General features: G+C 44.9%; 1 pseudogene; it reads left to right on the forward strand.

The window, feature by feature from the left end:
* The first annotated feature begins 15,392 nt into the window (after positions 1-15,392).
* Positions 15,393-98,237, forward strand: LOC148505881 (uncharacterized; annotated as a pseudogene).
* Positions 98,238-144,179: the final 45,942 nt, after the last annotated feature.

A 144,179-nucleotide genomic window follows, 5' to 3' on the forward strand; every position in this document is an offset into this window, starting at 1 on the left:
TTCCTGGCAGCCCCAGTTGCAGGAGAAAATGAAGAAGGAGCCGTTGACGTGTCACGTTCCGCTTCAGCTGACAGTGTGTTCACCAGCAGGTCTTTGCACCTCTGCAGGCTTGTGTCGGCCGGAAAGAGAGACACCACATAGGCTTTAAACCTAGGATCGAGCACGGTGGCCAAAACGTAGTGGTCTGATTTCAACAGATTGACCACCCTGGAATCCTGGCAAAGAGAATGAAGGGCTTCATCCACAAGTCCCACATGCCGAGCGGAATCGCTCCGTCTTAGCTCCTCCTTCACTTTCTCCAGCTGCTTCTGCAAAAGCCTGATGAGGGGAATGACCTGACTCAAGCTGGCAGTGTCTGAACTGACTTCACGTGTGGCAAGTTCGAAGGGCTGGAGAACCTTGCACAACACGGAAATCATTCTCCACTGCGCTTGAGTCAGGTGCATACCCCCTCCTTTGCCTATGTCATAGGTGGATGTATAGGCTTGTATGGCCTTTTGCTGCTCCTCCATCCTCTGAAGCATATAGAGGGTTGAGTTCCACCGCGTCACAACCTCTTGCTTCAGGTGATGGCGGGGCAGGTTCAAGAGTGTTTGCTGGCGCTCCAGTCTTCGGCACGCAGTCGCTGAATGGCGAAAGTGGCCAGAAATTTTTCGGGCCACCCAAAGCGTCTCCTGCACGCCCATGTCGCTTTTCAGAAAGTTCTGCACCACCAAGTTTATTGTGTGAGCAAAACATGGGACGTGCTGGAATTTGCCCAGATGTAATGCCCGCACAATATTGGTGGCGTTGTCAGATATCACAAATCCCCAGGAGAGTCTAAGTGGGGTAAGCCACTGGGCGATGATTTCCCTCAGTTTCTCTAAGAGGTTGTCGGCGGTGTGCCTCTTACTGAAACCGGTTTTACACAGCGTAGCCTGCCTTGTAACGAGCTGGCGTTTCTGAGATGCTGCTACTGGTGACGCTGCTGCTGTTGCTGCGTAAGGTGTTACATCTACCCAGTGGGCTGTCACAGTCATATAGTCCTTAGTCTGCCCTGTTCCACTTGTCCACATGTCCGTGGTTAAGTGGACATTGTGTACAACGGCATTTTTCAGGACACTGAGGACACTTTTTCTGACGTTTCTGTACAGTCTCGGTATCGCCTGCCTAGTGAAGTGGAATCTAGACGGGATTTGGAACCGGGGACACACTACCTCCATCAATTGTCTAAATCCCACTGCACTAATGGCGGATACCGGACGCACGTCTAACACCAACATAGCAGTCAAGGCCTCAGTTATACATTTTGCTTCAGGATGACTGCTGTCGTACTTCATCCTCCTCGCTAAGGACTGTTGGAGGGTCAATTGTTTAGTAAAAGTAGTGGTGTTCCTACTTCCTCTCTGGGATGATGAACGACTCCCAGCAGCAGCAACAGCAGCAGCGGCAGCAGTAGGCGTAGCAATGCAGGATCCTCCAGAGGAATCCCGGATAGGAGAGTCAGTCATGCCAGTGACATGGCCTGCAGGACTACTTCCGATCCTGACTAAGGAGGAAATTGACGAGGAGGGAGTTGACGGTGTGGTTTGCAGGCGCTTGGATACAACAGGACAACGGGATTTAGGTGTCCCTGGACTGCTTACGGTCTTAGCCAAAGTTTCTGAACTTGACAGTAACTTTTTATGAACGCGCTGCAGGTGCCGTATAAGGGAGGATGTTCCTAGGTGGTTGACGTCCCTACCCCTACTTATTTCACCTTTACATATGGTACATATGGCAAGACAGTTGTTGTCCGGATTTGGATAGAAATATTGCCAGACCAAAGAGGTGGAATGTTTGGTCTTCTGCCCAGGCATGACCGTGATGGGCTTTTTCATCCCACGGACAACAACTGTCTCCCCCGGAGCCTGATTTAAACAAACCACATCACCATCAGAATCCTCCTCGCCAACTTCCTCCTCAGCGCCAGCTACACCAGTATCCTCATCCTGTTGTACTTCAACAGTGACATCTTCAATTTGCATATCAGCAAGTGGACTGTGGGTGCTCCTTTCAGCACTTGCAGGGGGCGTGCAAATGGTGGAAAGAGCCACCTCTTCCCGTCCAGTGCTGGGAAGGTCAGGCATCGCAACCACCACCACACTTGGACTCTCCTTGGGGATTTGAGATATCTTCTTAGAAAGCACAGTTCTTCGCTGTGCTTTTGCCAGCTTAACTCTTTTGATTTTTTTAGTGGGAGGAGGGCTTCCATCGTCATGTGAAGCTGAACCACTAGTCATGAACATACTAGGGATCGACCTTAGCCGTTCCTTGCCACTCCGTGTCGTAAATGGCATATTGGCAAGTTTACGTTTCTCTTCAGCTGATTTAAATGTCTTTTTCAAGGTCATTTTCCTGAACTTTGCCATTTGGGATTGTATGTGCCCTCTACTATGACATTGGGCATCGGCCTTGGCAGACGACGTTGATGGCATGTTATCGTCTATGTCATGACTAGTGGCAGCAGCTTCAGCACTAGGAGGAAGTGGTTCTTGATCTTTCTCTATTTTATTTTTATCGGAGAAAGTTTGGTCCTCCATTTATGTTATATCGATTTGATATATACGTGCGGCTAAACACAGAAAATAATTTTTTTTTTGGTTTGGACTGGAGTGTACTTTGTGGGTTACAGCACCCTTTAACGGTCAAGCCAGCCGGCCCTTTACTTATGACACAGGCGCACTCTTGGCACTACTTTGTTGATGCACGTGCGGCTACTGCGCACACAATTCACAAACACAGAAAATAATTTTTTTTTGGTTTGGACTGGAGTGTACTTTCGGGGGTTACAGCACCCTTAACGGTCAAGCCAGCCGGCCCTTTACTTATGACACAGGCGCACGCTTGGCTCTACTTTGTTGATGCACGTGCGGCTACTGCGCACACAATTCACAAACAGAAAATAATTTTTTTTTTGGTTTGGACTGGAGTGTACTTTCGGGGGTTACAGCACCCTTAACGGTCAAGCCAGCCGGCCCTTTACTTATGACACAGGTGCACGCTTGGCACTACTTTGTTGATGCACGTGCGGCTACTGCGCACACAATTCACAAACACAGAAAATAATTTTTTTTTTGGTTTGGACTGGAGTGTACTTTCGGGGGTTACAGCACCCTTAACGGTCAAGCCAGCCGGCCCTTTACTTATGACACAGGCGCACGCTTGGCACTACTTTGTTGATGCACGTGCGGCTACTGCGCACACAATTCACAAACACAGAAAATAAATTTTTTTTTGGTTTGGACTGGAGTGTACTTTCGGGGGTTACAGCACCCTTAACGGTCAAGCCAGCCGGCCCTTTACTTATGACACAGGCGCACGCTTGGCACTACTTTGTTGATGCACGTGCGGCTACTGCGCACACAATTCACAAACACAGAAAATAATTTTTTTTTTGGTTTGGACTGGAGTGTACTTTCGGGGGTTACAGCACCCTTAACGGTCAAGCCAGCCGGCCCTTTACTTATGACACAGGCGCACGCTTGGCACTACTTTGTTGATGCACGTGCGGCTACTGCGCACACAATTCACAAACACAGAAAATAATTTTTTTTTTGGTTTGGACTGGAGTGTACTTTCGGAGGTTACAGCACCCTTAACGGTCAAGCCAGCCGGCCCTTTACTTATGACACAGGCGCACGCTTGGCACTACTTTGTTGATGCACGTGCGGCTACTGCGCACACAATTCACAAACACAGAAAATAATTTTTTTTTTGGTTTGGACTGGAGTGTACTTTGGGGGTTACAGCACCCTTTAACGGTCAAGCCAGCCGGCCCTTTACTTATGACACAGGCGCACTCTTGGCACTACTTTGTTGATGCACGTGCGGCTACTGCGCACACAATTCACAAACACAGAAAATAATTTTTTTTTTGGTTTGGACTGGAGTGTACTTTCGGGGGTTACAGCACCCTTTAACGGTCAAGCCAGCCGGCCCTTTACTTATGACACAGGCGCACGCTTGGCACTACTTTGTTGATGCACGTGCGGCTACTGCGCACACAATTCACAAACACAGAAAATAATTTTTTTTTTGGTTTGGACTGGAGTGTACTTTCGGGGGTTACAGAACCCTTTAATGGTCAAGCCAGCCGGCCCTTTACTTATGACACAGGCGCACGCTTGGCACTACTTTGTTGATGCACGTGCGGCTACTGCGCACACAATTCACAAACACAGAAAATAATTTTTTTTTTGGTTTGGACTGGAGTGTACTTTGGGGGTTACAGCACCCTTTAACGGTCAAGCCAGCCGGCCCTTTACTTATGACACAGGCGCACTCTTGGCACTACTTTGTTGATGCACGTGCGGCTACTGCGCACACAATTCACAAACACAGAAAATAATTTTTTTTTTGGTTTGGACTGGAGTGTACTTTCGGGGGTTACAGCACCCTTTAACGGTCAAGCCAGCCGGCCCTTTACTTATGACACAGGCGCACGCTTGGCACTACTTTGTTGATGCACGTGCGGCTACTGCGCACACAATTCACAAACACAGAAAATAATTTTTTTTTTGGTTTGGACTGGAGTGTACTTTCAGGGGTTACAGCACCCTTAACGGTCAAGCCAGCCGGCCCTTTACTTATGACACAGGCGCACGCTTGGCACTACTTTGTTGATGCACGTGCGGCTACTGCGCACACAATTCACAAACACAGAAAATAATTTTTTTTTTGGTTTGGACTGGAGTGTACTTTCGGGGGTTACAGCACCCTTAACGGTCAAGCCAGCCGGCCCTTTACTTATGACACAGGCGCACGCTTGGCACTACTTTGTTGATGCACGTGCGGCTACTGCGCACACAATTCACAAACACAGAAAATAATTTTTTTTTTGGTTTGGACTGGAGTGTACTTTCGGGGGTTACAGCACCCTTAACGGTCAAGCCAGCCGGCCCTTTACTTATGACACAGGCGCACGCTTGGCACTACTTTGTTGATGCACGTGCGGCTACTGCGCACACAATTCACAAACACAGAAAATAATTTTTTTTTTGGTTTGGACTGGAGTGTACTTTGGGGGTTACAGCACCCTTTAATGGTCAAGCCAGCCGGCCCTTTACTTATGACACAGGCGCACGCTTGGCACTACTTTGTTGATGCACGTGCGGCTACTGCGCACACAATTCACAAACACAGAAAATAATTTTTTTTTTGGTTTGGACTGGAGTGTACTTTCGGGGGTTACAGCACCCTTAACGGTCAAGCCAGCCGGCCCTTTACTTATGACACAGGCGCACGCTTGGCACTACTTTGTTGATGCACGTGCGGCTACTGCGCACACAATTCACAAACACAGAAAATAATTTTTTTTTTGGTTTGGACTGGAGTGTACTTTCGGGGGTTACAGCACCCTTTAATGGTCAAGCCAGCCGGCCCTTTACTTATGACACAGGCGCACGCTTGGCACTACTTTGTTGATGCACGTGCGGCTACTGCGCACACAATTCACAAACACAGAAAATAATTTTTTTTTTGGTTTGGACTGGAGTGTACTTTCGGGGGTTACAGCACCCTTAACGGTCAAGCCAGCCGGCCCTTTACTTATGACACAGGCGCACGCTTGGCACTACTTTGTTGATGCACGTGCGGCTACTGCGCACACAATTCACAAACACAGAAAATAATTTTTTTTTTGGTTTGGACTGGAGTGTACTTTGGGGGTTACAGCACCCTTTAACGGTCAAGCCAGCCGGCCCTTTACTTATGACACAGGCGCACGCTTGGCACTACTTTGTTGATGCACGTGCGGCTACTGCGCACACAATTCACAAACACAGAAAATAATTTTTTTTTTGGTTTGGACTGGAGTGTACTTTCGGGGGTTACAGCACCCTTAACGGTCAAGCCAGCCGGCCCTTTACTTATGACACAGGCGCACGCTTGGCACTACTTTGTTGATGCACGTGCGGCTACTGCGCACACAATTCACAAACACAGAAAATAATTTTTTTTTTGGTTTGGACTGGAGTGTACTTTCGGGGGTTACAGCACCCTTAACGGTCAAGCCAGCCGGCCCTTTACTTATGACACAGGCGCACGCTTGGCACTACTTTGTTGATGCACGTGCGGCTACTGCGCACACAATTCACAAACACAGAAAATAATTTTTTTTTTGGTTTGGACTGGAGTGTACTTTGGGGGTTACAGCACCCTTTAACGGTCAAGCCAGCCGGCCCTTTACTTATGACACAGGCGCACGCTTGGCACTACTTTGTTGATGCACGTGCGGCTACTGCGCACACAATTCACAAACACAGAAAATAATTTTTTTTTTGGTTTGGACTGGAGTGTACTTTCGGGGGTTACAGCACCCTTAACGGTCAAGCCAGCCGGCCCTTTACTTATGACACAGGCGCACGCTTGGCACTACTTTGTTGATGCACGTGCGGCTACTGCGCACATAATTCACAAACACAGAAAATAATTTTTTTTTTTGTTTGGACTGGAGTGTACTTTCGGGGGTTACAGCACCCTTAACGGTCAAGCCAGCCGGCCCTTTACTTATGACACAGGCGCACGCTTGGCACTACTTTGTTGATGCACGTGCGGCTACTGCGCACACAATTCACAAACACAGAAAATAATTTTTTTTTTGGTTTGGACTGGAGTGTACTTTCGGGGGTTACAGCACCCTTAACGGTCAAGCCAGCCGGCCCTTTACTTATGACACAGGCGCACGCTTGGCACTACTTTGTTGATGCACGTGCGGCTACTGCGCACACAATTCACAAACACAGAAAATAATTTTTTTTTGGTTTGGACTGGAGTGTACTTTCGGGGGTTACAGCACCCTTTAACAGTCAAGCCAGCCGGCCCTTTACTTATGACACAGGCGCACGCTTGGCACTACTTTGTTGATGCACGTGCGGCTACTGCGCACACAATTCACAAACACAGAAAATATATTATTTTTTTAGCACTTGGGGGGAGCACCCCTGATGGACAGAGCACCCCCTGGACAACACTACAGCACTCCTTTAGGACTGGGACACTGCACAGGACTTTGGAGTGGACACAGCCCCTATGGAGAACTGACTGCACAACACAGTCCAGCCAGCCCCTATGGACTTTGAAGTAGTGGACACAGCCCCTATTAACAACAGCAGCACAGCACAACACAGCCAGCCCCTATGGACTTTGAAGTAGTGGACAACAGCAGCACTACACTACACTACACTACACAGCCCTAACTCCCACCCTCCTTCTTCACTGTCCACAGCCGAGTGAGAAAATGGCGCCGACGCGGGTACCTTATATAGGATCCAAAACCCGCGAGACTCGGAAGGCGGGATGATGACGTTTTGCCTCGATTTCAGATCCGAGTCAGGCGGGAAAAGTCGAGCCTGACTCGGATCAGACTCGGATCGGGGGGGTTCGGGGGGGTTCGGATTTCAGAAATCCGAACCCGCTCACCCCTAGTTAGTATATATAATGGGGTATAAAGGTGGCAGCTCCATCATAGTATATTACATATTACTCTGTATATCAGGTTTGTATATGTAAATGGTTATCTAGTTGGCAGCTCCATCATAGTATCTTACATATTACTCTGTACATCAGGTTAGTCTATATAAAGGGGTTTCTAGGTGGAAGCTCCATCATAGTATATTAAATATTACTCTGTACATCAGGTTAGTATATATCAAGGAGAATCTAGGTGGCAGCTCCATTATAGTATATTACATATTACTCTGTACATCAAGTTAGTATATATAAAGGAGGATCTAGGTGGCAGCTCCATCATAGTATATTACATATTACTCCGTACATCAGGTTAGTATATATAAAGGGGGACCTAGGTGGCAGCTCCATCATAGTATCTTACATATTACTCTGTACATCAGGTTAGTATATATAAAGGGGGAACTAGGTGGCCGCTCCTTCATAGTATCTTACATAATAATCTGTACATCAGGTTAGTATATTATATAAAGGGGGATCTAGGTGGCAGCTCCATGATAGTATCTTACATGTTACTCTGTACATCAGGATAGTATATATAAAGTGGGATCTAGGTGGCATTTCCATCATAGTATCTTACATATTACTCTGTACATCAGGTTAGTATATATAAACGGGTATCTAGGTGGCAGCTCCATCATAGTATCTTACATACTACAGTGTACATCAGGTAAGTGTATATAAAGGGGGATCTAGGTGGCAGCTCCATCATAGTATCTTACATATTACTCTGTACATCAGGTTAGTATATATAAAGGGGGATCTAGGTGGCAGCTCCATCAAAGTATCTTACATATTACTCTGTACATCTGGTTAGTATATATAATAGGGTATAAAGGTGGCAGCTCCATCATAGTATATTACATATTACTCTGTATATCAGGTTTGTATATGTAAAGGGGTATCTAGTTGGCAGCTCCATCATAGTATATTACATATTACTCTGTACATCAGGTTATTATATATAAAGGGGTATCTAGGTGACAGCTCCATCATAGTATCTTTCATACTACTCTGTACAACAGGTTAGTATATAGAAAGGGGTATCTAGGTGACAGCTCCATCATAGTATCTTACATACTACTCTGTACAACAGGTTAGTATATATAAAGGGGTATCTAGGTGGCAGCTCCATCATATTATCTTACATATTACTCTGTACATCAGGTTAGTATATACAAAGGCGTATCTAGGTGGCAGCTCCATCATAGTATCTTACATATTACTCTGTACATCAGGTTAGTATATATAAAGGGTTATCTAGGAGACAGCTCCATCATAGTATCTTACATATTGCACTATACATCAGGTTAGTATTTATAAAGGGGTATCTAGGTGGCAGCTCCATCATAGTATTTTACATACTACTCTGTACATCAGATTAGTGTATATAAAGGGGTATCTAGGTGGCAGCTCCATCATAGTATCTTTCATATTACTCTGTACTTCAGATTAGTATATATAAAGGGGTATCTAGGTGGCAGCTCCATCATAGTATCTTTCATATTACTCTGTGCATCAGGTTAGTATATATAAAGGGGAATCTAGGTGACAGCTCCATCATAGTATCTTACATATTACTCTCTACATAAGGTTAGTATATATAAAGGGGTATCTAGGTGGCAGCTCCATCATAGTATCTTACATATTACTCTGTACATCAGGTTAGTATATATAAAGGGGTATATAGGTGGCAGCTCCATCATATTATCTTACATATTACTCTGTACATCAGGTTAACATATATAAAGGGGTATCTAGGTGGCAGCTCCATCATAGTATCTTACATATTACTCTGTACATAAGGTTAGTATATATAAAGGGGTATGTAGGTGACAGCTACATCATAGTATCTTACATATGGTATGCAATCGGGAAGCCGACTGCCTAAATACCAGTAGCCAGCTTCCCGACTGTCATATCCCGGCAAGGGTGAAATGCTGGGCGTCTACATGTAGACGCCCGCATTTCCGCATGCCAGGAGACCGGCGCCCTGCATCACGATCGTGGTGATGCCGGGCGCCGCGAGCGGACAGCCGCGGGGAGGGTTAGGTTTAGGGGTCCTTGGGGGGATTTAGGGTTAGGCACCCCCCGGGAGGGTTAGGGTTAGGCTAGAGGGAAGGAGGGTAAGGGTTAGGCACCCCCGGGTGGGACTTATGTTTAGGCAGCGGGGAAGGGGGTGGTTAGGGTTAGGCACTTAGAGGGGGGATTAGGGTTAGGCAAATGGGGGGGAAGTTAAGGTTAGGCACCCCTAAGGAGGGTTAGGGTTAGGGGGTTAGGTTAGTAGATACTCACCTATCCACTATCGGTATTTCCAGTGCTGTCGGGCTTCCGCTGCTCGGAACTCTGCTGATGTCGGGCTGCCGCTGACGGGAATCGAACCACCGGCCATGGGGCCAGTGGTTTTTCATACCAATTCCCTTACATATTACTCTGTACATCAGGTTAGTATATATAAAGGGGTATATGTAGGTGGCAGCTCCATCATAGTATCTTACATATTACTCTGTACATCAGTGTAGTAGTGACAGGATCAGTAACATGTGTTACCCATGTATGGTCATTGCATTGGATGAGTTATGTATAATCTGCATCTACTAGGGTCAGAGTTTGAGGATTGTACCATTTCCATAATAACACTAAAAGACCATGGGACGATTCAATTCAACACAACTTGAATAGCGCTGGGAGCTAGCTTCCTGACCTATTCAATTAGTGTGCTGTGTGGGCGGAGAATGCTGGTTATCGCGCCTTAACAAATGTATTAAGCCGCTTTAACCGGCATTCTCTGGCCAAATTTCCTGGGTGCGTGGATGTTAGCGCCATGCTAAGCAGGAATACAGCTGCGCGCCCAGCACTTTGGTCGGATTTCTCCTCGCATCCCCAGGGGGGTGCGAGAAGAAATCCTTAGCGTGCCCAAACAGCGCAGTGAATTGAATAGCTGCAGGTGCTCCCTCCCATGGTTATTCAACATTGCGTTGAATTGAATTCCCCCCATGTGTATTATAAAAGTATTGGTGTCTGCTGAGGGGAGAGGTCTTTTTGCTGCACATCTGACTTGGAATGGAGTCCTCCCAAGTTGGCAATGTACACAAATTTGGTGAATGGGTATGGGATGTGCTTTGGGGTAGTGGTTGTGCTATGGGAAATATGGTTAGGGGCAGTCTTGGTGGGAAGGGAGAGGGAAATGTTTGGGAATGTGGGAGTGGTGCTGCATTCTGCAGTAGGGGTACCTGATCCCACTTATGGGTAGACTTGGTGAGATTTGGGGATATGTGTGCTCCTGGGTCGTGTGTGTGTGGTCACTGGGGAGGAGGAAGTGGAGGATTGGGGGGGTTGGTTGGGAGAGGGGGAGTGGGTGTGTGCTGTTGTGGGTGTGGTGCAGGATGAAAGAAACACTGGAGGCTGGGTGGGTGGTTTATGTGACAAATATATTTATTGGTATTCGTGTATCGTTTGTGAAGAGGATAAAAGTTCTCAATTTGGAGACACAGTGCTCCTTGGAGGTTGTTGCTTCTCAGAATTGTTTGTGGGGGCATGCAGAATGCCCAGTTGGTGATGGGGTGGATGGCAGGGCAGTGTCAACAGTTTGGGGAGTATGGTTAACCCTTTCAGGGGGCTTCTTGACATGTGGTCCTACTACTGCATGCATCCCTGCTGGACCTATGGTCGACAGACTTCTCATCCGGGATGCCCTGGTAATGGTGTTCGGGGGTGCTCCCAGTATGCGGCATCCCGCACTGGTGAGGAGAGTTGGTGCTCACCTACCGGTAGGTGCCCAGGTCCTTGGTATGGATGCGGCTCACTCAATGTCCAGTTGGTTGCTGGTGTGGGTGCCAGTCCATGATAAGGTGGCTCACACCGTGGATGCAGTGCAGGTGATTGTCCTATATGCTGCGTGTGGCTGCACTTAGGATGCCTGTGGTGTGGGATCGTGGGTCCCTGTGCCGTTGATGTGTGGCCGACTGGGTGTGCTCGGACTCGACACACCAGGCTTGGTTGGGAGTTGGCATGTGGTGGGGGGTAGGACTGCGTGTATTGCACAGATGGCGGAGGCTGTGGCCAGTGTGGGGGTGTGCGTTGCCGCTGCTGCCGCTAGCGGGTGTCCAGGCGTGGATAAAGTATCGAAGTTGATGGGTTCAGGGGTTTAGTAGTTAATAGTTCAAGAGTGAGATTGGTATGCAAGAGCCTCCAACATGTTTCGGGCCGTTGGCCTTCTTCATGGAGTTACTGAACTGTGTGTAGAGCTGGGTTTATGTAGGTGGTGTCTTGATTGAGGTCCATCATGTGATAATCGATGGGCCAATCAGGGGTGTGGTGGGAGTGGCTAGATGAGATGGGCTGACAGGTGTGTGTGGAGGTGATTCATGTCCAATGGAGTATTATAGATCTGTGGGTGTGTCATAGAGGTGTGGTTGTTATGGTTACCTGTATGTTTATGTGTGTTTAGGGACGTGTGGGTGGTGGTGGTTCATGTCTAATGGGGTGGTGTGGATCCTTGGGTGTGTCAGAAAGGTTGGGAACTGTGGTTGCTATGGTTACCCATATGTATGTTTTTAATGATGTGCGGGTGCTAGTTTGACTCGTTGGGGTGAGCACCTGAGTGTGGGGGTTGGTTTGGGGGGCTTATTGCATGTGTTGTCTTGAGGGTGTGTTGCCCCACGGATTGGAATGTCTGGGGGTCTGTGGGGGTGGATGGATGTGTGGTCTCTGGGTGGTGGGGGTACTGAGTGAGCATGGGTAGGCGGAGGTGTGTCATTATTTCTTAGTGATGATTGTTTGGTGCGGTGTATTATTTGCAGTGTGTGTTTAAGTTTGTGTTGAAGGGGGTGTTTGTTGCAAGGGGCGGGTGCATGTAGAAGACTGGGTCAGAGTGTGGATTGGTTGGTGGTCGGTCCCGCAGGAAGTGGTACGTGGCATCTTTTGTTGTGTGGGGGTGCAGCACTGGGTATTTGTATTTGTCATCGACCACTATATGGTGGGCGATCTTGATGGTTATAGGTTAAGCTGTCAGTGTGTGTGTTCCATCAGTAACTTGAGTGATGCTGTGTGTCTGTGACAATGCAGTGTGTTGATGGTTGGTCGGTGTTGATTGGTTTCAGAATGCTGTGGTGTGTGTGTGTGTGTAGGTGGGGGTTCTGTGTGGTTGGTTGTTGGGGTGTCTGGTGGTTGATTGTGATTGTGTTTGGGTAGGGTGTGTCCTAGGTCTGTTGGGGGGTAGTTTGTATGTGGGGGATGGGTGTTGTGTGTTACCGAGTGTGATAGTTGAGGGTGTGTGGTATAATTGGTAGAAGTTGGGGATGAGTGTGTTCCTTTAAGCTCGATGTGGAGGGTGATGTTGTGGTGGGACAGAGTTTTTGATATGTTACTTGAATATGACAGATTGGATTTCATTGTCTATGTTGAGACCATGTGGTGTGAATGTGTTCATTGTGAATATCCATTTTAATTCTTCTTTGTTAAGTTGTTTGGTTATATCACCCCCTCTCCAGTTTTTGGTGATAGTTTTGATGCCTGTGAATTGGATGTGTTTGGGGTTACTTTGGTGTTTTTCCAGGAAGTGTAGTGGGATGCTATGGTTTTCTGATTTGTTCCTGATGTTCCTGAGATGTTCAGCTATTCTGGTTTTTAGTGGCTTAATGGTTCTGCCTATATACTGTTGGTTGCATGTGCATTTGAGTAGGTAAATTACGTGGCTGGTATTGCAGGAAATGTGTTCTTATATATTGTATTTTTTACCTGTGTTAGTGGAGGTGAATGTGGTGGTTGGCTTTGTGCTTCTATAGTCTAGAGTGTGGCAGTTGCTGCATGTGCCACAGTGATAGAAACGGGTTGGTTGCTCAGTGTCATGTTTGAGGGTGGGTGGTGGAATGTGGTTTGAAACTAATTTGTGTCACGGCCAGGGTATTTCAGCATGGCACTAGGCGGGTGTTACCTGTGAGGTCGTTGTGGTGCGGACTGTCTGGTGTCTTGTTGGGGGCTTTGGCTGCGAACGTTGTTGTGCGGGCCTGTTGTCACTCTGCACTGGTAAGGCCTGGCGGCGTCTCCGTTTCGTTTGGCATGGGCACCGCCATCTTGCCTTCTGGCCATGTGATGTGGCTGGCCAATCCTGGTGAGTCACATGTTCCCTCCGGCCAGTAACAGCACGTCATGGGGTATTTAGGAAGGGTCAGTGCCTTCCTTCTTTGCCAGTGCAACGTGTATCTCAGCCTAGCTGAGAGGGAGTTCTCTGTGCTTATCCTGTTCCTGTGAATTCGCTGTCTGCCAGTCTGCCTGTCAGCACCTAGCTCCCACTGGACTACCCCGCTTCCTCCATCACCCTTGCCCATACCTGAGTGCCTGAGCCTGCTGACATCCTGCTCATTTGCCTTAGTTCACTACCTGCATACCTGGCTTATTATTTCCTGCATCACTACCTGCATACCTTCTTGATTATTTTCAGTCTCACTACCTGCACAACTGGACAGCTCTAATTGTTTCTACTTGGACATTAACCCATTACTCCAACCACAGAACTCTTGTGCACATTTATATATTCCTGGACTTTTATTTAGTGCCATATTTTATGTCTATTCAAGCAATTATAGTTTTATTTTCAAACCCGCTTCTGTGATCGCTCCTGCTACCACCCCGGGTCCACAAACAACCTGGAACATAACTATTTGTTTTCGATGTCTGGGCCTTTTCTGTATATTATCTTGGGACGTGGTGGGAGTGTTCCTGTAAGTGTTTTGTCTCTTAGGAGCAGATTCCAGTGTTGCTGTATGATTTGTTTGATCTGTGTCACTTTGGTGTTGTATTGTGTGATGAATGGAATAGTGTCTTTCATGTGGTTTTCTTTGTTCTCTTTGTAGGTAAGTAGTGGTTTTCTTTCTTCATTGCCTATCTTTTGTAATGTATGTTGTAGTGAGTCGGTGTTGTATTTTTTCTCTGTGAATTGATGTTTGAGTTTCTCTCCTTGTTCGTAGTAATCAGTATAATACAAATCTAAAAGCAATGGTCAGTGACAGTGTTATGTTATTGTATATAAATATACATTATGGGCCTGATTCAGACCCACTCGCGAGCGGCTGTCCGCTCGCAAGTGGGTCGATGTTCTGGACTGAGCATGCGCACGACGGAGGGAGCTCTGTCGTGCGCATGCGCCAGATGCGACGAGCGAAGGAAAGTCCTTCGCTCGTTGTGTCTGATCAAAGGGGGCGTGCTGTCGATGTTGATTGACAGCACGCCCCCTTTGGTAGGCGTGCCGGGGGCGTGCCTCCCTGACGGGGGCGTTCCCACAGGAACGCCTCCCATCAGAAGCCGGCCCACTGACATCACTAGTGATGTCAGTGGGAGTGATTTTGGCTCTGATAGAGCCAAAATCACTCCGGAGCTTGCGGTTGAAAACCTCAACCGCAGGCTCCGGCTCGCAGTTTCGATGGTCGCGATGGTCACGACCATCGCGGCCATCAAACTACACGCTCGTATAGCCTGTGGGTGGTGACCCACAGCTATACGAGCGTCCAGGAGGACGCTCCATTCTCATGGAGGCCAGCCCTCATTCAGAGTGTGTGCTCTGCTCAGAGCGTACGGCTCTGAATGAAGGCCTATGTTCCTTATACAATATAACATCTCTAATTGAATCTTTCTTACAGGACAACTGAGCAAGATCCCCACTAAGAATATTAAAAGACTCTGTGGGAAGTCACATTACTCTCTGATCAAGCCAAATAAATACGTCATTTCTTCTTACACCTCTTGAGGATTCACTAAATCTATTCTCAGTTTCAGGATAGAAGAAACATTCAAAAGCTAATTTGTTTCCCATCAAATACATGATGAGTCTCACAGGAGAGAAACTGCATCTGTGCTCTGAGTGTGACAGAAGCTTTACATGTAATTCATAGCTTCTCATACATCAGATGAGTCACACAGGAGAGAGACTGTTTTCATGTTCTGAGTGCAGCAAGTGTTATACCAAGAAGTCACATCTTGTTACACATCAGAGGAGTCACTCAGGAGAGAAACCACATCTGTGCAATGAGTGTGACAAACATTTTACACGTAATTCACAGCTTCTCATTCATCAGAGGAGTCACACTGGAGAGAGACTGTTTCCATGTTCTGAGTGCAGCAAGTGTTATACCAAGAAGTCACATCTAGTTACACATCAGAGGAGTCACACAGGAGAGAAACCACATCTGTGCAATGAGTGTGACAAACATTTTACACGTAAATCAGACGTTCTCAGACATCAGAGGACTCACACAGGAGAGAGACCATTTAAATGCTCTGAATGCAGCAAGTGTTTTATTCATAAATCAAATCTTGTTATACATCAGATGATACACACAGGAGAGAAACCATATAAATGCTCTGAATGCAGCCAGTGTTTTACCCATAAGTCAGCTCTTGATATACATCAGATGATTCACACAGGAGAGAGACCATATAAGTGCTCTGAGTGCAGCAAGTGTTTTACCCAAATACCACATCTTGTTTCACATCAGAGGAGTCACACAGGAGAGAAACCATTTTAATGCTGTGAATGCAGCAAGAGTTTTACTAGAAAGATAATATTTATTAATGACCTGATGAGTCACTCTGAGGGCCTGAATGTAGCAAGTGTTTCATCACTAAGTTATCTTGCATCACCACAATTCACACTCACCTACAGTCCCGGAAATGGGCAGGAGGCGCCCAAAAATTAGGTGGTTCTCCTGACCACACAGAAAAGTAGGCAAGACTCCCGCACCTCCATCCATCTCAAGTGCTGAATGTTTTCTCTGCACTTTATAGCGGGGGTCTGATGACGATGACACTATTGTGCCATCACGTCCCCTAATCTGCCCACTTTCTGGACCATGATGGGACCTCTCTTGCATCTTGGCTGCCCCCTCCCAGCGAAGGGGGCATGAAAGTAGACAAGTATGCCACCATGTGCATTCAAGGGAAACCATTTTTATTTCCTGAATGTGGCAAGTGTTTAATATAAATTAGACTCAATAAACACTGGAGAGGGTTTGACAAGGGGACTTGGGGGCACTTTCCCCCTGGGATGGTAGGAACTAGAGCTGCAGCATAACAACAGACATTGGGAATGGAGCTGCCAATACTGAGCTTTCTATCCAGTAGAGAGTTCCAGCAGCGCCTCTCAGTCCTGGGATTCTTCTATTATTCTAATCATTTTTATAGTCAAAACTCTGAAGTAAGAAGTGTATGGTAGGTGAGGCACTGCCTCCCCTGTCTACCTTTTCTGCACATCCCTGATCAAAACTCTCCAAATTTTTAGAACTTTATACTGCTGCACTTTTATATAATGCTCAAATAAACCCTTTGGTTCATATATGTATGTGTAAATCTGGCTTTGATACAAGCCAGTGCCTCCCCAGCCATTTACCTCACTGCATGTCACATATATACACCACAGTGTATGAAGAGAGGTGGCATTCGGAGTCTTTATAATCAAAAGGTGAACCCCAATCCATGGGAGTTTATTGTGCCAAGGGGATTTGAACATCTGTTTATAGGTAAGTATATGTTAGTGTGTTAGGTGTGTAATAAACTTGTAAAATCTTCGGCATATTTGTGCTATGTTTTTTTACAGTGAGGGTATGGGTGCCAGCTGCCTGCTGGCACTTGTAGTTCCACAACTGCCAAAAGGCAGGGATGCTGGCACCTGTATTTCCACAGTAAAAAACAATAGTTTCATTATTATCTCATCACTATTACACCTGTACCCACCTACCAGGGGTGCAGGGAAGAGCCCAGAGCTTCAGCTTAAGCCTGGGGTGCTCAAGAGAGGGAGAACCCTTTTATTTGGGGGTACCCACCTCCCCAGAAATCCCCGGCTTGTGCTCACTAGTTTGGAGTGTTAATGCTTTGGTGCTGGTGCTGTTGTTAAAAATAGAGGGGATCCCTACTCGTTTTTTCCCCCATATTTTAGAAACAAGGACTGCATCAGGAACCCAGGCTGGTTTGGCTTTGGGGGAGAATCCCACATAGTTTTTTAAAAAAAGATAACCATTAATTTACCAAAATCCAATAGAGAATCAGTTTTTTAAGATGCACTCTTATCCTTAACTAACACTCTGTCTAAAAACATTTTTTTTTGCATATTCATTAAAAAACAAGTATCCTCTTGTTCCTTTATATAGTTATAGGAGTACTGATGTCCTACTCTATATATAGTATTGAATAAAATGAGAACTGTATGTCCTTAAACAAAATATAATGTATAGAGATATAGGGGTCTATTAAGTAAGCAGTGTTAAGAGACAGAGTGAAAATAGATAAGGTGCCAACCCATCAGCTCCCAACTGTCATTTTTCAAACACAGCCTGTGAGATGACAGTTGGGAGATGATTGGCTGGCACCTTATCACTTTTCACTCTGTCTCCTAACACTGCTTAGTAAATAGACCCCATAAAGTGATAAAGAAAAGAAAATTATGTGAATAAAGAGATAATAATATCTCAACTGTGTGCTGTCTTTATTCATAAATATAATACATATAAATATAATACAGTCTATCCACTGTATGTGCCTCCAAAGGTAAGTCTGTTATTTCAAGCTTGATACATTGTTACATTGTTAAATTGGAAACAAAATTTACATCAACTGTAGAAAATCACCTAATCTCTGAGACAAGTTGGTCCACAGCCATTTTACTAACAAAAAGAGGCAGTACTAATGTAAAGGGCTATTTTAGGTGTGGAAGATGTAAGGCAAGTCATTTTGTGCAACCTAAGAAGCACAATCTTAATAGATACAGGAAAAACATCAAGATTTGTGACTTCATTAATTGTTCAACACAAGGTGTAATTTATTGCTCGCCTTGTCCTTACAATCTAAAATATTTTTGGGATGACTAAGAGACAATTTAGGAAATTAATTATAGAACATGTAGGGAATATAAAAAATACCCAGAGGCATCATCAGTACATGAAATAACTCACAAGCATCAGAGGGGGGATATCAACAAAGAACTGAAACGAGAATCAAGATATATTTTTCTTCTGGATAGCCTTACACCATTGGGTCTCAATTAAAAAATTCATTATTCAGCCTTTTTATAAATATTTATTTATTAACAGTTTCTTTTATAGTGCTGCATATTCCGTTGCGCTTTGCAATTGTAAGCATTAATAGAAGAAAACAGGATAATAACAGACACATATAGAGGTAGGAAGGCCCTGCTCGCAAGCTTACAATCTATAGGGAAATAGGCATTGATACACAAGGATAGGTGCTATATATTGCATTTTGGTCCAGCCAGAATGCAGAGTTTCTTGGTTGGCTGCATGATCCAGTCACACAGGAATGTTGACCAAATGTCATGAGGATGTGAGAGAAAGACAATGTGTGAGATTGTGTGTGGACTGTAAAAGGGGATGTAATTAGATATGGAAGCTATGAAGGTTATGTGGGAGGTTCTGGAATCTGATAAGCTTGCCTGAAGAGGTGAGTTTTCAGGGAACGCTTGAAGGATTGGAGACTAGAGGAAAGTCTTATTGTGCGAGGTAAGTTATTCCATAGAGTGGGTGCAGCGTGAAGAAAGTCCTATAACCGTGAATGGGATCAAGTAATGCATGAGGATGAGAGACGCAGGTCTCGTGCTGAGCGGAGAGGTTGGGTTGGGAGATATTTTGAGATGAGTGAATAGATGTATGTTGGTGTGGTTTGGTTAATAGCCTTATGTGTAAGTGAAAGTATTTTGTATTGAATACGGTAGAAATCTGGCAACCAATGGAGGGACTGATAGAGTGGGGCAGCAGAAGAAGAACATTTTGCAAGGAAGATAAGCCTTGCAGCTGCATTCATAATGGATTGTAATGGTGATAGCCTGTTTTTGGAAAGACCAGTAAGGAGGCTATTGCAATAGTCATTGTGGGAAATAATAAGTGCATGGATTAGAGTTTTTGCAGTGTCTTGTGTGAGATATGGTCGAATTTTGGATGTTTTTTTAAATGTATATAACATGATTTTGAGACAGATTGAATATGGGGAACAAAGGACAGTTCAGAGTCAAGGATGACTCCAATGCAGAGAGCTTGTGGGGCGGGGTGGATGGTCAAGGTATCAACAGTGATAGAGAGATCAGGTTGGTAACTGTTATTGGCCGGTGGAAATATAATTAATTCTGTTTTAGAAATATTAAGTTTCAGGTGGCGAGATGACATCCAAGATGAAATGGCAGAAAGACATTCAGTGACACGGACCAATACAGATGGAGATAAATCTGGAGAGGATAGGTTGATTTGAGTATCATTAGCATACAGATGGCACTGAAATCCAAAAGAGCAGATTAGTTTGCCAAGAGAGGTGGTTTAGATTGAGAATAGTAAAGGACCTAAGACAGAGCCTTGCGGTACTCCAACTGATAGAGGTAGCGAAGAGGAGGCAGAATCAGAAAAACGAACAGTAAAAGCGATCAGATAGGTAGGAAGAAAACCAAGAAAGAGCTGTGTCCTTAAGACCTAGGGATTGCAGTGTTTGTATGAGAAGAGAGTGGTCAACAGTGTCAAAAGCAGCAGAGAGATCTAGAAGAATTAGGAGTGAGTAATGGCCTTTGGCCTTGGCAGTGACAAGATCATTTACTACCTTAGTCAGTGCTGTCTCTGTGGAGTGTTGGGAACGAAAGCCGGACTGAAGTGGGTCCAATAAATTGTGTGAGTTAAGAAAGTGTGAGGCAGGTGTAGACAAGTCTCTCAGGTAACTTGGAGGGGCATGGGAGCTGGGAGATAGGATGGTAATTTGAGAGACTATTAGGGTCAGAATTTTGTTTTTTCAGAATGGGAGAAATCACTGCACGTTTGAACAGTGATGGAAAGTTGCCAGTAGAGAGAGATTACAGATTTTAGTTAGGGTTGGGATAAGCAAAGGAGACAGAGCTTTACTAATTTGTGAGGGTATAGGATCTAGAGGAGAGGTAATAGAGTAGGAGGATGAGAAGACTGTAGATACTTCATCTTTGTTTGTGAGATCAAATTAAGAGAATGTGCCAGAGGGTTCAGGTAGGAAATTGAGGAGGCCACTAGCTGAGGAAGTGCCTACCATTTCATTTCGGATCTTATCAATCTTGTCCCTAAAATAGGAAGCAAGATCTTGTGCACAGATAGTAGCAGGTGGTTTGGGTGATGGAGACGGCAAGAAGCAGTTTAAATGTATTAAAAAGTTGCTTGGGGTTAGAAGCTTGAGCAAAGATTACAGATTGGAAATATGTTTGTTTGGCAGTGTCCAGAGCAGTATGATAAGAGTTGTAGATAGTCTTATATGTGAGGAAGTCACTTGGAGTATGGGACTTTCGCCACTGATGTTCAACTTTATGCGAGAGTTTTTGTAGATGCCTTGTTAAGCTAGAATGCCACGGTTGACGTCTAACTCTATGTGGTGTGTGATGAGTAGATGGAGCTACTTCATCGAGGGCTTTTTCTAGAATCTGGTTTAGGTGTGATGCAGCAGTCTCAGGAGAAGTGAATGTAGAAATTGGTGAAAGTTGTTGTTGTAGAGAGGTAGATAGTTGTTGAAGGTTAATGGAATTAATATTTCTATGGGTTTTAGGTTTAGGTTTGGTTGATTTCAATGATGTTGATGTAATGGAGGAGAGTGTGCAGGTGATAAGGTTGTGATCTGAGAGAGGGAATGGAGCATTAGTGAAATCAGAAACTGAGCATAGTCTGGTGTATACATATCAAGACAGCGGCCCTCCTGATGAGTAGAGGAGTCAGTCCATTGGGAGAGGCCAAGAGAGGAGGTTAAAGAGAGTAGTTTGGAGGCATGAGGAGATTGTGGACTGTCAATGGGGATATTGAAATCACCCATAATGTTGGTGGAGATGTCTGAGGATAGAAAGTGAGGGAGCCAGGCAGAAAAGTGTTCCAGAAATTGTTGAGGTGGCCCAGGTGGGCGATAGATAACAGCAACTTGCAGAGAGAAAGGGGTGAAAGTCCTGATAGAATGTACTTCAAATGATGTAAATGTGAGTGAAGGTACCTGTGGGAGAATTGTGTATGTGAAAGATTGGGAGAGTAATATTCCTACCCCACCTCCTTTATAATTACCAGGCCTGGAGGTGTGTGAGAAGTGTAGGTTACCATGTGAAAGTGCAGCAGGGGAGACAGTGTCTGATTGTGTAAGCCATGTTTCTGTTATTGCCAGAAGGTTGAGGTTGGTTGAAATAAAGAGGTCGTGGATGGATGTTAGCTTATTGCAGACAGAGCGTGCATTCCATAAGGCACATTTTAGTGACTTGGATGGTGAAGGGAGGCATGCAATGTTTATGAGGTTAGCTGGATTTATAGTTCATTGTGGGTGTGGAATGTGGGTTGGGCCTGGATTTGGTTATATGTCACCAGCTAATAGAAGCAGCAGGAGAGAGAAATAAATATAATTGTTGGATTTGTCCGAAAGATTTTTATGGCCATAGGTTGTGGATGTTACTGTCAGTGTGTATAGATAAGTTAAAAGCTCATGTGTGTTCATAAGTTGTGAGTAGATTAATGAGGTAGCAATATGTACAGAAGGGTGAGCTTCAGGAAGAGTAAAGGATGTAGTAGCCTTAGAGCTGATTCCATGAAATGAGATTATAAAAATAAGTTTTTGATACATTGTCTTTTTTGTATTTGGAAAAAATAAAATTTTCTAAGTAATGGGTTTGTAATTACCTGGTCTTCAATGTTGTTCAACTGTTTTTTAACTGTTCAGAAAGCACACTTGATTTTAACCACTTAATGCATAACCACATCAAGCTGCTACCTTCAGCAAGCTGCCCTAAGACTGAATGTTAAGAAATAGTATGCCTGATTAAGACACTAGCTTACATCTCAGCCACTTGGTCAGCTTGTGGAAATGCAGATTGATCAGTGGACATATATGGATTATAATAGAATATTCACATTATAAGCATACTTACCAGCCAAATCTGGAATGATAAATCTGCATCTATTAGAACTAATATAGTCATGCAATAATGAAGCTGTTATATATTCATGTGGATGATTAAAATTCTATATGAAATGTTCTTTGGTGCAATAGAAATACTAGTATAATATATATTCACATAGGGTTTAGGTGACAATATAAGGGTTATGTGTAATTTTAGGTATTTCTAACACATATTGGCCCTCATTCAGAGGCAGTCACAAGAAGCGACCGCTCGTTCTGAATGAGGGCGGCTGCTTGTATATTTTAGTGCGACCTCCTGGTCGCTAGCTAAGCTGTGGGTTACCACCCACAGCTTTAGCGACCAACCAGGTTGATGGTCACAATGGTCAAGACCATCGCGACCATCAGGGCTTGAACCATATTTATAATATGTACAAAACTTAATTTTGATAGAATTATTGTCACAATTTTTGCACTTAGACAATTCTTCACTTTTTTAAATTTTGTAGGGTAATATATAATTTTTTTTCATCTTATTTGACACTAGGGGGTAAATTTACTAATAATCGAGTTTGGTCAAGTTAGCAATCTCTGGAGAGTTTTTCCACAAATGTACTAATGTAAAACTCAGGGGAGAAATCTCCTTTGCTAGGGGAAAATACTGGAGAGTTGGCAAACTCACCATTGGCTAAACTTGAGAACCTTTTCACTAGTGAAGATAGGATTCGGGAATTTACCAAGATGAGAGTTTATAAACTCTCATGAGAATGGACAACTCTCCTGTAAAAATTTGTGAAATCAATTTACCTGCCTGTGAGCTACAAGTTTGGCAGAAACATTCATAGATCAGTGTGATCTATGTATGTTTCTGCCTATAAATTGTAAGTAAAGGGTTAAATTAAAATGACATAGGGTCCCACCAAAAGCATAAATAGCCCCGGACTGCAAGTACAGTCCCGGTTCCTAAAATTATGGGGAACAAATGAGTATGGTTCCACTGTGATTTAGGAACCAGCACCTAGCTGCAGGACCAGTCCTGGTTTTACACATAGGGAGAAAACATACGTAGGGGTCCCCCTATATTAAAAACCTGCACTGGACTCAATCCAACCGGGGTGTAATGCCAAAGCCAGGAGACCCTATGGAACACACACATACATGAAAAACCTGCACCTACCACATGAGAGGTCCACCTAAGAGCTCACACCCATAAGGGTGTAGGTGGCAGATAACATCTATCCTTCTGTACTGGGGCAGGATTACAAAAAGCTGTTTTATGCTATATATGTAATGACTTGCACATTGTTTTATATATTTATACCTCTGTTGATATACCAAGAATTAAATATTCAGGTATAAGAATCATGGGCTGCCATGGGGATTTTATTTTATTGGTAATATTCCAAACATAAACAAAGGGGGATTTGAAGAGTAACTAGAAGGTTGTGTTTGACCAACAGCTAATATTGCAATAAATGCCCTTAAGTGGTGGTCAAAGTTGTAGCACAGCAAAGGTTCCCTTTTTCTTCCATTTCGATTTATAGGTCCTCTACTAGCAGAGGTCCACCTAATTGGTGTAGCGTGAAATAAGGGTTCATTATATATATATATATATATATATATATATATATGAAAAAAAATAATTGGCAGGCGCTCACAGTACATGTATGATGAAATAGAGCAGTCCTAGCTCAACACCACTATGCAACAAGTGCAGGGTGTATAGCACTAGTGTCCAAATGATAAGACCGCAGCTCCCTCCTGTGTATAGAGTCCTGGATCCCACAGGATGAATTCTAATGGAAGCAAGAACAAAACAAGGAGGGGCGCTACATAGTGCATAAAAGTTTTAATTTCAACAAATATAAAGGACATAAAAGTCACAATGAGATTGGGCTCGTACCATATAAATAGCCTCTGTGGGCTGGTTACCACCTGACATAAACAATTAAGACCCAGGCAGTCACCAACCGTCGTCTTATGGACTTTCTAGAGCAAACAAGCCACGCTGAACGCCACCACTGGAGGCTGGAGTGTGCCGATGTCACGGGGACCAAGGTAGCCGGAGGAGACGTCGGGTGGTGCACAGTCGCGTCACTAAGGCTGTACCCTAATGCGTTTCGTCAGATGACTTCGTCAGAGGGCTGGCCTTAGTGACGCAGGGCAACGTTCTTAACCCGGTATTCCACCAATCAGCCCGTCTACTGGGCGGTCTTTAAAAACATAAACAAAGCACGCCCATATGATCGGCACATGCATTGAAATGTACATACTTTGTAAAATTTATCAGTTCGCTCATCAATATAAATTTAACCCCATACATAAAAGGTATATGTGACATATACTCAAAAACAGTGTTAATTCAACACAGTAAATAGCAGGTAATAACATCCCGTTATAAAAGCAAATCCATAAAACATAATATCAGAAAGGCACTGACAGACTTAATCTGAATACTACTACACACCAAATAAAAGATGTATAAAATATATATAATATATATAAAAAAATGAAGAAAAAGAAGAAAAAGAATTATATATATACCAGTCTCTAATCAATAAAGGGAGTGATCTCATATCCTTCATTGAGACCAAAGGGTGACAGTGTATTTAACATGAGAATCCAAAAGGTTTCTCTTTTGAGTAATGTTTTTTCTCTGTCTCCCCCTCTCCTACTTACAGGGACATGTTCTATCCCTTGGATTTTCATACCAGAAGGATTACAGGCATGACATAATTTAAAATGTCTCGACACACTATGATTCATAACCCCATTCTTTATATTGCGCATATGTTCCAATATGCGTATTTTAAGCATACGTTTTGTCTTTCCAATATATCTCATTCCACAAGGGCAAATGATAAGATAAATAACGAATGTGGAGTTACAATTAATAAAACTCTTAATAACTCTATTCGGACAATCTGACCCATTTTCAACAATTCTGGACCCCTTTTTTATAAATGGACAAACCTTGCATTTACTACACGGAAAACATCCAGAGAGTTCTAAAAAAGTTTTAAAGGTCTGCTCATTTACCCCTTTACCATCCAACTGACTTTTAGAAATAATGGATTTAATATTCCTAGCCTTCCTGAAAACTAAATTTGGATATTCAGGTAAATGGCTAGCTAATACTGGGTCCAGTTTTAGAATGTGCCAATTATTTTTTTCAATTTTCATCAGTTCTTTATCAGAATTGTGATATTGAGTAATGAAGCGACAATCAGCACCCTTGTTTTCATCAGGCTTACAAAATTTTTTATTTTGTAAAAGACTAGTGGAGTCCCTTGCTTTTTTCATAGAGGAATCAATCATTTTATCAGGGTAACCTCTCTCATGAAATCTTGCTCTATATATTTGAGCTTGTTCATCAAACTTCACTAGATCTGAACAATTTCTGCTCAACCGTGAAAATTGAGAGAAAGGATGTTTTCTTTCCATCTAGGTAAATGGCAACTAGAATAATCTAAATAGCTATTACTATCTACATGTTTGAAATGAATATAAGATTCAATAGTTTGTACTATAGGAAAATTCTCAACATTTAGCATTAAATCCAGAAATTCAATCTTTTTTGGGTCAAAATGGGATGTGAACTTTAAACTGAACAAATTGTTATTTAGATTTGCAACAAATTTGTTGAATTCAGCCTCACTACCCCTCCAAATGATTATAATGTCATCAATATAACATTTGAATAACACAATGTGTTCCATCATATTATCCACAAGTGTACAATTTTCCCATTCTCCCATGTAAATATTCGCTAAGCTTGGCACACAAGTCGTGCCCATAGCCGTGCCACAGGCTTGAAGGAACCAGTCCCCCAAAAAATCAAAATAATAAAATTTCAACACAAAATGTAAACAATCACATATAAAATTTACAAGATCATCCGAAATATTTGCATCATCAGACAACCTTTTCCGAGCTGCACTAATATCTTTTTCATGCGGGATCGCTGTGTACAGCGATTGAACATTGATGGTTCCCCATTTAAACTCATTTTCCCAGTCACACATCATTCAACATTTGTAACACATAAGTAAAGTCTTGCACATACGATGGTAAATCAGGTACATATTTTTAATGAATACGTCAACATACTCTGACACTCTAGATGTTAGGTACCAAATGCCAGCCACTATAGGGCAGCCAGGTGGTTGAGTAAGATGCTTATACAATTTTGGGAGGTGATAAAACGTAGCAGTATTAGGTGAAGAGTTATATATATATTTAAATTCCTCCATTGATAATACCTTATTATCCAATCCACTTTTTAGGAGTTTATATAAAGCCTCAACAAAGGGAACTGTAGGATCTTTTTCAAGTTTAATATATGTTTTTGGTAGAGGCAAAAGTGGAGGCCAGCTGTGGGGGATCCAGGTGAGACATGGAAGGGGTACAGGGTGTCAAACACATAGGGATAAGGAGTACATGGTGTCACACACAAACACACACAGGGGCAGGGGGTACAGAGTGTCACACACACACAGTAGTAGGGGTACAGGGTGTCAAACACACACACAGGGGTAAGGGGTACAGGGGGTCACTCACACACAGGGGTAAGGGGTACAGGGTGTCACACACACTGGGGTAGGGGGTACAGGGTGTCACACACACAGGGATAGGTGGTACAGGGTGTCAAACACACACACAATGGTAAGGGGTATAGGGTGTCACCCACACACACAGGGGTAGAGTGTACAGGGTGTCACACACACAGGATTATGGGGTACAGGGTGTCTCACACACAGGTGTAGGGGGTACAGGGTGACACACACAAAGGTAGGGGGTACAGGGTGTCACACAAACAGAGGTAGGGGGTACAGGGTGTCACACACAGAGGTAGGGGGTACAGGGTGTCACACATAGGGGTAGGAGGGTACAGGGTGTCACAGACAGGGGTAGGGTGTACAGGGTGAAACACAAAGGGGTAGGGGGTAATGGGTGACACACAAATAGGGGTTGGGGTTACAGGGTGTCACTCACATGTTTATGGGGTTCAGGGTGTCACACACACTCGAGTAGGGGATACAGGGTGACACACACAGGGGTAGGTGGTACAGGGTGTCACAGACACACACAGGATTAGGGGGTACAGGGTGTCACACACACAGGGGTAGGGGGTACGGGATGTCTCACACACAGGGATAGGGGGTACAGGGAGACACACACAGGGGTAGGGGTTACAGGATGACACACACACAGGGATAGGGGGTACATGGTGACACACACAGGGGTAGGGGGTATAGGGTGACACACACAGGGGTGGGGGTACAGGGCTTCCCGGACACTCACCGCTCTACCCTCCAATCCACCTCGGCACCGGAGCTGCCTCCTCTGTCAGGTTCAGGCCCAGCCCGGTAGAGGCTGAAGGGGAGGCCAGTTGCAGGGAAATCCAGGCTGGACACGGGCTCATCGATCGTCTACACAGACCGATGGTGCCTCCTGGCCGGTAATGTATTAAGTGTGATGCCTGGGGCACGGCCGAGTCATGAGACACCATGGGGAACTGTGCCCAGGAGAGGAAGGCCAAGCTCTGCTTCACTCCGTAGGGTGGCTGCTGGAGCAGGAGGGTGCCATTGCTGCTGGGGGAAGGGCAGCTCAGATCTCTGGCATCACCCGCTCTCTCCCCGGATACAGGGACCCCTGTAGGCAGCACTCTGGGGTCAGTCAGCGGGGGTGCTGGGCTCTTGTGGACCCTGGTGGGGTGTGGTGGGGGCCCTTTTCTCAGCTTTCTGGCCCATCAGACCTGGCCCTGTATAGCCCCGGGGTCTCTGCTGTCATCGCTGGGCATCTCCTCCTGGAAAAATCAGTATCAGGGGAGGGAGCATCTATTCGGGCTAAAAGGCAGCCACGTTTGTACACCCATGTGAAGCCACAGTATAAACACCCTCTGCTGGAGGCTCCAACTGTGGCCAGGTCTGATGGGCCAGAGAGCTGAGAAAAGGGTCCCCACAGCACCCCACCAGGGGCCATAGGAGCCCAGCACCCCCTGCTGAGTGACCCCAGAGCGCTACCCACAGGGCATGCTGTATCCTGGGAGAGAGCGGGTGATGCCGGAGATCTGAGCCGCCCTCCCCTCAAAACCTATTGAATTTCTGCCACTCAAACTCCAAAAAGCAATGAAATTACTGTCAATAAGGCTGACGCCTTAATGGACGTGTTCCTTGCGCAATACAGATATGGTATGCCATCACACCCTGTGGTTAACTGCGTATTCAGCACTCTCACAGAATGAGATTGCTGTCACTCAGAAAATGGTGGAGCTGCTAATTCACAAAATTGTGTGCTCATTGGAATACACACATGCAGTCTATGCAACTGAGGTCTGAGCAGAAAATAAAGCTGTGCAGATAGGATAAAAGTGGTGTGGATGGGGGGAGGAGACACAACTGCATGGATAGGTGAGACACAAAGCATGTAGAGGAAGGAAGGTTAAGCAGTATAGAGGGGGGTAGCCAAAGTAATGCAGATGTGGGGAAACAGTGGCATGGTTTGGGGGGACAGCGATGTAGATGGGGGAAGAGAGTGGCATGGACATGGGAAGACAGAGTAGTGCATATGGGTAAATACAGATTGGTGCTGATAAGGGAATACAGACTAGCACAAATAGGAGAACACACAATAGTAGGTATTGGGGAAGACAGATTAGTGTGGATGGGTAGGAAGACAGAGTACTGCAGGTGGGGGGAGGAGACAGAGTTGCACAGTTTTGGGGGACAGAGTGGTGCAGATGGAGGAAGAAAGAGCGCCACAGTGGAAAGGAAGACAGCAGCGTGGCTTAGGTGAAGGCCATGGTGCAGAAGGAAACAGAGTGGCCCGGATGCAGGGCGGTGCAGATGGAGAAAGATAGACAGATTGGTGTGGATGAGAGAACACAGACTGCCATATTTCGGAGACCACACAGCAGTTGGGATTGGGGAAGACAGATTAGTGTGGATAGGGAGGAAGACAGAGTGGTGCGGGTGGTGGGGGGAGACAGAGTTGCACGGTTGGGGGATCAGAGTAGTGCAGATGGAGGAAGAAAGAGAGCCACAGATGAGAGAAAGACAGCAACATGACTGTGGAGAAGGCACGGATGCAGGGCAGTGCGGCTGGGGAAAAACATTGGTGCGGATGAGGGAACACAGACTATCACAGTTGGGAGACCACACAGCAGTAGGGATTGGGGAATATATAGCAGCATGGAGGCATATAGGGGAAGAAAGTGTACATGCATAGACAGAGTATGATATTTTTAAAAATAAGGGACCTGAAGGTGTATTCTAAATGAGATAAATGTATGCAGTTAGAAGGATGTTGGAAGCCAGTGAGATTGTTTTGGTGATCAAATGGAAAAATTGTGGGCACTGAGTGGGATGTGGGAGCCACTTAACTGCTTTGACCTCAGTTACATAGACTGCATGTGTGTATTCCAATGAGCACACAATTCTGTGAATTAGCAGCTCCACCATTTTGTGAGTGACAGCAATCTCATTCTGTGAGAGTGCTTTATCTGCAGTTAACCACAGGGTGTGATGGCATACCATATCTGTATTGCACAAGGAACATGTCCATTAAGGCGTCAGCCTTAATGACAGCAATTTAATTACTTTTTTAAGTTTGAGTGGCAGAAAATCAATAGGTTTTGTGAATTTTCAGATCATGTCTAAGCTGCCTTAATTGGACATGTGAAACTGTAAGGTTTTTTGCCTATGGAATTTTATATATATATGTTAGAGATGAGCGGTTCGGATTCTGTGGAATCCAAACCGCTCCGAACATAGGGGATCTGAGTCCACCCGAACGCACTCATGAGCTCCATCTTCCGGCTCCCTCCTCGTCACGTGGCAGCAGAGCGGACAGCGCTGGAGCGGGGATATAGGTAAGGTTTTTTTATGTGTGTATGGGGGCCTGCTAATGGAGGAGCCTACTACTGGGGGAGCATAATACAGGGGGCCTGCTACTGGGGGGCCTACTAGTGGGGGGCATACTACAGGGGGCCTGCTACTGGGGGGTATACTACAGGGGGCTTGCTTATGGGGGCATACTACTGGGGGGGCCTGCTAATGGGGGGCATATTACTGGGGGGGGCATACTACTGGGGGCCATACTACTGGGGGGCATACTACTACTGGGGGCACTGCATAGGGGGCCCTACTACTAAGGGGACTGCATAGGGGGCACCACTACTGGGGGCATTGTGTAAGGGACACTATTGCTGTGGGCATTGTATAAGTGGCACTACTACTGTAAGCATTGTATAAGGGGCATTACTACTGTGGGCTTTGTATAAGGGTCACTACTGTGGTCATTGTGTAAAAGGGTCACTACTGTGGGCATTGTGTAAAAGGGGAACTACTGTGGGCATTGTGTAAAATGGGCACTACTGTGGGCATTGTGTAAAAGGGGTCACTACTGTGGGCATTGTTTAAAAGGGGCACTACTGTGTGTCATAACATAAATAAGAGTCACTACTTTATGGTGTAATGTGAATCAGGGGCAATATGTGCGGTGTAATGTGAATAAGATTGTGCAATGTGACTCCTAGGGCCAAAGCCCACTTTGTAAACAAGTACTGTGATTCTGCTGGCCGTACCCCACTGGGTGGGTGCACTACTTTTCATTTCTGCCACTGCTGTGTGGCAATGTGTCATAGATGTGCTTTATACTGTGGTGTCTGTGTCGTTGTGCCGCTGCTTTGTCACTTAGTAACCAGTCAGCTCAATGCAACCTTTGGCAAAAAATGTCGAAAACAATATTATAAGCTGTGAGGTGGTCTAAATTGACTGGAAATTAATGTTATTGAGGTTAATAATACTCTAGGAAGAAAAAAAAGACCAATTTATGTGATTTTAGCTTTTTCTGTCAATTTTTGTAAAAAAATCCAAATCCAAATCTAAAGCCAGTCACCGCAGTTTGGCAAATCCAAATCCAAAGCCAGCCGACGAATTAGAACCAAATCCATATCCGGCAAAAATGTTTCGGCGCACATACTCCAAATTTACATCAATGTTTCAGTGCTATATGTTAAAGGTCTTTCTTTCATCAGGGTAAATGGTATGACACACGTCTGATTATTTATAGTTACACCACAAGTGGTCAGACACCGGCATCCATCACAGACACAACTTCACTGACGTCACAGTCTAATTAAGTGCAAACCATCACCAATATATGCAGCATATACTGTAATATCAGATGTAACAAATATAAAATTATAAATACACCAACAACAGGTCAAATTTTGAACAAATAAAAGCCGGGGTGTTTCATATGTACTAACGATGTAAGCAGGCGATACCTTTCATCATCTCTTACACTTGTAGCAAGTTCTATGTGAGCAAGACTGAGCACACTGTAACAGAACGTATGGCTGTGCATAGGAGCAGTATTAGTGTGTGTGTCTGTACAGTACATGGTGGCTGCTTGCCTATTAATCTGTCATGTTACAGGCTGTGTTTGAAAAATGACAGGAGCTGATTAGTATGTACTTTCTCTCTCCATGCTTAGTACATCTGCCCTGCCCTAACAATGTGTGTAATGTGATACAGTGTACTTGGGCTGTTTCCTCTGCTGCTGCTCTGTGCTCTCAGCCTCTCACACCAACCATACATTCCTGCAGGCTCACATCATTTCCTGTGACTGGCATATAGATCTTTGGTGCACACATCTGTGGACATATAAAGACTGCTGAATGCAGCATATTACACGCGTTGCTATAATATATAAAGAAGATCCTTCTGTAGGTGAGTAAGACAGCAGCTAATCACTTTATTGGGGCATAATTAAGATCCTAGAGGGGATCAAATCCTGACTTACATTGTACTGCTGCTGATTGCTGTATTAATCTTACAGTGGATTAGAAATATTTCTTCTGCTTTCATAAGATGTGTGAGTCAGTGCCTCTCTGTGTGTCCCCCATAATAGCCACAATCAGCTCCAGACTCTGTCTAATGGGGGTGTTATGCCACAGCTATGGGACCTGCTAAACGGGGTCCCCTGGCCAAAGCATTCACAGCCCACACTACTCAGCCCAGGCCGGGAATCCCTGAAGAGGTGAGGCCCCCCTCAATAAAAGGGATTCCTCTCTCCAGGGCACCCCAGGCTTGTTTATATAGCCCATAACTAACCCCAGCACCCCGGGCAGAGGGTGCCGGCTTGATTGTGTAAAAGTTAGAATAATAAATATTGTCCTTTACAGGAGAACTAGAGGTTCCAGCATGCCTCCCCTGCATGCTGGTACTTGGAGAGCCACATTAAGGGCCTGCTGGTACCTCTAGTTGACCTACAAAATATATTTTTTTAAAAAGACAAAACAGATACACCGAAGGTTTTAATTTTTTCTTAAACATGCACTTACTCATTCATTATCTCACACTCACACTACATACGTACCTTATCACTAGCACTGTTCTGTCCCCTTGTACAGCAGAATCAGTAAACATAAAAAGGACATTTAAACATACCCCTTGGTTCTGGTCATATTTGATCCATGTAGGCATCCACAAATTCTTAAAATAAAAAAGTAAATACACGGCCACCGGACGCATGTAGAAATTTATTGGCTGAACATTCATTGGCTATATATAATATAATTTCAAACAATCTATTATGCTTGACGGCAGTCTGAATCAACGTAAAAGTGCTTGCAGCCCTATAGGGTCCGAGCAAATTTGTGCTTGGAGCAGGCCGCACCCTTCAGGTGGAATTGGATTGTCCCCATTGGCTGAAAGGTGTAGGCTTTCCACTCAGCCAATGAGCATTCAGCCAATGCATTTCTATGGGAAATGCAGTGGCTGTAACATCATTTGCCAAGTATTGTCCCTACGGTTCAGTGTCCACATAGTCATTTTTATTTATTTAAGCAGACGGTGGATGCCTACATGGATCGGTGAGGACTGGATCCAAGGTTTAGGTGAGTATGTTTTTTTTTTTTTTTTACAGGTACGAATGTGGAGTCTACTGGAAAAGGGGATAGAACAGTGTGAGGGTATGTATGTAGCATGAGTGAATGAGTGGGGTGTATGTGTAAAAGATTGAAACCACCAGTGTGTGTGTGTCCTGTTTGTTATTTCTTTTGTAGGTGAACTAGAGGTACCAGTAGGTCCTTAATGCCCTGCATGCTGGTACTTGTGTTTCTCCAAGTACTATCATGTGGGGGAGGATTGCTGGGACCTCTAGTTTTCCAGTAAATTACAATATTATTTGTTCAAATTTTTTACACAATCAACCCAGCACCTATTGCCCAGGAGAGCCTCAGATAAGTTGGGCTATCAGCCCAGGCCTGGGGTGCCTTGGTGAGGGGAAAATCCTTTATTAGGGGTTCCCCACTTCCCTGGGGAGGTGGCTGGGGGACCCCGTCAAGTGGGTCCCACAGCTGTGGCATAAAATCCCCACTAAAAAGAGTCTGGAGCTGATTGTGGATAACATAAGGGGGTCCCTCTCATTTTGTCTCATATTGTTTCACAACCAGGACTGACTCTCATCTTTTAACCCCCTGTAGTTTCAAAACCAGGACCAACTCAATAAAGCCCGGTGCTGGTTGTTATTTTAGGGTAGGACCCCCACATCACTGGTTTTTATTAACATTTTATTAACTTTTTTCACATAGAAGCCTTTACAGATATCCCTGATCTGTGCAGACTTCTGTGTAACTCACACCTTGTAATGAAAGTCGCATTTGAGTTTACCTGAGGTTTAGCTTTAATGCACTAACTCACCAGTCAAACTCGGACACTTTAACTTGCACCGTAAAACATTTGGGTGTCTAGGGACAAACTTGCACCTTATAAATGTGCAAGAAGGTGTGAGTTTGATCCCGCACAAACACTCACTCCCTATTACATGTCACCCTAAAAGCTCTTTGTGTATAAACTTCTTTTTGCATTTTTTCATCAATTGATACCTTCTGCTTCCCAGGTTTTCATAACAAGTACTTTTCATTACTATATTTGTGTGTCTGTTTGCGTTTTGTATGTACTCTCCTTGAGCTTGTATTTTTTTTACTTATTATAAATGAAACATAAGTTTTATATAGATGATCTGCTCATAAGGTGTGTAAGTGCCCCAGCCAAGAACGTACTTTTTTTGGTTTCTATATTGTTCTTAGATCGTGGTAAATGATTATAAGCAGTTTTGTAACACGGTAAAAAAATTAGAGAAAGTAATATATACATTCTGTAGTAAAGTTAGGGGTACATAAAAAAGGGTACAAGTATATTTGAGTAATTTTAGGGCACTTTTAAAATAAAGATAAAAATACATCTGTCACTGCCTCCTGCAATGTATAAAACACCTGTCTCATCCATACAGCCACACAGAATACCTGTCCCATCCATACAGCCCATCCATACAGCCCCACAGAATACCTGTCCCATCCATACAGCCCCCCGGAATACCTGTCCCATCCATACAGCCCCACAGAATACCTGTCCCATCCATACAGCCCCACAGAATACCTGTCCCAGACATACAGCCCCCTCAGCATACCTGTCCCATCCATACAGCCCCACAGAACACCTGTCTCATCCATACAGCCCCACAGAATAACTGTCCCATCCATACAGCCCCCCAGAACACCTGTCCCATCCATACAGCCCCCCCAGAACACCTGTCTCATCCATACAGCCCCAAAGAATACCTGTCCCATCCATACAGCCCCCCAGAACACCTGTCCCATCCATATACCCCAAAGAATACCTGTCCCATCCATACAGCCCCCCAGAACACCTGTCCCATCCATATAGCCCCCCAGAATACCTGTCCCACTACTTCAAACCATTTTTCCAGCATTTTTTACTTTTTCAACCCAAAAAATTAGATGTCATTATTGGCCAAATTAAGCTAATTAAAAATATTATTTTTGCTTAAGTAGTCATTAATGAGGGTGTCCCAGTAGTTCTGAATCAAGTCCCAACATTTTTACTCAAAAGTAGGGGTTTTGCTAAATTTTTCACCTGCTTCTGGGGTCCCGAAAAAAAGACCGGCATTAATGCCAATACCGAATTCACACGCATGAAAATACGGCTATTTGGGTTGCCCAATTATCAATTTTTCTAAAAAGTTTTCATAAGTGAAAACTTATTGGGGAAATACAGGTTATCATGTCTAATTGAATTCCCCCATAAAATTGATTCACAGTACTTCATCAATTCTATCATAAATACATTTTCAAAAAGATTGACAGTGTCCCTCCATATTACTGAACAATGACATTCATGGTCATACAGTAGATGTCCTAAAGATCTAAAGATATGTGGAAGCATGTGTGTAACACTATGGCGGAACCATGTGTGTGAGTCTATGAGGACAATGTGTTTGTGAGGGGGGAGACAAATTATATTCATGACCTGGGTTCCACTTTGTCTAGAACAGGCCTTTATATTACTATGTGCCTCAATGTAATATATATAAAGGGGGATCTAGGTGGCAGCTCCATCATAGTATCTTACATATTACTCTGTACATCAGGGGCCTGATTCAGAGCCGAACACTCTGACCAGAGCGCTCGCTCTGAATCAGGGCCCTCCTCCATTAAAATGGAGCGTCCTCCTGTATGCTCATATAGCTGTGGGTCACCACCCACAGCATATACGAGCGTCCTAAAAGATGGTCTCGATGGTCTTGACCATCGCGACCATTGGACTTGCAAAGGAGACCCTGCGGTAGGGTCTCCCAGCTGCAAGCCCTGGAGTGATTTTGGCTCTATCAGAGCCAAAATCACTCCCACTGACAACACTAGTGATGTCAGTGGGGGGGCTCCAGACGGTAGGCGTTCCCATGGGAACGCCTCCATCTGGCAGGCACGCCCCCAGCACGCCCACCAAAGGGGGCATGCTGTCAATCAACATCGACAGCACGCCCCCTTTGATGCGAGACCCCGAGCTATGGAAAGCCCGTCGCTCGTTGGGTCTCGCGCATGTGCACGACGGAGCTCCCTCCATCGTGCGCATGCGCAGTGGGGAACATCGACCCGCTTGCGAGCGTACTGCCGTTCGCGAGTGGGTCTGAATGAACCCCCAGGTTCATAGGCAAATGCAGGGGGGTTTCCATCTGCCTGGAAACCATGGAAATAGTATGGGGTTTTCATCTGCCTGGAAACCACAATAGAAATAGTAATAGAATAGAATGTTACTAGTGTTGCATGTTCTTCTCAGTATCACAAATGAAATGATCAGCACCAACTGTGAATCTTTTTAAATGTGTGAGTCAGTAATAGATATACCTGTGCACCAACTAGGAGATCAAAAAAACATGCAATGTTAGGGATGCACTGCTATAGACCATCAATAGGGTTAATAATTAATACGGTATAGTAATACACTATCCAGTACATAAGGAGACCGATATGTACATATATGTCCAGGACAGTGCTAGGTTCTTCCGCTGCTCCCTCAGACTCCCGGAATTGCTCCAATGCTCAGGAAAATTGCCACATCTAATGGCATACTGTGATCGCTGGTCCTGTATATGCTCGAAATATGCCCTCTTCATGGACAGGCCACACTTACTCTAAAATCAAGCATTTGGAAACCCCCCTCTAGAAATCCTGCGTTTGCTACTGAGGTTAGTTTATATAGAGTGGTGTCTATGTGGCTGCTCCATCATAGTATCTTACGTATGACTCTATACATCAGGTTAGTTTATATAAAGTGATATCTAGGTGGCAGCTCCATCATAGTATCTTACATATTAATCTGTACATCATAAAGTGATATCTAGGTGACAGGTCCATCATAGTATCTAATATATTTCTTTGTAAATCAAGTTAGTATATATAAAGGGGTATCTAATTGGCTGCTCCATCAAAATATCATACATATTACTCTGTACATCAGGTTAGTATATATAAAGGGATATCTAGATGGCAGCTCCAACATAGTATCTTACATATTACTCTGTACATCAGCTTAGCATATATAAAGGGGTATCTAGGTGACAGCTCCATCATAGTATCTTACATATTACTCTGTACATCAGGTTAGTATATATAAAGGGGAATCTAGGTGGCAGCTCTATCATATTATCTTACATATTACTCTGTACATCAGGTTAGTATGTATAAAGGGGGAGCTAGCTGGCAGCTCCATCATAGTATCTTACATATTACTCTGTACATCAGGTTAGTATATATTATGGGGATCTAGGTGGTGGCTCCATCATAGTGTCGACTCTGGACACTAGCTATGATTTCTGAATGAGTCCCTTCTTGGTCCCCCATAGGCTTTATTTGCTAAAGGTTACATATGATCATGTGTGTAAGAGACACGGACACGAATGTGTAAATGTAACCACAAGCATCTCCTCCTCTCTGCTTTATTTAACAGACAGACTCATTTATAGGTTCCAAGTAACACATCTTTTGTTCCTTATGTGCAGTGAGACTATAGTGCTGTTTAAATATTGGAATCTCAGACCATACCATATATGTACATATGATTTTCTGTGCACATGACAATGTCTGTACAATGAATTAACTCCATCCTGTCCTACGCACCTACCCTCCATGCATACATGGCATACAAAATAGATTCTTATTCCAAAATGGCTTCTACACTTCCACAATAGTATCTTACATATTACTCTATACATCAGGTTAGTATTTATAAAGGGGGATTTAGGTGGCAGCTCCATCACAATATCTTACATATTACTCTGTAGATCAGGTTAGTATTTATAAAGGGGTTCTCTAGTTGGCAGCTCCATCATAGTATCTTACATATTACTCTGTACATTAGGTTAGTATTTATAAAGGGGTATCTAGGTGGCAGCTCCATCATAGCATCTTACATATTACTCTGTAGATCAGGTTAGTATTTATAAAGGGGTTCTCTAGGTGGCAGCTCCATCATAGTATCTTACATATTACTCTGTACATTAGGTTAGTATTTATAAAGGGGTATCTAGGTGGCAGCTCCATCGTAGTATCTTACATATTACTCTGTATATCAGGTTAGTATTTATAAAGGGGTTCTCTAGGTGGCAGCTCCATCATAGTATTTTACATATTACTCTGTACCTCAGGTTAGTCTATGTAAAGGGGAATCTAGGTGGCAGCTCCATCATAGTATCTGAAATATTACTCTGTACATCAGGTTAGTATATATAAAGGAGGATCTAGGTGGCAGCTCCATCAATGTATATTACATATTACTCTGTACATCAGGTTAGTATATATAAAGGAGGATCTAGGTGGCAGCTCCATCATAGTATCTTACATATTACTCAGTACATTAGGTTAGTATATATAAAGGAGGATCTAGGTGGCAGCTCCATCATAGTATCTTACATAATAATCTGTACATCAGGTTAGTATATTATATAAAGTGGGATCTAGGTGGCAGCTCCATCATAGTATCTTACATAATAATCTGTACATCAGGTTAGTATATTATATAAAGGGGAATCTAGGTGGCAGCTCCATCATAGTATCTTACATATTACTCTGTACATCAGGATAGTATATATAAAGTGGGATCTAGGTGGCATTTCCATCATAGTATCTTACATATTACTCTGTACATCAGCTTAGTATATATAAAGCGGTATCTAGGTGGCAGCTCCATCATAGTATCTTACATACTACTGTGTACATCAGGTTAGTATATATAAAGGGGGATCTAGGTGGCAGCTCCATCATAGTATCATACATATTACTCTGTACATCAGGTTAGTATGTATAAAGGGGGATCTAGGTGACTGCTCCATCATAGTATCTTACATAATACTCTGTACATCAGGTTAGTATATATAAAGGGGGATCTAGGTGGCAGCTCCATCATAGTATCATACATATTACTCTGTACATCAGGTTAGTATGTATAAAGGGGGATCTATGTTACTGCTCCATCATAGTATCTTACATACTACTGTGTACATCAGGTTAGTATATATAAAGGGGGATCTAGGTGGCAGCTCCATCATAGTATCATACATATTACTCTGTACATCAGGTTAGTATGTATAAAGGGGGATCTAGGTGACTGCTCCATCATAGTATCTTACATATTACTCTGTACATCAGGTTAGTATATATAAAGGGTATCTAGGTGGTGGCTCCATCATAGTGTCGACTCTGGACACTAGCTATGATTTCTGAATGAGTCCCTTCTTGGTCCCCCATAGGCTTTATTTGCTAAAAGCTACATATGATCATGTGTGTAAGAGACACGGACACGAATGTGTAAATGTAACCACAAGCATCTCCTCCTCTCTGCTTTATTTAACAGACAGACTCATTTATAGGTTCCAAGTAACACATCTGTTGTTCCTTATGTGCAGTGAGACTATAGTGCTGTTTAAATATTGGAATCTCAGACCATGCCATATATGTACATATGATTTTCTGTGCACATGACAATGTCTGTACAATGAACTAACTCCATCCTGTCCTACGCACCTACCCTCCATGCATACATGGCATACAAAATAGATTCTTATTCCAAAAAGGCTTCTACACTTCCACAATAGTATCTTACATATTACTCTATACATCAGGTTAGTATTTATAAAGGGGGATTTAGGTGGCAGCTCCATCACAATATCTTACATATGACTCTGTAGATCAGGTTAGTATTTATAAAGGGGTTCTCTAGGTGGCAGCTCCATCATAGTATCTTACATATTACTCTGTACATTGGGATAGTTTTTATAAAGGGGTATCTAGGTGGCAGCTCCATCAAAGTATCTTACACATTACTCTGTACATCAGGTTAGTCTATATAAAGGGGTATCTAGGTATAACCTCCATCATAGTATATGAAATATTACTCTGTACATCAGTTTAGTATATATAAAGGAGGATCTAGGTGGCGGCTCCATTATAGTATATTACATATTACTCTGTACATCAAGTTAGTATATATAAAGGAGGATCTAGGTGGCAGCTCCATCATAGTATATTACATATTACTCTGTACATCAGGTTAGTATATATAAAGGGGGACCTAGGTGGCAGCTCCATCATATTATCTTTCATATTACTCTGTACATCAGGTTAGCATATATAAAGGGGGACCTAGGTGGCAGCTCCATCATAGTATCTTACATATTACTCTGTACATCAGGTTAGTATATATAAAGGGGGACCTAGGTGGCAGCTCCATCATAGTATCTTACATATTACTCTGTACATCAGGTTAGTATATATAAAGGGGGATCTAGGTGGCCGCTCCTTCATAGTATCTTACATAATAATCTGTACATCAGGTTAGTATATTATAGAAAGGGGGATCTAGGTGGCAGCTCCATGATAGTATCTTACATGTTACTCTGTACATCAGGATAGTATATATAAAGTGGGATCTAGGTGGCATTTCCATCATAGTATCTTACATATTACTCTGTACATCAGGTTAGTATATATAAAGGGGTATCTAGGTGGCAGCTCCATCATAGTATCTTACATACTACTGTGTACATCAGGTTAGTGTATATAAAGGGGGATCTAGGTGGCAGCTCCATCAAAGTATCTTATATATTACTCTGTACATCAGGTTAGTATATATAATGGGGTATAAAGGTGGCAGCTCCATCATAGTATATTACATATTACTCTGTATATCAGGTTTGTATATGTAAAGGGTATCTAGTTGGCAGCTCCATCATAGTATATTACATACTACTCTGTACATCAGGTTATTATATATAAAGGGGTATATAGGTTGCAGCTCCTTCATAGTATATTACATGTTACTCTGTACATCAGGTTAGTATATCTAAAGGGATATCTAGGTGACAGCTCCATCATAGTATCTTTCATACTTCTCTCTACAACAGGTTAGTATATAGAAAGGGGTATCTAGGTGACAGCTCCATCATAGTATCTTACATACTACTCTGTACAACAGGTTAGTATATATAAAGGGGTATCTAGGTGGTAGCTCCATCATATTATCTTACATATTACTCTGTACATCAGGTTAGTATATACAAAGGGGTATCTAGGTGGCAGCTCCATCATAGTATCTTACATTTTACTCTGTACATCAGGTTAGTATATATAAAGTGTTATCTAGGAGACAGCTCCATCATAGTATCTTACATATTGCTCTGTACATCAGGTTAGCATATATAAAGGGGTATCTAGGTGGCAGCTCCATCATAGTATCTTACATACTACTCTGTACATCAGATTAGTGTATATAAAGGGGTATCTAGGTGGCAGCTCCATCATAGTATCTTTCATATTACTCTGTACTTCAGATTAGTATATATAAAGGGGTATCTAGGTGGCAGCTCCATCATAGTATCTTTCATATTACTCTGTGCATCAGGTTAGTATATATAAAGGGGAATCTAGGTGACAGCTCCATCACAGTATCTTACATATTACTCTGTACATCATGTTAGTATATATAAAGTGGGATCTAGGTGACAGCTCCATCACAGTATCTTACATATTACTCTGTACATCAGGTTAGTATATATAAAGTGGGATCTAGGTGGCATTTCCATCATAGTATCTTACATATTACTCTGTACATCAGCTTAGTATATATAAAGCGGTATCTAGGTGGCAGCTCCATCATAGTATCTTACATACTACTGTGTACATCAGGTTAGTATATATAAAGGGGGATCTAGGTGGCAGCTCCATCATAGTATCTTACATAATAATCTGTACATCAGGTTAGTATATTATATAAAGGGGGATCTAGGTGGCAGCTCCATGATGGTATCTTACATGTTACTCTGTACATCAGGATAGTATATATAAAGTGGGATCTAGGTGGCATTTCCATCATAGTATCTTACATATTACTCTGTACATCAGGTTAGTATATATAAACGGGTATCTAGGTGGCAGCTCCATCATAGTATCTTACATACTACTGTGTACATCAGGTAAGTGTATATAAAGGGGGATCTAGGTGGCAGCTCCATCATAGTATCTTACATATTACTCTGTACATCTGGTTAGTATATATAATGGGGTATAAAGGTGGCAGCTCCATCATAGTATATTACATATTACTCTGTATATCAGGTTTGTATATGTAAAGGGGTATCTAGTTGGCAGCTCCATCATAGTATCTTACATATTACTCTGTACATCAGGTTAGTCTATATAAAGGGGTTTCTAGGTGGAAGCTCCATCATAGTATATTAAATATTACTCTGTACATCAGGTTAGTATATATCAAGGAGAATCTAGGTGGCAGCTCCATTATAGTATATTACATATTACTCTGTACATCAAGTTAGTATATATAAAGGAGGATCTAGGTGGCAGCTCCATCATAGTATATTACATATTACTCCGTACATCAGGTTAGTATATATAAAGGGGGACCTAGGTGGCAGCTCCATCATAGTATCTTACATATTACTCTGTACATCAGGTTAGTATATATAAAGGGGGATCTAGGTGGCCGCTCCTTCATAGTATCTTACATAATAATCTGTACATCAGGTTAGTATATTATATAAAGGGGGATCTAGGTGGCAGCTCCAAGATAGTATCTTACATGTTTCTCTGTACATCAGGATAGTATATATAAAGTGGGATCTAGGTGGCATTTCCATCATAGTATCTTACATATTACTCTGTACATCAGGTTAGTATGTATAAAGGGGGATCTATGTTACTGCTCCATCATAGTATCTTACATACTACTGTGTACATCAGGTTAGTATATATAAAGGGGGATCTAGGTGGCAGCTCCATCATAGTATCATACATATTACTCTGTACATCAGGTTAGTATGTATAAAGGGGGATCTAGGTGACTGCTCCATCATAGTATCTTACATATTACTCTGTACATCAGGTTAGTATATATAAAGGGGATCTAGGTGGTGGCTCCATCATAGTGTCGACTCTGGACACTAGCTATGATTTCTGAATGAGTCCCTTCTTGGTCCCGCATAGGCTTTATTTGCTAAAAGCTACATATGATCATGTGTGTAAGAGACACGGACACGAATGTGTAAATGTAACCACAAGCATCTCCTCCTCTCTGCTTTATTTAACAGACAGACTCATTTATAGGTTCCAAGTAACACATCTGTTGTTCCTTATGTGCAGTGAGACTATAGTGCTGTTTAAATATTGGAATCTCAGACCATGCCATATATGTACATATGATTTTCTGTGCACATGACAATGTCTGTACAATGAACTAACTCCATCCTGTCCTACGCACCTACCCTCCATGCATACATGGCATACAAAATAGATTCTTATTCCAAAATGGCTTCTACACTTCCACAATAGTATCTTACATATTACTCTATACATCAGGTTAGTATTTATAAAGGGGGATTTAGGTGGCAGCTCCATCACAATATCTTACATATTACTCTGTAGATCAGGTTAGTATTTATAAAGTGGTTCTCTAGGTGGCAGCTCCATCATAGTATCTTACATATTACTCTGTACATTGGGATAGTTTTTATAATGGGGTATCTAGGTGGCAGCTCCATCAAAGTATCTTACACATTACTCTGTACATCAGGTTAGTCTATATAAAGGGGTATCTAGGTATAAGCTCCATCATAGTATATGAAATATTACTCTGTACATCAGGTTAGTATATATAAAGGAGGATCTAGGTGGCGGCTCCATTATAGTATATTACATATTACTCTGTACATCAAGTTAGTATATATAAAGGAGGATCTAGGTGGCAGCTCCATCATAGTATATTACATATTACTCTGTACATCAGGTAAGTATATATAAAGGGGGACCTAGGTGGCAGCTCCATCATATTATCTTTCATATTACTCTGTACATCAGGTTAGCATATATAAAGGGGGACCTAGGTGGCAGCTCCATCATAGTATCTTACATATTACTCTGTACATCAGGTTAGTATATATAAAGGGGGACCTAGGTGGCAGCTCCATCATAGTATCTTACATATTACTCTGTACATCAGGTTAGTATATATAAAGGGGGATCTAGGTGGCCGCTCCTTCATAGTATCTTACATAATAATCTGTACATCAGGTTAGTATATTATAGAAAGGGGGATCTAGGTGGCAGCTCCATGATAGTATCTTACATGTTACTCTGTACATCAGGATAGTATATATAAAGTGGGATCTAGGTGGCATTTCCATCATAGTATCTTACATATTACTCTGTACATCAGGTTAGTATATATAAAGGGGTATCTAGGTGGCAGCTCCATCATAGTATCTTACATACTACTGTGTACATCAGGTTAGTGTATATAAAGGGGGATCTAGGTGGCAGCTCCATCATAGTATCTTACATATTACTCTGTACATCAGGTTAGTATATATAAAGGGGGATCTAGGTGGCAGCTCCATCAAAGTATCTTATATATTACTCTGTACATCAGGTTAGTATATATAATGGGGTATAAAGGTGGCAGCTCCATCATAGTATATTACATATTACTCTGTATATCAGGTTTGTATATGTAAAGGGTATCTAGTTGGCAGCTCCATCATAGTATATTACATACTACTCTGTACATCAGGTTATTATATATAAAGGGGTATATAGGTTGCAGCTCCTTCATAGTATATTACATGTTACTCTGTACATCAGGTTAGTATATCTAAAGGGATATCTAGGTGACAGCTCCATCATAGTATCTTTCATACTACTCTCTACAACAGGTTAGTATATAGAAAGGGGTATCTAGGTGACAGCTCCATCATAGTATCTTACATACTACTCTGTACAACAGGTTAGTATATATAAAGGGGTATCTAGGTGGCAGCTCCATCATATTATCTTACATATTACTCTGTACATCAGGTTAGTATATACAAAGGGGTATCTAGGTGGCAGCTCCATCATAGTATCTTACATATTACTCTGTACATCAGGTTAGTATATATAAAGTGTTATCTAGGAGACAGCTCCATCATAGTATCTTACATATTGCTCTGTACATCAGGTTAGCATATATAAAGGGGTATCTAGGTGGCAGCTCCATCATAGTATCTTACATACTACTCTGTACATCAGATTAGTGTATATAAAGGGGTATCTAGGTGGCAGCTCCATCATAGTACCTTTCATATTACTCTGTACTTCAGATTAGTATATATAAAGGGGTATCTAGGTGGCAGCTCCATCATAGTATCTTTCATATTACTCTGTGCATCAGGTTAGTATATATAAAGGGGAATCTAGGTGACAGCTCCATCACAGTATCTTACATATTACTCTGTACATCAGGTTAGTATATATAAAGTGGGATCTAGGTGGCATTTCCATCATAGTATCTTACATATTACTCTGTAAATCAGCTTAGTATATATAAAGCGGTATCTAGGTGGCAGCTCCATCATAGTATCTTACATACTACTGTGTACATCAGGTTAGTATATATAAAGGGGGATCTAGGTGGCAGCTCCATCATAGTATCTTACATAATAATCTGTACATCAGGTTAGTATATTATATAAAGGGGGATCTAGGTGGCAGCTCCATGATGGTATCTTACATGTTACTCTGTACATCAGGATAGTATATATAAAGTGGGATCTAGGTGGCATTTCCATCATAGTATCTTACATATTACTCTGTACATCAGGTTAGTATATATAAACGGGTATCTAGGTGGCAGCTCCATCATAGTATCTTACATACTACTGTGTACATCAGGTAAGTGTATATAAAGGGGGATCTAGGTGGCAGCTCCATCATAGTATCTTACATATTACTCTGTACATCTGGTTAGTATTAGGGGTGTGCACCGGCCACTTTTCGTGTTTTGTGTTTTGGTTTTGGATCTGGATCTTTCTTCGTGTTTTGGATCTGGATTGGTTTGCCAAAACCACCCTTCGGTGTTTTGGGTTCTGGGTTTTGTGTTTTGGATCTGTATTTTTTTTTAAAAAAGCATAAAAACAGCTTAAATCACAGAATTTGTGGGTTTTTCTGCTCCTATGCAATTATTAACCTCAATAACCTTCATTTCCACTCATTTCCAGTCTATTCTGAACACCTCACACCTCACAATATTGTTTTTATGGCCAAAAGATTACACCAAGGTAGCTGGATGACTATGCTAAGCGACACGAGTGGGCGGCACAAACACGTGACCCATCTAGGCGTGAAACTGCAGTGGCAGACAGGATGGCAGTTTGAAAAACTAGGCCCCAAACTGTACATAATGCAAAGAAAAAAAAGAGGTGCAAGATGGAATTGTCCTTGGGCCCTCCCACCCACCCTTATGTTGTATAAACAGGACATGCACACTTTAACAAACCAATCATTTCAGCGCCAGGGTCTGCCACACAACTGTGGCTGAAATGATTGGTTCGTTTGGGCCCCCACAAAACAAGCTGGCAATTAATGTGTCCCTGCACAAACTGGCTCTATGGAGGCAAGATGTCATCCTCATCCTCCTCATCCACCGATTCCTCACCCTCTTCAGTGTGTACATCCTCATCCTCACAAAGTATTAACTCGTCCCCACTTGAATCCACCACCACAGGTCCCTCTGTACCTTCTGGAGGCTGGTCTCCCTGGAAGAGCTGATAATTCATTTTGATGAACATCATCTTCTCCACATTCTGTGGAAGCAACCTCCTACGCCTTTCGCTGACAAGGTTCCCGGCTGCACTAAACACTCTTTCGGAGTACACACTGGAGGGGGGGCAACTCAGGTAAAATAGAGCCAGTTTGTACAGGGGCCTCCAAATTGCCTCTTTTTCCTGCCAGTACAGGTATGGACTGTCTGCCATGCCTACTTGGATGCTGTCACCGATGTAATCCTCCACCATTCTGTCAATGGTGACAGTATCATATGCAGTGACAGTAGACATGTCAGAAATTGTTGCCAGGTCCTTCAGTCCGGACCAGATGTCCAAACTTGGTCCTGCCTGCCCTGCATCACCGCCAGCGGGTTGCTTAGGATACCTAAGTTTTTTCCTGGCAGCCCCAGTTGCAGGAGAAAATGAAGAAGGAGCCGTTGACGTGTCACGTTCCGCTTCAGCTGACAGTGTGTTCACCAGCAGGTCTTTGCACCTCTGCAGGCTTGTGTCGGCCGGAAAGAGAGACACCACATAGGCTTTAAACCTAGGATCGAGCACGGTGGCCAAAACGTAGTGGTCTGATTTCAACAGATTGACCACCCTGGAATCCTGGCAAAGCGAATGAAGGGCTTCATCCACAAGTCCCACATGCCGAGCGGAATCGCTCCGTCTTAGCTCCTCCTTCACTTTCTCCAGCTGCTTCTGCAAAAGCCTGATGAGGGGAATGACCTGACTCAAGCTGGCAGTGTCTGAACTGACTTCACGTGTGGCAAGTTCGAAGGGCTGGAGAACCTTGCACAACACGGAAATCATTCTCCACTGCGCTTGAGTCAGGTGCATACCCCCTCCTTTGCCTATGTCATAGGTGGATGTATAGGCTTGTATGGCCTTTTGCTGCTCCTCCATCCTCTGAAGCATATAGAGGGTTGAGTTCCACCGCGTCACAACCTCTTGCTTCAGGTGATGGCGGGGCAGGTTCAAGAGTGTTTGCTGGCGCTCCAGTCTTCGGCACGCAGTCGCTGAATGGCGAAAGTGGCCAGAAATTTTTCGGGCCACCCAAAGCGTCTCCTGCACGCCCATGTCGCTTTTCAGAAAGTTCTGCACCACCAACTTTATTGTGTGAGCAAAACATGGGACGTGCTGGAATTTGCCCAGATGTAATGCCCGCACAATATTGGTGGCGTTGTCAGATATCACAAATCCCCAGGAGAGTCTAAGTGGGGTAAGCCACTGGGCGATGATTTCCCTCAGTTTCTCTAAGAGGTTGTCGGCGGTGTGCCTCTTACTGAAACCGGTTTTACACAGCGTAGCCTGCCTTGTAACGAGCTGGCGTTTCTGAGATGCTGCTACTGGTGACGCTGCTGCTGTTGCTGCGTAAGGTGTTACATCTACCCAGTGGGCTGTCACAGTCATATAGTCCTTAGTCTGCCCTGTTCCACTTGTCCACATGTCCGTGGTTAAGTGGACATTGTGTACAACGGCATTTTTCAGGACACTGAGGACACTTTTTCTGACGTTTCTGTACAGTCTCGGTATCGCCTGCCTAGTGAAGTGGAATCTAGACGGGATTTGGAACCGGGGACACACTACCTCCATCAATTGTCTAAATCCCACTGCACTAATGGCGGATACCGGACGCACGTCTAACACCAACATAGCAGTCAAGGCCTCAGTTATACATTTTGCTTCAGGATGACTGCTGTCGTACTTCATCCTCCTCGCTAAGGACTGTTGGAGGGTCAATTGTTTAGTAAAAGTAGTGGTGTTCCTACTTCCTCTCTGGGATGATGAACGACTCCCAGCAGCAGCAACAGCAGCAGCGGCAGCAGTAGGCGTAGCAATGCAGGATCCTCCAGAGGAATCCCGGATAGGAGAGTCAGTCATGCCAGTGACATGGCCTGCAGGACTACTTCCGATCCTGACTAAGGAGGAAATTGACGAGGAGGGAGTTGACGGTGTGGTTTGCAGGCGCTTGGATACAACAGGACAACGGGATTTAGGTGTCCCTGGACTGCTTACGGTCTTAGCCAAAGTTTCTGAACTTGACAGTAACTTTTTATGAACGCGCTGCAGGTGCCGTATAAGGGAGGATGTTCCTAGGTGGTTGACGTCCCTACCCCTACTTATTTCACCTTTACATATGGTACATATGGCAAGACAGTTGTTGTCCGGATTTGGATAGAAATATTGCCAGACCAAAGAGGTGGAATGTTTGGTCTTCTGCCCAGGCATGACCGTGATGGGCTTTTTCATCCCACGGACAACAACTGTCTCCCCCGGAGCCTGATTTAAACAAACCACATCACCATCAGAATCCTCCTCGCCAACTTCCTCCTCAGCGCCAGCTACACCAGTATCCTCATCCTGTTGTACTTCAACAGTGACATCTTCAATTTGCATATCAGCAAGTGGACTGTGGGTGCTCCTTTCAGCACTTGCAGGGGGCGTGCAAATGGTGGAAAGAGCCACCTCTTCCCGTCCAGTGCTGGGAAGGTCAGGCATCGCAACCACCACCACACTTGGACTCTCCTTGGGGATTTGAGATATCTTCTTAGAAAGCACAGTTCTTCGCTGTGCTTTTGCCAGCTTAACTCTTTTGATTTTTTTAGTGGGAGGAGGGCTTCCATCGTCATGTACTAGTCATGAACATACTAGGGATCGACCTTAGCCGTTCCTTGCCACTCCGTGTCGTAAATGGCATATTGGCAAGTTTACGTTTCTCTTCAGCTGATTTAAATGTCTTTTTCAAGGTCATTTTCCTGAACTTTGCCATTTGGGATTGTATGTGCCCTCTACTATGACATTGGGCATCGGCCTTGGCAGACGACGTTGATGGCATGTTATCGTCTATGTCATGACTAGTGGCAGCAGCTTCAGCACTAGGAGGAAGTGGTTCTTGATCTTTCTCTATTTTATTTTTATCGGAGAAAGTTTGGTCCTCCATTTATGTTATATCGATTTGATATATACGTGCGGCTAAACACAGAAAATAATTTTTTTTTTGGTTTGGACTGGAGTGTACTTTGTGGTTACAGCACCCTTTAACGGTCAAGCCAGCCGGCCCTTTACTTATGACACAGGCGCACTCTTGCACTACTTTGTTGATGCACGTGCGGCTACTGCGCACACAATTCACAAACACAGAAAATAATTTTTTTTTGGTTTGGACTGGAGTGTACTTTCGGGGGTTACAGCACCCTTAACGGTCAAGCCAGCCGGCCCTTTACTTATGACACAGGCGCACGCTTGGCTCTACTTTGTTGATGCACGTGCGGGCTACTGCGCACACAATTCACAAACAGAAAATAATTTTTTTTTGGTTTGGACTGGAGTGTACTTTCGGGGTTACAGCACCCTTAACGGTCAAGCCAGCCGGCCCTTTACTTATGACACAGGTGCACGCTTGGCACTACTTTGTTGATGCACGTGCGGCTACTGCGCACACAATTCACAAACACAGAAAATAATTTTTTTTTTGGTTTGGACTGGAGTGTACTTTCGGGGGTTACAGCACCCTTAACGGTCAAGCCAGCCGGCCCTTTACTTATGACACAGGCGCACGCTTGGCACTACTTTGTTGATGCACGTGCGGCTACTGCGCACACAATTCACAAACACAGAAAATAAATTTTTTTTGGTTTGGACTGGAGTGTACTTTCGGGGGGTTACAGCACCCTTAACGGTCAAGCCAGCCGGCCCTTTACTTATGACACAGGCGCACGCTTGGCACTACTTTGTTGATGCACGTGCGGCTACTGCGCACACAATTCACAAACACAGAAAATAATTTTTTTTTTGGTTTGGACTGGAGTGTACTTTCGGGGGTTACAGCACCCTTAACGGTCAAGCCAGCCAGCCGGCCCCTTTACTTATGACACAGGCGCACGCTTGGCACTACTTTGTTGATGCACGTGCGGCTACTGCGCACACAATTCACAAACACAGAAAATAATTTTTTTTTTGGTTTGGACTGGAGTGTACTTTCGGAGGTTACAGCACCCTTAACGGTCAAGCCAGCCGGCCCTTTACTTATGACACAGGCGCACGCTTGGCACTACTTTGTTGATGCACGTGCGGCTACTGCGCACACAATTCACAAACACAGAAAATAATTTTTTTTTTGGTTTGGACTGGAGTGTACTTTGGGGGTTACAGCACCCTTTAACGGTCAAGCCAGCCGGCCCTTTACTTATGACACAGGCGCACTCTTGGCACTACTTTGTTGATGCACGTGCGGCTACTGCGCACCACAATTCACAAACACAGAAAATAATTTTTTTTTTGGTTTGGACTGGAGTGTACTTTCGGGGGTTACAGCACCCTTTAACGGTCAAGCCAGCCGGCCCTTTACTTATGACACAGGCGCACGCTTGGCACTACTTTGTTGATGCACGTGCGGCTACTGCGCACACAATTCACAAACACAGAAAATAATTTTTTTTTTGGTTTGGACTGGAGTGTACTTTCGGGGGTTACAGAACCCTTTAATGGTCAAGCCAGCCGGCCCTTTACTTATGACACAGGCGCACGCTTGGCACTACTTTGTTGATGCACGTGCGGCTACTGCGCACACAATTCACAAACACAGAAAATAATTTTTTTTTTGGTTTGGACTGGAGTGTACTTTGGGGGTTACAGCACCCTTTAACGGTCAAGCCAGCCGGCCCCTTTACTTATGACACAGGCGCACTCTTGCACTACTTTGTTGATGCACGTGCGGCTACTGCGCACACAATTCACAAACACAGAAAATAATTTTTTTTTTTGGTTTGGACTGGAGTGTACTTTCGGGGGTTACAGCACCCTTTAACGGTCAAGCCAGCCGGCCCTTTACTTATGACACAGGCGCACGCTTGGCACTACTTTGTTGATGCACGTGCGGCTACTGCGCACACAATTCACAAACACAGAAAATAATTTTTTTTTTGGTTTGGACTGGAGTGTACTTTCTGGGGTTACAGCACCCTTAACGGTCAAGCCAGCCGGCCCTTTACTTATGACACAGGCGCACGCTTGGCACTACTTTGTTGATGCACGTGCGGCTACTGCGCACACAATTCACAAACACAGAAAATAATTTTTTTTTTGGTTTGGACTGGAGTGTACTTTCGGGGGTTACAGCACCCTTAACGGTCAAGCCAGCCGGCCCTTTACTTATGACACAGGCGCACGCTTGGCACTACTTTGTTGATGCACGTGCGGCTACTGCGCACACAATTCACAAACACAGAAAATAATTTTTTTTTTGGTTTGGACTGGAGTGTACTTTCGGGGGTTACAGCACCCTTAACGGTCAAGCCAGCCGGCCCTTTACTTATGACACAGGCGCACGCTTGGCACTACTTTGTTGATGCACGTGCGGCTACTGCGCACACAATTCACAAACACAGAAAATAATTTTTTTTTTGGTTTGGACTGGAGTGTACTTTGGGGGTTACAGCACCCTTTAATGGTCAAGCCAGCCGGCCCTTTACTTATGACACAGGCGCACGCTTGGCACTACTTTGTTGATGCACGTGCGGCTACTGCGCACACAATTCACAAACACAGAAAATAATTTTTTTTTTGGTTTGGACTGGAGTGTACTTTCGGGGGTTACAGCACCCTTAACGGTCAAGCCAGCCGGCCCTTTACTTATGACACAGGCGCACGCTTGGCACTACTTTGTTGATGCACGTGCGGCTACTGCGCACACAATTCACAAACACAGAAAATATTTTTTTTTTGGTTTGGACTGGAGTGTACTTTCGGGGGTTACAGCACCCTTTAATGGTCAAGCCAGCCGGCCCTTTACTTATGACACAGGCGCACGCTTGGCACTACTTTGTTGATGCACGTGCGGCTACTGCGCACACAATTCACAAACACAGAAAATAATTTTTTTTTTGGGTTTGGACTGGAGTGTACTTTCGGGGGTTACAGCACCCTTAACGGTCAAGCCAGCCGGCCCTTTACTTATGACACAGGCGCACGCTTGGCACTACTTTGTTGATGCACGTGCGGCTACTGCGCACACAATTCACAAACACAGAAAATAATTTTTTTTTTTGGTTTGGACTGGAGTGTACTTTGGGGGTTACAGCACCCTTTAACGGTCAAGCCAGCCTGCCCTTTACTTATGACACAGGCGCACGCTTGGCACTACTTTGTTGATGCACGTGCGGCTACTGCGCACACAATTCACAAACACAGAAAATAATTTTTTTTTTTGGTTTGGACTGGAGTGTACTTTCGGGGGTTACAGCACCCTTAACGGGTCAAGCCAGCCGGCCCTTTACTTATGACACAGGCGCACGCTTGGCACTACTTTGTTGATGCACGTGCGGCTACTGCGCACACACAATTCACAAACACAGAAAATAATTTTTTTTTTTGGTTTGACTGGAGTGTACTTTCGGGGGTTACAGCACCCTTAACGGTCAAGCCAGCCGGCCCTTTACTTATGACACAGGCGCACGCTTGGCACTACTTTGTTTGATGCACGTGCGGCTACTGCGCACACAATTCACAAACACAGAAAAATAATTTTTTTTTTGGTTTGGACTGGAGTGTACTTTGGGGGTTACAGCACCCTTTAACGGTCAAGCCAGCCGGCCCTTTACTTATGAACACAGGCGCACGCTTGGCACTACTTTGTTGATGCACGTGCGGCTACTGCGCACGACAATTCACAAACACAGAAAATAATTTTTTTTTTGGTTTGGACTGGAGTGTACTTTCGGGGGTTACAGCACCCTTAACGGTCAAGCCAGCCGGCCCTTTACTTATGACACAGGCGCACGCTTGGCACTACTTTGTTGATGCACGTGCGGCTACTGCGCACATAATTCACAAACACAGAAAATAATTTTTTTTTTTGTTTGGACTGGAGTGTACTTTCGGGGGTTACAGCACCCTTAACGGTCAAGCCAGCCGGCCCTTTACTTATGACACAGGCGCACGCTTGGCACTACTTTGTTGATGCACGTGCGGCTACTGCGCACACAATTCACAAACACAGAAAATAATTTTTTTTTTGGTTTGGACTGGAGTGTACTTTCGGGGGTTACAGCACCCTTAACGGTCAAGCCAGCCGGCCCTTTACTTATGACACAGGCGCACGCTTGGCACTACTTTGTTGATGCACGTGCGGCTACTGCGCACACAATTCACAAACACAGAAAATAATTTTTTTTGGTTTGGACTGGAGTGTACTTTCGGGGTTACAGCACCCTTTAACAGTCAAGCCAGCCGGCCCTTTACTTATGACACAGGCGCACGCTTGGCACTACTTTGTTGATGCACGTGCGGCTACTGCGCACTACAATTCACAAACACAGAAAATATATTATTTTTTTAGCACTTGGGGGGAGCACCCCTGATGGACAGAGCACCCCCTGGACAACACTACAGCACTCCTTTAGGACTGGGACACTGCACAGGACTTTGGAGTGGACACAGCCCCTATGGAGAACTGACTGCACAACACAGTCCAGCCAGCCCCTATGGACTTTGAAGTAGTGGACACAGCCCCTATTAACAACAGCAGCACAGCACAACACAGCCAGCCCTATGGACTTTGAAGTAGTGGACAACAGCAGCACTACACTACACTACACTACACAGCCCTAACTCCCACCCTCCTTCTTCACTGTCCACAGCCGAGTGAGAAAATGGCGCCGACGCGGGTACCTTATATAGGATCCAAAACCCGCGAGACTCGGAAGGCGGGATGATGACGTTTTGCCTCGATTTCAGATCCGAGTCAGGCGGGAAAAGTCGAGCCTGACTCGGATCAGACTCGGATCGGGGGGGTTCGGGGGGGTTCGGATTTCAGAAATCCGAACCCGCTCACCCCTAGTTAGTATATATAATGGGGTATAAAGGTGGCAGCTCCATCATAGTATATTACATATTACTCTGTATATCAGGTTTGTATATGTAAATGGTTATCTAGTTGGCAGCTCCATCATAGTATCTTACATATTACTCTGTACATCAGGTTAGTCTATATAAAGGGGTTTCTAGGTGGAAGCTCCATCATAGTATATTAAATATTACTCTGTACATCAGGTTAGTATATATCAAGGAGAATCTAGGTGGCAGCTCCATTATAGTATATTACATATTACTCTGTACATCAAGTTAGTATATATAAAGGAGGATCTAGGTGGCAGCTCCATCATAGTATATTACATATTACTCCGTACATCAGGTTAGTATATATAAAGGGGGACCTAGGTGGCAGCTCCATCATAGTATCTTACATATTACTCTGTACATCAGGTTAGTATATATAAAGGGGGAACTAGGTGGCCGCTCCTTCATAGTATCTTACATAATAATCTGTACATCAGGTTAGTATATTATATAAAGGGGGATCTAGGTGGCAGCTCCATGATAGTATCTTACATGTTACTCTGTACATCAGGATAGTATATATAAAGTGGGATCTAGGTGGCATTTCCATCATAGTATCTTACATATTACTCTGTACATCAGGTTAGTATATATAAACGGGTATCTAGGTGGCAGCTCCATCATAGTATCTTACATACTACAGTGTACATCAGGTAAGTGTATATAAAGGGGGATCTAGGTGGCAGCTCCATCATAGTATCTTACATATTACTCTGTACATCAGGTTAGTATATATAAAGGGGGATCTAGGTGGCAGCTCCATCAAAGTATCTTACATATTACTCTGTACATCTGGTTAGTATATATAATAGGGGTATAAAGGTGGCAGCTCCATCATAGTATATTACATATTACTCTGTATATCAGGTTTGTATATGTAAAGGGGTATCTAGTTGGCAGCTCCATCATTGTATATTACATATTACTCTGTACATCAGGTTATTATATATAAAGGGGTATCTAGGTGACAGCTCCATCATAGTATCTTTCATACTACTCTGTACAACAGGTTAGTATATAGAAAGGGGTATCTAGGTGACAGCTCCATCATAGTATCTTACATACTACTCTGTACAACAGGTTAGTATATATAAAGGGGTATCTAGGTGGCAGCTCCATCATATTATCTTACATATTACTCTGTACATCAGGTTAGTATATACAAAGGCGTATCTAGGTGGCAGCTCCATCATAGTATCTTACATATTACTCTGTACATCAGGTTAGTATATATAAGGGTTATCTAGGAGACAGCTCCATCATAGTATCTTACATATTGCACTATACATCAGGTTAGTATTTATAAAGGGGTATCTAGGTGGCAGCTCCATCATAGTATTTTACATACTACTCTGTACATCAGATTAGTGTATATAAAGGGGTATCTAGGTGGCAGCTCCATCATAGTATCTTTCATATTACTCTGTACTTCAGATTAGTATATATAAAGGGGTATCTAGGTGGCAGCTCCATCATAGTATCTTTCATATTACTCTGTGCATCAGGTTAGTATATATAAAGGGGAATCTAGGTGACAGCTCCATCATAGTATCTTACATATTACTCTCTACATAAGGTTAGTATATATAAAGGGGTATCTAGGTGGCAGCTCCATCATAGTATCTTACATATTACTCTGTACATCAGGTTAGTATATATAAAGGGGTATATAGGTGGGCAGCTCCATCATATTATCTTACATATTACTCTGTACATCAGGTTAACATATATAAAGGGGTATCTAGGTGGCAGCTCCATCATAGTATCTTACATATTACTCTGTACATAAGGTTAGTATATATAAAGGGGTATGTAGGTGACAGCTACATCATAGTATCTTACATATGGTATGCAATCGGGAAGCCGACTGCCTAAATACCAGTAGCCAGCTTCCCGACTGTCATATCCCGGCAAGGGTGAAATGCTGGGCGTCTACATGTAGACGCCCGCATTTCCGCATGCCAGGAGACCGGCGCCCTGCATCACGATCGTGGTGATGCCGGGCGCCGCGAGCGGACAGCCGCGGGGAGGGTTAGGTTTAGGGGTCCTTGGGGGGATTTAGGGTTAGGCACCCCCCGGGAGGGTTAGGGTTAGGCTAGAGGGAAGGAGGGTAAGGGTTAGGCACCCCCGGGTGGGACTTATGTTTAGGCAGCGGGGAAGGGGGTGGTTAGGGTTAGGCACTTAGAGGGGGGATTAGGGTTAGGCAAATGGGGGGGAAGTTAAGGTTAGGCACCCCTAAGGAGGGTTAGGGTTAGGGGGTTAGGTTAGTAGATACTCACCTATCCACTATCGGTATTTCCAGTGCTGTCGGGCTTCCGCTGCTCGGAACTCTGCTGATGTCGGGCTGCCGCTGACGGGAATCGAACCACCGGCCATGGGGCCAGTGGTTTTTCATACCAATTCCCTTACATATTACTCTGTACATCAGGTTAGTATATATAAAGGGGTATATGTAGGTGGCAGCTCCATCATAGTATCTTACATATTACTCTGTACATCAGTGTAGTAGTGACAGGATCAGTAACATGTGTTACCCATGTATGGTCATTGCATTGGATGAGTTATGTATAATCTGCATCTACTAGGGTCAGAGTTTGAGGATTGTACCATTTCCATAATAACACTAAAAGACCATGGGACGATTCAATTCAACACAACTTGAATAGCGCTGGGAGCTAGCTTCCTGACCTATTCAATTAGTGTGCTGTGTGGGCGGAGAATGCTGGTTATCGCGCCTTAACAAATGTATTAAGCCGCTTTAACCGGCATTCTCTGGCCAAATTTCCTGGGTGCGTGGATGTTAGCGCCATGCTAAGCAGGAATACAGCTGCGCGCCCAGCACTTTGGTCGGATTTCTCCTCGCATCCCCAGGGGGGTGCGAGAAGAAATCCTTAGCGTGCCCAAACAGCGCAGTGAATTGAATAGCTGCAGGTGCTCCCTCCCATGGTTATTCAACATTGCGTTGAATTGAATTCCCCCCATGTGTATTATAAAAGTATTGGTGTCTGCTGAGGGGAGAGGTCTTTTTGCTGCACATCTGACTTGGAATGGAGTCCTCCCAAGTTGGCAATGTACACAAATTTGGTGAATGGGTATGGGATGTGCTTTGGGGTAGTGGTTGTGCTATGGGAAATATGGTTAGGGGCAGTCTTGGTGGGAAGGGAGAGGGAAATGTTTGGGAATGTGGGAGTGGTGCTGCATTCTGCAGTAGGGGTACCTGATCCCACTTATGGGTAGACTTGGTGAGATTTGGGGATATGTGTGCTCCTGGGTCGTGTGTGTGTGGTCACTGGGGAGGAGGAAGTGGAGGATTGGGGGGGTTGGTTGGGAGAGGGGGAGTGGGTGTGTGCTGTTGTGGGTGTGGTGCAGGATGAAAGAAACACTGGAGGCTGGGTGGGTGGTTTATGTGACAAATATATTTATTGGTATTCGTGTATCGTTTGTGAAGAGGATAAAAGTTCTCAATTTGGAGACACAGTGCTCCTTGGAGGTTGTTGCTTCTCAGAATTGTTTGTGGGGGCATGCAGAATGCCCAGTTGGTGATGGGGTGGATGGCAGGGCAGTGTCAACAGTTTGGGGAGTATGGTTAACCCTTTCAGGGGGCTTCTTGACATGTGGTCCTACTACTGCATGCATCCCTGCTGGACCTATGGTCGACAGACTTCTCATCCGGGATGCCCTGGTAATGGTGTTCGGGGGTGCTCCCAGTATGCGGCATCCCGCACTGGTGAGGAGAGTTGGTGCTCACCTACCGGTAGGTGCCCAGGTCCTTGGTATGGATGCGGCTCACTCAATGTCCAGTTGGTTGCTGGTGTGGGTGCCAGTCCATGATAAGGTGGCTCACACCGTGGATGCAGTGCAGGTGATTGTCCTATATGCTGCGTGTGGCTGCACTTAGGATGCCTGTGGTGTGGGATCGTGGGTCCCTGTGCCGTTGATGTGTGGCCGACTGGGTGTGCTCGGACTCGACACACCAGGCTTGGTTGGGAGTTGGCATGTGGTGGGGGGTAGGACTGCGTGTATTGCACAGATGGCGGAGGCTGTGGCCAGTGTGGGGGTGTGCGTTGCCGCTGCTGCCGCTAGCGGGTGTCCAGGCGTGGATAAAGTATCGAAGTTGATGGGTTCAGGGGTTTAGTAGTTAATAGTTCAAGAGTGAGATTGGTATGCAAGAGCCTCCAACATGTTTCGGGCCGTTGGCCTTCTTCATGGAGTTACTGAACTGTGTGTAGAGCTGGGTTTATGTAGGTGGTGTCTTGATTGAGGTCCATCATGTGATAATCGATGGGCCAATCAGGGGTGTGGTGGGAGTGGCTAGATGAGATGGGCTGACAGGTGTGTGTGGAGGTGATTCATGTCCAATGGAGTATTATAGATCTGTGGGTGTGTCATAGAGGTGTGGTTGTTATGGTTACCTGTATGTTTATGTGTGTTTAGGGACGTGTGGGTGGTGGTGGTTCATGTCTAATGGGGTGGTGTGGATCCTTGGGTGTGTCAGAAAGGTTGGGAACTGTGGTTGCTATGGTTACCCATATGTATGTTTTTAATGATGTGCGGGTGCTAGTTTGACTCGTTGGGGTGAGCACCTGAGTGTGGGGGTTGGTTTGGGGGGCTTATTGCATGTGTTGTCTTGAGGGTGTGTTGCCCCACGGATTGGAATGTCTGGGGGTCTGTGGGGGTGGATGGATGTGTGGTCTCTGGGTGGTGGGGGTACTGAGTGAGCATGGGTAGGCGGAGGTGTGTCATTATTTCTTAGTGATGATTGTTTGGTGCGGTGTATTATTTGCAGTGTGTGTTTAAGTTTGTGTTGAAGGGGGTGTTTGTTGCAAGGGGCGGGTGCATGTAGAAGACTGGGTCAGAGTGTGGATTGGTTGGTGGTCGGTCCCGCAGGAAGTGGTACGTGGCATCTTTTGTTGTGTGGGGGTGCAGCACTGGGTATTTGTATTTGTCATCGACCACTATATGGTGGGCGATCTTGATGGTTATAGGTTAAGCTGTCAGTGTGTGTGTTCCATCAGTAACTTGAGTGATGCTGTGTGTCTGTGACAATGCAGTGTGTTGATGGTTGGTCGGTGTTGATTGGTTTCAGAATGCTGTGGTGTGTGTGTGTGTGTAGGTGGGGGTTCTGTGTGGTTGGTTGTTGGGGTGTCTGGTGGTTGATTGTGATTGTGTTTGGGTAGGGTGTGTCCTAGGTCTGTTGGGGGGTAGTTTGTATGTGGGGGATGGGTGTTGTGTGTTACCGAGTGTGATAGTTGAGGGTGTGTGGTATAATTGGTAGAAGTTGGGGATGAGTGTGTTCCTTTAAGCTCGATGTGGAGGGTGATGTTGTGGTGGGACAGAGTTTTTGATATGTTACTTGAATATGACAGATTGGATTTCATTGTCTATGTTGAGACCATGTGGTGTGAATGTGTTCATTGTGAATATCCATTTTAATTCTTCTTTGTTAAGTTGTTTGGTTATATCACCCCCTCTCCAGTTTTTGGTGATAGTTTTGATGCCTGTGAATTGGATGTGTTTGGGGTTACTTTGGTGTTTTTCCAGGAAGTGTAGTGGGATGCTATGGTTTTCTGATTTGTTCCTGATGTTCCTGAGATGTTCAGCTATTCTGGTTTTTAGTGGCTTAATGGTTCTGCCTATATACTGTTGGTTGCATGTGCATTTGAGTAGGTAAATTACGTGGCTGGTATTGCAGGAAATGTGTTCTTATATATTGTATTTTTTACCTGTGTTAGTGGAGGTGAATGTGGTGGTTGGCTTTGTGCTTCTATAGTCTAGAGTGTGGCAGTTGCTGCATGTGCCACAGTGATAGAAACGGGTTGGTTGCTCAGTGTCATGTTTGAGGGTGGGTGGTGGAATGTGGTTTGAAACTAATTTGTGTCACGGCCAGGGTATTTCAGCATGGCACTAGGCGGGTGTTACCTGTGAGGTCGTTGTGGTGCGGACTGTCTGGTGTCTTGTTGGGGGCTTTGGCTGCGAACGTTGTTGTGCGGGCCTGTTGTCACTCTGCACTGGTAAGGCCTGGCGGCGTCTCCGTTTCGTTTGGCATGGGCACCGCCATCTTGCCTTCTGGCCATGTGATGTGGCTGGCCAATCCTGGTGAGTCACATGTTCCCTCCGGCCAGTAACAGCACGTCATGGGGTATTTAGGAAGGGTCAGTGCCTTCCTTCTTTGCCAGTGCAACGTGTATCTCAGCCTAGCTGAGAGGGAGTTCTCTGTGCTTATCCTGTTCCTGTGAATTCGCTGTCTGCCAGTCTGCCTGTCAGCACCTAGCTCCCACTGGACTACCCCGCTTCCTCCATCACCCTTGCCCATACCTGAGTGCCTGAGCCTGCTGACATCCTGCTCATTTGCCTTAGTTCACTACCTGCATACCTGGCTTATTATTTCCTGCATCACTACCTGCATACCTTCTTGATTATTTTCAGTCTCACTACCTGCACAACTGGACAGCTCTAATTGTTTCTACTTGGACATTAACCCATTACTCCAACCACAGAACTCTTGTGCACATTTATATATTCCTGGACTTTTATTTAGTGCCATATTTTATGTCTATTCAAGCAATTATAGTTTTATTTTCAAACCCGCTTCTGTGATCGCTCCTGCTACCACCCCGGGTCCACAAACAACCTGGAACATAACTATTTGTTTTCGATGTCTGGGCCTTTTCTGTATATTATCTTGGGACGTGGTGGGAGTGTTCCTGTAAGTGTTTTGTCTCTTAGGAGCAGATTCCAGTGTTGCTGTATGATTTGTTTGATCTGTGTCACTTTGGTGTTGTATTGTGTGATGAATGGAATAGTGTCTTTCATGTGGTTTTCTTTGTTCTCTTTGTAGGTAAGTAGTGGTTTTCTTTCTTCATTGCCTATCTTTTGTAATGTATGTTGTAGTGAGTCGGTGTTGTATTTTTTCTCTGTGAATTGATGTTTGAGTTTCTCTCCTTGTTCGTAGTAATCAGTATAATACAAATCTAAAAGCAATGGTCAGTGACAGTGTTATGTTATTGTATATAAATATACATTATGGGCCTGATTCAGACCCACTCGCGAGCGGCTGTCCGCTCGCAAGTGGGTCGATGTTCTGGACTGAGCATGCGCACGACGGAGGGAGCTCTGTCGTGCGCATGCGCCAGATGCGACGAGCGAAGGAAAGTCCTTCGCTCGTTGTGTCTGATCAAAGGGGGCGTGCTGTCGATGTTGATTGACAGCACGCCCCCTTTGGTAGGCGTGCCGGGGGCGTGCCTCCCTGACGGGGGCGTTCCCACGGGAACGCCTCCCGTCAGAAGCCGGCCCACTGACATCACTAGTGATGTCAGTGGGAGTGATTTTGGCTCTGATAGAGCCAAAATCACTCCGGAGCTTGCGGTTGAAAACCTCAACCGCAGGCTCCGGCTCGCAGTTTCGATGGTCGCGATGGTCACGACCATCGCGGCCATCAAACTACACGCTCGTATAGCCTGTGGGTGGTGACCCACAGCTATACGAGCGTCCAGGAGGACGCTCCATTCTCATGGAGGCCAGCCCTCATTCAGAGTGTGTGCTCTGCTCAGAGCGTACGGCTCTGAATGAAGGCCTATGTTCCTTATACAATATAACATCTCTAATTGAATCTTTCTTACAGGACAACTGAGCAAGATCCCCACTAAGAATATTAAAAGACTCTGTGGGAAGTCACATTACTCTCTGATCAAGCCAAATAAATACGTCATTTCTTCTTACACCTCTTGAGGATTCACTAAATCTATTCTCAGTTTCAGGATAGAAGAAACATTCAAAAGCTAATTTGTTTCCCATCAAATACATGATGAGTCTCACAGGAGAGAAACTGCATCTGTGCTCTGAGTGTGACAGAAGCTTTACATGTAATTCATAGCTTCTCATACATCAGATGAGTCACACAGGAGAGAGACTGTTTTCATGTTCTGAGTGCAGCAAGTGTTATACCAAGAAGTCACATCTTGTTACACATCAGAGGAGTCACTCAGGAGAGAAACCACATCTGTGCAATGAGTGTGACAAACATTTTACACGTAATTCACAGCTTCTCATTCATCAGAGGAGTCACACTGGAGAGAGACTGTTTCCATGTTCTGAGTGCAGCAAGTGTTATACCAAGAAGTCACATCTAGTTACACATCAGAGGAGTCACACAGGAGAGAAACCACATCTGTGCAATGAGTGTGACAAACATTTTACACGTAAATCAGACGTTCTCAGACATCAGAGGACTCACACAGGAGAGAGACCATTTAAATGCTCTGAATGCAGCAAGTGTTTTATTCATAAATCAAATCTTGTTATACATCAGATGATACACACAGGAGAGAAACCATATAAATGCTCTGAATGCAGCCAGTGTTTTACCCATAAGTCAGCTCTTGATATACATCAGATGATTCACACAGGAGAGAGACCATATAAGTGCTCTGAGTGCAGCAAGTGTTTTACCCAAATACCACATCTTGTTTCACATCAGAGGAGTCACACAGGAGAGAAACCATTTTAATGCTGTGAATGCAGCAAGAGTTTTACTAGAAAGATAATATTTATTAATGACCTGATGAGTCACTCTGAGGGCCTGAATGTAGCAAGTGTTTCATCACTAAGTTATCTTGCATCACCACAATTCACACTCACCTACAGTCCCGGAAATGGGCAGGAGGCGCCCAAAAATTAGGTGGTTCTCCTGACCACACAGAAAAGTAGGCAAGACTCCCGCACCTCCATCCATCTCAAGTGCTGAATGTTTTCTCTGCACTTTATAGCGGGGGTCTGATGACGATGACACTATTGTGCCATCACGTCCCCTAATCTGCCCACTTTCTGGACCATGATGGGACCTCTCTTGCATCTTGGCTGCCCCCTCCCAGCGAAGGGGGCATGAAAGTAGACAAGTATGCCACCATGTGCATTCAAGGGAAACCATTTTTATTTCCTGAATGTGGCAAGTGTTTAATATAAATTAGACTCAATAAACACTGGAGAGGGTTTGACAAGGGGACTTGGGGGCACTTTCCCCCTGGGATGGTAGGAACTAGAGCTGCAGCATAACAACAGACATTGGGAATGGAGCTGCCAATACTGAGCTTTCTATCCAGTAGAGAGTTCCAGCAGCGCCTCTCAGTCCTGGGATTCTTCTATTATTCTAATCATTTTTATAGTCAAAACTCTGAAGTAAGAAGTGTATGGTAGGTGAGGCACTGCCTCCCCTGTCTACCTTTTCTGCACATCCCTGATCAAAACTCTCCAAATTTTTAGAACTTTATACTGCTGCACTTTTATATAATGCTCAAATAAACCCTTTGGTTCATATATGTATGTGTAAATCTGGCTTTGATACAAGCCAGTGCCTCCCCAGCCATTTACCTCACTGCATGTCACATATATACACCACAGTGTATGAAGAGAGGTGGCATTCGGAGTCTTTATAATCAAAAGGTGAACCCCAATCCATGGGAGTTTATTGTGCCAAGGGGATTTGAACATCTGTTTATAGGTAAGTATATGTTAGTGTGTTAGGTGTGTAATAAACTTGTAAAATCTTCGGCATATTTGTGCTATGTTTTTTTACAGTGAGGGTATGGGTGCCAGCTGCCTGCTGGCACTTGTAGTTCCACAACTGCCAAAAGGCAGGGATGCTGGCACCTGTATTTCCACAGTAAAAAACAATAGTTTCATTATTATCTCATCACTATTACACCTGTACCCACCTACCAGGGGTGCAGGGAAGAGCCCAGAGCTTCAGCTTAAGCCTGGGGTGCTCAAGAGAGGGAGAACCCTTTTATTTGGGGGTACCCACCTCCCCAGAAATCCCCGGCTTGTGCTCACTAGTTTGGAGTGTTAATGCTTTGGTGCTGGTGCTGTTGTTAAAAATAGAGGGGATCCCTACTCGTTTTTTCCCCCATATTTTAGAAACAAGGACTGCATCAGGAACCCAGGCTGGTTTGGCTTTGGGGGAGAATCCCACATAGTTTTTTAAAAAAAGATAACCATTAATTTACCAAAATCCAATAGAGAATCAGTTTTTTAAGATGCACTCTTATCCTTAACTAACACTCTGTCTAAAAACATTTTTTTTTGCATATTCATTAAAAAACAAGTATCCTCTTGTTCCTTTATATAGTTATAGGAGTACTGATGTCCTACTCTATATATAGTATTGAATAAAATGAGAACTGTATGTCCTTAAACAAAATATAATGTATAGAGATATAGGGGTCTATTAAGTAAGCAGTGTTAAGAGACAGAGTGAAAATAGATAAGGTGCCAACCCATCAGCTCCCAACTGTCATTTTTCAAACACAGCCTGTGAGATGACAGTTGGGAGATGATTGGCTGGCACCTTATCACTTTTCACTCTGTCTCCTAACACTGCTTAGTAAATAGACCCCATAAAGTGATAAAGAAAAGAAAATTATGTGAATAAAGAGATAATAATATCTCAACTGTGTGCTGTCTTTATTCATAAATATAATACATATAAATATAATACAGTCTATCCACTGTATGTGCCTCCAAAGGTAAGTCTGTTATTTCAAGCTTGATACATTGTTACATTGTTAAATTGGAAACAAAATTTACATCAACTGTAGAAAATCACCTAATCTCTGAGACAAGTTGGTCCACAGCCATTTTACTAACAAAAAGAGGCAGTACTAATGTAAAGGGCTATTTTAGGTGTGGAAGATGTAAGGCAAGTCATTTTGTGCAACCTAAGAAGCACAATCTTAATAGATACAGGAAAAACATCAAGATTTGTGACTTCATTAATTGTTCAACACAAGGTGTAATTTATTGCTCGCCTTGTCCTTACAATCTAAAATATTTTTGGGATGACTAAGAGACAATTTAGGAAATTAATTATAGAACATGTAGGGAATATAAAAAATACCCAGAGGCATCATCAGTACATGAAATAACTCACAAGCATCAGAGGGGGGATATCAACAAAGAACTGAAACGAGAATCAAGATATATTTTTCTTCTGGATAGCCTTACACCATTGGGTCTCAATTAAAAAATTCATTATTCAGCCTTTTTATAAATATTTATTTATTAACAGTTTCTTTTATAGTGCTGCATATTCCGTTGCGCTTTGCAATTGTAAGCATTAATAGAAGAAAACAGGATAATAACAGACACATATAGAGGTAGGAAGGCCCTGCTCGCAAGCTTACAATCTATAGGGAAATAGGCATTGATACACAAGGATAGGTGCTATATATTGCATTTTGGTCCAGCCAGAATGCAGAGTTTCTTGGTTGGCTGCATGATCCAGTCACACAGGAATGTTGACCAAATGTCATGAGGATGTGAGAGAAAGACAATGTGTGAGATTGTGTGTGGACTGTAAAAGGGGATGTAATTAGATATGGAAGCTATGAAGGTTATGTGGGAGGTTCTGGAATCTGATAAGCTTGCCTGAAGAGGTGAGTTTTCAGGGAACGCTTGAAGGATTGGAGACTAGAGGAAAGTCTTATTGTGCGAGGTAAGTTATTCCATAGAGTGGGTGCAGCGTGAAGAAAGTCCTATAACCGTGAATGGGATCAAGTAATGCATGAGGATGAGAGACGCAGGTCTCGTGCTGAGCGGAGAGGTTGGGTTGGGAGATATTTTGAGATGAGTGAATAGATGTATGTTGGTGTGGTTTGGTTAATAGCCTTATGTGTAAGTGAAAGTATTTTGTATTGAATACGGTAGAAATCTGGCAACCAATGGAGGGACTGATAGAGTGGGGCAGCAGAAGAAGAACATTTTGCAAGGAAGATAAGCCTTGCAGCTGCATTCATAATGGATTGTAATGGTGATAGCCTGTTTTTGGAAAGACCAGTAAGGAGGCTATTGCAATAGTCATTGTGGGAAATAATAAGTGCATGGATTAGAGTTTTTGCAGTGTCTTGTGTGAGATATGGTCGAATTTTGGATGTTTTTTTAAATGTATATAACATGATTTTGAGACAGATTGAATATGGGGAACAAAGGACAGTTCAGAGTCAAGGATGACTCCAATGCAGAGAGCTTGTGGGGCGGGGTGGATGGTCAAGGTATCAACAGTGATAGAGAGATCAGGTTGGTAACTGTTATTGGCCGGTGGAAATATAATTAATTCTGTTTTAGAAATATTAAGTTTCAGGTGGCGAGATGACATCCAAGATGAAATGGCAGAAAGACATTCAGTGACACGGACCAATACAGATGGAGATAAATCTGGAGAGGATAGGTTGATTTGAGTATCATTAGCATACAGATGGCACTGAAATCCAAAAGAGCAGATTAGTTTGCCAAGAGAGGTGGTTTAGATTGAGAATAGTAAAGGACCTAAGACAGAGCCTTGCGGTACTCCAACTGATAGAGGTAGCGAAGAGGAGGCAGAATCAGAAAAACGAACAGTAAAAGCGATCAGATAGGTAGGAAGAAAACCAAGAAAGAGCTGTGTCCTTAAGACCTAGGGATTGCAGTGTTTGTATGAGAAGAGAGTGGTCAACAGTGTCAAAAGCAGCAGAGAGATCTAGAAGAATTAGGAGTGAGTAATGGCCTTTGGCCTTGGCAGTGACAAGATCATTTACTACCTTAGTCAGTGCTGTCTCTGTGGAGTGTTGGGAACGAAAGCCGGACTGAAGTGGGTCCAATAAATTGTGTGAGTTAAGAAAGTGTGAGGCAGGTGTAGACAAGTCTCTCAGGTAACTTGGAGGGGCATGGGAGCTGGGAGATAGGATGGTAATTTGAGAGACTATTAGGGTCAGAATTTTGTTTTTTCAGAATGGGAGAAATCACTGCACGTTTGAACAGTGATGGAAAGTTGCCAGTAGAGAGAGATTACAGATTTTAGTTAGGGTTGGGATAAGCAAAGGAGACAGAGCTTTACTAATTTGTGAGGGTATAGGATCTAGAGGAGAGGTAATAGAGTAGGAGGATGAGAAGACTGTAGATACTTCATCTTTGTTTGTGAGATCAAATTAAGAGAATGTGCCAGAGGGTTCAGGTAGGAAATTGAGGAGGCCACTAGCTGAGGAAGTGCCTACCATTTCATTTCGGATCTTATCAATCTTGTCCCTAAAATAGGAAGCAAGATCTTGTGCACAGATAGTAGCAGGTGGTTTGGGTGATGGAGACGGCAAGAAGCAGTTTAAATGTATTAAAAAGTTGCTTGGGGTTAGAAGCTTGAGCAAAGATTACAGATTGGAAATATGTTTGTTTGGCAGTGTCCAGAGCAGTATGATAAGAGTTGTAGATAGTCTTATATGTGAGGAAGTCACTTGGAGTATGGGACTTTCGCCACTGATGTTCAACTTTATGCGAGAGTTTTTGTAGATGCCTTGTTAAGCTAGAATGCCACGGTTGACGTCTAACTCTATGTGGTGTGTGATGAGTAGATGGAGCTACTTCATCGAGGGCTTTTTCTAGAATCTGGTTTAGGTGTGATGCAGCAGTCTCAGGAGAAGTGAATGTAGAAATTGGTGAAAGTTGTTGTTGTAGAGAGGTAGATAGTTGTTGAAGGTTAATGGAATTAATATTTCTATGGGTTTTAGGTTTAGGTTTGGTTGATTTCAATGATGTTGATGTAATGGAGGAGAGTGTGCAGGTGATAAGGTTGTGATCTGAGAGAGGGAATGGAGCATTAGTGAAATCAGAAACTGAGCATAGTCTGGTGTATACATATCAAGACAGCGGCCCTCCTGATGAGTAGAGGAGTCAGTCCATTGGGAGAGGCCAAGAGAGGAGGTTAAAGAGAGTAGTTTGGAGGCATGAGGAGATTGTGGACTGTCAATGGGGATATTGAAATCACCCATAATGTTGGTGGAGATGTCTGAGGATAGAAAGTGAGGGAGCCAGGCAGAAAAGTGTTCCAGAAATTGTTGAGGTGGCCCAGGTGGGCGATAGATAACAGCAACTTGCAGAGAGAAAGGGGTGAAAGTCCTGATAGAATGTACTTCAAATGATGTAAATGTGAGTGAAGGTACCTGTGGGAGAATTGTGTATGTGAAAGATTGGGAGAGTAATATTCCTACCCCACCTCCTTTATAATTACCAGGCCTGGAGGTGTGTGAGAAGTGTAGGTTACCATGTGAAAGTGCAGCAGGGGAGACAGTGTCTGATTGTGTAAGCCATGTTTCTGTTATTGCCAGAAGGTTGAGGTTGGTTGAAATAAAGAGGTCGTGGATGGATGTTAGCTTATTGCAGACAGAGCGTGCATTCCATAAGGCACATTTTAGTGACTTGGATGGTGAAGGGAGGCATGCAATGTTTATGAGGTTAGCTGGATTTATAGTTCATTGTGGGTGTGGAATGTGGGTTGGGCCTGGATTTGGTTATATGTCACCAGCTAATAGAAGCAGCAGGAGAGAGAAATAAATATAATTGTTGGATTTGTCCGAAAGATTTTTATGGCCATAGGTTGTGGATGTTACTGTCAGTGTGTATAGATAAGTTAAAAGCTCATGTGTGTTCATAAGTTGTGAGTAGATTAATGAGGTAGCAATATGTACAGAAGGGTGAGCTTCAGGAAGAGTAAAGGATGTAGTAGCCTTAGAGCTGATTCCATGAAATGAGATTATAAAAATAAGTTTTTGATACATTGTCTTTTTTGTATTTGGAAAAAATAAAATTTTCTAAGTAATGGGTTTGTAATTACCTGGTCTTCAATGTTGTTCAACTGTTTTTTAACTGTTCAGAAAGCACACTTGATTTTAACCACTTAATGCATAACCACATCAAGCTGCTACCTTCAGCAAGCTGCCCTAAGACTGAATGTTAAGAAATAGTATGCCTGATTAAGACACTAGCTTACATCTCAGCCACTTGGTCAGCTTGTGGAAATGCAGATTGATCAGTGGACATATATGGATTATAATAGAATATTCACATTATAAGCATACTTACCAGCCAAATCTGGAATGATAAATCTGCATCTATTAGAACTAATATAGTCATGCAATAATGAAGCTGTTATATATTCATGTGGATGATTAAAATTCTATATGAAATGTTCTTTGGTGCAATAGAAATACTAGTATAATATATATTCACATAGGGTTTAGGTGACAATATAAGGGTTATGTGTAATTTTAGGTATTTCTAACACATATTGGCCCTCATTCAGAGGCAGTCACAAGAAGCGACCGCTCGTTCTGAATGAGGGCGGCTGCTTGTATATTTTAGTGCGACCTCCTGGTCGCTAGCTAAGCTGTGGGTTACCACCCACAGCTTTAGCGACCAACCAGGTTGATGGTCACAATGGTCAAGACCATCGCGACCATCAGGGCTTGAACCATATTTATAATATGTACAAAACTTAATTTTGATAGAATTATTGTCACAATTTTTGCACTTAGACAATTCTTCACTTTTTTAAATTTTGTAGGGTAATATATAATTTTTTTTCATCTTATTTGACACTAGGGGGTAAATTTACTAATAATCGAGTTTGGTCAAGTTAGCAATCTCTGGAGAGTTTTTCCACAAATGTACTAATGTAAAACTCAGGGGAGAAATCTCCTTTGCTAGGGGAAAATACTGGAGAGTTGGCAAACTCACCATTGGCTAAACTTGAGAACCTTTTCACTAGTGAAGATAGGATTCGGGAATTTACCAAGATGAGAGTTTATAAACTCTCATGAGAATGGACAACTCTCCTGTAAAAATTTGTGAAATCAATTTACCTGCCTGTGAGCTACAAGTTTGGCAGAAACATTCATAGATCAGTGTGATCTATGTATGTTTCTGCCTATAAATTGTAAGTAAAGGGTTAAATTAAAATGACATAGGGTCCCACCAAAAGCATAAATAGCCCCGGACTGCAAGTACAGTCCCGGTTCCTAAAATTATGGGGAACAAATGAGTATGGTTCCACTGTGATTTAGGAACCAGCACCTAGCTGCAGGACCAGTCCTGGTTTTACACATAGGGAGAAAACATACGTAGGGGTCCCCCTATATTAAAAACCTGCACTGGACTCAATCCAACCGGGGTGTAATGCCAAAGCCAGGAGACCCTATGGAACACACACATACATGAAAAACCTGCACCTACCACATGAGAGGTCCACCTAAGAGCTCACACCCATAAGGGTGTAGGTGGCAGATAACATCTATCCTTCTGTACTGGGGCAGGATTACAAAAAGCTGTTTTATGCTATATATGTAATGACTTGCACATTGTTTTATATATTTATACCTCTGTTGATATACCAAGAATTAAATATTCAGGTATAAGAATCATGGGCTGCCATGGGGATTTTATTTTATTGGTAATATTCCAAACATAAACAAAGGGGGATTTGAAGAGTAACTAGAAGGTTGTGTTTGACCAACAGCTAATATTGCAATAAATGCCCTTAAGTGGTGGTCAAAGTTGTAGCACAGCAAAGGTTCCCTTTTTCTTCCATTTCGATTTATAGGTCCTCTACTAGCAGAGGTCCACCTAATTGGTGTAGCGTGAAATAAGGGTTCATTATATATATATATATATATATATATATATATATGAAAAAAAATAATTGGCAGGCGCTCACAGTACATGTATGATGAAATAGAGCAGTCCTAGCTCAACACCACTATGCAACAAGTGCAGGGTGTATAGCACTAGTGTCCAAATGATAAGACCGCAGCTCCCTCCTGTGTATAGAGTCCTGGATCCCACAGGATGAATTCTAATGGAAGCAAGAACAAAACAAGGAGGGGCGCTACATAGTGCATAAAAGTTTTAATTTCAACAAATATAAAGGACATAAAAGTCACAATGAGATTGGGCTCGTACCATATAAATAGCCTCTGTGGGCTGGTTACCACCTGACATAAACAATTAAGACCCAGGCAGTCACCAACCGTCGTCTTATGGACTTTCTAGAGCAAACAAGCCACGCTGAACGCCACCACTGGAGGCTGGAGTGTGCCGATGTCACGGGGACCAAGGTAGCCGGAGGAGACGTCGGGTGGTGCACAGTCGCGTCACTAAGGCTGTACCCTAATGCGTTTCGTCAGATGACTTCGTCAGAGGGCTGGCCTTAGTGACGCAGGGCAACGTTCTTAACCCGGTATTCCACCAATCAGCCCGTCTACTGGGCGGTCTTTAAAAACATAAACAAAGCACGCCCATATGATCGGCACATGCATTGAAATGTACATACTTTGTAAAATTTATCAGTTCGCTCATCAATATAAATTTAACCCCATACATAAAAGGTATATGTGACATATACTCAAAAACAGTGTTAATTCAACACAGTAAATAGCAGGTAATAACATCCCGTTATAAAAGCAAATCCATAAAACATAATATCAGAAAGGCACTGACAGACTTAATCTGAATACTACTACACACCAAATAAAAGATGTATAAAATATATATAATATATATAAAAAAATGAAGAAAAAGAAGAAAAAGAATTATATATATACCAGTCTCTAATCAATAAAGGGAGTGATCTCATATCCTTCATTGAGACCAAAGGGTGACAGTGTATTTAACATGAGAATCCAAAAGGTTTCTCTTTTGAGTAATGTTTTTTCTCTGTCTCCCCCTCTCCTACTTACAGGGACATGTTCTATCCCTTGGATTTTCATACCAGAAGGATTACAGGCATGACATAATTTAAAATGTCTCGACACACTATGATTCATAACCCCATTCTTTATATTGCGCATATGTTCCAATATGCGTATTTTAAGCATACGTTTTGTCTTTCCAATATATCTCATTCCACAAGGGCAAATGATAAGATAAATAACGAATGTGGAGTTACAATTAATAAAACTCTTAATAACTCTATTCGGACAATCTGACCCATTTTCAACAATTCTGGACCCCTTTTTTATAAATGGACAAACCTTGCATTTACTACACGGAAAACATCCAGAGAGTTCTAAAAAAGTTTTAAAGGTCTGCTCATTTACCCCTTTACCATCCAACTGACTTTTAGAAATAATGGATTTAATATTCCTAGCCTTCCTGAAAACTAAATTTGGATATTCAGGTAAATGGCTAGCTAATACTGGGTCCAGTTTTAGAATGTGCCAATTATTTTTTTCAATTTTCATCAGTTCTTTATCAGAATTGTGATATTGAGTAATGAAGCGACAATCAGCACCCTTGTTTTCATCAGGCTTACAAAATTTTTTATTTTGTAAAAGACTAGTGGAGTCCCTTGCTTTTTTCATAGAGGAATCAATCATTTTATCAGGGTAACCTCTCTCATGAAATCTTGCTCTATATATTTGAGCTTGTTCATCAAACTTCACTAGATCTGAACAATTTCTGCTCAACCGTGAAAATTGAGAGAAAGGATGTTTTCTTTCCATCTAGGTAAATGGCAACTAGAATAATCTAAATAGCTATTACTATCTACATGTTTGAAATGAATATAAGATTCAATAGTTTGTACTATAGGAAAATTCTCAACATTTAGCATTAAATCCAGAAATTCAATCTTTTTTGGGTCAAAATGGGATGTGAACTTTAAACTGAACAAATTGTTATTTAGATTTGCAACAAATTTGTTGAATTCAGCCTCACTACCCCTCCAAATGATTATAATGTCATCAATATAACATTTGAATAACACAATGTGTTCCATCATATTATCCACAAGTGTACAATTTTCCCATTCTCCCATGTAAATATTCGCTAAGCTTGGCACACAAGTCGTGCCCATAGCCGTGCCACAGGCTTGAAGGAACCAGTCCCCCAAAAAATCAAAATAATAAAATTTCAACACAAAATGTAAACAATCACATATAAAATTTACAAGATCATCCGAAATATTTGCATCATCAGACAACCTTTTCCGAGCTGCACTAATATCTTTTTCATGCGGGATCGCTGTGTACAGCGATTGAACATTGATGGTTCCCCATTTAAACTCATTTTCCCAGTCACACATCATTCAACATTTGTAACACATAAGTAAAGTCTTGCACATACGATGGTAAATCAGGTACATATTTTTAATGAATACGTCAACATACTCTGACACTCTAGATGTTAGGTACCAAATGCCAGCCACTATAGGGCAGCCAGGTGGTTGAGTAAGATGCTTATACAATTTTGGGAGGTGATAAAACGTAGCAGTATTAGGTGAAGAGTTATATATATATTTAAATTCCTCCATTGATAATACCTTATTATCCAATCCACTTTTTAGGAGTTTATATAAAGCCTCAACAAAGGGAACTGTAGGATCTTTTTCAAGTTTAATATATGTTTTTGGTAGAGGCAAAAGTGGAGGCCAGCTGTGGGGGATCCAGGTGAGACATGGAAGGGGTACAGGGTGTCAAACACATAGGGATAAGGAGTACATGGTGTCACACACAAACACACACAGGGGCAGGGGGTACAGAGTGTCACACACACACAGTAGTAGGGGTACAGGGTGTCAAACACACACACAGGGGTAAGGGGTACAGGGGGTCACTCACACACAGGGGTAAGGGGTACAGGGTGTCACACACACTGGGGTAGGGGGTACAGGGTGTCACACACACAGGGATAGGTGGTACAGGGTGTCAAACACACACACAATGGTAAGGGGTATAGGGTGTCACCCACACACACAGGGGTAGAGTGTACAGGGTGTCACACACACAGGATTATGGGGTACAGGGTGTCTCACACACAGGTGTAGGGGGTACAGGGTGACACACACAAAGGTAGGGGGTACAGGGTGTCACACAAACAGAGGTAGGGGGTACAGGGTGTCACACACAGAGGTAGGGGGTACAGGGTGTCACACATAGGGGTAGGAGGGTACAGGGTGTCACAGACAGGGGTAGGGTGTACAGGGTGAAACACAAAGGGGTAGGGGGTAATGGGTGACACACAAATAGGGGTTGGGGTTACAGGGTGTCACTCACATGTTTATGGGGTTCAGGGTGTCACACACACTCGAGTAGGGGATACAGGGTGACACACACAGGGGTAGGTGGTACAGGGTGTCACAGACACACACAGGATTAGGGGGTACAGGGTGTCACACACACAGGGGTAGGGGGTACGGGATGTCTCACACACAGGGATAGGGGGTACAGGGAGACACACACAGGGGTAGGGGTTACAGGATGACACACACACAGGGATAGGGGGTACATGGTGACACACACAGGGGTAGGGGGTATAGGGTGACACACACAGGGGTGGGGGTACAGGGCTTCCCGGACACTCACCGCTCTACCCTCCAATCCACCTCGGCACCGGAGCTGCCTCCTCTGTCAGGTTCAGGCCCAGCCCGGTAGAGGCTGAAGGGGAGGCCAGTTGCAGGGAAATCCAGGCTGGACACGGGCTCATCGATCGTCTACACAGACCGATGGTGCCTCCTGGCCGGTAATGTATTAAGTGTGATGCCTGGGGCACGGCCGAGTCATGAGACACCATGGGGAACTGTGCCCAGGAGAGGAAGGCCAAGCTCTGCTTCACTCCGTAGGGTGGCTGCTGGAGCAGGAGGGTGCCATTGCTGCTGGGGGAAGGGCAGCTCAGATCTCTGGCATCACCCGCTCTCTCCCCGGATACAGGGACCCCTGTAGGCAGCACTCTGGGGTCAGTCAGCGGGGGTGCTGGGCTCTTGTGGACCCTGGTGGGGTGTGGTGGGGGCCCTTTTCTCAGCTTTCTGGCCCATCAGACCTGGCCCTGTATAGCCCCGGGGTCTCTGCTGTCATCGCTGGGCATCTCCTCCTGGAAAAATCAGTATCAGGGGAGGGAGCATCTATTCGGGCTAAAAGGCAGCCACGTTTGTACACCCATGTGAAGCCACAGTATAAACACCCTCTGCTGGAGGCTCCAACTGTGGCCAGGTCTGATGGGCCAGAGAGCTGAGAAAAGGGTCCCCACAGCACCCCACCAGGGGCCATAGGAGCCCAGCACCCCCTGCTGAGTGACCCCAGAGCGCTACCCACAGGGCATGCTGTATCCTGGGAGAGAGCGGGTGATGCCGGAGATCTGAGCCGCCCTCCCCTCAAAACCTATTGAATTTCTGCCACTCAAACTCCAAAAAGCAATGAAATTACTGTCAATAAGGCTGACGCCTTAATGGACGTGTTCCTTGCGCAATACAGATATGGTATGCCATCACACCCTGTGGTTAACTGCGTATTCAGCACTCTCACAGAATGAGATTGCTGTCACTCAGAAAATGGTGGAGCTGCTAATTCACAAAATTGTGTGCTCATTGGAATACACACATGCAGTCTATGCAACTGAGGTCTGAGCAGAAAATAAAGCTGTGCAGATAGGATAAAAGTGGTGTGGATGGGGGGAGGAGACACAACTGCATGGATAGGTGAGACACAAAGCATGTAGAGGAAGGAAGGTTAAGCAGTATAGAGGGGGGTAGCCAAAGTAATGCAGATGTGGGGAAACAGTGGCATGGTTTGGGGGGACAGCGATGTAGATGGGGGAAGAGAGTGGCATGGACATGGGAAGACAGAGTAGTGCATATGGGTAAATACAGATTGGTGCTGATAAGGGAATACAGACTAGCACAAATAGGAGAACACACAATAGTAGGTATTGGGGAAGACAGATTAGTGTGGATGGGTAGGAAGACAGAGTACTGCAGGTGGGGGGAGGAGACAGAGTTGCACAGTTTTGGGGGACAGAGTGGTGCAGATGGAGGAAGAAAGAGCGCCACAGTGGAAAGGAAGACAGCAGCGTGGCTTAGGTGAAGGCCATGGTGCAGAAGGAAACAGAGTGGCCCGGATGCAGGGCGGTGCAGATGGAGAAAGATAGACAGATTGGTGTGGATGAGAGAACACAGACTGCCATATTTCGGAGACCACACAGCAGTTGGGATTGGGGAAGACAGATTAGTGTGGATAGGGAGGAAGACAGAGTGGTGCGGGTGGTGGGGGGAGACAGAGTTGCACGGTTGGGGGATCAGAGTAGTGCAGATGGAGGAAGAAAGAGAGCCACAGATGAGAGAAAGACAGCAACATGACTGTGGAGAAGGCACGGATGCAGGGCAGTGCGGCTGGGGAAAAACATTGGTGCGGATGAGGGAACACAGACTATCACAGTTGGGAGACCACACAGCAGTAGGGATTGGGGAATATATAGCAGCATGGAGGCATATAGGGGAAGAAAGTGTACATGCATAGACAGAGTATGATATTTTTAAAAATAAGGGACCTGAAGGTGTATTCTAAATGAGATAAATGTATGCAGTTAGAAGGATGTTGGAAGCCAGTGAGATTGTTTTGGTGATCAAATGGAAAAATTGTGGGCACTGAGTGGGATGTGGGAGCCACTTAACTGCTTTGACCTCAGTTACATAGACTGCATGTGTGTATTCCAATGAGCACACAATTCTGTGAATTAGCAGCTCCACCATTTTGTGAGTGACAGCAATCTCATTCTGTGAGAGTGCTTTATCTGCAGTTAACCACAGGGTGTGATGGCATACCATATCTGTATTGCACAAGGAACATGTCCATTAAGGCGTCAGCCTTAATGACAGCAATTTAATTACTTTTTTAAGTTTGAGTGGCAGAAAATCAATAGGTTTTGTGAATTTTCAGATCATGTCTAAGCTGCCTTAATTGGACATGTGAAACTGTAAGGTTTTTTGCCTATGGAATTTTATATATATATGTTAGAGATGAGCGGTTCGGATTCTGTGGAATCCAAACCGCTCCGAACATAGGGGATCTGAGTCCACCCGAACGCACTCATGAGCTCCATCTTCCGGCTCCCTCCTCGTCACGTGGCAGCAGAGCGGACAGCGCTGGAGCGGGGATATAGGTAAGGTTTTTTTATGTGTGTATGGGGGCCTGCTAATGGAGGAGCCTACTACTGGGGGAGCATAATACAGGGGGCCTGCTACTGGGGGGCCTACTAGTGGGGGGCATACTACAGGGGGCCTGCTACTGGGGGGTATACTACAGGGGGCTTGCTTATGGGGGCATACTACTGGGGGGGCCTGCTAATGGGGGGCATATTACTGGGGGGGGCATACTACTGGGGGCCATACTACTGGGGGGCATACTACTACTGGGGGCACTGCATAGGGGGCCCTACTACTAAGGGGACTGCATAGGGGGCACCACTACTGGGGGCATTGTGTAAGGGACACTATTGCTGTGGGCATTGTATAAGTGGCACTACTACTGTAAGCATTGTATAAGGGGCATTACTACTGTGGGCTTTGTATAAGGGTCACTACTGTGGTCATTGTGTAAAAGGGTCACTACTGTGGGCATTGTGTAAAAGGGGAACTACTGTGGGCATTGTGTAAAATGGGCACTACTGTGGGCATTGTGTAAAAGGGGTCACTACTGTGGGCATTGTTTAAAAGGGGCACTACTGTGTGTCATAACATAAATAAGAGTCACTACTTTATGGTGTAATGTGAATCAGGGGCAATATGTGCGGTGTAATGTGAATAAGATTGTGCAATGTGACTCCTAGGGCCAAAGCCCACTTTGTAAACAAGTACTGTGATTCTGCTGGCCGTACCCCACTGGGTGGGTGCACTACTTTTCATTTCTGCCACTGCTGTGTGGCAATGTGTCATAGATGTGCTTTATACTGTGGTGTCTGTGTCGTTGTGCCGCTGCTTTGTCACTTAGTAACCAGTCAGCTCAATGCAACCTTTGGCAAAAAATGTCGAAAACAATATTATAAGCTGTGAGGTGGTCTAAATTGACTGGAAATTAATGTTATTGAGGTTAATAATACTCTAGGAAGAAAAAAAAGACCAATTTATGTGATTTTAGCTTTTTCTGTCAATTTTTGTAAAAAAATCCAAATCCAAATCTAAAGCCAGTCACCGCAGTTTGGCAAATCCAAATCCAAAGCCAGCCGACGAATTAGAACCAAATCCATATCCGGCAAAAATGTTTCGGCGCACATACTCCAAATTTACATCAATGTTTCAGTGCTATATGTTAAAGGTCTTTCTTTCATCAGGGTAAATGGTATGACACACGTCTGATTATTTATAGTTACACCACAAGTGGTCAGACACCGGCATCCATCACAGACACAACTTCACTGACGTCACAGTCTAATTAAGTGCAAACCATCACCAATATATGCAGCATATACTGTAATATCAGATGTAACAAATATAAAATTATAAATACACCAACAACAGGTCAAATTTTGAACAAATAAAAGCCGGGGTGTTTCATATGTACTAACGATGTAAGCAGGCGATACCTTTCATCATCTCTTACACTTGTAGCAAGTTCTATGTGAGCAAGACTGAGCACACTGTAACAGAACGTATGGCTGTGCATAGGAGCAGTATTAGTGTGTGTGTCTGTACAGTACATGGTGGCTGCTTGCCTATTAATCTGTCATGTTACAGGCTGTGTTTGAAAAATGACAGGAGCTGATTAGTATGTACTTTCTCTCTCCATGCTTAGTACATCTGCCCTGCCCTAACAATGTGTGTAATGTGATACAGTGTACTTGGGCTGTTTCCTCTGCTGCTGCTCTGTGCTCTCAGCCTCTCACACCAACCATACATTCCTGCAGGCTCACATCATTTCCTGTGACTGGCATATAGATCTTTGGTGCACACATCTGTGGACATATAAAGACTGCTGAATGCAGCATATTACACGCGTTGCTATAATATATAAAGAAGATCCTTCTGTAGGTGAGTAAGACAGCAGCTAATCACTTTATTGGGGCATAATTAAGATCCTAGAGGGGATCAAATCCTGACTTACATTGTACTGCTGCTGATTGCTGTATTAATCTTACAGTGGATTAGAAATATTTCTTCTGCTTTCATAAGATGTGTGAGTCAGTGCCTCTCTGTGTGTCCCCCATAATAGCCACAATCAGCTCCAGACTCTGTCTAATGGGGGTGTTATGCCACAGCTATGGGACCTGCTAAACGGGGTCCCCTGGCCAAAGCATTCACAGCCCACACTACTCAGCCCAGGCCGGGAATCCCTGAAGAGGTGAGGCCCCCCTCAATAAAAGGGATTCCTCTCTCCAGGGCACCCCAGGCTTGTTTATATAGCCCATAACTAACCCCAGCACCCCAGGGCAGAGGGTGCAGGGTTGAATGTGTAAATGTTAGAATAATAAATATTGTCCTTTACAGGAGAACTAGAGGTTCCAGCAAGTCTCCCCTGCATGCTGGTACTTGGAGAACCACATTAAGGGCCTGCTGGTACCTCTAGTTGACCTGCAAAATATATTTTTTTAAAAAGACAAAACAGATACACCGAAGGTTTTAATTTTTTCTTAAACATGCACTTACTCATTCATTATCTCACACTCACACTACATACGTACCTTATCACTAGCACTGTTCTGTCCCCTTGTACAGCAGAATCAGTAAATAAAAAAGGACATTTAAACATACCCCTTGGTTCTGGTCATATTTGATCCATGTAGGCATCCACAAATTCTTAAAATAAAAAAGTAAATACACGGCCACCGGACGCATGTAGAAATTTATTGGCTGAACATTCATTGGCTATATATAATATAATTTCAAACAATCTATTATGCTTGACGGCAGTCTGAATCAACGTAAAAGTGCTTGCGGGCCTATAGGGTCCGAGCGAATTTGTGCTTGGAGCAGGCCGCACCCTTCAGGTGGATTTGGATTGTCCCCATTTGCTGAAAGGTGTAGGCTTTCCACTCAGCCAATGAGCATTCAGCCAATGCATTTCTATGGGAAATGCAGTGGCTATAGCATCATTTGCCAAGTATTTTCCCTAGGGTTCAGTGGTCCACATAGTCATTTTTATTTATTTAAGCAGATGGTGGATGCCAACATGGATTGGTGAGGACTGGATCCAAGGGTTAGGTGAGTATGTTTTTTTTTCCATTTTTTTACAGGTACGAATGTGGAGTCTACTGGACAAGGGGATAGAACAGTGCGAGGGTATGTATGTAGCATGAGTGAATGAGTGGGGTGTATGTGTACTAAAAGATTGAAATCATCAGTGTGTGTGTGTCCTGTTTTTTATTTCTTTTGTAGGTAAACTAGACGTACCAGTTTTTCCTTAATGCCCTACATGCTGGTACTTGAGTTTCTCCAAGTACCATCATGTGGGGGAGGATTGCTGGGACCTCTAGTTTTCCAGTAAATTACAATATTATTTGTTCTAATTTTTTACACAATCAACCCAGCACCTACTGCCCAGGAGTGCCTCAGATAATTTGGGATATTAGCCAAGGCCTGGGGTGCCTTGGTGAGGGGAAAATCCTTTATTAGGGGTTCCATACCTCCCCAGGGATCCCCGAACTGGGCTGTCTAGCATGTGGTGCAAATGCTTTGTCCGGGGGACCCCGTTAAGTGGGTACCACAGCTGTGGCATAACATTCCCACTAAAAAGAGTCTGGAGCTGGTTGTGGATAACATGAGGGGGCCCTACTCATTTTGTCTCCCATATTTCTCAACCAGGACTGACTCACATCTTTTAACACTTTGAAGTTTCAAAACTAGGACCACCTCAATATAGCCCGGTGCTGGTTGTTATTTTAGGGTAGGACCCCCACATCACTGGTTTTTATTAACATTTTATTAACTTTTTTCACATAGAAACCTTTACAGATATCCCTGATCTGTGCAGGCTTCTGTGTAACTCACACCTTGTAATGAAAGTCGCATTTGAGTTTACCTGAGGTTTAGCTTTAATGCACTAACTCACCAGTCAAACTCGGACACTTTAACTTGCACCGTAAAACATTTGGGTGTCTAGGGACAAACTTGCACCTTATAAATGTGCAAGAAGGTGTGAGTTTGATCCCGCACAAACACTCACTCCCTATTACATGTCACCCTAAAAGCTCTTTGTGTATAAACTTCTTTTTGCATTTTTTCATCAATTGATACCTTCTGCTTCCCAGGTTTTCATAACAAGTACTTTTCATTACTATATTTGTGTGTCTGTTTGCGTTTTGTATGTACTCTCCTTGAGCTTGTATTTTTTTTACTTATTATAAATGAAACATAAGTTTTATACAGATGATCTGCTCATAAGGCCCCAGCCCAGGACGTACTTTTTCTTGGTTCTATATTGTTCTTAGATTGTGGTAAATGACTATAAGCAGTTTTGTAACACGGTAAAAAAAAATGAGAGAAAGTAATATATAAATGCAGTAGCTAAATTAGGGGTACATAAAAATGGGTGAAAGTATATTTGAGTAATTTTAGGGCACTTTTACAAAAACAGATAAAAATACAACTGTCACTGCCTCCTGCAATATGTAAAACACCTGTCCCATCCATACAGCCCCACAGAATACCTGTCCCATCCATACAGCCCCACAGAATACCTGTCTCATCCATACAGCCCCACAGAATACCTGTCCCATCCACATAGCCCCCCAGAATACCTGTCCCATCCACATAGCCCCCCAGAATACCTGTCCCATCTATTCAGCCCCACAGAATACCTGTCCCATCTATACAGCCCCACAGAATACCTCTCATCCATACAGCCCCACAGAATACCTCTCATCCATACAGCCCCACAGAATACCTGTCCCATCCACATAGCCCCCCAGAATACCTGTCCCATCCATACAGCCCCACAGAATACCTGTCCCATCCATATAGCCCCCCAGAATACCTGTCCTATCCATACAGCCCCCCAGAATACCTGTCCCACTACATCAAATCATTTTTCCAGCATTTTTTTATTTTTTCATCCCAAAAATTAGATGTCATTATTGGCCAAATTAAGCTAATTAAAAATATTATTATTTTTAATTAGTCATTGATGAGGGTGTCCCAGTAGTTCTGAATCAAGTCCCGACATTTTTAATCGAAAGTAGAAGGTTTTGCAAAATTTTTCACCTACTTCTGGGGTCCCCAAAAAAAGACCGGCATTAATGCCAATACCGAATTCACACGCACAAAAATGCGGCTATTTGGGTTGAGCAATTATCAATTTTTCTAAAAAGTTTTCACAAGTGAAAACTTTTTGGGGAAATATAGGTTATCATGTCTAATTGAATTCCCCCATAAAATTGATTCACATGACTTCATCAATTCTATCATGAATATATATCCAGTATTAAGGCAGCCGGCTTCCCGATTGTATACCATAAAGGGGGATCTAGATGGCAGCTCCATCATAGTATCTTACATATTACTCTGTACATCAGGTTAGTGTATATAAAGGGGGATCTAGGTGGCAGCTCCATCATAGTATCTTACATAATACTATGTACATCAGGTTAGTATATATAAAGAGGGATCTAGGTGGCAGCTCCATCATAATATCTTACATAATACTCTATACATCAGGTTAGTTTATATAAAGGGGGATATAGGTGACAGCTTCATCATAGTATCTTACATGTTACTCTGTACATCAGGTTAGTGTATATAAAGGGGGATCTAGGTGGCAGCTCCATCATAGTATCTTACATAATATTCTATACATCAGGTTAGTTTATATAAAGGGGTATATAGGTGACAGCTTCATCATAGTATCTTACATATTACTCTGTACATCAGGTTAATGTATATAAAGTGGTATCTAGGTGGCAGCTCCATCATAGTATATTACATATTACTCTGTACATCAGGTTAGTATATATAAATGGGTATCTAGGTGGCAGCTCCATCATAGTATCTTACATATGACTCTATACATCAGGTTATTATATATAAAGGGAGATCTAGGTGGCAGCTCCATCATAGTGTCGACTCTGGACACTAGCTATGATTACTGAATGAGTCCCTTCTTGGTCACCAGTGGCGGGCTGGGCCGAGGGGCAGGGTGCCATGTGCTCCCCGGGCCGCAGCGTCATGCGGGCCGCAGGCAGTCTGTGTTCGGTCAGCGCTACACAAGTGACAAACACACAGCTGCCGGCTCCGGCAGCTGGGTGTTTGTTTTGTTCAGCAGCCAATGAGAGTCTGTCAGACTCTCATTAGCTGCTGCTGCGCCCACTGCAGGAGCCGTGCCATCTTCCGGCTCACGCAGTGGGAAATGGGAGAGGCGTCATGATGTCATGACATCTCTCCCATAATGCAGAGTGGCCCGGCCCAGGAAGGTCAGACGGAGGAGCGGAGGAGCGGATGGCGATGGCGGGAGCGGGGATTCAGGTGAGTGTTTTTTTTATTTTTATTATGTGTGTCTACTGGGGGGAGGGGCTAGCACTACAAGGGGGAGTCCACTACTGGGGGCACTACAAGGGTGGGACTACTACTACTGGGGGCACTACAAGGGGGGAACCACTACTGGACACACTGCAAGGGGGGGACTACTACTACTGGGGACAATACAAGGGGGGGACTACTACTACTGGGGGCAATACAAGGGGGGACTACTTCTACTGGGGGCACTACAAGGGGTGGGACTACACTACTGGGGGCACTACAAGGTGGGAACCACTACTGGAGGCACTGCATGGGGGGGACTACTACTACTGGGGGCAATCACTACAAGGGTGGACTACTACTACTGTGGGCACTACAATGGGGGAACCACTACTGGGAGCACTACTAAGGGGGAGATCACTACTGGGGACACTACAAGGGGGGGTGACTACAGGGGGGGCACTGCAAGGTGGAGACCACTACTGGGGATTGTTTTGGGGGCACTTCAAGGGGGGACTACAACTGGGGGGACTACTACTATGGGCACTACAAGGGGGGGACTACTACTACAAGGGGGACTACTACTGGGGGCACTACAAGGGGGGACTACTACTACTAGGGGCACACCAAGGGGGGACTACTACTACTAGTGGAACTACAAGGGGAGGGGACTACTACTAGGGGCACTACATAGGGGGAGGGGATTACCGAAGGAGGGCACTGCATCGAGGGACCACTGCTGGGGGCTCTATAAAAAGGGCAATACTGGGGGTACTGCATAGGGGGAGACTTCAACTGGGGCCACTATTTAAGGGGCACTGCATAAGGGTTACCACTATTGGGGGCACTGCAAGGGGGTGGACTTTTACTGGGGGTACTATAGGGGGTACCACTACTGGGGGGACTATATAAGGGGCTTACTACTGGGGTCACAAGGGGCACTGCACAGGGGGGACCACTACTGGGGGCACTGTATAAGGGGCACTGCATAGGTGGGATCACTGCTAGAGGCCTGCATAAGGGGGTCCTCTCCTGGGGCACAGGGGGCACTGCATATGGGCGCCACAATGGGGCTGCCCCTAATCTTTATATTTACTTTACATTAATCCCATATGGACCTGCCTCCTCCCTGGAACACTTGAGGAGGAGATGGGGGGGTGCCGTAGCACGCATGTTCTTCGTGCACCCTGGCTACACACTACTCCTCTGCCAGGGCTGCCTGCATGCATTTGCCCCTCAGGCTAAAAGTTGCCAGGCAGCCCCTGTTGGTCACCCTCAGGCTTTGTTTGCTAAAGGCTACATATGATCATGTGTGTAAAGAGACACGGACACAAATGTGTATATGTAACCACAAGCATCTCCTCTCTGCTTTATTTAACAGACAGACTCATTAATAGGTTCCAAGTAACGCATCTGTTGTTCTTTATGTGCAGTGAGACTATAGTGCTGTTTATACATTGGAATCGCATACCTTACCATATATGTACATATGCTTTTCTGTGCACATATTACAGGGTCTGTACAATAAATTAACTCCATCCTGCCCTGCGCACCCACCCTCCATGAATACATGGCATACAAAATGGATTCTTATTCCAAAATGGCTTCTACACTTCCACAATAGTATCTTACATATTACTCTGTACATCAGGTTATTATATATATAAAGGGGGATCTAGGTGGCAGCCCCATCATAGTATCTTACATATTACTCAGTACATCAGGTTAGTATATATAAAGGGGGATCTAGGTGGCAGCTCCATCATAGTATCTTACATATTACTCAGTACATCAGGTTAGTATATATAAAGGGGGATCTAGGTGGCAGCTCCATCATAGTATCTTACATATTACTCTGTACATCAGGTTAGTATATATAAAGGGGAATCAATGATCACAATTATAATAATTACAATATACCTATCTGACCCATACAACACCATAACTGGGTAGAATTATAATTTCCTTTGTTCACTCCACAAGGAGGTAGCCATCTTTATCAAAATGCAGACTATCTTCCATATGGCAATTACTTATGACCATTCAAAGCTGTTATTAATTCAACTTCCATAATACAAGCCTATGATTACATTCATGAGTATACAACACATACCAAGCCTATCTCTCCCAAGCAGAGATATTGTTCAAGCACATGGGAAGGCCCTAACACAGCTAACCAGCGGATCTCAAACAATTATATCAACCAGCATCAATCATTACAAATATTACAAAAACTCCATAATCAATCCCTTTCCTGCATGCTGCTAAAACAACCAGTATGAACAGACTATTGTACACTACAGTGTAGATGATAACATTACAGACTAGCTCACATCATATCATCCACTGTATGCTAACACAGACTTATGAATTCCCTTACCAAACTACAAACTTATTACAAACAATCTAGATAAGCTAATAACAGGTTAACACAAAACTCGCTACAGATACCCAAATAGACTAACTACTGTATAGTTTAACAACAATATACTTAGCCATATTCCCAATTGAACAGAGTCCCATTGTTTAGGTTGTCTTGTGAGAGACAACCCCCTGCTCCAATTCCCTGCTCCAAGTGTCCTGGCCTCTGAGTGTGTCCAAAATGTGCATGCCATGTTCCCACCCCCTTTCACCTGTGAGGTCATCAGAAAGGGAATACCCTTTTGGTTACCTGAAACTACTGCTAATTAGATTCTAGTCTCAGTTACCTATCTCTATTGATTAGACTGGAATAACCAGTCCTCTGGACAAAAATGTAAACAAGCCTACACAATGTCACTGTCCTTTGATAAGGGTTAGAAATCTGTTACAGGGCATTTAATGGACAATTTCAAATGGATACAAAAGGTCTCCAACCTCCCTTTGCATCCCCCTTTCTTCCCCGCATGCAAATCTAAGCTGCTATGGCATACAACATTTCAAGTAGTTATTCTCTCTAACATTCATATTTCATAGCCGCATGTTCTGATCTTCATATTGATGTCACCGGAATGCTGTGGGAAGAGAACGGATCAGTACGGCACCAAACACTGTCCATTTATAATTTACTATGCCATAGTTACAGAAAACATTCATTTCTTTACACGTGGGCACTGTGACTAAACCATATAATAATAATTCCTTTTACGCTGCAGGACCATTGCTTTTAAATGTGTATGCAGGGAAAACACCACTGCTTTGCTATTGCTCAAATATAAGTCTGTGGTGATTTTAATGTGTTGGAAAGTTATTTTATGTATTCTGAACACTGTCGGTATGTGTTTGGGGAAGATTGTTAAAAAGCTGTTCGTGCTACTTTTAGCAATTTTGCACTGTGGTTTGTGTACTATGTATTTTTGACAAAATGGCGCTTGTGTAAGCTTTCTTTTCTAAAATGGAGTCTTGCTGCCAATCACAAGATGGCGTTGTGCAGGTTTTCCTGATTGCCAAACAGATTCTGTCTTACCCAATTATTTGGTTTCGACAATATAAAGCGGTATCTAGGTGGCAGCTCCATCATAGTATCTTACATATTACTCTGTACATCAGGTTAGTATATATAAAGGGGAATCTAGGTGGCAGCTCCATCATAGTATCTTACCTATTACTCTGTACATCTGGTTAGTATATATAAAGGGGTATCTAGGTGGCAGCTCCATCATAGTATCTTACCTATTACTCTGTACATCAGGTTAGTATATATAAAGGGGTATCTAGGTGGCAGCTCCATCATAGTATCTTACATATTACTCTGTACATCAGGTTAGTATATATAAAGGGGTATGTAGGTGGCAGCTCCATCATAGTATCTTACATATTACTCTGTACATCAGGTTAGTATATATAAAGGGGTATGTAGGTGGCAGCTCCATCATAGTATCTTACATATTACTCTGTATATCTGGTTAGTATATATAAATGGGTATCTAGGTGGCAGCTCCATCATAGTATCTTACATATTACTCTGTACATCAGGTTAGTATATATAAAGGGGTATGTAGCTGGCAGCTTCATCATAGTATCTTACATATTACTCTGTACATTAGGTTAGTATATATAAAGGGTAACTAGGTGACAGCTCCATCATAGTATCTTACATATTACTCTCTACATCAGGTTAGTATATATAAAGGGGATCTAAGTGGCAGCTCCATCATAGTATATTACATATTACTCTGTACATCAGGTTAGTATATATAAAGGGGTAACTAGGTGGCAGCTCCGTCATAGTATCTTCCATATTACTCTGTACATTAGGTTAGTATATATAAAGGGGTAACTAGGAGACAGTTCCATCATAGGCCCGTATTCAATTTGAAGCGTTAAGTCCGGATCCGCGTTAAGTTACCGCCGAAGACGTCATTATCACCTGTTTTGGTTTTCCTCTGTATTCAATTTGAAAGACTTTCTGCCTAGGCGGAAAATCAATGCAATGTAAAAGGTGGTAAAGTATCGCCTGTGAATGGCAGGTGGAGAAAAGTGCAGAATTGGGGTTTTGTGGTGCAAAGTTCGGGAACCCCCCTGCAGCCTTTAGATAGCCCCCCAGAGGTAATCTGTCAATAAAAAAAAAAACTTTAGGACACCCCAAAAATTTACTTTGAAAAAGGGGGCGAAAAAAAAAATGTTGGGGTACAAAGTTAAAAACTAGCGAACTTAACTCGGGCGGGTTCCCCAAGTATGCCCCAAGTGTTTTTTTGATTGCAGGTGTTTGCGGCAGGTGGATTTTTCATGATTTTTTCAAGTTCACTTTTTCAACTTTAAAGTATGCTGTCCCCCATTTTCAAGTATCCCAAATTTGCTGGGAAAACTTTTTTTCTGGAAAAAGCTCCTAAATACTATTCTGCATCAGGAATAGAAAAACGCTATTTAGCAGCTATTTAGCCCATTTATAAACACCACATACCTTCAGCGAGCCAAATTGGGGGTACCATAGTGAACCCCCATGTCAGAGCATCATTTGGGGGGTGACAGGCTGTTTTCCCCATAAATGACAGTACCTGCCGCTTGTTACAGTATTGCCGGGTGCCGTTTATGCTTACTTTGAAATTGAATACAGGGATACGTGGGCACGCGTGCGATACTTTAACGCCTACAAAACAGGCAAAGTCGGCATTAATTCCGAACCGTGTTAACTTAACGTAGATATAGTAGCTTACATATTACTCTGTACATAAGGTTAGTATATATAAAGGGGAATCTAGGTGGCAGCTCCATCATAGTATCTTACATATTACTCTGTACATCAGGTTAGTATATATAAAGGGGAATCTAGGTGACAGCTCCATCATAGTATCTTACATATTACTCAGAACATCAGGTTAGTATATATAAAGGGGAATTTAGGTGACAGCTCCATCATAGTATCATACATATTACTCTGTGCATCAGGTTAGTAAATATAAAGGGGAAGCTAGGTGACTGCTCCATCATAGTATCTTACATATTACTCTGTACATAAGGTTAGTATATATAAAGGGGAATCTAGGTGACTGCTCCATCATAGTATCTTACATATTACTCTGTACATCAGGTTAATATATATAAAAGGGGAATCTAGGTGGCAGCTCCATCATAGTATATTACATATTACTCTGTACATCAGGTTAGTATATATAAAGGGGAATCTAGGTGGCAGCTCCATCATAGTATCTTACATATTACTCTGTACATCAGGTTAGTATATATAAAGTGGTATATAGGTGACAGCTACGTCATAGTATCTTACATATTACTCAGTACATCAGGTTAGTATATATAAAGGGGAATCTAGGTGACAGCTCCATCATAGTATCTTACATATTACTCAGTACATCAGGTTAGTATATATAAAGGGGAATTTAGGTGACAGCTCCATCATAGTATCTTACATATTACTCTGTGCATCAGGTTAGTAAATATAAAGGGATATCTAGGTGGCAGCTCCATCATAGTATCTTACATATTACTCTGTGCATCAGGTTAGTATATATAAAGGGATATCTAGGTGGCAGCTCCATCATAGTATCTTACATATTACTCTGTGCATCAGGTTAGTATATATAAAGGGATATCTAGGTGGCAGCTCCATCATAGTATCTTACATATTACTCTGTACATAAGGTTAGTGTATATAAAGGGGAATCTAGGTGGCAGCTCAGTCATATTACCTTACATATTACTCTGTACATCAGGTTAGTATATATAAAGGGGTATATAGGTGACAGCTCCATCATAGTATCTTACATATTACTCTGTACATCAGGTTCAGGTTAGTATATATAAAGGGGTATATAGGTGACAGCTCCATCATAGTATCTTACATATTATTCTGTACATCAGGTTAGTATTTATAAAGGGGGATCTAGGTGGCAGCTCCATCATATTATCTTACATATTACTCTGTACATCAGGTTAGTGTATATAAAGGGGGATCTAGGTGGCAGCTCCATCATAGTATCTTACATATTACTCTGTACATCAGGTTAGTATATATAAAGGGGGATCTAGGTGACAGCTCCTTCATAGTATCTTACATATTACTCTGTACATCAGGTTAGTATATATAAAGGGGTATCTAGGTGGCAGCTCCTTCATATTACCTTACATATTACTCTGTACATCAGGTTAGTATATATAAAGGGCGAGTGGTGCTGCAATGTGCAGTAGGGGTAACTGATCCTAGTTATGGGTAGACTTGGTGAGATTTGGGGATATGTGTGCTCCTGGGTCGTGTGTGTGTGGTCAATGGGGAGGAGGAAGTGGAGGATTGGGGGGTTGGTTGGGGGAGGGGGAGTGGGTGTATGCTGTTGTGGGTGTGGTGCAGGATGAAAGAATCACTGGAGGCTGGGTGGGTGGTTTAAGTGACACATACGTTTATTGGTATTCGTGTATCACTTGTGAAGAAGATAATAGTTTTCAATTTGGAGGCACAGTGCTCCTTGAAGGTTGCAGCTTCTCAGAATAGTTTGTGGGGGCATGCAGAATGCCCAGTTGGTGATGGGGTGGATGGCAGGGCGGTGTCCACAGTTTGAGGAGTAGGGTTAACCCTTTCAGGGGGCTTCTTGACATGCGGTTGTACTACTGCATGCATCCCTGCTGTACCTATGGTCGACAGACTTCTCAACCAGGATGCCCTGGTATTGGTGTTCGGGGGTGCTCCCAGTATGTGGAGTCCTGCACTGGTGAGGAGAGTCGGTGCCCAGGTCCTTGGTATGGGTGCGACTCACTCAATGTCCAGTTGGTTGCCAAGGTGGGTGCCAGTCCATGATATTGTGGCTCACACCTGTGGATGCAGTGCAGGTGATTGTCCTGTATGCTGTGTGTGGCTGCACTTAGGATGCCTGTGGCATGGTTGGTGTGGGACCGTGGGTCCCTGTGCCGTTGATGTGTGGCAGACTGGGTGTGCTCGGACTCGACCCACCAGGCTTGGTGGGGAGTTGGCATGTGGTGGGGGGTAGGATAGCGTGTATTGCACAGGAGGCTGTGGCCGGTGTGGGGGTGTGCATTGCCGCTGCTGCCGCTAGTGGGTGTCCAGGCATGGATAAAGTATCGAAGTTGATGGGTTCAGGGGTTTATTAGTTTAATTGTTCAAGAGTGAGATTGGTATGCATTAGCCTCCAATGTTTTTCAGCCCATTGGCCTTCTTCATGGAGTTCCTGAACTGTGTGTAGAGCTGGGATTATGTAGGTGGTGTCTTGATTGAGGTCCATCATGTGATAATCGATGGGCCAATCAAGGGTGTGGTGGGAGTGGCTAGATGAGATGGGCTGATAGGTGTGTGTGGTGGTGATTCATGTCCAATGGGGTATTATGGATCTGTGGGTGTGTCATAGAGGTTGGGAGCTGTGGTTGTTATGGTTACCTGTATGTGTATGTGTGTTTAGGGACATGTGGGTGTGGGTGGTGGTGCTTCATGTCCAATGGGGTGGTGTGGATCCTTGGGTTTTTCAGAAAGGTTGGGAACTGTGGTAGCTATGGTTACCCGTATGTATGTGTTTAATGACGTGCGGGTGCTCGACTCGTTGGTATGAGCACCTGAGTGTGGTGGCTAGTTTGGGGGGCTAATTGTGTGTGTTGTCTTGAGGGTGTGTGGCCCCATGGGTTGGAGTTTATGGGGTTCTGTGGGGGTGGGTAGATGTGTGGTCTCTGGGTGGTGGTGGGGACTGAGTGAGCTTGGGTAGGTGGAGGTGTGTCATTATTTCTTAGTGATGATTGTTTGGTGTGGTGTATTATTTGCAGTGTGTGTTTGAGTTTGTGTTGAAGGGGGTGTTTGTTGCAAGGGGCGAGTGCATGTAGAAGACTGGGTCAGGGTGTGGATTGGTTGGTGGTCTGTCCCGCAGGAAGTGGTACGTGGCATCTTTTGTTGTGTGGAGGTGCAGCACTGGGTCTTTGTATTTGTCATTGCCCACTATATGGTGGGCGATCTTGATGGTTATAGGTTAAGCTGTCAGTGTGTGTGTTTCGTCTGTAACTTGAGTGATGGTGTGTGTCTGTGGCAATGCAGTTTGTTAATGGTTGTTCGGTGTTAATTGGTTTCGGAATGCTGGTGTGTGTGGTTGGTTGTTGGGATGTCTGGTGGTTGATTGTGTTTGGGTAGGGTGTGTCATAGGTCTGTTGGTGGGTAGTTTGTATGTGGGGGATTGGTGTTGTGTGTTACCGAGTGTGATGGTTGAGGGTGTGTGGTATAATTGGTAGAAGTTGGGGATGAGTGTATTCCTTTAAGCTCGATGTGGAGGGTGATGTTGTGGTGGGACAGAGTTTTTGATATGCTACTTTGATATGACAGATTGGATTTAATTGTCTATGTTGAGACCATGTGGTGTGAATGTGTTCAGGGTGAAAATCCATTTTAATTCTTCTTTGTTAAGTTATTTGGTTATATCCCTCTCCAGTTTTTGGTGATGGTTTTGATGTCTGTGAATTGGATGTCTTTGAGGTTACTGTGGTGTTTTTCCAGGAAGTGTAGTGGGATGCTATAGTTTTCTGATTTGTTTCTGATATTCCTGAGATGTTCAGCTATTCTGGCTTTTAGTGGTGTAATGGTTCTGCCTATATACTGTTGGTTGCATGTGCATTTGAGTAGGTAAATTACGTGGCTGGTATTGCAGGAAATGTGTTCTTATATCTTGTATTCTTTACCTGTGTTAGTGGAGGTGAATGTAGTGGTTGGCTTTGTGCTTCTGTAGTCTAGAGTGTGGCAGTTGCTGCATGTGCCACAGTGATAGAAACGGGTAGGTTGCTCAGTGTCATGTTTGAGGGTGGTTGGTGGAATGTGGTTTGAAACTAATTTGTTTTCGATGTCTGGGGCTTTTCTGTATATTGGGACGTGGTGGGAGTGTTCCTGTGTTTTGTCTCTTAGGAGAAGATTCCAGTGTTTCTGTATGATTTGTTTGAGCTGTATCACGTTGGTGTTGTATTGTGTGATGAATGGAATAGTGTCTTTCATGTGGTTTTCTTTGTTCTCTTTGTAGGGAAGTAGTGGTTTTCTTTCTTCATTGCCTATCTTTTGTAATGTATGTTGTAGTGAGTAGGTGTTGTATTTTTTCTAAGTGAATTGTTGTTTGAGTTTCTCTCCTTGATCGTAGTAATCAGTATTATACAAATCTAAAAGCAATGGCCAGTGACAGTGTTATGTTGTTGTATATAAATATACATTATTTTCCTTATATAATATAACATCTCTAATTGAATCTTTCTTACAGGACAACTGAGCAAGATCCCAACTAAGAATATTAAAAGACTCTGTGGGAAGTGACATTACTCTCTGACCAAGCCAAATAAATGTCATTTCTTCTTACACCTCTGGAGGATTCACTAAATGTAATCTCATTTTCTGTATAGAAGAAAAATTCAAAAACTAATTTGTTTCCCATCAAATACACAATGAGTCTCACAGGAGAGAAACTGCATATGTGTTCTGAGTGTGACAGAAGCTTTACGTGTATTTCCAAGCTTCTCATACATCAGAGGAGTCACACAGGAGAGAGACCATTTCCATGTTCTGAGTGCAGCAAGTGTTTTACCAAGAAGTCAAATCTTGTTACACATCAGAGGATTCACACAGGAGAGAAACCACATCTGTGCAATGAGTGTGACAAACATTTTACACGTAAATCAGATGTTCTGAGACATCAGAAGACTCACACAGGAGAGAAACTGCATATGTGCTCTGAGTGTGGCAAACACTTTACACGTAATTCACAGCTTCTCATTCATCAGAGGAGTCACACAGGAGAGAGACCATTTCCATGTTCTGAGTGCAGCAAGTGTTTTACCCAAATGTCACAACTTGTTACACATCAGAGGAGTCATACAGGAGAGAAACTGCATCTGTGCTCTGAGTGTGACAAACATTTTACACGTAAATCAGACCTTCTCAGACATCAGAGGAGTCACACAGGAGAGAGACCATTTCCATGTTCTGAGTGCAGCAAGTGTTTTATTCATAAATCAGATCTTGTTACACATCAGAGGAGTCACACAGGAGAGAAACCGCATCTGTGCTCTGAGTGTGACAAACATTTTACACGTAAATCAGAGCTTCTCACACATCAGAAGAGTCACACAGGAGAGAGACCATTTAAATGCTCTGAATGCAGCAAGTGTTTTATTCATAAATCAAATCTTGTTACACATCAGAGGAGTCACACAGGAGAGAAACCATTTAAATGCTCTGAATGCAGCCAGTGTTTTTCCCAAATGACAGAACTTGTTACACATCAGAGGATTCACACAGAAGAGAAGAATTATAAATGCTCTGAATGCAGCAAGTGTTTTATTCATAAATCACATCTTGTTATACATCAGAGGAGTCACACAGGAGAGAAACCATATAAATGCTCTGAATGTAGCAAGTGTTTTACCCAAATGTCACATCTTGTTACCCATCAGATGAATCACACAGGAGAGAAACCATATAAATGCTCTGAATGTAGCCAGTGTTTTACTCAAATGTCAAATCTTGTTATACATCAGAGGATTCACACAGGAGAGAAACCATATAAATGCTCTGAATGCAGCAAGTGCTTTTCCCATAAGTCAGTTCTTGTTACACATCAGATGATTCATACAGGAGAAAACCCATATAAATGCTCTAAATGCAGCAAGTGTTTTTCCAATAAGTCAGCACTTGTTACACATCAGATGATTTATACAGGAAAAAACCCATATAAATGCTCTGAATGCAGCAAGTGTTTTTCCAATAAGTCAGCTCTTGTTAGACATCAGAGGAGTCACACAGGAAATAAACCATATAAATGCTCTGAATGCAGCAAGTGTTTTTCCCAAAAATCAGCACTTGTTACACATTGGATGATTCACACAGGAGATAAACCATTTAAATGCTCTGAATGCAGCAAGTGTTTTATCCATAAGGCACATCTTGTTACACATCAGAGGATTCACACAGGAGAGAGACCATATAAATGCTCTGAATGCAGCCAGTGTTTTACCCATAAGGCAGCTCTTGTTACACATCAGATGAATCACACAGGAGAGAAACCATATAAATGCTCTGAATGCAACAAGTCCTTTTGCCATAAGTCAGCTCTTGTTAGACATCAGATGATTCATACAGAAGAAAACCCATATAAATGCTCTGAATGCAGCAAGTGTTTTTCCCATAAATCAGCACTTGTTACACATCAGATGATTCACACAGGAGATAAACCATATAAATGCTCTGAATGCAGCAAGTGTTTTTCCCATAAATCAGCACTTGTTACACATCAGATGATTCACACAGGAAATAAACCATTTAAATGCTCTGAATGCAGCAAGTGTTTTATCCATAAGGCACATCTTGTTACACATCAGAGGATTCACACAGGAGAGAGACCATATAAATGCTCTGAATGTAGCAAGTGTTTTTCCCAAATATCAAATCTTGTTACACATCAAAGGATTCACACAGGAGGAAAACTCATATAATTGCTCTGAATGTAATACATTTTTGTGTATTTATCATGTCTCCATAATTATCAGATGATTCACACAGGAGAGTAACCATTTAAATGCTCAGAATGCAGCCAGTGTTTTACTTGTAAGTCACATCTTGTCAGACATCAGAGGATTCACACAGGAGAGAAACCATTTTAATGCTGTGAATGCAGCAAGATTTTTACTAGAAAGATAATAATTATTAATGACCTGATGAGTCTCTCTGAGGGCCTGAATGTAGCAAGTGTTTCATCACTAAGTTATCTTGCATCACCACAATTCACACTCGCCTACAGTCCCGGAAATGGTCAAGAGTTGCCCGAAAATTAGGTGGTTCTCCTGACCACACAGAAAAGAAGGCAAGACTCCCACACCTCCATCCATCTCAAGTGCTGAATGTTTTCTCGGCACTGTATAGCGGGGGGCTGATGATGATGACACTATTGTGTCATCATGTCCGCTAATCCGCCCACTTTCTGAACCACGATGGGCCCTCTCTTGTGTTTTGGCTGCCCCCTCCTGGAGGAGGGGGCAGAAAAGTAGAAAAGTATGCCACCATGTGCATTCAAGGGAAACCATTTTTATTTCCTGAATGTGTCAAGTGTTTTATATAAATTAGACTTAATAAACACTGGAGAGGGTTTGACAAGGGGACTTGGGGGCACTTTCCCCCTGGGATGGTAGGAACTAGAGCTGCAGCATAACAACAGACATTGGTGATGGAGCTGCCAATACTGAGCTTTCTATCCTGTAGAGAGTTCCAGCAGCGCCTCTCAGTCCTGGGATTCCTTGTATTCTAATCATTTTTATAGTCAAAACTCTGGAGTAAGAAGTGTATGGTAGGTGAGGCACTGCCTCCCCTGTCTGCCTTTTCTGCACATCCCTGATCAAAACTCTCCAAATTTCAAAAACTATATACTGCTGCACTTTTATATAATGCTCAGATAAACCCTCCGGTGCATATATGTATGTGTAAATCTGGCTTTGATACAAGCCAGTGCCACCCCAGCCATTTACCTCACTGCATGTCATATATATACACCAGTGTATGAAGAGAGGTGGCATTCGGAGTCTTTATAATCAAAAGGTGAACCCCAATCCATGGGAGTTTATTGTGCCAAGGGGATTTGAACATCTGGTAGAAGGTAAGTATATGTGAGTGTGTTAGGTGTGTAATAAACTTGTAAAATCTAGGGCATATTTGTGCTATGTTTTTTTACAGTAATGGTATGGGTGCCAGCTGCCTGCTGGCACTTGTAGTTCCACAACTGCCAAAAGGCAGGGATGCTGGCACCTGTAGTTCCACAGTAAAAAAAACAATAGTTTCATTATTATCTCATCACTATTACACCTGCACCCACCTACCAGGGGTGCAGGGAAGAGCCCGGAGCTGCAGCTTAAGCCTGGGGTGCTCAGGAGAGGGAGAACCCTTTTATTTGGGGGTACCCACCTCCCCAGAAATCCCCAGCTTGTGCTGACTAGATTAGAGTGTTAATGATTTGGTGCTATTGTTAAAAATGGAGGGGATCACTACACATTTTTTTCCCGGTATTTTTGAAACAAGGACTGCATCAGGAACCCAGGCTGATTAGGCTTTGGGGGTGAATCCCACGTTATTTTTTTTTTGTAAATTAATAACCATTAATTTACGAAAATCCAAAAGAGAATCAGTTTTTTAAGATGCGCTCTTATCCTCAACTAACACTCTGTCTAAAAATAATTTTTATTGGATATGCATTAAAAAACTAGTATCCTCTTGTTCTTATATATAGTTACAGGATGTCGAAGACTAATTTATATAATTCCATATTTACATATGCTTTATGCTGTATAATGAAGCAGTACATGAGATTTAACAGGGCATTGGTACTTCCATTTTGTTTCTCTGTCCAAACTTAGTTTTAAATGGAAATGAGTGTATGTGTTTAAGGTCGCACCCGAGGGAAACTGTTTATCTAACACAGTGAAGAGAAAATGCCCATATATGTGTCCTTGTGCTGGGGAAACTATTCAGACTAAATATGGGATGCAATATTCCATGAGTATCACTCAAAAGGAATTCAGTTTCGAGTCTGATTGTCAAGGAGGAGTTAACAAAAATAAGCTTTGTCTATTATCTGATAATGGTAGTGGGCGTTAAAGGGGTGTATAATCTGAATATTGTAATAATGTATAAGTATTGTGTGACAATGTCAATCGTTGTTATTCCTGCATTATAACCCTGGGAGAATATATCCCAGTTAAGGGCTTGATCTAATTATTTAATTAATTAATAAAATGACAAATTCTTAAGTATACTGGTTTGGAGAATATTACTTATTATGGAACAACACCTGTTAAAGGTAATTTTAGACGAGTACTGATGTCCTACTCTATATATAGTATTGAATAAAATGTGAACTGAATGTTCTTAAATATGGTCACTTAAACAAAATATAATTTAAAAAATTGTATAGAGAGATAGGGGTCTATTAAGTAAGCAGTTAGCTTACTTAATAGACAACTATCAGCCAATCAGCATTTAGAATCTGATTGGCTGTCTCCTTATCACTTTTCTCTCTCTCCTAACACTGCTTAGTAAATAGACCCCATAAAGTGATAAAGAAAAGAAAATTATGTGAATAAAGAGATAATAATATCTCAACTGTGTGCTGTCTTTATTCATAAATATAATACATATAAATATAATACAGTCTATCCACTGTATGTGCCTCAAAAGGTAAATCTGTTATTTCAAGCTTGATACATTTGTTACATTGTTAAATTGGAAACAAAATTTACATCAACTGTAGAAAATCACCTAATCTCTGAGATAAATTGGTCCACAGCCATTTTACTAACAAAAAGTGGCAGTAGTTATGTAAAGGGCTATTTTAGGTGTGGAAGGCCAGTCATTTTCTGCAACCTACAAAGCCCAATCTTAATAGATACAGGAAAAAGATTTGTGACTTCATTAATTGTTCAACACAAGGTGTAATGTATTGCTCGCCTTTTCCTTACAATCTAAAATAAGTTGGGATGACTAAGAGACAATTAAGGAAATGAATTTTAGAACATGTAGGGAATATAAAAAATTCCCAAAGGGATCATCAGAACATGAAATAACTCACAAGCATCAGAGGGGGGATATCAACAAAGAACTCCTAAAATGTGAATCGAGATATATTTTTCTTCTGGATAGCCTTACACCATCGGGTCTCAATGAAGAAATTAATTATTCAGCCTTTTTATCAATATGGATTATAATAGAATATTCACATTATAAACATACTTACCAGCCAAATCTGGAATGATAAATCTGTGTCTATTGGAACTAATATAGTCATGCAATAATAAAGCTGTTATATATTCATGTGGATGATTAAAATTCTATATAAAATGTTCTTTGGTGCAATAGAAATACTATTATAATATATATTCACATAGGGTTTAGGTGACACTATAAGGGTTATGTGTAATTTTAGGTATTTCTAACATATATACTCTTAGGTGAGAAGATTATTTCACTATTTATCTAACTTTTTATTTTTCTACTTCAGGGTCCATAGGGTATCCACAGGATACCTTGGAGTATAGGTGATGACATCAGGCACCATAGAGTAAAATTTTCAGCCTCCCAGGATGCACTAGGGTCCCCCTCCTATACCCCGCCCCCGAGCCAAGGGATCTCAGTTTCGTTTGGTGCCTGGCCAGAGTCGGTTGCACCTGTTAGAGGGGGGCTAAGAAGAGCCCCTGAAGTTTTCTGCAATGCAGCTGTGGCTGCACATTTGGAAGAACAGCATGGACAGTCAGTTCTGACGTCCATGCTGTCTTCCCTACACCCCCGCCGGTACCAGAACGCCGGTACCATTCTGGGGATGCTGGTAAGCATCTGGGGTCACAGCTAGCAGTGACCCCAGATGTTTGGGACCATGGCCGGATCTAAGGGGGACAACAAGGTAAGCAGCGGGGTCCCGTGGTGGGACCCTGCTGAACATGGTTTAGAGTCCCCAGGCAGGGGGCTCCCTGGGGACTGGCTGCAGCATGGAGCCAGGTATTAACCTGCGCTTCCACTACCCCCCTGGGACAGCGGGCCGCGGCAGAGCGGTAGCGCTGCGGCGTCCCAGGGGTTAAATGCATGCCAGGGGAGCGTGCCTTCCCTGTCTCACAGCCGGCGCCTCCCCCGCTGCACACAGCCCTCTCTGCATACGCTGACTGGCCCTGTGGCAGCGCTCCTCCCCCAGGCCAGCCTCCTCTATGCTCCTCAGTGGCCATCTTTCACAATGCATGGTGAACGTTGCTGGAAGCTTAAAACGGAAGCATCGTGGTCTGGGTCCCCCTGCATACCTCTCCTCCTCTTGGTCAGGTCTGTGTATGCAGCGCTGTGTCCTACCAGGCTCTGTGTCTGAGTAGTTGAGATTTGTTTTTCTGTGCATTGTATGTGACTGTGCTAGCGCTGCTGCCTGCACTTTTAATTTCTTCTGTCAGCCTTTTCACTGTCCCTGATCTTTCTGCTAAAGCCTTTGTGGTGCGGTGCTTGCAGGGTGGTCTCTCGCTACACTAACAAGTATTTGTGAGAGGGGTCACATACTTACCATCATGTCTGAAAGTGACTTTCCTCTCCAGCCTCTGTGTACTACGTGTAAGGTACCAATAGTGGTGGGGGACGGTCGCGCGGAGGGGCTATATCGGCAGTGTTATTTATTGGTGCGGCCAATTACTGTCACGGCACTGGTACAGGAGCCGCCCTGGGCTTGTTTCGCCAAAGCGCTTACAACCCTGGTGGGCCAGTTTGCTCCGCAGCCTGTGTTCTCACAAATGGGATTGTCCCAGCAGTCAATGGTGTCGTCACCCATGCAGGGTTTCCCGAGGCAATTGATGGTTCCCCACAGTCTCCCTATTTCCCCTCCCCAGGCCTCACAGGAGCCTGCATGGGTTAATTTGTTGACAAGTTCTGTACAGCACTTGTCGGATGTGTTACAATGGGAGTCTGTGTTGCGGCCACATAAGCGGCCGGTGGCGTCTCTGTCTGCTCCTTATGAGGATGATGGGGAGATTCTGGATCTTTCAGACCAGGAACCTCTCCGTACTAAAGACTCGGACGCTAGGTCCAAGGTTTATTTTCCTGGACTTACTCGGGCAGTCCGTACAGCTTTGGTGATTGAGGACGAGGATCCTCGGGTGTCCAAATCTAAATATGCCTTTTTTAAGGATATTAAGGGTGACGCCACAGTGTTTCCTCTTTCGGGTCAGTTGGTGGACCATTTAGAGGAAGCGTGGAAACAGCCTGCCAAACGGTACCAGCCGCAGAGGCGTTTGGCGGTGGCTTATCCATTTGCGGATAGCGGATAATTATTTTTCTAAGTGGGAATCCCCTCCTCAGGTGGATTCTCATGTGACACGCCTAGTCCATAGTGCTACATTGCCCATGCCCTCCATGTCTTCCCTGAAGGATGCTATGGACCGTAAGGTGGACATCTGCCTAAAGTCCATTTATTCCCTTGCGGGGGGGGGACGTCAAGGCCGGCTATGGCCATTTCTTGGGTTGCCAGAGCTATGGAGCGCTGGGCTGATACTTTGGAGGCATCTTTCGATTCCGACTGTTCGGCTGAACAGACCGAGTTGATCGGCAATCTCCAGGATTCGGCCACTTATATCAATGAAGTGGCCTTGGATATCAGTACCCTGGCATCTCGGATATCTTCGGCAGCGGCAGCTGCTCGTCGCACCTTATGGTTGCGATCTTGGAAGGCAGACGCTGATTCCAAAAAGGGCTTGGAAGCTTTGCCTTTTAATGGAGAAGCCCTATTTGGTCTGGACGTGGACAAAATTGTAGCCACACTGGCGGCAGCCAAATTGGCATGTCTCCCGTCTGCTGCAGTTCCTTCCAGTTCAGGTACGTCATCCTTTCGGCCTTATAGGGCCCAGGGTAGGCCTAAAGCATAGTCCTTTCCCCAGCAGGCTGGCCCCAAAAAATCGGCAAAGCCCCGGAAGCAGGCCTGGAGTACCAGACATCAGGCCCCTAAGCCAGATGACAAGACTGCGGCCTGACGGTCTGGGCCTCCCTTTGGGGGATCCCAAAGTGGGAGGCCGCTTGCTGCAGTTCGCCCAGTGTTGGTCAGTCACCATGACAGACACTTGGGTTCTCGAGGTGGTTTCTCACGGGTACGCCCTCTCCTTTCTGCACAGGCCCCTGTCTCGATTCTTCACCACGGGTCTTCCATCAGACCGGAACAAAGCATTGGAGCTGTGGAAGGTTTTGCACACTATGCTCCAGGCTGGAGTTATAGTGCCTGTTCCATTCTCCCAGAAGGGCCAGGGTTTCTATTCCAATCTGTTTTTCATGCAGAAACACAATGGGTCATATCATCCAATCCTCAACCTCAAAGCACTCAACAAGTCTTTGCAGGTTCCAAAGTTTCGGATGGAGACCCTACGGTCCATCATTCTGGCGCTGGAACCTGGGGATTACATGGTGTCGTTGGACATACAGGACGCTTACCTGCATGTCCCTATTCTTTTACGCCATCAACAATTCCTCAGGTTTGCAATCCGCAATCACCACTATCAGTTCCGGGCATTACCTTTTGGGCTGGTGACAGCACCATGTGTTTTCACCAAGGTGATGGCGGTCATGGCAGCTTCCCTGCGGCTGCATGTTACCGTACTTGGACGACCTTCTGTTGGTGGCGGGATCTCCAGAGCTCCTTCTACGCCACTTGGACCTGACCATTGCGGTACTGCAATGGCATGGCTGGCTGATAAACTGGCAAAAGCCCACCCTGATCCCGTCTCAGCGGATTCTGCACCTCGGAGCCTTATTGGAATCCGGACAGCAAAGGATCTTTGTGACGGGGGAAAAGATCTCTGCCTTGCAGTTGATGGTGCGCAATTGTCTGCAGAATCGCTGGGTGTCTCTGCACTCGGCGATGAGGATACTGGGCTCCATGGTGTCAGTGTTCGACATGGTGGAATATGCCCAGTTTCACTCCAGACCGCTGCAGCACTTGATCCTGTCCAAATGGAATGGACTGCCTCAGAGTCTATGGTCCCAGACGATGGTACTCACATCGGAGGTTCGCCTGTCCCTAGCCTGGTGGTTGCAGACGACCCATCTCAACAAGGGTCGTCCGTTCTGGGTGGCGAATTGGGTCCTGTTGACAATGGACGCCAGTCTTCGGGGCAGGGGAGCAGTCACGGGTCCACACTTGTTCCAGGGCAGGTGTACTCGGGCAGAAACAGAGCTTCCAATAAACATCTTGGAGCTCCGCGCGGTGTTCAATGCTCTCCAGCAGGCACATCGGGTTCTCCAAGGTCACCCAGTGCAGGTCCAGTCGGACAACGCTAACACCGTGGCCTACATAAATCGGCAAGGAGAAACCCGAAGTCGGCCGGCTCTCGTAGAGGTGTCCCGAATCCTGGTTTGGGCGGAGCGCAATCTCCCGGCCATATCAGCAGTATTCATCCCGGGAGTCCTCAACTGGGAGGCCAACTTTCTCAGTCACCAGGACGTTCATCCGGGGGCATGGTCTCTGCACCAGGATGTCTTTCAACTGCTGGTGGACAGGTGGGGTCTTCCAGAGATCGACCTCATGGTGTCACGGCACAACAACAAGTTGCCGGTGTACGGGTCTCGCACAAGAGACGAAAAGGCGTCTCTGGTGGATGCTCTGTCCGTCCGGAGGATGTTCCGGTTTGCTTATCTGTTTCCTCCGTTTTCCCTTCTTCCTCAGGTTATCCGGAAATTCAAACAGGAAGGAGGGATGCTCCTGTTGATAGCTCCCACATGGCCCAGATGGCACTGGTTCTCAGACCTCCAGGGTCTGTCCGTGGACATTCCTCTGCAGTTGTCGCTATGACCGGACCTTCTGTCACAGGGTCCTTGTCTTCACCCAGACCTGACTCGACTGTCTTTGATGGCGTGGCTGTTGAGACGGCCATGTTAAGGTCCAGGGGGTTTTCCAGCTCTGTAGTACGAACTATGCTAAGAGCTCAGAAACCGTCTTCAGCAAGAATATACCATTGTGTGTGGCATACGTTCTTCCAGTGGTGTAGACCAAGAGGTTATGCACCTCGGGAGTTCTGTCTGTCAAGAGTGCTAGCCTTCCTGCAAGCAGGACTAGACCATGGGCTTCGCCTTGCTTCTTTGAAGGTGCAGGTTTCTGCCCTGTCTGGTTCCATCGTAGGATTGCTACAATCCCTGATGTGCGCACCTTTATGCAAGGTGTTCTGCGAATCCAGCCGCCATTTGTACCACCAGTGGCACCTTGGGATTTGGCTGTGGTCCTGAGGGCTCTCCAGGGACTGCCGTTTGAGCCACTGGGCTCAGTGGATCTTAAATGGCTGACAGCCAAAACAGTTTTCCTTCTGGCCATCGCTTCGGCCAGACGTGTTTCTGATTTAGGGGCTCTCTCTTGTAGACCCCCTTTCTTGATTTTTCATGTGAACAGGGCGGTGCTGCGCACTCGTCCTGATTTTCTTCCCAAAGTTGTTTCCCAGTTTCATATCAACGAGGAAATCATTGTGCCGGCTTTTAACTCACCTGATCTTTCTGTGGGTGAGGCCACTTTGGACGTTGTGAGGGCCTTAAGGAATTATGTTGACCGCACTTCTTCGTTTTAGGAAGTCGGACGCCTTGTTTGTCCTCTATGGCTTCCGTAAAAAGGGTTGGCCTGCTTCAAAGCAAACTTTGACAGGCTGGATCCGTATGGCTATTTCAGAAGCTTATCTTCATGAAGGCCTGCCGGTTCCATCTTCTGTGAGGGCTCATTCCACTAGGTCTGTGGGTCCTTCGTGGGCAGCTCGACGTGGTGCCTCTGCGGTCCAGATCTGCAAGGCTGCCCCGTGGTCCTCTGTCCATACCTTTGTGATGTATTACGTGTTTGACACCTTTGCCTCTCAGGATGCTTCCTTCGGGCAGCGGATTCTCCTTTCAGCACAGGAGCATCCCCACCCTTGAAGGATACTGCTTTGGGACATCCCCAAGGTATCCTGTGGATACCCTATGGACCCTGAAGTAGAAAATATGAGATATGGTAAGAACTTACCTTTGTTATCTCTATTCCTACGAAGTCCAAAGGGTTCCACAGGACTCCCGCCCTGTCGCACCTGTGCTGCAGATGGGCTTTGCTCTGGTCACCGGTTTTTCCATCTCCCTCTGGTAAGAATGTGATTCTTGTGTGTATCCAGTTCTTTTTTCTCTCTCTTCCTTCTCCTCCTCCGGCCTATGGTTGGTACGTAACTGAGATGCCTTGGCTTGGGGGCGGGGTATAGGAGGGTGACCCTAGTGCATCCTGGGAGGCTGAAAATTTAACTCTATGGTGCCCGATGCCTGACGTCATCACCTATACCCCAAGGTATCCTGTGGAACCCTATGAACTTCGAAGAAATAGAGATAACAAAGGTAAGCTCTTACCATATCTCATATTTTTTATTTTAAACATTTAATGAACCTTATTTATAATTATATGTACAAAATTTCATTTTGATAGTATTATTGCCACAATTTTTGCACTTACACAATTCTTCACTTTTTTAATTTTGTAGGGTAACATATAATTTTTTTTTTATCTTATTTGACACTAGGGGGTAAATTTACTAAGAATCGAGTTTGGTCGAGTTAGCAATCTCTGGAGAGTTTGGCCATTTTTTTCCATAAGTATACTAGTGTAAAACTCGGGAGAGAAGTCTCCTTTGCTAGGGGAAAATACTGGAGAGTTAGCAAACTCACCATTGGCTAAACTTGAGAACCTTTTCACTAGTGAAGATAGGATTCAGAAATTTACGAAGATGAGAGTTTATAAACTCTCATGAGAACGGACAACTCTCCTGTAAAAATTTGTGAAATCAATTCACCTGCCAGTGTGCTGCAAGTTTAGCAGAAACATTCATACATCAGTGTGATTCATCTATGTTTCTGCCTGTAAATAGTAAATAAAGGGTTAAATTAAAAATGACATAGAGGAGGGTGCCGCCAAAAGCATAACCAGTCCCGGACTGCAAGTACAGTCCTGGTTCCTAAAATTATGGGGAACAAAACAAGTAGGGTTCCACTATAATTTAGGAACCAGCACCTGGTTTTAAATATAGGGGGAAAACAAATGTAGGGGTGCCCCTATATTTAAAACCAGCACCGGACTCAAACCGACCGGGGTGTAATGCCAAAGCCATGGCCCTATGGAGCACACATAGACACACACATACATGAAAAACCTGCACCTACCACATGAGAGGTTCAACTAAGAGCTCACACCCATACGGGTGTAGGTGGCAGATAACATCTATCCTTCAGTACTGTGGCAGGATTACAAAAAGTTGTTTTATGCTATCTATGTAATGACTTGTATTGTACATTGTTTTATATATTTATACCTCTGTTGATATACCAAGAATAAAATATTCAGGTATAAGAATCATGGGCTGCCATGGGGCTTTTATTTTATTGGTAATATTCCAGACATAAGCAAAGGGGGATTTGAAGAGTAACTAGAAGGTTGTGTTTGACCAACAGCTACTATTGCAATAAATGCCCCTAACAGGCGTGCACGCAGAGGGTGTTTCCGAGTACCTAGAAACCCCCCCTGCCCGCCGATCCATTGCAGCGCAGCTTAATAAGGAACCCGGAGGCAAATTTGTCCACTAACACCAGTCGCGCGAGCCAATCATGGCTCGCAGACCGGCATCCAATCAGAAGCAGCCACGTGGCCGCTTTCTAATTGGCTGTTGGTCCGCGGGGCTGGCAGCCAATCATAAGCGGCCACATGGCCGCTCCAAATTGGCTATCGGTCCACGCGGCCGGCGCATTATTCTAAAGTGCCACCAGGGATCCTGAAAGGAAGGGTGCACTGAGCACTCCGCCACTGCCGCGAAGCGAGTGCTGAGAGAGCGGGGCTATGTGACGGATGCCATGTGCAGAAATGCTGGTGAGGTGGCTATGTGTATGTAGATGATGAAGGGGCTGTGTGTACTGTGTAAGCAGATGGTCTAGGGGCTGTATTACACAGCCCCTTCACCATCTGCATACACAGTACACACAGCCCTTCACTATCTGATCTGCATGCACACAGCCACCTTACATCTGCTCTGCATATACACTGTACAAACAGCCCCTAACTATCTGATCTGCATGCACACAGCCACCTTACATCTGCTCTGCATATACACTGTACACACAGCCCCTCACTATCTGATCTGCATACACACAGAGCAGATGTCAGGTGCTGTGTGTATGCAGATCAGATAGTGAGGAGCTGTGTGCACTGTGCAGTCAGATGGTAAGGGGAACAGAGTGCTGTGGCGATTGCTGAGGGGAGGGGTGGCATGAGGTGAGTGGTAAGGGGAGAGGTGAGTGCTGCAGTGAGGTGAGGAGAGGTGACTGGTCATGTAAGGAGAGGTGAGTGTTGTGAGGGGAAGGTAGGTGTGAGGAGAAGTGAGCGCTGTGGGGAGGGGAGGTGTGAGGAGAGGTGAGTGCTGTGGGGAGGGGAGGTGTGAGGAGTGGTGAGTGCTGTGGGGAGGGGAGGTGTGAGGAGAGGTGAGTGCTGTGGGGAGGTGTGAGAAGTGAGTGCTGTGGGGAGGGGAGGGGAGGTGTGAGGAGAGGTGAGTGCTGTGGGGAGGGTAGGTGTGAGGAGAGATGATTGCTGTGGGGAGGGGAGGTGTGAGGAGAGGTGAGTGCTGTGGGGAGGGGAGGTGTGAGGAGAGGTGAGTGCTGAGGGGAGGGGAGGTGTGAGGAGAGGTGAGTGCTGTGGGGAGGTGTGAGAAGTGAGTGCTGTGGTGAGGGGAGGTGTGAGGAGAGGTAAGTGCTGTGAGGGGAAGGTAGGTGTGAGAAGTGAGCGCTGTGGGGAGGGGAGGTGTGAGGAGAGGTGAGTGCTGTGGGGAGGGGAGGTGTGAGGAGAGGTGAATGCTGTGGTGAGGGGAGGGGTGAGAAGAAGTGAGTGCTGTGGGGAGGGGAGGTGTGAGGAGAGTTGAGTGCTGTGGGGAGGGGAGTTGTGAGTGCTGTGGTGAGGTGTGGGAAGAAGTGAGTGCTGTGGGGAGGGGAGTTGTGAGGAGAGGTGAGTGCTGTGGTGAGGTGTGAGGAGAGGTGAGTGCTGTGAGGGGAAGTTAGGTGTGAGGAGAAGTGAGCGCTGTGGGGAGGGGAGGTGTGAGGAGAGGTGAGTGCTGTGGGGAGGGGAGGTGTGAGGAGAGGTGAATGCTGTGGTGAGGGGAGGTGTGAGGAGAGGTGAATGCTGTGGTGAGGGGAGGTGTGAGAAGAAGTGAGTGCTGTGGGGAGGGGAGTTGTGAGGAGAGGTGAGTGCTGCGGTGAGGTGTGGGAAGAAGTGAGTGCTGTGGGGAGGGGAGTTGTGAGGAGAGGTGAGTGCTGTGGTGAGGGGAGGTGAGGAGAGGTGAGTGCTGTGAGGGGAAGGTAGGTGTGAGGAGAAGTGAGCGCTGTGAGGGGAAGGTAGGTGTGAGGAGAAGTGAGCGCTGTGGGGAGGGGAGGTGTGAGGAGAGTTGAGTGCTGTGGGGAGGGGAGGTGTGAGGAGAGGTGAGTGCTGTGGGGAGGGGAGGTGTGAGGAGAGGTGAGTGCTGTGGGGAGGTGTGAGAAGTGAGTGCTGTGGGGAGGGGAGGGGAGGTGTGAGGAGAGGTGAGTGCTGTGGGGAGGGAAGGTGTGAGGAGAGGTGAGTGCTGTGGGGAGGGGAGGTGTGAGGAGAGGTGAGTGCTGAGGGGAGGGGAGGTGTGAGGAGAGGTGAGTGCTGAGGGAGGTGTGAGAAGTGAGTGCTGTGGTGAGGGGAGGTGTGAGGAGAGGTAAGTGCTGTGAGGGGAAGGTAGGTGTGAGGAGAAGTGAGCGCTGTGGGGAGGGGAGGTGTGAGGAGAGGTGAGTGCTGTGGGGAGGGGAGGTGTGAGGAGAGGAGAGTGCTGTGGGGAGGGGAGGTGTGAGGAGAGGTGAATGCTGTGGTGAGGGGAGGTGTGAGAAGAAGTGAGTGCTGTGGGGAGGGGAGGTGTGAGGAGAGGTGATTGCTGTCGGGAGGGGAGTTGTGAGTGCTGTGGTGAGGTGTGGGAAGAAGTGAGTGCTGTGGGGAGGGGAGTTGTGAGGAGAGGTGAGTGCTGTGGTGAGGTGTGAGGAGAGGTGAGTGCTGTGAGGGGAAGTTAGGTGTGAGGAGAAGTGAGCGCTGTGGGGAGGGGAGGTGTGAGGAGAGGTGAGTGCTGTGGGGAGGGGAGGTGTGAGGAGAGGTGAATGCTGTGGTGAGGGGAGGTGTGAGGAGAGGTGAATGCTGTGGTGAGGGGAGGTGTGAGAAGAAGTGAGTGCTGTGGGGAGGGGAGGTGTGAGGAGAGGTGAGTGCTGTGGGGAGGGGAGTTGTGAGGAGAGGTGAGTGCTGTGGTGAGGTGTGGGAAGAAGTGAGTGCTGTGGGGAGGGGAGTTGTGAGGAGAGGTGAGTGCTGTGGTGAGGGAAGGTGTGAGGAGAGGTGAGTGCTGTGAGGGGAAGGTAGGTGTGAGGAGAAGTGAGCGCTGTGGGGAGGGGAGGTGTGAGGAGAGTTGAGTGCTGTGGGGAGGGGAGGTGTGAGGAGAGGTGAGTGCTGTGGGGAGGGGAGGTGTGAGGAGAGGTGAGTGCTGTGGGGAGGTGTGAGAAGTGAGTGCTGTGGGGAGGGGAGGGGAGGTGTGAGGAGAGGTGAGTGCTGTGGGGAGGGTAGGTGTGAGGAGAGATGATTGCTGTGGGGAGGGGAGGTGTGAGGAGAGGTGAGTGCTGTGGGGAGGGGAGGTGTGAGGAGAGGTGAGTGCTGAGGGGAGGGGAGGTGTGAGGAGAGGTGAGTGCTGTGGGGAGGTGTGAGAAGTGAGTGCTGTGGTGAGGGGAGGTGTGAGGAGAGGTAAGTGCTGTGAGGGGAAGGTAGGTGTGAGGAGAAGTGAGCACTGTGGGGAGGGGAGGTGTGAGGAGAGGTGAGTGCTGTGGGGAGGGGAGGTGTGAGGAGAGGAGAGTGCTGTGGGGAGGGGAGGTGTGAGGAGAGGTGAATGCTGTGGTGAGGGGAGGTGTGAGAAGAAGTGAGTGCTGTGTGGAGGGGAGGTGTGAGGAGAGGTGAGTGCTGTGGGGAGGGGAGTTGTGAGTGCTGTGGTGAGGTGTGGGAAGAAGTGAGTGCTGTGGGGAGGGGAGTTGTGAGGAGAGGTGAGTGCTGTGGTGAGGTGTGAGGAGAGGTGAGTGCTGTGAGGGGAAGTTAGGTGTGAGGAGAAGTGAGCGCTGTGGGGAGGGGAGGTGTGAGGAGAGGTGAGTGCTGTGGGGAGAGGAGGTGTGAGGAGAGGTGAATGCTGTGGTGAGGGGAGGTGTGAGGAGAGGTGAATGCTGTGGTGAGTGGAGGTGTGAGATGAAGTGAGTGCTGTGGGGAGGGGAGGTGTGAGGAGAGGTGAGTGCTGTGGGGAGGGGAGTTGTGAGGAGAGGTGAGTGCTGTGGTGAGGTGTGGGAAGAAGTGAGTGCTGTGGGGAGGGGAGTTGTGAGGAGAGGTGAGTGCTGTGGTGAGGGAAGGTGTGAGGAGAGGTGAGTGCTGTGAGGTGAAGGTAGGTGTGAGGAGAAGTGAGCGCTGTGGGGAGGGGAGGTGTGAGGAGAGTTGAGTGCTGTGGGGAGGGGAGGTGTGAGGAGAGGTGAGTGCTGTGGGGAGGGGAGGTGTGAGGAGAGGTGAATGCTTTGGTGAGGGGAGGTGTGAGGAGAGGTGAATGCTGTGGTGAGGGGAGGTGTGAGAAGAAGTGAGTGCTGTGGGGAGGGGAGTTGTGAGGAGAGGTGAGTGCTGTGGTGAGGGGAGGTGTGGGAAGAAGTGAGTGCTGTGGGGAGGGGAGTTGTTAGGAGAGGTGAGTGCTGTGGTGAGGGGAGGTGTGAGAAGAGGTGAGTGCTGTGGTGAGGCGAGGGGAGTGCTGTGGGGAGGGGAGGTGTGAGGAGAAGTGAGTGCTGTGGGGAGGGGAGGTGTGAGAAGAAGTGCATGCTGTGGGGAGGGGAGGTGTGAGCATGAGGAGAGGTGTTGGCTGCAGTGAGGAAAGGTATGCTGTTGCAAAGGGAGAGGAGCAGAGAGGGAGGAAAGAAGACTTCCAGAAGAAAAGAAGAAGGAACAGCTGGCCAAGAATATGAGGCGCTGCTGGCCAGGACGGACCTACAGCAAGAAGCTGAGGATCAAGAAGCTGAGGACCGGAGAGTGTTGCAGTGGTGGAAAGGAAAAGACCTAAACGAATCTCCCCACTGCAGCCTCTCCCAGCGCAATGGTAGGCGGCTTCACCCACTTACAATCATTTAATCCTCCCTAGACCACCGGGGTTGTTGGACACTAGGCCCGTGGTGGGCATATCCTGGGTGCATATCCTAAGATCTAAGCATAGCTCAGTCTCATACAATCAGATACAGGCAGCGCTCTCCTCTGGTACTCAATGTTCCAGGCTTATTAATCCACTTCTGTGCCACGTTTCAGATGCATTTATTACATATTTTGTCAAGGCATCTGAAAGGTTGCACAGTAATGGATTAACAAGCTTGGAATTGAGGAGGAGGAGGAGGAGGAGGAGGAGGAGAAGGAGTGCTGCCTGTATGTGTTTATATTTTTTGCCATTGGTTTTGTAACCAAGTATTGGAAACCCCCCTTTCAAAATCCTGCGTTTGCCACTGCCTAAGTGGTGGAAATTTCTCCAATTCAATTAATATTCAAAGTTGTAGCACAGCAAAGGTTCCCCCTTTCTTCCAATTCTATTTATAGGTCATTTATTAGCAGAGGTCCACCTAATTGGTGCTGCGTTATCAGTGTTAGTGTGATATTAGGGTTCATTATATATATATATATATATATATATGTATATCCATGTAACAGGTCGCACACACTTTTTTAAACAAGAAGATGAATCATGTGGGTGCCAGGTTATGATAAGTCCAGCAACAGAACCAAAAGTTACCCAAACAGGATAAACTAAAGGAACCAGCACACCACCATAAATAGATATTCCATTAGATTTAATTGCATAGAAAAAGCGCATAAAAAGCCATCATGAGTAAATAAGAATTAGCACTCATGCATAACTGGAGACTTCAAACAGTGTATAGAAGGTAATAACCACGATCCTGACAGCCCGGAGTGTGACAGTACCCCCCCCCCCTTTATGAGTGGCCTCTGGACACTTCTTGGGTTTCTCTGGATTCTTTGTATGAAACTGACCCACCAATCGAGGGGCATGGACATCTTCTGCCTTTGCATCGTTCCTTAGGTCCATAACCTCTCCAATCCAACAGGTACTGAAGTTGACCATAACATAAACGAGAGTTCAAGATCTGTTTAACCTCAAACTCTACACCTCTCTCAGTAAGGACTAGGGGAATGTGGTAGAACTCTCCAGAAGCAGTTTAGGATAAGAGGTTTTAACAGGGATATGTGGAAAGAGTTTGGAACTTTGAGGTAGGGTGGAAGCTTCAGTTTGTAGGCCACTTGTGTGATAGGAAACGGACCGATGAAGCGCGGGGCAAACATCATGGATGGAACCTTGAGGAGAAGTTTATAATTGGAAAGCCAGACAAGATCACCCTCCTTAAGAGTGGGCACCACTCTCCTTTTATCAGCTCCAAATTTGTAACGGTTAGAAGTTCTCTGAAGAATAGAATGAACTTGAGACCATATTTGCGAAAACCTCTGTAGTGTAGAGACCACTGCTGGTACAAACTGGCAATTCTTTGAACTCTGGTACTCTGGGATGCAGGCCAAAAAGTGTAAAGAATGGAGTATGACCCGTAGATGAATGGTACGAACTATTGTGAGCAAACTCTGCCCAGGGTAGAGTGTCTGCCCAGTTGTCTTGGGATGAGGACATATGGATCCATAGGAAAGTCTCTAGGCCCTGATTGACCCTCTCTGTGGATCAATTGGATTAAGAGTGATAAGCCAGGGAGAATTTTAATTTAACTTGAAAGACGGAACAGAGGGCTCTCCAGAATTTTGCTATAAACTGTACCCCGCGATCGGAGACAATCTCAGTCGGAAGTCCATGTAGACGGAAGATATTGACGACAAATAATTGAGCCAGCTCTGGAGCGGAAGGCAATTTCTTCAGAGGGATATAGTGTACCATCTTTGAAAACCGATCCACGACTACCCAGATGGTGGTGAACCCATTGGAGATAGGTAAGTCGGTTACAAAATCCATGGATAAGTGTGTCCAGGGGCAGAATGGTACAGAGAGAGGCAGTAGGGTACTGGCTGGAGCCTGTCTGGATATTTTATGTTGAGCACACTGTGGGCACGACGAAATGTATTTCGTTATTTCAGATTTCATGGCGGGCCACCAATACGACCATTGTAGGAATTCCAGGGTCTTACGGATGCCTGTATGTCCAGAAAAGTGAGAAGTATGAGCCCAATTCAATAGTTGTTTGCGTAGATCCGGGGTCACAAAAGTTTACCCAGGAGGGAGTTGAATGCGGGTAGTGGCAAATACTTTAGATTCTAGAACTGGTGTTTCTTTATTATGTTCAGTAGATGTTTCAGAGAAGAAAGAACAGGAGAGAGCATCTGACTTTTGATTGAGTGAACCAGGACAATAAGTCAAGGTGAAATTGAAGCTGGAAAAGAAAATTGCCCAACGAGCCAGACGAGGACTGAGGCACTCGATATTCTTTAAATAATGGACATTTCGATGATCTGTGTAGACTGTGATGGGAAATGTAGCCCCTTTGAGGAGGTAATGCCATTCCTCAAAGGCTAATTTAACTGCCAACAGCTCTTGCTCTCCAATGGGGTATTTTCGCTCAGCCAGAGAAAATTTCTTCTAGAAGAATCCACAGGGATGGAATTTATTATCCTCGAATCTCTGAGAGAGTACTGCACCCACAGCTTCAGAGAAAGCATCTACTTCTAGAAAGAACGGGCTGGTAACGTCCGGTTGCCTCAGTACTGGAGTGGAAATGAATGCTTGTTTCAAGATTTGGAAACCAGTTTCAGCCTCAGGAGGCCATCTAGCTGGGTTCACCCCTTTGCGAGTTAATGAGGAAATAGGTGCTGTGAGGGTGGAAAACCCCTTGATGAATTTTCTGTAGTAGTCCGCGAACCCCAGGAACCTTTGTATAGCCTTCAGCGAATTAGGGCGAGACCAGTCCAAAATAGCCTGTACCTTCTTAGGATCCATCTCAAGGTCAGAACCGGAGAGAATGTAGCCAAGGAATGGAACGGTCTGTTCCTCAAACAAGCATTTCTCTGCTTTACAGTACAGGTGATTCTTACGTAGACAGGTCAGGACTTCCTTGACTTGAGCCTGGTGTTTATCGATGCTGGAGGAGAATATCACTACCACTGAGACATACATGTCCCTGAAAATCTCATTCACAAAATTCTGGAACACAGCAGGGGCATTACGAAATATTCAAAATGACCATCTCTGGTATTGAATGCGGTTTTCCATTCGTCTCCGGCCCGAAATTCTGATGAGATTATAAGCCCCCCTGAGATCTAATTTGGTGAATATCGTGGCACCCTTTACACGCTCAAACAGCTCCGATATAAGAGGTATCGGATAACACTTTTTGATAGTTATATCATTTAAGCCCCGCTAATTGATACAGGGACGCAGACCTCCATCTTTCTTGGATACGAAGAAGAACCCTGCACCAGCTGGCAAAGATGATCGGATGAAGCCTTTTTGAAGGTTCTCCTGAATGTATGCTGACATAGCCTCAGTCTCGGGTAAGGACAGTGGGTATATACGACCTCATGGAGGATCTTTCCCTGGCACCAAGTCGATGGAACAGTCCCACTCCCCATGTGGAGGTAGTATATCGGCACCCATTTTACAAAAGACGTCACTGAATGAGAGGTACTGGGAGGGTATTGGTGAAGTAGTAATACGAACTTTATTGACAGGGTTAATTTGAGGCAGGATACATGACAAGCATCTCCCCAGGACAGAAATTGCTTGGTACCCCAGTCTATGTTGGGAGTATGTTTGCACAGCCAGGGATACCCGAGAATGACTCCGTGAGAGGCTTTGGGTATAACTAGAAATTGGATTGCTTCTGTGTGAAGAGCGCCTACATGGACCTGCACCAGTTGAGTATGAAGAGATACAGACCCATTGGTATTTGGGTACCATTCATGGCAGACAGGGTGAGTGTATGTTCGAGGGGAAGGACCAGGATTTGAAGTCTCCGGACGAGTTCTGCGGTGATGAAGTTCTCAGCAGCCCCTGAATCAAGGAGAGAGAGGACAACTTTAGGACTGTGCCTTAACTCCAGTGTAATGGACAAGGTAGACTAAGCTTTAGATGGAGACGAAGACATAACTCCCAACCTGCTGTCTCCGGAACCAGTTAGGAGCCGGAGTTTCCAGGATGGGTAGGACAGGTAGCAACCAGATGGTCGGTCTCTCCGCAGTACATGCACAGGTTTTCTCATTGACGCCGCTGTCGCTCTTCAACCGAGAGACGAGCCCGGTTAATCTGCATCGGTTCATCAACTATTGGCTCAGGCGGAGGAGTGACTGGAGTAGTGGTAGACCGGAACCTGAAATGATCTCCCCTATTCTTTTCACTCTGACGCTCCAGATAGCGTTAATCCACCTTATTGCTGAGAGAGCTGAGATCATTTAGGGTGGCAGGAAGATCCCGTGTGGCGAGGTCATCTTTTATTAGATCCGACAGCCCGCTCCAGAAGGCGGAAATTAGGGCCTCCTCATTCCATTTTAGCTAAGATGCCAGCGTCTGGAACTAAATGATGTATTGGCTAACTGAGCGATTCCTTGATGAAGGCGCAATATCTCGGCTACTGCTGACGTAGTTCTTCCTGGTTCGTCAAAATCCTTCGAAAGGCTGAAAGGAACTCAGAATAGTTATCCAGCAAAGGATCGGACCTTTCCCAGAGGGGTGAAACCCAGTCTAGAGCTGAACCAGACAACAGGGTCACAATATAGGCCACCTTGGACTTTGGAGACAGGAAGTTCATAGGCGGTAATGTAAAATGAACATCACATTGGTTCAGGAACCCATGGCATAACTTAGGGTTCCCATCGAATTTATTAGGTGTCGGGAGATGCAGTTGGGATGATGCAGGTGGTGCGGGAATGACGGGAGCCGCCGGCTGATTCATGGCGACAGGCATATTAACTGTAACCAGGAAGGCCTGCAAGGTGTCCTGATGAACCAACATCTCCTATAAGAATTGGGCCATTTGCTACTGCAAAGCTTCTAATCCCTCCAAAAGGCTGGCGATGCTTTGGAGCAGGTCAGCCCTCAAATCCTGTCCACTAGCCGAATCCATTTTGCCAGTGCAAACTGTCATGGCTAGGTGTGGGTTTGGACCCAGAGTTGAGTCGGATGCGGAATGGAGGCTTGTTTGCTGGAACTGAAAAGCAGCCGGTCTTAATGGAGTATGACTCATGAGGTGACTGGGTGCACGGAGAGCAGTTTCAGCTGAAGGGATGCGGTCTGCACACAGCGACCGGGGTCGGCCGGTCCGCAGCGGGTAGAAGGTACTGGTGGCAAGCTGGAAGGCAGGGCTGGAGAGGTACAGAGCTGTGAGGTGGTAAACACAGATACACTCTGGAACTGCAGCACTAAGGAGCAAGGGAGCACAGGAACTAGCTCACAGCTACGCTGTGATAGATGTTGCACTGGCAACCAAAGGACCTCTTGACAGCCCTTTAGTACCCTCAGGTAGTGCAGGATTGGCTGCAAGCATTCCGTAGATAGCTGTGAGCTGATTGGCTCCAACCTGACATCTGACCAGAATCCAAGATGGCTGCACCCAGCAGTCTCCAGCACAGAAATGCTGTCAGTTTCACCTGTTCACATCTCTCTCCAGATGGGCCCCCACAATCTGTGGAGACCCCCTGTGCCAAGCGCCGCTCTCCAGGACCCAGCTCCACCACCGGAGGGACCACACCAGAGCACCCAGTGAGGTAAGAGCTGCGATCATGACAGCCTGACAGCCCAGAGTGTGACACATAGCAGTGTGGATGGGATAGACAGAATGGCTTGTAGAGGGGAAGAATAAGCAGTAAAGATATGGCAAGCCAAAGTGATGCAGATTGGTGGATAATGGTGCACATGGGAGGGGAGACAAAGTGGCACAGTTTGGGGGAACAGAGTGACATGAATGGGGGTACAGAGTGGCAAGGATGCAGGAAGACAGAGCAGAGCAGATGGGTCAAGCCAGATTGATGTGGATGAGGAGTACAGACAAGCGCAATGGGAGAACATACAATAGAAGGGATTGTATGTCTCAGTGGTAGTGATATTCTCCTCCAGCATCGATAAACACCAGGCTCAAGTCAAGGAAGGTAGATTGGTGCAAGTGGGTGGGAAGACAGAGTGGTATGGGTGGAAGGGGAAAGAGAGTGGCACAGTTGGGAGGGACAGAGTTGTGCAGATGGAGGAACAAAGAGTGGCAGAGATAAGGGGAAATAGAGTGATGTGACTGGGGGCAAGGCAGTGGTGCAGATGGAAGGAAACACAGTGGCTCGGATGCAGGAAGACAGAGCAGCGCACATGGGGAAAGACATATTGGTGTGGATCAGGGCACACAGACTAGCACAGTTGGGAGTACACACAGCTGTAGGGATTGGGGAAGTTATAGCAGCACGGAGGCGAAGATAGTGTACATGTATAGACAGAGTATGATAGTTTTAGCAATTGGGAAGCTGAATGTGTATAATGAATGAGATGGATGTATGGAGTATGAATGATGTTGGAACTCAGTGAAATTTTTGTGGTGTCTGAATGGTAAAATTATGGGCACTGAGTGGGATGTGGGAGCCACATAACTGCTCAGACCTCAGTTGCATAGACTGCATGTGTGTATTCCAATGAGCACACAATTCTGTGAATTAGTAGCTCCACCATTTTATGAGTGACAGCAATCTCATTCTGTGAGAGTACTGAATCTGCCATTAACCACAGGGTGTAATGGCATACCATATCTAAATTACGAAAGGAACATGTCCATTAAGGCATCAGCCTTAAAGATCGTAATTTCATTGTTTTTTGGAGTTTGAGTGGCAGAAATTCAATAGGTTTTGTGAATTTTTAGATCATTTATAAGCAGCCATAATGGGACATATGAAACCGTAAGGTTTTTTGTCTATGGAATATATATATATTTATTTACAAAGGGGAAAATTACAAACACTTTCAGCAAATATTGGGGTGCTGCAATCACATAATGTAGTAAATATTGTCACCTCCAACCTCAAATGAGATTAAAAAACCCAGCACAGCACACCACTTTCTTAATGCAAAAAAGTAATAAAGTGTATTATAAAATGCAACCATGCTTAAACAGTTGTCATATGGGATGTAGTCAGGAAGTTAGCAGTTGAAATGCTGACTAACAGCTTCCCGACAGTGAAAGCCCGACATGGGACTAATACCCGACATCTATCAGTCCCACGCAGAAATCCCAACGCATACCAGCATACCAAACATAGGTAAGCTGGGCGCCAGGAGCTGTTAGCTGCAGGGGGGAGGGTTAGGTTTAGGGACTCTCAGGAGGGACTTAGGGTTAGGCACCCCCTCCAGGTGGGCTAAGCTAGGGGACAAGGGGAGTTTAGGGTTAGGCACCTCCTGGGAGGGTTGGGTTTAGGGTGCAGGGAGGGAGGGTTAGGTTTAGGCACCACTAAAGAAGGATTAGGGGTGGGGGGGAGAGGGGTAGGGTTCATACTCACCCTTATCCATCTAACAGCCTTCTGGCATCAGTATTTCATCCAACGGGCTTAGGTCTGGCGGTATTACATACCGATTCCTGTCATAGTGTGTGTCACATAAACAATGCCATAAGGCCATTAGAAAACTAATTAATCCCTGGTGACCATATGCACGCATACATCATAAGCCCAATGGCCATTTCAGTGGTAATCTTGATGAAGGTGGATTTCCCACCTTCATCGTGATCCTCACCAATTGGGGAAGATGTGCTGCCCCTGATCCAGAAAGGAGACATCCTTCATTTTTCTCCCTGGCAGAGGCAATTTTAGACCCCATAAGGACCCTAAGTAAGACACCAATATGGGGCCATCATTCTTCGGACCAGCCACCACCACTGCATATACCCTCTCCCCAGACTGGCTACCGCTAACACCCCCAACTACGTTCCCAAATTGCCAATGCTATCACAAAAGAAGACAGAGGACACTAGACATAGCAATGCATAACACGTTATTAAAAAATATTAATATAAATGCATAAGTGTGTACTGTAAAATTAAAAATAAAATATCTGTGTCCCTGATCTTCTGATCTGAACAGTATATTTCTCAAAATAAAAGGATGCAATGTATGTTAGTTCAGGAAATGTATATTGTGACACAGTCAGATTAGGGGTCCCTCTCCTGGGTAGAGGACTCCTTCCTTACACACACAGCAGCTGGGAAACAGTACGCCAGTCTGGATTCGAGTACAAGCTGGTCGGCGCCAGTCTTTATTGTGCAAAACAGAAATAACATAAAGAAAACATAAACAGAATCCTAGCCCTGTCTGGGTTCTAAATTTACAAGTGATTCCCTCACTACAAGAACCTGGCAGGGCCTAATGCCCTCACCAGCAACAAAGGCACAGCACAACACTCACAGATAGGTTTTTCAAGTGTCTCTGAGCAAACTCCCTGCCTGCTCTCCCAGGTGAGACACTCAGCCCTAAACAAACTAGGCTTATGTTGGCCACTCTCAGGTGGAAACCCTAACGAGCCTGTTACCAGGCTGCAAGGCCCAAAACCTGGAGTGGCCGTGGGTGGAGACCTCCCTCTCCTCTCACCCACAACCCCCAGGCCCCAAACCGGCTTTTCAAAAAGCCGAGACTAAAGCTTGCTACACTGCAGACTTTCTCCTGGGGGTTTACAACACATAGGACAGGAATCTGGGACAAATGTACCTGCCACAGACCACTTTACCAGATTCTATCACATATCCCCCCCTTTGTTTCGACCTGTGGGGCAGAACAACTGAAGCCCCCAAACAATGAACGCGTGACAATGCGTCTGTATTGGCCAGCTGGCTTCCTGGCCTGTGTTCCACAGAAAATGTAAAAGTTTGTAACGCCAAGAACCATCTCGTAATTCTCGCATTATTGTCCTTATTTTCGGACATCCACTTCAGAGGGGCATGGTCAGTGATCAATTTGAACTTTCTTCTGACCAAGTAGTACCTGAGAGCCTCTAACGCCCACTTTATGGCCAAGGCCTCCTTCTCCACTGTGGCATATGTCGAAGCTGAATAATTGGCTGAGACAAGATCAGTTTAAAATTTAATCGCGGCGACGCCATCTTGCGAATGGCCGCAAGACTCCATTTTGGAAATGAGATCGCAAGACACCATTTTGTGGCCAGCGTCAATTCAAGTTATAACTCAGGAGCTAAGAACAGATGGCAATGTCTTTGTAAATCTACCAAGGGCAACTGGAAAAACAAGCTTTCTGAGTAAAAGTAAATAAGAATAGACAATGGGTATTTTTACATACAAATTGGGAATCCCTGGATGCAGATAAAGTATAGTTGTGGCAATTGAAATATAATCCAGGCATTGATCTACACAATTGGATTTGTCTGAATCCTAGACAGGATGGCCCCAAACTCTACAGCTTGAGGTGGTAATACATTTGCATTTCACACAAGAGTCTGTGAGAACAAAAGAGGTTTTGTTTTCCTTTGAACACACAACAGGTGGGGGCCTGCTGACAGAGGGCATGTAGAACTACAAGCCTCAGCCATCCACACTGCTGGATGTTCACTTTGTGTATGAGAGATTATGCACTTAAATCTCACCCATTAATAACTAGCGTCCTTATACCAAACCCCGAATACCCACACACTACATATTCCCACACAAGGTTCCATTAGCATCAAATTGTATGATTCAAGTTGGTTAAGTTAGTTTAAATGCTAAGAAATAGAGGTTTTTGATAACTAAGGTATTATATATGATAAGCAAGGTGTGTTTGGTTTCGTTCTGATGCGTACGCTTTTTACAGAATCCCGGTGTTATCGGTGGAGAGATCGCATCATGCAAACTCAAGTTACGGATCGCAGAATTTACAAGCAACAAAATGTTTAGCTGATGGAATGTTATAGGAGGCGTTACTAGAAAGACCCCTGTTGTCGGAGGCAGGGAAAGTCTATTTGAAACAACCTGTTAAATGTGCCGTAACATATGCTTCTCCTCTGGGAACCAATGAGATCAGCAGGAAGTTTTCCCTTTGTCCTGTTTCAGTCTGGGGGGGAATAAATACATGTGTCCAAATACTGGTTTGCCACTCCATGCTGAAGGTTGTATGTACTAGGGGTCTCTAGTCTGAGGTCTATCTCTGGGTCCGGAGGCGCAAGCGTATGTATACTGTACTTGGGTCTGTATTATTTCCTTTTTATGCCTTAATTATGTATGTATAGATTGCGTGTAACTGACTGTACATTTACCTGAATAATACTGGTGCGTTGGAACCACAGATTCCACTCCTGTCTTTATTTACGGTCATACTGCGTACACAATTAGCGTTGTGTTTAGAGGTTTATAGGAAGGTTTTCAGAAGGTATAGGCAGGGGTATATAGAAGTTCATTTCTAATATTGTTACATAGTTTCTCTCATGTACATTCAACTTTCTGCTTAGATAGAAAATAGGGTGTTCCTCACCCTCCTTGTTCTGGGACAGGACCGCTCCTATACCTACTTCTGATGCATCGGTTCGTACTATGAATTCCCTGTCGAAATTAGGAGTCATCAGGACTGGTTGGGAACACAACGCTACTTTCAGCTCCTGAAAAGCTTTTTCTGCCTCAGGACTCCATTCCACCATGACTTTTTGTTTGCCTTTGGTCAGGTCAGTCAGTGGGACTGGCATGGTGGCAAAGTTGGGTATAAACCTCCTGTAGTACCCCATAATTCCCAAGAAGGCTCTCACCTGCTTCTTATTCAGAGGCCATGGCCAGTTTTGTATGGCCTCAACCTTATTGAGCTGAGGCTTTATCAGACCTCTGCCAATGGTGTAACCCAGATATTTTACCTCCTCCATGCCAAGACAACACTTTTTAAGGTTGGCTGTCAAACCTGCCTTATAGTTGGAGTCTAACACTGCTTGTACCCTGGGTAAGTGAGACTGCCAATCAGGACTATGAATGACCACGTCATCCAGATAAGCAGCCGCATACCGTCTATGGGGCCTTAGAATCCTATCCATCATTCTTTGGAAGGTAGCAGGTGCCCCATGTAGCCCGAAGGGCAACATCTTGTACTGAAACAAGCCCTCTGGTGCTGAGAAAGCTGTCTTTTCTTTGGCGCTCTCGGTTAACGGCACTTGCCAATATCCCTTGGTTAGGTCAAGAGTGGATAATTACCTCGCCGTCCCTAGTCTATCAATCAGTTCATCCACTCTTGGCATCAGGTAGGCATCGAATTTTGAAACACTGTTCAACTTTCGGAAGTCATTGCAGAAACGTACACTCCCGTCGGGCTTTGGAATCAACACAATGGGACTTGACCATTCACTACGTGATTCTTCAATAACCCCTAACTCTAGCATGTTTTTAATTTCTTTTGACACCGATTCTCTTTGTGCTTCTGGTAACCTATAGGGCTTTAGATTAATTTTAACCCCTGGGTCAGTGATTATGTCATGTTTAATGACCGAGGTTTCCCAGGTATGTCAGAGAACAGCACCCTATTTCTGATCAGAAAATCCTTGACCTCTTGTTGTTGAATTGCCAACAGGGTTTTTGCCACTGTCACTTCGGGAACTAAGGGACCTGGATTTACTGGAGGGGCTTGGACGGCTGACAGTACCGTTCTATCTTTCCAGGGTTTTAAAAGATTTATATGGTATATCTGTTCCGGCTTTCTTTTCCCCGGCTGGTAAACTTTGTAATTGACCTGTCCCACTCTTTCTAAGACTTCAAAGGGCCCTTGCCATTTAGCCAAAAGTTTACTTTCCACAGTGGGAACCAAGACTAATACTCTGTCCCCAGGAGCAAAGCTGCATAACTGAGCATTGCGGTTGTATACCCTCTGCTGTGCCTGTTGAGCCTGTTCCAGGTGCTCTCTCACTATTGTTGGCACTACCGCAGCAATTCTTTCCTGCATTTGAGAAACATGCTCAATCACCATTTTGTAAGGACTAGACTGCCCCTCCCATGTCTTTTGGCAATGTCTAGTAACCCCCTTGGGTGTCTCCCATACAACAAGTTGAAGGGTGAAAACCCGGTGGAGGACTGGGGAACCTCTCTTATGGCCAACAGTAAATACGGCAATAAGTAATCCCAATCCCTACCATCCTTGTCGACCACTTTCCTAAGCATGTGTTTTAACGTCTTGTTAAACCTCTCGACCAGCCCATCGGTTTGGTGGTGATAGACCGAAGTTCTTAACTGTTCAATTTTGAACAAGCAGCATAACTCTTTCATGACTTTTGATATGAACGGTGTACCCTGGTCAGTCAGTATCTCCTTAGGTATACCCAGCCTGCTAAAGACATGAACTAGCTCTATGGCAATGGTCTTGGTTGACGTATTGCGCAACGGGATCGCTTCCGGGTACCTGGTAGCGTAATCCATTATTACCAAAATATACTGGTGGCCCCTGGCAGACTTTATTAAAGGTCCAACCAAATCCATTGCTATTCTTTCAAACGGCACCTCTATAAAAGGCAATGGGGCTAGTGGACTTTTAAAATGTGGTCTGGGAGCATGATACTGACACTCAGGGCAGGATGCGCAAGTCAGATACAGCTTTATGGAGCCCGGGTCAGAAAAACCTCTGCATTATTCGCTCAGTGGTTTTCTCTACCCCTAGATGGCCTGCCGTTATATGACCATGGGCCAGATCCAACACTGTTCTTCTGTAGGTTTTGGGAACTATTAGTTGTTCCACAACATCTTCCCCCATCTTAGTCACCTGATATAACAAATCCTGACACATTGCCATGTGGGGATAGGATACAGGACTATCAGGCTCTATGGGTTTACCATCAACTACTTTTACATTCTCCCTGGATTTTACCAAAGTAGGGTCATTCAACTGTTCCACAGCAAAGACCTCTCTTCTGACTTCTAAATCAGGTAGACGATCAACTGGCCCAACAACACTTCCCACCTCAATGGGAGGCACATCAATTGGTGAGCCACCCTCACGCTCCGCATTCTCTGGTTCGCCAATCATACTAGAAAAAGGGAATCTCTCTGACTAAGAAGAAACTCCTTCCTCTACTACATCGACAACCTTCTCAAATGGGTTGGGGTTGTTCACCTCTGGAACAAAACGGCTTTCCCACAACTTCCAGAAGTGAGCAAAGTCTCTCCCCAATATTGCATCGTACATCAGACCATGCACCAAACCCACAGAGACTATAGCAGAACCACATGGTGTCTCGATGTTCACTTTGACAGTAACATAATATCGAGTAACCCCTTGTATGCAGGTCACACCAACAGTTTTCCCCTTACACCTCAAGAGGTTCACCAGCTCAGCTTTCATAAGTGTCACCAAGCTACCAGAGTCTAACAGTGCCTCTACTCGGTTTCCATCTACAGTGAGTACACCCATGTGCTTATCAGTCTCAGCCTGCCGGTCAGCAGTACAGGCTTTCTGTGCAAAGAAAGACCCCCTGCGGTAGACATGAGCAGTATCACATTGCATAGGTTCAGTTGTAAGTGAACAATTAGCAGCAATATGGCTGAAGCCACCACATCGGAAACACTGAGTCATATTAATGTCTAGTCGTTTACGGGGTAAGAAGCTTCCCAGCCTGGTAGGCCTGTCTCCAGGTTCTACACCCTCAGTCTTAGGTACATTCCACCGCCCAGCACCCTTCTCCCCTGGAACAGTCTTACCAGTGTCTGTGGGAGTTTGCCGGTGCGCCATCGGGGCTCGGTGGGGCATGCTCATCCGCTCCTCAGCCGCCACGTACCTCTCCACCAGTTCAACCAACTGGTCCGCGGACTTAGGGTCTGCATGGCTCACCCACTTGCGCAGAGTCGCAGGTAACGATCGCAGGTACCAGTCCATCATGACCCTTTCCAAGATCTGTGGTCCCGTCAGCATCTCGAGCTGTAGCCATTTTGAGGACAGATGGACGAGGTCATGCATCTGTGAACGTGGAGGCTTGTCCATATGGAACTCCCAGTGGTGGACCCGTTGGGCACGAACAAAGGTGGTGACTCCCAAGCGAGTTAGGATCTCCTGTTTTAGTTTTTTATAGTCCTTGGCATCAGCCAGGCATAAGTCGAAATAGGCCTTTTATGGCTCCCAAGACAGAAAAGGTGCCACCAGACTTGCCCACTGCTCCTTGGGCCAATTCTCCCTTTCGGCCATTCTTTCAAATGCGGTGAGATAGGCCTCCACATCATCGCCCGAAGTCATCTTTTGGAGGAAGTGACTGGCTCGTACGTAGTGAGTGGGGGTGGGAGGACCAGTATTAACATCTCTGGGCCGGGCGACCAGGTGCTGTACCACCTCTTTTATGGCCTGGCTGTTTTCCGTGATGGTGACCTGTTGTTGCCTCTGGGCTGTCTCCAAGGCCAACAGTTGCACCCTGGTGGATTCCTGCTGAATTTTGTTCATCTCCTGCTGAGCTTTGGTAGATTCCTGCTGAGCTGCTGTAGCTTGGAGCAAGGCCTTAGCAATGTTCTCCATTTTGTCCTGGGGTGTACGTTGGAAGCTGAACCTTGCCTCTCTGAGCATTGGCTGACGCCTCCACTATGGGACTCCAAGGACACAGTGTTATTTCCACACTCACAAATTGGGTGTCTGTCCCTTTAATTTTTAAATGGAAAGTTTTCCTCTCGCTGCAACTTCAGTGTGTGTGGTTGCCCACATTCTCCACCATATTGTGACACAGTCAGATTAGGGGTCCCTCTCCTGGGTAGAGGACTCCTTCCTTACACACACAGCAGCTGGGAAACAGTATGCCAGTCTGGATTCGAGTACAAGCTGGTCGGCGCCAGTCTTTATTGTGCAAAACAGAAATAACATAAAGAAAACATAAACAGAAATCCTAGCCCTGTCTGGGCTCTAACTTTACAAGTGATTCCCTCACTACAAGAACCTGGCAGGGCCTAATGCCCTCACCAGCAATAAAGGCACAGCACAGCACTCACAGAGTGTCTCAAGTGTCTCTGAGCAAACTCCCTGCCTGCTCTCCCAGGTGAGACACTCAGCCCTAAACAAACTAGGCTTATGTTGGCCACTCTCAAGTGGAAACCCTAACGAACCTGTTACCAGGCTGCAAGGCCCAAAACCTGGAGTGGCCGTGGGTGGAGCCCTCCCTCTCCTCTCACCCACAACCCCCAGGTCCCAAACCGGCTTTTCAAAAAGCCGAGCCTCAAGCCTGCTACACTGCAGACTTTCTCCTGGGGGTTTACAACACATAGGACAGGAATCTGGGACAAATGTACCTGCCACAGACCACTTTACCAGTGATCCTATCACAATATGTACTTATAATGTATTCAGTAGATCAAGGCTTATCTTAGGGTACTTTACAAGCTTCAACACAAGATCTTTAATGTCTTTGCCCTCATTCAAAATATATTATAGCACTAGTCCATAGGTCAGCACTAATTCCTGACTGCTAACACCTTCCCCCCACTGGAACAGATGCTGCTAACACTCTCCCCCCAGGACCTGCTACCACAGCAGACATTTGCACCCCCGGACCAGCTCAGGAAAGACCACCGGTTACCAAGGAGCAGCCGCTGCTGCTAATAGCCCTCCTCCCAGGACCTGCTGCCACTGTAGACACTCACTCCCCCACTCCACAGACCAGAGGACCTGCTGCCACTGTAACCTGAATCGTACATAACCGGCCACTGCAAATATGCCCTCTCCCCCAGGACCTGCTACCACTGCAGACATTTGCATTCCCTGGACCCCCCTCAGGAAAGGCCATCGGTAACAAGGGAGCAGCCACTGCTGCTAACAGCCCTCCTCCCAGGACCTGCTGCCGCTGTAGACACTCACTCCCCCACTCCACAGACCAGAGGACCTGCTGCCACTGTAACCTGAATCGCACATAACCGGCCACTGCAAATATGCCCTCCCCCAGGCCACAGCCACAAACACCCCTACACCTTCCTTACCTTACATTCTTGTATATACTCATGTGCCATCTAGAATATCATATTTATTTAAGCTTGTCAGCTCCTCTCCATGTGAAAAACACAGTGACAGTACACTGTGCAAGAGTGAGGCCGCCAGGGAGTCTTCGGCAGCCTAAGCGGGCCACCCCCCAGGTCCCGGCGCCCCTTTGGCAGTTGCCTAATGGAAGCGCCGGCTCTGCACATTTCTCTTATAAGCATAAACTCTCTATTGTCAGATGATGGATGTGACCATAAATTCTTTAAACCATATTTGCTCAAAATAAAGACACAGACCAGCTTTATTTATTTACAAGGAAAGAACGGCATACCACTGATGCCCACTTGACTTAGGTAAAACATGTCCAAAAACTTACCATGGTTGACAATCCCAATTAATTCTAAGTGACATATAAAACACTTGCAAGGGCCAACTCTCCCTTTCTAAGTAAATAAGGCTGTATTGAATACCCATGCCAATATCAAAGACTAGCAAGGACCAACTCTCAACCTTTCTAGCAAGTGATGCGGTATCCAACACCCATGCCAATGCACCATTTCGGCCCTCCCAGATGAGAGGCACTGCTGACCAAAGTGGGGTGAACTCAGCCTAACTACTGCATTAAGGGGAGTGCACCGCTCCTTACTGCAGCAATATGGACGCTTTACAGATTGCCGGTTTTTCCCCGCCATGAAATAAAGCCAACACAAGACACAATAGGGAAGGGAGGGCGGGAGATCAGAATCAAAGAGGCAGGATAACTTACAAACATTACCCATACTCCCAGTAACCACTTGCCCTTAATAACAAACCACCTATACCTGTAACTTTAACAACTATCAATCCTAGATTACCCCTCCTTTCACTTTATTAACCTCATCCATTCCTGTCTAGAGGTTTATATGCCCTCTTTTCTATGCAAACCTCAGTTATCTTTTTGGTCATAGGACTTGATTCAGCAAGGAACGCAAGTGCAAAAGACACACTAAGCCGGTCGATGTTTGTGTCCTGGGCATGTGTATGCATCGCAGTATGGAGCTCATTCAGACCTGGTCGCTAAGGCGCAATCGTTCGCTTCCAATAGGGGCAGGGCAAGCAAATTCCATGATCGCACTGTGTAGAGTAAGGACGCCCTCTATGTCTTAGCGAGCAATGGCAGTGATCGCTTACTGGTGGATTAAGACGCCCCCTTTCCTCTCGCAACACACGGCATCTCCTGGAATTGTTGGATTAATCAGTAACATCGAGAGCCACTGGAGCTGCTCACAGCCCTTGAGGTAGCCTTACCCCGCCGCAAGCACTGCGATCAGTGCTGGCTGAAATACTTGCAGATGACATGTACAATGACGCTACTTTGCTAATTATGCACACCTTTTAAATGGCGTTTTGGTGGCCTGAGATGCCTGTGTCCTCAACAACATTCACCTGTTTACAAGCACCTTCCCCTGTTACCACCCACAAACAGCACTGTCACTCAAAGTAGAAGGCAGTCTGTGTACTAAGGGTCTGATTCAGACCAGGTCGCAAGCGCTGAGCCCTTGCAACTGGGTCGATGTTTGCCCACTGGGCATGCGCACGACGGAGCCTGCTCTGTCGTGCGCATGCACGAGACCCGGCTAGCAATGGGTGCTCCATCACTCCGGGTCTCGCACCAAAGGGGGCGAGCTGTCAATGGTGATTGACAGCTCACCCCATTTGGTAGGCGGGCATGGGGGGTGGCTGGCCAAAAGGAGGCATTCCCGAAGGAACGCCTGCCATTTGGGGGCGGCCCCTCTGACATCACGAGTGATGTCAGTGGTGAGCTTCCGGCTCTATTAGAGCCGGAAGCTCACTAGGGCTTGTGGCAGACGAGACCCTACCACAAGGGTCTCATCGCAAGCCCAATGGTCGTGATGGTCTTGACCATCGCGACCATCAACCTGGCTGACCACACACAAAAAAAATGCCCTGATTCAGAGCGAGCGCTCTGTCAGATCGACTGTCTCTGAATCAGGCCCTAAGAGCGCACGATTCCCCATTGCTGAGACTGGCTTGCACACATGCACTGTGAATTATATGCATGCGCACTGAGCAACAATCGCCCGGCAGCGAGTGATCGCGCCTTAGTGAATGGGTCTGAATCAGGTACTATGTGTGCATGAACCGCTCACTGCAATCTGGTAAGGGATCAGTGTGTACGCAGAAACATAAGAGATTGACAGGAAATGCCGTGTGGGAGTATGCCGGGGGGTTAGCAAGACACAGGCATGACAGGGCATTCCATTGCTGTTTCAGTAGCGTGCATATATTAGCCACTGCAATTGTATATGCAGCCTGGCGTCTCACTGCGTGTAGGAAGTTTAGCAAGGTCTGCGGCAGGGTCAGGTCAACCACTAATCTGTATTGTCAACCGGTTTTACTTGATGTTTTTAGCAAACTTGCACATTAGTACAGATGTGAGAAGAAGGAAAGGGGGCGGCATTGTGTAGTGCAGTGTGAATGCATTCATTAGCATATTTTCGCAGCAGCTATGTTTGTGCGATTGCAGACTTGTGATCCAACCTGAATCAGCCCCATACTCTGTGGTTTCTATACTCTATAAATTCACTTAAATGCAACATCACTACACATATTAAATTCATTATAGTAAAATTTAAATCATACATTAAAGCTAAAAATTAACAGACTCAAGTTTATCACATGCCCTTTAAGAGCAGTCAGTTAGGCTAAATATTTAGCAAGGTCTTCTTGGTCTGCATAAAGTCCTTCACAATGAAATGCTTGTAACTAGCTACTGTAGCTAGTTGGGAAAACATAGTAAAACATTTGAGGCCTAAACTTACTGTAGCCTAGCTTCCATTTCCTCCAAAAATTCCATTCTAGTTCCAGCAACCATCCATCTGGCTGATTCTGTCCTCACCACTTTGGCTTTTTTGTATAGCGGAGCAGCTGGAAATCTCACACTCTAGGTGTTCCAGCTATTCCTCTGGAACAGAAAATTTCTATCTGCGGACTAGATGGAGGATTGATCTCTTCAGGTCATGTCAAGTTAAAACACCCCCTCTGTGTTTCCATTGGGATCCTGCCCTCTGAGACTTTGCCATTCTACCTTCTCCATTGCCCCTTGGCTCTGGTCGTACTTGGTTTCCCGTGGCTTAAGGATCATAATTCTACTATTGATTGGCAATCCGGGGAGATTGTCAAATGGAGTCAGACATATCAAGGTAGTTGCTTGGCCATTCCTATACATTCTTTCCTCTCATCACCTGAGGAGGTTTGTCCTGCAATTCCTCCGCAATACCAATATTATGCTGATGTTTTCTCAAAGAGATTGGCGGATGTCCTTCCTCCACACAGGTCCTATGACTGTACGATCAACCTCATCCCTGATGCGAAATTACCAAAAGGATGGTTATATTCCCTTTCGGTACCAGAGGAGAAAGCTATGATGGAATACATCGAATATGCCTTGGCTAAAGGATTTATCCGGCCTTCCAGGTCACCTGTGGGAGCTGGGTTTTTCTTTGTAGGGAAAAAAGATGGATCTCTTTGTCCCTGAATTGATTATCGAGGGCTCAATAATATTATAGTAAATAATTTATATCCTCTACCCCTCATTCCAGTCTTATTTGATCAGCTACGTCAAGCTAGTATCTGCTCCAAGATAGATCTCCGTGGGGCGTACAACTTAATTCGCATCAGAAAAGGGGATGAATGGAAAACAGCCTTCAGTACTCATTCAGGGCATTATGAATACCTAGTTATGCCCTCATACATCATTCATGAGTTTTTTTTGTCATATACCTGGACGACAGTATGATTCTTATCTCGATCAGTTGATCAGCAACATCTGCATGTACGTCAGGTTCTTCAAAAGCTGCGAGAGAATCATCTGTATGCAAAATTAGAAAAATGTGACTTCGATGTATCACAAGTTTTGCTTTTGGGATATAACATCTCGTCTAAAGGATTCTCAATGGAAGGTCGAGGCTATACTCAAGTGGGTTCAACCACCATCAGTGGGTGTATATAAAAAGGACTGAAAGCATGCACAGATCCATACCTTGACAAAGAGCTCAGGAGAAGCTCGAAACACATTGGTTGGACTAAATATAAACCAACGGAATAAACCTTGTGCAAAATATCACTCAAACTGAGGAAATAACTCTACTAATGATCTCTTCAATAAACTGAGGTGCCACCCTCAATTGTTCATACATCCGATGTTAGGAAGTTCAATTAGTTACTTCAAAGTGGACAAGTACATGTGTAGTTCTTCTTCTTACAAATATATAATGGTCTGCCCAAACAATAAAAACTGTCACTTTGTCCTCTTCATACACATTGGAATGCCTCTTGTTCCTCAAATAAAAGGGAAACAAGAGAAGGTTGCAATAGTGTGATAAAGTTTTATTAGAGTGACAGTTTAATAATATAAGACAATTGTGAGGCTGCGTACCAGACAGATGGGTGTATAGTAATAGTAACACCATCAAGCTTATGCAACAATCAATGGGTACCTCCTGGGTTCAGGAATCCACCCACTGTGCCTTGGTCTGGATCAGTTCCACCTCACAAGTTCACCAACGCGTTTCAGCTTAGAAAAGCCTTAACAATTTAAACTACTTTCTTTGTATAACCTGTTTGGATTACTTTTGTGTATCCCCGTCCTCATGTTGTTCATAATGTGGGCTCGAGGTCAGTATTCATGTGCGTTCCACCACACTTTCTGCGTGGTATGCAAACACTTCTGGTCTACTTCCACTGGAAGTTGTCATCCAGCCATACTGACTGGAGGTCCTGTGTGTTCTGAGGTTTCCCCCTTGAATGCGTTCCACCACGCCATCTGCGTGGAACGCATGCATTTCCAGCAATCTCCACCAGAAGTTCTATTATGGCCACAATCTCTGGATCTATACTGTTCCACCGCGACACCCGCGTAGAATGCACAGACTTCCGGCAACCTCAGCCAGAAGTTATGTATTACCATGGCAATAGGAAGTTTCCTGCGTTCCACGGCAATATCTCCATGGAATGCATGTAAATACACTCTAGTCTTAGGGAGTGGTTATCTCTCAGGAGCCCCACTTGATTTATCATTGTTCATTCATCTGATGTATCCCGTGCTTTCCCACTCTCTGGAAACTGGCACATCCATTAGTGTACAGTTTTTATCCGGTACCTTTAATTTCCTTCAAACAGGTGCCATTTATGTCACACCTGGGATGTGAATAATTACTATATTAATAAGCAACAGATCAGACTCTAAGGGGAACCACAATTACATGGTAGTAAAGTGCATTCATAATATAAATGAAAAAGACCCTATTTTAAAACCGATAATTCCAGACAAACCCTTATCTTTATATATACAAGAGCGGATAATCTAAAAAATAAACTGGTTAAGAGTGCAGTTCCATTGAAAAGGCCCAATAGAATAAAATCAAAAGGCTTTTACAGATGTAGGTTATGTCGTCAAATGTGCAAAAACCATACAAAACAACCGAATAAATTGGAACAATATAGCTCGAGAAATACAGGAGCTACATACGATATTGCACAATTTATTACATGCAATAGTGCAAGTTGCATATATCTAATTGAATGCAAATGTGGTCTTCAATACATAGGACGCACTACCCGTTCCTTGAAGGAAAGATGGTCGGAGCATGTAAGGAACATTAAAAAGGGTTTCGACGAACACTCTGTGGGGGTCATTCAGACCCGGTCGTTAGCGCCGATGCGCTCGGACTGTGTCGATGGCCCCCCACAGAGCATGCGCATGACGGCGCCGTCGTGCGCATGCGCGAGACCCGCTACGACTGACAGTGCCGGTCGTAGCGGGTCTCAATCCAAAGGGGGCGAGCTGTCGATGTTGATTGACAGCTCACCCCGTTTGGAAGGCAGGCCGGGGGGGTGGCAGCCCAAATGGAGGCGTTCCCATGGGAATGCCTACCGTTTGGGGGAGGCCCCACTGACATCACTAGTGATGTCAGTGGAGTACTTCCGGCTCAGACAGAGCCAGAAGCTCTCCGGGGCTTATGACAAGGGAGACCGTACCCTAGGGTCTTGTCGTAAGCCCCCATGGTCGCGATGGTCAGAGACCATCACCCGAGCGGTCGTTAGAGCTGTGGGTGTTAACCCACAGTCTAACGACCGCAACAGAGGCGGCCGCCCAGTTTCTGAGCGAACGCTTGCATCCTCAGACCGCCTCTGAATGAGGCCCAGTATCCCACCACTTTAAGGAACACCACAACAGCTCTAATAATGGGGTCCATACAGTAATGGGCATCAAATTAGTAGAGAAACATTGGAGGAAGAAAAAGATAGATAACAATTAAGCACAAACAGAAATGAAAATTATCTACAAAATGGGAACACTTCACCCTAAGGGAATGAATATGGACTTTGAGCTGATGTGGTTTTTATAGGGGTCTTTTTAAAGGTTTTTTAAATAAATTTTTATAAAAGTTTTTTGGGGGTTCTTATATTATCTAATTATTGTGACATGGTTTACAGAGATTTGATCAGTCTCTCTTAAAAAAATTTTCATGTATTTTTTATTTATCATTCCAATTTTATAAAACTAAGGTTTTATAAGTTTTATTTTTCATATAATCGTACATATGTATTTTTCTGTATTATGAATGCACTTTACTACCATGTACTTGTGGTTCCCCTTAGAGTCTGATCTGTTGTTCATTAATATAGTAATTATTCACGTCCCTGGGCAGACCATTATATATTTATCTACTCTATGGTGTTTTGTGGGTGTACACCTTAGTAACCTTCTGCAGAATTTTTTCATTCTTTGAAGCGCTTAGACTGTAAATGACTATTTTTACTGCATTGGTTGGACTGTGCATGCTGTACTTAACTTTTGGGATGACCTTCCCCATTTGGGAGCCAATTCCTTTGGAGTCTATACAGGGTAGTCCGGACTTACCCTGTATTTTAGATCCTGTGGCTCCATATTCTCAACTGGGTAGGATCTCCCCCCTTTCGTTTCATCAAATTGTGAATAATTTGTCATCTAGCAGATTATATCTATATACTGTATTTGGATTTTTTTATATGTTGATATTTTTTATGTTTGTTTTATTCTGCCTCTTTTATTCTGTTGTTTTATCATATGTTAAATAAAATGCTTTTAATTGGCATTTTTTTAAGTGATCGTATGATATTGAGGCTTATATATTTGAATACATATTTCATTGTGGTTTGAGCACCAAGAAGTCATCACTACTGCCTATTATCATTTACGTATTTCTGGGAGTTTAGGGACTCTCCATTGTGGTTAACTTCTAGGGCTGAATCCGACATATTTTGCACTCTTAAGGGTTTTCTACACATCTATGGCCCTCATTCAGAGCCGTACGCTCTGAGCAGAGCGCACGCTCTGAATGAGGGCCGGGCTCCATTTTCATGGAGCGTCCTCCTGGACGCTCGTATAGCTGTGGGTCACCACCCACAGGCTATACGAGCGTGCATTTTGATGGCCGCCATGGTCGTGACCATCGCGACCATCGAAATTGCGAGCCGGAGCCTGCGGTTGAGGGTTTCAACCGCAAACTCCGGAGTGATTTTGGCTCTATCAGAGCCAAAATCACTCCCACTGACATCACTAGTGATGTCAGTGGGCCGGCTTCTGACGGGAGGCGTTCCCGTGGGAACGCCCCCGTCAGGGAGGCACGCCCCCGGCACGCCCACCAAAGGGGGCGTGCTGTCAATCAACATTGACAGCACGCCCCCTTTGATCGGACACAACGAGCGAAGGAAAGTCCTTCGCTCGTCGTGTCTGGCGCATGCGCACGACGGAGCTCCCTCCGTCGTGCGCATGCTCAGTGCAGACCATCGACCCACTTGCGAGCGGACAGCCGCTCGCGAGTGGGTCTGAATCAGGCCCTATATCCACTTTCTATACCTAGGAGACCTTGGACTCACAACACCATCGATTTTATTGTCGACCTTCCAATGTCTGCCCAATGCTCTGTGATCTGGACAGTGGTTGATCGATTCAGTAAGATGGCATTTTATTCCGTTACAAAAGCTTCCCTCTGCCAAATAACTTTCCAGTCTATTTCTTCAACATATCTTTGGGGTACATGGTTTACCAATAGATATCGTTTCCGATAGGGGTACACAATTCATTGCACAGTTCTGGAGGATGTTATGTGCTGCACTAGGCATTGATCTCAGTCTCTCCTCAGGTTATCATCCACAACCTAATGGCCAAACTGAGCACGTTAACCAATGCCTTGAACAATATTTACGCTGTTACGTTTCCAAATGTCACAATGACTGGGTGTCGCATTTACCACTTGCTGAATTTGCATTTAATAACTCATGCCATTCCGCATCTTTTGGTATCTCCTTTTTTTTGTGTTACAGGGCAACATCCGAGATGTAATATGTTTGACTCCTGTGCAACAGTCGCTACTTCTGTCTCAAGACTCTGGGCCTGATTCAGAGACGGACGCTCTGAAAGAGCGCTCGCTCTGAATCAGGGCGTCCCATTTTCATTTTTGAACGGCCTCCTGGCCGCTCGCATAGCTGTAGGTGACCACCTACAGCTAATGCAAGCGCCCAGGATGATGGTCACGATGGTCAAGACCATCGCGACCATCGGGCTTGCGACGAGACCCTTGTGGTAGGGTCTCTTTTATTGCAAGCCCCAGTGAACTTCCGGCTCTTACAGAGCCAGAAGTTCAGTACTGAGGCCGCCCCCAATCAACAACTGTTCCCATGGGAATGCCTCCATTTGGGCAGCCACCCCCCAGCCCGCCCACCAAACGGAGAGAGCTGTCAATCAAAATCGCCAGCTCGCCCGCTTTGGTGCGAGACCCGGAGTGACGGATCACCCGTCGCTATCTGGGTCTCGCGCATGCGCACGACGGAGCCGGCTCCAACGGGCGCATGCGCACTGGGCCACCATCGACCTGGTTGCGAGCGCACTGCGCTTGCGACCGGGTCTGAATCAGGCCCTCTGTTATATCTGAAAGAAGGTCTTCAGAGGGTATCTCTTCGTTCTAAGAAAATTTTTGACAAACATCGAAGACCATGTGGATTTAAAAAAAATGACTTGGTGTGGCTCTCCACAAAAAATATCAACCTCCACCAACCAACTCAGAAGTTGGACCCCAAATTTATTGGTCCATTCTGTATTATTTCACAGGCGAATCTGGTAGCCTTCAAACTTCAGTTACCTAAATATCTCCATATTAATAATACCTTCCACTGTTCTTTGTTCGAACCAGTTTTTTTCTTCAGCTAAATTTAAACTGAAGGCCTCCTCCAAACCTGCTCCAGTAGTGGTACTTGGTCAGCACGAGTTCATTGTGGAAAAGATCTTGGACTCTAGAATTTCCAGGTGTCGTCTTCAGTTTTTAGTTCACTGGAAAGGCTATGATCCAGAGGAACGTTCTTGGGTTCCAGAAACAGCGCTACATGCTCCCAGGTTAAGGAGAGGTTTCTTCCATGACTTTCTGAACAAACCATGTTCTGGGGTTTCCTCAACCCCGCGTCAAGAGGGGGTATTAACAATCGCGTTTTGGCATCCTAAATAGTGCCCTGACAAGATGGAGTTAATCCAGTGTTTTTCCAGGCCAGGATGATCGGCATGCCCCAGAAAGTGGGTGATTGGTAGTCCTGGATATTTATACCCTTTGGAGCCATGCTGCTTTGCTGACTATACTGGAACTTTCACTCCATCGGCTGCTGCATGGTCAGCACTTCACTTACCTGCTGCTGGACGCGCTGTTGTCCTGCCACCATCGTATACCTTCAACTCCAGACCGGCTGCTACTTGCTGACTCCGGGCACTGGGTGCACCATCCTCGATACAGCTCCTCCGGATCCCTGTAATCGGCTCTCCTTAGCCGCAGCAACAAATGATTCCGGTGTACTCCTGGCGTTTGGTACTCCGTCATTTCAGGCTAGCTTCCCTGGCATCCCTGTGCTGCCATCGGCTCACATAGCCGCAGCACCAGCTGATTCCTGTTTACTCCCGGTGCTGGGCGCTCCCTCGTTCCAGGCTTGCTTCCTCGCAATCCCTGTGCTGCCATCGGCTCACTTAGCCACAGCACAATTGGTGTCTTCACACCATCGGCTCAGTGGCTGCACCACCGGTCCCTAGACCGAATCATTGGCCTGTTGGCCACTCCATCGGCTCACTAACCATCACCATTGGCTCAGTGGCCGCACCATCGGTCCCTAGACCAAATCATCAGCCTGTTGGCCACTCCATCAGCTCACTAACCATTATCATCGGCTCAGTGGCAGCATCATTGGTCCCTAGACAGAATCATTGGCCTGTTGGCCACTCCATCTGCCCACTGACCGCACCATCAGTTTCTTGACCAAATAATCAGCCTGTTGGTCATTCCATCAGCTCACCAGCCATCACCCTGTTGGTCATTCCAACGGCTTACCAGCCATCACCATCAGCCTGTTGGCCATCTCATCAGCTCACCAGCCATCCTCATGGCTTATTAGCCGCACCTTTGGCTCCTTAACCACAGCACCAGTCCGCAGGTTACACAATTGGCCTTCTTGACACTTCTGCTCCAATGTCTGCTCTTCTTAAACTCCCAGTAAATCTGGACTTTTTTGATGGTTACCTTAAAGGTATATCTGGTGATCGTAACAGTGTGTGTTGGAGAAGTGAGTACAATACCAGCCAGAAACTATAAGGGGGAGCAGTTGTGCACCACACACACACACACATTGGAGCTGATTCAGACCCACTCGCTAAGGCGCGATCGCTTGCTCTGAGTGATTTTTGCACATCTGCGCATCCGTATAATTTGCAGTGCGTGTGCGCAAGCCATTCATTGTGATCTGATTTTGGTATCTCATTAGCCACTATCAAGTCTCTACTCTGAGTGACAGATAGTGCCGTTTGTGGGTGGTAACATGGGAAGGTATTTGCGAACGGGGGAGTGGATGTGTGAACGAAAGCGTGTCAGGCCGCTAAAACGCCGTTTAAAGGGTGTGCATAATTAGCAAAGTAGCGTCATTGTACATGTTACCTGCATGTATTTCAGCCAGCGCTCAACACTGTGCTTGCGGAAGGCTAAGGCAACCCCAAGGGCTGCAAGCAGCTCCGATGGCTGGCGATGGTTCCGATTAATCCTACATTTCCCGGAGATGATGTGTGTTGTGAGTGGCAAGGAGGCGTCTTTAGACATGTGTGATCGCACTTTGCCATAGCTCGCTACAACATAGTGGGCGTCCTTACGTAATGCAGTGCGAGCGCTTAATTTAAATATCCGGCCCAAATTTGCCAGTGAGCGATCGCATCTTGCGAGCGGGTCTGAATGAGCTCCATTGAGCTGTAAACATGTATAGTGGGCCAATGCTAAAAACCACAACAGCACCTTCAGAATACCTCCTGTATTAATTTGAAAGGGTTTCCCTTATGGGGACCAGATTTTTGGTCCCCACACCATAAGAGGTACCCACGACCTGACTGTGTAAACAGATTCTGGTCCCCACAATGTGATAATTACCAGAACACACACAGACACACGCACGCAGACACACACACACTATATGGGGAAAGACACATTTAATACACATATATAGGAAAAGTACGATCTGTACTAATATACCAGATCCATATAAAATACACTGAGATAGTATTATCCTCTTAAATAAATTTTTTTGAAGCTGCCCCCATTGCTTTTAGAAAAAAAACGAAAAATTCTATTACCTGTCATCTTAGTATTCAGTGATGAGTAACACACTTTGGGCCTGATTCACAATGGATTGCAGCTGCGATAACGCATGTAATCTGACTGTGATGATATGTTAATCCATTGCTATCGCTATGCCGTCGCAGCACTACATAGCGACGCCCACCTTACCTTACACACATCCGTAATGTATAGCAAGACTGCAAAACCAACAGTAACATCGAGTATAATCGGAGCCTCACACACACTTGTGCAAGGTCCTTACTCAGGAATTGCTAACCTCATTGCACACTATAACTACTCATGCTGCGTATGGCATTGTAGTGCCTAATTTATGCACGCCCCAGCAACGGCATTCACACGCCTGCATTTCACTGACCACCCCACCCCCCAGCCACCACCCACAAATGTCACTTCCTGTCAATCACTCTGCAGTGGGTCTGCGTAGTTACTACGATTGCAGACCCGATCGCAGTGTACAGTTCGCGCACTGCGATACAACGAACAGGCGATAGCGGGTGTAATCACAGTTGCAATTCTTGCTGAATCAGGCCATGTGTCTGAAGAATGTGATTGGCTGCCCAAGGTCCTGACTCCTGACAGCCAGGACCCTCCAGATTCCCCAGCATTTTAGCTGCTCTGACTTCAGTCTGACACTGACACAAACACTGTGTATAGCACAGCTTGTGCTCCTGGGGGCAAAATACTGAAGCATTTGGATGCCACCAGCAGCCCAGCATGTCTCTAAGTGTAGTGCTGCAGACTCAGGTGGACAGGCTCCTGTCAGGACCCTGGGCAGCCAGCTGGACTCAGCAAGATGGCCGCCAACCTAGTCAGTAGCACAGCAGTCAGAGATGAGCTATGCTGCTGGCGGGCAAAAGGTATTAGTGTGCGCTGTAGTAAACAACCAGTGTTTAATTAAAAAAATAAAAAAACTTATGTAGATTGGGAACGCCATTCCAGATTATGTCATACTTACCTTGAACTTCCTGAATGGCGTTCCAGAGCGTACCAGCACAATTTATATATATATATATATATATATATAAAAAGCACTAATCCACGGCACTCACCATTCCTAGATTTGGGGTGCAACATGGTATGTGACCACATTGTTTAAGTAGAAATCACAGGGGCTCTGCACTCACCATAATAACTAACAATAATAACATAACAGTGGGGTTTTGTTCATGAATTGTACAATGCATTTAAGCTTGCAGCCCCCGTCACGGGACCCCACTTTACTGCAAGTCCCTAATCTATTGCTCAGAATGTGCTTGGTAACTGTCTCACGTTTAAAAGCAAATTATTATGGTGAGTGCAGAACCCCTGTGATATATATATATATATATACAAAAATCAGCCGGCACTTCCACAAGTAATCATAACGTGCCCAGGTGACTTCCGGATCAAATATATATATATATATATATATATATATATATTATTGCAAGGTTGGGGAACTGGTACCATCTCCTGGGGTAGATGGCACTGTGCAGCAGCTGAGAAATCACACAAAGTCCACTGGTCCGGTGCAACTGGCCTCCGACAGTTTTATTAGGCAATACAAACAAAAATAAACAGAAATAAACACCTTGCCGTCTGGAACTAGCTATACAGAAGTGATCCTAGCTCACTAATAACAAAGTATAAGAAGCTTTTTCCAGGTTTAGTTTACCTGCTTTTTATCAACCTGATTCTCTCACAGAGACATGAAAGGCTGTCCTCTCCGCAGGCAGTGTCTCCCTGTAATGATCAGCCTCACAGCACTAAAAACAGCCACACAACTAAAAACTCTAATTAGCCTCCAGTGAAGCTAATAACCCAAAATAAACTCCTAACACAAACACCTTCCTGAGGTTTCAAAAGACATAGGTCAGGAATCTAGGGCAAATATACCTGCCATCCACTATGATGCCAGTGACCTTGTCACATATCCCCCTCCCTAGTTTCGACCCAGGGGGGCAGAACACTTTCAGCCCCCAAACAAAAGATTCGGAACAACACATCTGCATTAGCCAGTTGCGTCCCAGGCCTATGTTCCACAGTAAATGTAAATTCCTGCAAAGCTAAAAAACATCTTGTTACCCTGGCATTTTGGCTTCGCTTTACTGACATTCATTTTAATGGGTCATGATACATTACGAGCTTAAACCGTCTGCCCAGGAGGTAATACCTCAAAGTATCCAACGCCCACTTAATGGCCAACGCCTCTTTTTCAACTGCATACCTTTTTTCATGGTCATTGAGTTTTCTGCTCAGATAAACAATGGGGTGCTCCTCCCTATCCCTACTTTGGGACAACACTGCTCCTACCCCTACCTCTGAGGCATCAGTATAAACCACAAACTCTTGAGAAAGTCTGGTATTATCAACACCAGTTGTGAACAAAAAGCCACTTTCAATGCCTGAAATGCTTCTTCAGCCTCAGGGCCCCATTTCACCAAGTTAGACTGTTTCCCTTTTGTAAGGTCTGTTAGTTGCACTGCTGTGGTGGCAAAATTTAGGATAAACCATCTGTAGTACCCATTGATCCCTAAAAAAGCTCTAACTTGTTTTTTGTTTAGGGGACGGGGCCAGTTTTGTATGGCTTCAATTTAGTTTGACTGGGGCTTAATCAAGCCTCTCCCTATGGTGTACCCCAAGTATTGAGCCTCTTCCATTGCAAGGCAACATTTCATAGGGTTGGCTGTTAAGATGGCCTACCTAATTGAGTCCAGTACCGTCTGTACTCTGACTAATTGAGATTCCCAGTCTGGACTGTGGATTACCACATCGTCCAGATAGGCCGCTGCATACTGTCTGTGGGGTTTCAAAATTCTATCCATTGTACATTGGAAGGTTGCTGGTGCCCCATGCAACCCAAGGTTAACATGGTAAATTTATTCAGGCTTCCTCTTGCCTGGTTGGTATACTTTATAGTTAACACCACCCACTTGACCTTGCCATTTAGCCAAAAACTTGCTTTCCACTGTGGGTATCAAAACAAGCACTCTGTCCCCAGGGGAAAATGTACGTACCCGGGCATTCTGGTTATACACTCTCTGTTGGGCTTCTTGGTGGGCCTGCTCCATATGTTCTTTGACAATGGACACCATGGCCACAATCCTATCTTGCATCTATCCTTCCCATGTCTCCTAAGCAACATCTAGCAACCCTCTGGGATGTCTTCCATACAACAGATCAAAAGGAGAGAATCCTGTGGAAGATTGTGGTACTTCTCTAACAGACATCATCAAATATGGCAACAAATAATCCCAGTTTTTTCCATCCTTGTCATCAACCTTTTCTAGCATACTTTTTAAAGTTTTGTTGAATCTCTCGACCAATCCATCCATTTGAGGATGGTAAACGGAGGTTCTGAAGTGAGTAACTTTAAACAATTTGCACAACTCCTTCATAATTCTAGACATAAAGGGGTTACCTTGGTCAGTTAAAATTTATTTTGGTATTCCCACCCTGCTGAAAACATGCACCAGCTCTCTAGCTATACAATTGGTTGACATATAACGCAAAAGGGATTGTCTCAGGATATCGAGTAGCATAATCCACTATTACGAGGCTATACTGATGTCCCTGAGTAGACTTTAACAAGGGCCCAAGCAAATCCATGGCTATCTGTTCAATCTGGGACCTCTATAACAGGCATGGACACTAGAGGACTCTTGAAATGGGGTCTAGGAGCATGATACTGGCACTCTGGGCAGGAAGAACAGAATTCTGACATCTTTATACACCCCCAGGCCAAAAGAACCACAGCAAAACCCTATCAATGGTCTATTCAGCCCCTAGGTGTCCTGCGGTGATATGACCATGAGCAAGGTCCAATACAGTTCTTCCATATGTCTACCACATCCTCACCACTTTTTGTCACTTGATACAAGAGCTCATTGTTAAGGGCCATGTGAGGAAACGTAAGCCTGCTATCTGGATCTAACGGGTTCCCATTAACAACTTTCACATTTTCTCTGGGTCTTATCAAGGTGGAGTACTTTAAATGTTCAGACGCAAACAATTCCTCTCTCACTTCAAGAGGAGGTATGTTTTCCGCCCTGTCTATCACCTCTGCCTCCTCTGGAGGAGGTACCTCACTTTGTTCCTCATCATCCACCACTTCCCCAGCCATACTAGCAACAGGGCAAGCATCTGAGGGTTCCAGGGTCACACGAGCGGCCAGCATATCACCAGGATGGTCTACTGGCTCTACATTGTTCGCCGCTGCAACCACACGGGACTTCCATATTTTCCAAAAGTGGGGATAGTCTCTCCCAATTATAACATCATGTATCAAGGAAGGGACCATTCACACCTTAACCACAAATGAACCACAGTGGGTCTCAATATTCACTTCAGCAGTATTATAATAATGTGTGTCACCATGTATGCAAGTTACACCAACAGTTTTTCGCTGGCTGCCAACCCATCTTTCACAAGGGTGATTACACTACCTGAGTCCAACAATGCCTTTACCCGGTTACCTCCCATAACCACCTCACACATTTGTTTTTCTGACTCAGTTGAAGGTGCAACCGTACAGGCTAATCTGGCAAAGAAAGACATTCTGCGATGTTCAAAGACAGCATCACATTGCATAGGTTCTTGAACGACTGGACAATTAGCAACAACATGTCCTGGCATCCCACATCTAAAAAATTTAATCACATAACTGTCAAGTCTTTTAGGCATGTGAGACCTTTCTGGCCCCACTGACCCATCTTTAAACTGAGCACTCAGTCTCTTCAGTTTTAAGTTCTCTTAACTGCCCAGGTCCCTTTTCCCATGGAACAGTCTCACCAGGTTTCACCGAAGTGCGCTGTCATGGATCTAGGGGCCGCTAAGGAATAGCCAATAGTTCCTCTGCCACAAGATACCTTTCCACCATCTCCACTAACTGGTCAGCTGTCTTAGGATACCCGTGGCTCACCCACTTGCATAAGTCATGGGTAGGGACCTTAAGTAAAGGTCCATGACAACTCTTTCAACCATCTGAGGTCCAGTTAATGTCTCTGGTTGTAACCATATTTTGGTCAGGTGAATTTAATTGTGCATTTGTGAGTGGGGAGGTTTCTCCAGGTAGTACACCCAGCATGCACACGTTGCGATTGGACCGACAAGGTAACTCCCAGGCGAGTCAGAATTTCTGCTTTCAGCTTTTCATAGTTCAAAGCATCCGCCGTGCTTAAGTCAAAGTATGCATTTTGAGGCTCGCCGGAGAGAAAGGGGGCAAGCAATCCAGCCCACTGATCCTTAGGCCAACTCTCCTGCTCATCTGTCCTCTCAAAGGCAGTCAAGTACATCTCCACATCATCAGTCTATGTCAATTTTTGAAGGAAATGGCTTGCCCTTATGGAGCCGTTTTGAACATTTGGGGAAGCATTTCCAGGACGTGCTGCAACGTCTTTTATGACTTCATGGTCCTCACGCTGTTGCAGCCGGGCCTCAACCTTCAGTTGATGTTACCACCGTATCTCCTCAATCTCCAGTTGCTGTACTCTAGAGGCTTCTTGCTGTACTGCTGTTGCTTGTAGCAAAGCCTTGACAATATCCTCCATATTGATTGTTTTACCAGCAACTTGGTAGCCTCTTTCACCCAGGACATGTATCAGTACTGGTCTCCAGCAAAAAAGGAATGTCTGGCCCTTTAATTGAACCAGATTCCACAACTCTGCAGGTAAAGCACCACCTGGACTTGCTTCTATGTGTGAGGCACCACAGCTGTCAGCAGGTCCCACTGTGCAAAAGCCTCTGCAGAGTATTACACCTGCAGTTTTACTCTGTGCCACATTTAATTTCAGTACAGACAGATACAGACCTGCTTTCTGCGAACTCTCAAAGCTGCCGCTGTCTTCACTTATGCATAGACCATTATTGCCTGCATTCTCCACCACCTGTAGCAAG

The sequence above is a fragment of the Taudactylus pleione genome, unplaced genomic scaffold (assembly GCF_031769625.1).
Source record: "Taudactylus pleione unplaced genomic scaffold, aTauple2 ptg000435l, whole genome shotgun sequence".
In the NCBI taxonomy this organism is placed as follows: domain Eukaryota; kingdom Metazoa; phylum Chordata; class Amphibia; order Anura; family Myobatrachidae; genus Taudactylus; species Taudactylus pleione.